The sequence below is a fragment of the Xenopus tropicalis genome, chromosome 3, assembly GCF_000004195.4.
Source record: "Xenopus tropicalis strain Nigerian chromosome 3, UCB_Xtro_10.0, whole genome shotgun sequence".
In the NCBI taxonomy this organism is placed as follows: domain Eukaryota; kingdom Metazoa; phylum Chordata; class Amphibia; order Anura; family Pipidae; genus Xenopus; species Xenopus tropicalis.
The window spans coordinates 152,101,941-152,236,214 of NC_030679.2; the positions used below are offsets into that span (position 1 = coordinate 152,101,941).

A 134,274-nucleotide genomic window follows, 5' to 3' on the forward strand; every position below is an offset into this window, starting at 1 on the left:
TCCCAGGGTCAGTGGTACCTCCCCTTTATACTATCATTTGCCTTGTTCCCATAGAGCCAGATACAATTCAATGAGAGGAACTTATCCCCTGATCCAATCCCAGATCTTCCCATAGAGCCAGATACAATTCAATGAGAGGAACTTATCCCCTGATCCAATCCCAGATCTTCCCATAGAGCCAGATACAATTCAATGAGAGGAACTTATCCCCTGATCCAATCCCAGATCTTCCCATAGAGCCAGATACAATTCAATGAGAGGAACTTATCCCTGATCCAATCCCAGATCTTCCATAGAGCCAGATACAATTCAATGAGAGGAACTTATCCCCTGATCCAATCCCAGATCTTCCCATAGAGCCAGATACAATTCAATGAGAGGAACTTATCCCTGATCCAATCCCAGATCTTCCCATAGAGCCAGATACAATTCAATGAGAGGAACTTATCCCCTGATCCAATCCCAGATCTTCCCATAGAGCCAGATACAATTCAATGAGAGGAACTTATCCCCTGATCCAATCCCAGATCTTCCCATAGAGCCAGATACAATTCAATGAGAGGAATTTATCCCTGATCCAATCCAGATCTTTCCCATAGAGCAGATACAATTCAATGAGAGGAACTTATCCCTGATCCAATCCCAAGATCTTCCCATAGAGCCAGATACAATTCAATGAAGGAACTTATCCCCTGATCCAATCCCAGATCTTCCCATAGAGCAGATACAATTCAATGAGAGGAATTATCCCTGATCCAATCCCAGATCTTCCCATAGAGCCAGATACAATTCAATGAGAGGAACTTATCCCCTGATCCAATCCCCAAGATCTCCATAGAGCCAGATACAATTCAATGAGAGGGAACTTATCCCTGATCCAATCCCAGATCTTCCCATAGAGCCAGATACAATTCAATGAGAGGAACTTATCCCCTGAATCCAATTCCAGATCTTCCCATAGAGCCAGATACAATTCAATGAGAGGAACTTATCCCTGATCCAATCCCAGATCTTCCCATAGAGCCAGATACAATTCAATGAGAGGAACTTATCCCCTGATCCAATCCCAGATCTTCCCATAGAGCCAGATACAATTCAATGAGAGGAACTTATCCCCTGATCCAATCCCAGATCTTCCATAGAGCCAGATACAATTCAATGAGAGGAACTTATCCCTGATCCAATCCCAGATCTTCCCATAGAGCCAGATACAATTCAATGAGAGGAACTTATCCCTGATCCAATCCCAGATCTTCCATAGAGCCAGATACAATTCAATGAGAGGAACTTATCCCTGATCCAATCCCAGATCTTCCCATAGAGCCAGATACAATTCAATGAGAAGAACTTATCCCTGATCCAATCCCAGATCTTCCCATAGAGCCAAATACAATTCAATGAGAGGAATTTATCCCTGATCCAATCCCAGATCTTCCCATAGAGCCAGATACAATTCAATGAGAGGAACTTATCCCTGATCCAATCCCAGATCTTCCCATAGAGCCAAATACAATTCAATGAGAGGAACTTTATCCCTGATCCAATCCCAGATCTTCCCATAGAGCCAAATACAATTCAATGAGAGGAACTTATCCCCTGATCCAATCCCAGATCTTCCCATAGAGCCAGATACAATTCAATGAGAGGAACTTATCCCCTGATCCAATCCCAGATCTTCCCATAGAGCCAGATACAATTCAATGAGAGGAACGTATCCCCTGATCCAATCCCAGATCTTCCATAGAGCCAAATACAATTCAATGAGAGGAACTTATCCCCTGATCCAATCCCAGATCTTCCCATAGAGCCAGATACAATTCAATGAGAGGAACTTATCCCCTGATCCAATCCCAGATCTTCCCATAGAGCCAGATACAATTCAATGAGAGGAACTTATCCCCTGATCCAATCCCAGATCTTCCCATAGAGCCAGATACAATTCAATGAGAGGAACTTATCCCCTGATCCAATCCCAGATCTTCCCATAGAGCCAGATACAATTCAATGAGAGGAACTTATCCCTGATCCAATCCCAGATCTTCCCATAGAGCCAGATACAATTCAATGAGAGGAACTTATCCCCTGATCCAATCCCAGATCTTCCCATAGAGCCAGATACAATTCAATGAGAGGAACTTATCCCTGATCCAATCCCAGATCTTCCCATAGAGCCAGATACAATTCAATGAGAGGAACTTATCCCCTGATCCAATCCCAGATCTTCCCATAGAGCCAGATACAATTCAATGAGAGGAATTTATCCCTGATCCAATCCCAGATCTTCCCATAGAGCCAGATACAATTCAATGAGAGGAACTTATCCCCTGATCCAATCCCAGATCTTCCCATAGAGCCAGATACAATTCAATGAGAGGAACTTATCCCTGATCCAATCCCAGATCTTCCCATAGAGCCAGATACAATTCAATGAGAGGAACTTATCCCCTGATCCAATCCAGATCTTCCCATAGAGCCAGATACAATTCAATGAGAGGAACTTATCCCTGATCCAATCCCAGATCTTCCCATAGAGCCAGATACAATTCAATGAGAGGAACTTATCCCCTGATCCAATCCCAGATCTTCCCATAGAGCCAGATACAATTCAATGAGAGGAACTTATCCCCTGATCCAATCCCAGATCTTCCCATAGAGCCAGATACAATTCAATGAGAGGAACTTATCCCTGATCCAATCCCAGATCTTCCCATAGAGCCAGATACAATTCAATGAGAGGAACTTATCCCTGATCCAATCCCAGATCTTCCCATAGAGCCAGATACAATTCAATGAGAGGAACTTATCCCTGATCCAATCCCAGATCTTCCCATAGAGCCAGATACAATTCAATGAGAAGAACTTATCCCTGATCCAATCCCAGATCTTCCCATAGAGCCAAATACAATTCAATGAGAGGAATTTATCCCTGATCCAATCCCAGATCTTCCCATAGAGCCAAATACAATTCAATGAGAGGAACTTATCCCTGATCCAATCCCAGATCTTCCCATAGAGCCAAATACAATTCAATGAGAGGAATTTATCCCTGATCCAATCCCAGATCTTCCCATAGAGCCAGATACAATTCAATGAGAGGAACTTATCCCTGATCCAATCCCAGATCTTCCCATAGAGCCAAATACAATTCAATGAGAGGAACTTATCCCTGATCCAATCCCAGATCTTCCCATAGAGCCAAATACAATTCAATGAGAGGAACTTATCCCCTGATCCAATCCCAGATCTTCCCATAGAGCCAGATACAATTCAATGAGAGGAACTTATCCCCTGATCCAATCCCAGATCTTCCCATAGAGCCAGATACAATTCAATGAGAGGAACTTATCCCTGATCCAATCCCAGATCTTCCCATAGAGCCAGATACAATTCAATGAGAGGAACTTATCCCCTGATCCAATCCCAGATCTTCCCATAGAGCCAGATACAATTCAATGAGAGGAACTTATCCCTGATCCAATCCCAGATCTTCCCATAGAGCCAAATACAATTCAATGAGAGGAATTTATCCCTGATCCAATCCCAGATCTTCCCATAGAGCCAAATACAATTCAATGAGAGGAACTTATCCCTGATCCAATCCCAGATCTTCCCATAGAGCCAAATACAATTCAATGAGAGGAATTTATCCCTGATCCAATCCCAGATCTTCCCATAGAGCCAGATACAATTCAATGAGAGGAACTTATCCCTGATCCAATCCCAGATCTTCCCATAGAGCCAAATACAATTCAATGAGAGGAACTTATCCCTGATCCAATCCCAGATCTTCCCATAGAGCCAAATACAATTCAATGAGAGGAACTTATCCCCTGATCCAATCCCAGATCTTCCCATAGAGCCAGATACAATTCAATGAGAGGAACTTATCCCCTGATCCAATCCCAGATCTTCCCATAGAGCCAGATACAATTCAATGAGAGGAACGTATCCCCTGATCCAATCCCAGATCTTCCCATAGAGCCAAATACAATTCAATGAGAGGAACTTATCCCCTGATCCAATCCCAGATCTTCCCATAGAGCCAGATACAATTCAATGAGAGGAACTTATCCCCTGATCCAATCCCAGATCTTCCCATAGAGCCAGATACAATTCAATGAGAGGAACTTATCCCCTGATCCAATCCCAGATCTTCCCATAGAGCCAGATACAATTCAATGAGAGGAACTTATCCCCTGATCCAATCCCAGATCTTCCCATAGAGCCAGATACAATTCAATGAGAGGAATTTATCCCCTGATCCAATCCCAGATCTTCCCATAGAGCCAGATACAATTCAATGAGAGGAACTTATCCCTGATCCAATCCCAGATCTTCCCATAGAGCCAGATACAATTCAATGAGAGGAACTTATCCCTGATCCAATCCCAGATCTTCCCATAGAGCCAGATACAATTCAATGAGAAGAACTTATCCCTGATCCAATCCCAGATCTTCCCATAGAGCCAGATACAATTCAATGAGAGGAATTTATCCCCTGATCCAATCCCAGATCTTCCCCAGAACTACCCCCAATACTTACAACCAATCAGATACTTGCTCTTATTAGACAGACCGTATTGATTGAGCCCAGTGTTCTATCTCTGTATATAACGCCCCATAAACCTGTATAACTGTAGTTCTGTGCTGCTCCGGGTGCAACTCTGATGGTTATACTGCCCCAGGGTGGGGCACTTTATATGATATTTAAGTGATTTAGTAGCAACTACTCACAGATAAATGACACACCGTGCATTTTATTGCCCTGTTTTGCTTGTCAGGCAGTTGGGCGGATGCCAGCCCGAGAGCTTACTCAGAAGCCAACCTGTTTATTTCTAATAATACTAATTATCGGGGGCATTTGGTACAACTCAATCAAACAACTTCAAATCTAATGCTGTGTGGGCATGGCTTGGGGGCAGAATATGGCAATACAGGCGCTCTAATCAGACTGCAGCCCTGGTATAGATGGCAATACAGGCGCTCTAATCAGACTGCAGCCCTGGTATAGATGGCAATACAGGCGCTCTAATCAGACTGCAGCCCTGGTATAGATGGCAATACAGGCGCTCTAATCAGACTGCAGCCCTGGTATAGATAACAATACAGGCGCTCTAATCAGACTGCTGCCCTGGTATAGATGGCAATACAGGCGCTCTAATCAGACTGCAGCCCTGGTATAGATGGCAATACAGGCGCTCTAATCAGACTGCAGCCCTGGTATAGATGGCAATACAGGCGCTCTAATCAGACTGCAGCCCTGGTATAGATGGCAATACAGGCGCTCTAATCAGACTGCAGCCCTGGTATAGATGGCAATACAGGCGCTCTAATCAGACTGCAGCCCTGGTATAGATAACAATACAGGCGCTCTAATCAGACTGCAGCCCTGGTATAGATGGCAATACAGGCGCTCTAATCAGACTGCAGCCCTGGTATAGATAACAATACAGGCGCTCTAATCAGACTGCAGCCCTGGTATAGATAACAATACAGGCGCTCTAATCAGACTGCAGCCCTAGTATAGATGGCAATACAGGCGCTCTAATCAGACTGCAGCCCTGGTATAGATGGCAATACAGGCGCTCTAATCAGACTGCAGCCCTGGTATAGATAACAATACAGGCGCTCTAATCAGACTGCTGCCCTGGTATAGATAACAATACAGGCGCTCTAATCAGACTGCTGCCCTGGTATAGATAACAATACAGGCGCTCTAATCAGACTGCTGCCCTGGTATAGATAACAATACAGGCGCTCTAATCAGACTGCAGCCCTGGTATAGATGGCAATACAGGCGCTCTAATCAGACTGCAGCCCTGGTATAGATAACAATACAGGCGCTCTAATCAGACTGCTGCCCTGGTATAGATAACAATACAGGGGCTCTAATCAGACTGCTGCCCTGGTATAGATAACAATACAGGCGCTCTAATCAGACTGCTGCCCTGGTATAGATAACAATACAGGCGCTCTAATCAGACTGCAGCCCTGGTATAGATAACAATACAGGCGCTCTAATCAGACTGCTGCCCTGGTATAGATAACAATACAGGCGCTCTAATCAGACTGCTGCCCTGGTATAGATAACAATACAGGCGCTCTAATCAGACTGCTGCCCTGGTATAGATAACAATACAGGCGCTCTAATCAGACTGCAGCCCTGGTATAGATAGATACCAAGCTCAGCTTGTCTATTGAGATCATGGCTGTAATTGCCCTCCATCACGTGTTGCCCCCAAACATGGAAGAAGGTGAAGCCTTTATTTTACACCGTATGTTTTTTGCCACCTAAACACTAACTGCCAGAATGTGGCAAACCAGTATCTCTCCCAGCATAACGCCGGTCCCTCAGGGAAGCCTAAACCGGACCCCAGCAGGACTAGTGGCAATAGCCTAGGGGGGAAAGGCCGACACACAGCACAGTGCCGAGAGATGTTGCCCCTACAGAAGAGTTAGTAGGGGCTCAGTATTACAAGGCCACAACGCTCCCCCCATTGCCCCCTTGTTCCTCTCAGTAACTTGCCCCTCCTCCCACCCTGCTCTGGAACCCAAACCCTGTATTGGGAATGTACTTACTGCAAACTTTGTTCTTGTTATTTCTCTCCTTCTTCCGATAAACCCAATAAAAAGATATTTCAGTTTAACGTGAGCTGCCAAACTGCTTCCTTTGCCAAATGGGAAATCACATGTGTAGGTTCCAGTGAATGTGCCCAGTGAGGGGGCAAAACAGCTGCACCCCTGTCCGGCACCAGTAGCCTAAAGGTGGCACTACATGGTAAGATCTGCTCATTGGGCGAGAGCAACGGGCAAATGGATCTTCTCCCAGGGGATCAGGGGATAAGTTCCTCTCATTGAATTGTATCTGGCTCTATGGGAAGATCTGGGATTGGATCAGGGGATAAGTTCCTCTCATTGAATTGTATCTGGCTCTATGGGAAGATCTGGGATTGGATCAGGGGATAAATTCCTCTCATTGAATTGTATCTGGCTCTATGGGAAGATCTGGGATTGGATCAGGGGATAAGTTCCTCTCATTGAATTGTATCTGGCTCTATGGGAAGATCTGGGATTGGATCAGGGATAAGTTCCTCTCATTGAATTGTATCTGGCTCTATGGGAAGATCTGGGATTGGATCAGGGATAAGTTCCTCTCATTGAATTGTATCTGGCTCTATGGGAAGATCTGGGATTGGATCAGGGATAAGTTCCTCTCATTGAATTGTATCTGGCTCTATGGGAAGATCTGGGATTGGATCAGGGGATAAATTCCTCTCATTGAATTGTATCTGGCTCTATGGGAAGATCTGGGATTGGATCAGGGGATAAGTTCCTCTCATTGAATTGTATCTGGCTCTATGGGAAGATCTGGGATTGGATCAGGGATAAGTTTCTCTCATTGAATTGTATCTGGCTCTATGGGAAGATCTGGGATTGGATCAGGGATAAGTTCCTCTCATTGAATTGTATCTGGCTCTATGGGAAGATCTGGGATTGGATCAGGGATACGTTTCTCTCATTGAATTGTATCTGGCTCTATGGGAAGATCTGGGATTGGATCAGGGATAAGTTCCTCTCATTGAATTGTATCTGGCTCTATGGGAAGATCTGGGATTGGATCAGGGATAAGTTCCTCTCATTGAATTGTATCTGGCTCTATGGGAAGATCTGGGATTGGATCAGGGGATAAGTTCCTCTCATTGAATTGTATCTGGCTCTATGGGAAGATCTGGGATTGGATCAGGGATAAGACTTTCTCATCAGAGTAAAGGTGGTCACACAGATGGCGATTTCCGATCTTTCGTGTGACCGTTGATCGTACAATCGTCCACTAACCGCTCAGGGCTCAAACGGCAGATAAGGAGGTAGAAACAATAGGATTTCTACCTCCTTCTGCCGATTCAGCCCTGAAGGCAGATTTCTTTTGACCTGGCCGATTGGCGAGTCGACCGATATCAGCAGCCTCGCCGACTTGCCATGCACGCACCGAATATTATATGAAACAGGGTTTCGTACAATATTATCGGTGCGTGTATGGCCAGCTTAAATCTGACCCCATGTATTGTGTGATGGGTGGGATCGCCTTATTGGATTGGAGCTGATAAATCCCGAGTGGTTTGGTTCTCCTGAGGAGACCCGTGCTGGCACAGAAGGGAGAGGAGTAGCAATAGGTTGCCCCTCTGTACCCTGCTGGGCTATTTATCAGCCCTTGAGCCAATCTGCTGGAATCCCTGAGGGCCACATTGTATTTAGGGGGCAGGGTGAAGCCACTGCCCATTGGCAGGATTGCTTGGCATTACACGGTGACTCCGGCCTCTATAAATGATGGGCCCATGAGTCCGGGCAGGACCTGGGAGCCACTCACAGGGCAGCACGCGGTGCAGTAAGAATGTTGTTGCTCCAGTGCTGGATTTGTGTATAATAAACAGATGCTGCATTCCTAGCTGGCCAGTTAGTTACCCCAGCCCGAGGCCTAGTGTGTGCAGCAAAGGGCAGGACCCAGGGACACAAGGTGGGCATGGTGCCAGGCAGTTGGTGGGGCTGCATTCCTAGCTGGCCAGTTAGTTACCCCAGCCCGAGGCCCAGTGTGTGCAGCAAAGGGCAGGACCCAGGGACACAAGGTGGGCATGGTGCCAGGCAGTTGGTGGGGCTGCATTCATAGCTGGCCAGTTAGTTACCCCAGCCCGAGGCCCAGTGTGTGCAGCAAAGGGCAGGACCCAGGGACACAAGCTGGGCATGGTGCCAGGCAGTTGGTGGGGCTGCATTCCTAGCTGGCCAGTTAGTTACCCCAGCCCGAGGCCCAGTGTGTGCAGCAAAGGGCAGGACCCAGGGACACAAGCTGGGCATGGTGCCAGGCAGTTGGTGGGGCTGCATTCCTAGCTGGCCAGTTAGTTACCCCAGCCCGAGGCCCAGTGTGTGCAGCAAAGGGCAGGACCCAGGGACACAAGCTGGGCATGGTGCCAGGCAGTTGGTGGGGCTGCATTCCTAGCTGGCCAGTTAGTTACCCCAGCCCGAGGCCCAGTGTGTGCAGCAAAGGGCAGGACCCAGGGACACAAGGTGGGCATGGTGCCAGGCAGTTGGTGGGGCTGCATTCCTAGCTGGCCAGTTAGTTACCCCAGCCCGAGGCCCAGTGTGTGCAGCAAAGGGCAGGACCCAGGGACACAAGCTGGGCATGGTGCCAGGCAGTTGGTCGGGCTGCATTCCTAGCTGGCCAGTTAGTTACCCCAGCCCGAGGCCCAGTGTGTGCAGCAAAGGGCAGGACCCAGGGACACAAGGTGGGCATGGTGCCAGGCAGTTGGTGGGGCTGCATTCCTAGCTGGCCAGTTAGTTACCCCAGCCCGAGGCCCAGTGTGTGCAGCAAAGGGCAGGACCCAGGGACACAAGCTGGGCATGGTGCCAGGCAGTTGGTCGGGCTGCATTCCTAGCTGGCCAGTTAGTTACCCCAGCCCGAGGCCCAGTGTGTGCAGCAAAGGGCAGGAGCCAGGGACACAAGCTGGGCATGGTGCCAGGCAGTTGGTGGGGCTGCATTCCTAGCTGGCCAGTTAGTTACCCCAGCCCGAGGCCCAGTGTGTGCAGCAAAGGGCAGGACCCAGTGAAACAAGCTGGGCATGGTGCCAGGCAGTTGGTGGGCAGGCATGAAGGCCCAAGGATTCAGGGATTGTACTGTATACAAAACAAGTGGCTAATTCTGTTAGTGGTCAAACGTAAGGTTACTGGCCCACTGTTACAGTGTGTGTCTCTTTGTACAGAACTGCTGTGTAACGGGCAGGGATAGTGGCACCGTGCCCTGTATTTACCCACCTGGGCAATAGAAACGGCTCACACTCACATATGGGCATTCTGCTCTCCCACCTCTTACCCACACATACCTGTCTGACTGTATCTGCTGCAACAGGCAGCACTACTGCCAATCCAACGCAGGTACCCACAGGCAGGCACTCACAGGCAGGTACTCACAGGTAGGTACCCACAGGCAGGCACTCACAGGTAGGCACCCACAGGCAGGTACTCACAGGTAGGTACCCACAGGCAGGTACTCACAGGTAGGCACCCACAGGCAGGCACTCACAGGTATGCACCCACAGGCAGGCACTCACAGGTAGGTACCCACAGGCAGGTACTCACAGGTAGGCACCCACAGGCAGGCACTCACAGGTAGGTACCCACAGGCAGGTACTCACAGGTAGGCCTGACTGTATCTGCTTCAACAGGCAGCACTACTGCCAATCCAACGCAGTTACCCACAGGCAGGTACTCACAGGTAGGTACCCACAGGCAGGCACTCACAGGTAGGTACCCACACATACCTGCCTAACTGTATCTGCTGCAACAGGCAGCACTACTGCCAATCCAACGCAGGTACCAACAGGTAGGTACCCACAGGCAGGTACACAAGGGGCCAATGGGGTGCCAGATACAGTGAGTTGGGCCCTAATGTTGCACAGTGCTCTGTACAGAGCAGGCTAGGTGTGTGTAATTAGCAGCAATTAGCCCCCAGTCTGTCTGCCATTGTCTCTGTCCCTCCCCACTCACCTGGAACAAACAAGCCCCGCGCCAGTGATCACAATGGGCACTTACCCTCCGACAGAAAGAGCCGGCCCTCTGCAAATACACTCAGCAAAGTGGGGGCTAATAAATGTCATGGAAGTGTGTCATTTCCCTTTCAGCTGAAACCCATCTCCCTCGGGGGTCTCTGGGCCATACATGGGCCAATCAAAACTTCCGACACACTGTGTGCTTGGGGCCCCCTGACTGATAATGCATATGTTATTGTCCTGTCACATTGGCTCATTATCCTTGTGTTCTACCCACAATGCAGAGCTCTTCCCCTTGCACCCCGATGCCATTGTGCCCAAGCGGCAGTGCCTAGGAGTTAGAATAATGGCGCGTGGCATTTATAATGGCAGTAATGTGGCCCTGGGTACCCCGCTGGCATTAATCCCAGGGCCCCTTGCCCCCACCGGGATATTGTATGCACTGTTCCTTTCAGTGGGCCAGTGGAACCCTATCAGTACCTGTCGGGCCCAGTGTGGCCCAAGCCCTGCCCCGTATGGCCGAACATGAGACTGATTGTTTTCAGCCCTTTATTTTGATGACAAAAGCCTTGGAAGTGTTAATGTCACACGCGTTCCCCCATTGTTGTGTAAACAGGGGCCCCCTGCTGCCATATACAGAGAATTCTCAGAATGCCCGGCCCAGTGCACACAGCAGATAAGGGCAGATAAGAGACTGCCCCCTCCCTGCTGTCTCTCATACGCACCTTTAGCTCCCCACTGGGGGGCGCATTGCCAACTTGGGGCGCAGTATCGAGGCAGCTCCATTCCATATAGCACTGCCAGGCCTCAGCTCCTTGTTGCTATGCTCTTATAGCAACCATAACGGTGTGTGCAGCTCACTGCTACTGGGAAAGAATTCCCTTAGTGGTTCTGCTTCCCCCCTGAGCCCAGTTACACTTTATATAGAGAGTGGGTCTCGGGGGGCACACACAGAGCCACGGGCCTCCGGTTGGCAAGAGAGTTTTGCAGCAGTGCACTACAGCGAGGCCTTGTTAGGAATCAGGCAAGATCTCCCAATCACACACGGTTCCATGTGTTTGACCCACAGACTGCGAGCTCTTCGGCCCATTCATGCACTGCTGGTTCCGACTGGACTATCCGAGCCTTTGTAGCAAAAATGTTGCACTGCCGCTTTCCTAACATTGTAGTATAAACAGTGCGCCGGTACCTGCCCCCGGGGCAAATCATCTTCCTGCTTGTTGGCCCACATCCCTACATACCCCCCAGCCCCCCATATTACCCAGACCCCTTACACATTGGGGGGGAGTGTAATCATCAATTTGTGTAATCATCAATTGCCCTCGTAACCCCTATATGTTCCTTCCAAAGTACATTACGTTTAAAGTGGGGCTTCTCTGTACCCTCACCTTTTCAAATGTATTTTCCAAGGGATACAGGGTCCGTATCGTGACCCCTTGAAACGTACATGAAGCAGTCAGTAGATTTGGGGGTGGCCGCTGCCTCCAGTATTTTTCCACTGTCTGCCCCAGCCATATAAAGACACAAATTCCGCTGTTTGTATGGTTTTTACTTGCCCTTGAATAGATGAGCTCTTTAGCCACTGGGCTGCTGTGGGAAGCTTGCTGTGCAGCAGCCCTACACCCCTAGTCATAATACAGGGAGCTTTATTTGGCAAGGGAATTATAGAGAGAAAGGGGCCGATTGGATCAGGCGCACAGGGGTACCATAGGGTCCCAGCCCAACTGGGATGTAGAAATAAGCCCAGAGCAGGCAAAACCCCTGAAGCAGTACTGCTGCAGAACGTCGCAGCCAGAGGGGGGGGGGGGGTAATTTCCCAGGGGGAGGAAACAGGGCAAAGCAATGTCTGTTTTGGGTTAAACATGAGTGTAGCAAGTACCAGTGAGACTGGGAATGTGTCCTGCCCCCCTGCCCTCACACTCACTCGCACACACATGGACCCAATGACCCACACCCCTAACTGAATCCACACCCTGCTGTTGTTCTGTGGGTCTGAGTGGTGCGGGGGGGCTCCGAGTGTGCGTGACAGTGGGCAGGGGGGTCAGTGCCTGTGGGTCTGAGTGGTGCGGGGGGGCTCCGAGTGTGTGTGACAGTGGGCAGGGGGGTCAGTGCCTGTGGGTCTGAGTGGTGTGGGGGGGCTCCGAGTGTGCGTGACAGTGGGCAGGGGGGTCAGTGCCTGTGGGTCTGAGTGGTGCGGGGGGGCTCCGAGTGTGCGTGACAGTGGGCAGGGGGGTCAGTGCCTGTGGGTCTGAGTGGTGTGGGGGGGCTCCGAGTGTGCGTGACAGTGGGCAGGGGGGTCAGTGCCTGTGGGTCTGAGTGGTGCGGGGGGGCTCCGAGTGTGCTTGACAGTGGGCAGGGGGGTCAGTGCCTGTGGGTCTGAGTGGTGCGGGGGGGCTCCGAGTGTGCGTGACAGTGGGCAGGGGGGTCAGTGCCTGTGGGTCTGAGTGGTGTGGGGGGGCTCCGAGTGTGCGTGACAGTGGGCAGGGGGGGTCAGTGCCTGTGGGTCTGAGTGGTGCGGGGGGGCTCCGAGTGTGCGTGACAGTGGGCAGGGGGGTCAGTGCCTGTGGGTCTGAGTGGTGTGGGGGGGCTCCGAGTGTGCGTGACAGTGGGCAGGGGGTCAGTGCCTGTGGGTCTGAGTGGTGCGGGGGGGCTCCGAGTGTGCGTGACAGTGGGCAGGGGGGTCAGTGCCTGTGGGTCTGAGTGGTGCGGGGGGGCTCCGAGTGTGCGTGACAGTGGGCAGGGGGGTCAGTGCCTGTGGGTCTGAGTGGTGCGGGGGGGCTCCGAGTGTGCGTGACAGTGGGCAGGGGGGTCAGTGCCTGTGGGTCTGAGTGGTGCGGGGGGGCTCCGAGTGTGCGTGACAGTGGGCAGGGGGGTCAGTGCCTGTGGGTCTGAGTGGTGCGGGGGGGCTCCGAGTGTGCGTGACAGTGGGCAGGGGGGTCAGTGCAGAGATTTTGGCTTTTCTGTATTTGAGTTCAAATCCCGTTCTGAGCTCCGTCGTCTGCTCTAGGACCCCCAGCACGTAACCAAATTGCAGAGTATTAAGGCCCCCATACACGGGCCGATTCTAGCTGCCGATATGGGTCCCTTAGGCAGATCCAGCAGCTAATCGGCCCGTGTATGGGCACTACCGACGGGCCTGCCCGACCAATATCTGGCCTAAAATCAGCCATATCTCGATCATGCAGGTTAGAAAATCTAGTCGGATCGGGGGGCGCATCAGCTCGTTGATGTGATCCCCGAACCGACTTTGCCTATACCCCTCATTATACTTATCCTGGATTCTCCCGTAGGTGGGGATATCGGGAGAAGATCCTCTCGCCAAACGAGCGGATCTTATGGTGTATGGGGACCGATATTATTGTAGGAAAACCTCGTTTCGTACGATAATCGGTGCGTGTATGGCATGTCGGCGAGTCGACCGATGTCGCAGGAAGCTGCTGATATCGGACGACTCGCCGATCGGACAAGTTTGAAAATTTTGATCGGGCGCCATAGAAGGCGCCTGACCAAAATTCTCCCTTCAGAGCTGAATCGGCAGAAGGAGGTAGAAATCCTATTGTTTCTCCTTACCTGCCGATTCAGCCCTGAATGGTGTGTGGCGGACCGATGGTTGTACGAAACATCGTCGGATCGCCACGTGTATGGCCACCTTTAATGTGTCTCTATACAGCCTGTGTGTGGGTAGATTGTACCAATATCTGTCCTGTGTGGAACTAATGTATCTCTATACAGCCTGTGTGTGGGCAGATTGTACCAATATCTGTCCTGTGTGGAACTAATGTATCTCTATACAGCCTGTGTGTGGGCAGATTGTACCAATATCTGTCCTGTGTGGAACTAATGTATCTCTATACAGCCTGTGTGTGGGCAGATTGTACCAATATCTGTCCTGTGTGGAACTAATGTATCTCTATACAGCCTGTGTGTGGGCAGATTGTACCAATATCTGTCCTGTGTGGAACTAATGTGTCTCTATACAGCCTGTGTGTGGGCAGATAGTACCAATATCTGTCTGTTCTGTGTGGAACTAATGTGTCTCTATACAGCCTGTGTGTGGGCAGATTGTACCAATATCTGTCTGTTCTGTGTGGAACTAATGTGTCTCTATACAGCCTGTGTGTGGGCAGATTGTACCAATATCTGTCTGTTCTGTGTGGAACTAATGTATCTCTATACAGCCTGTGTGTGGGCAGATTGTACCAATATCTGTTCTGTGTGGAACTAATGTGTCTCTATACAGCCTGTGTGTGGGCAGATTGTACCAATATCTGTCCTGTGTGGAACTAATGTGTCTCTATACAGCCTGTGTGTGGGCAGATTGTACCAATATCTGTCTGTTCTGTGTGGAACTAAAGGTGGCCATACACGAGGCGATTTCGCTCGTTGTGCGATGAACGATTATATCGACAAACGATCGTATGGCGATCAAGTTCCCATACGATATGCCATCCACGGGCAACGATAATTCGGGAAAGATTTTGTCGCATCATTATCGTAAAATACCTACGATCGTACATCTACGTACGATCGATGTCGTTGCTGGCAATCGTGACATGCGCAGAGAACAATCGTTGAAAGACAAATGTCTGACACTCACACCAACTGGCAGATTTTATCGTTAAACGACCAAAATTTTTAAACCTGGCCGATCGATTTTGGGGACGATAATGTCGGCTCGTTTAGTGGGCCGACGATCGTTCGTACACCACCAACTATACGATAACTTAACGATAGCATCGGATCGTTCGGGAATCGGTCGTTTGTAAGTAAAAAATCGGTCCGTGTATGGCCACCTTAATGTGTCTCTATACAGCCTGTGTGTGGGCAGATTGTACCAATATCTGTCCTGTGTGGAACTAATGTGTCTCTATACAGCCTGTGTGTGGGCAGATTGTACCAATATCTGTCCTGTGTGGAACTAATGTGTCTCTATACAGCCTGTGTGTGGGCAGATTGTACCAATATCTGTCCTGTGTGGAACTAATGTGTCTCTATACAGCCTGTGTGTGGGCAGATTGTACCAATATCTGTCCTGTGTGGAACTAATGTATCTCTATACAGCCTGTGTGTGGGCAGAGTTGCAGTTGTGCGGCGCTGACCCGTTGCTGGGGAATGCAGGCAGTTTATGGGCCGCGGTGCAGTTTAATCTGTAACAGAGGTGTTTGTTTGCCCATAATCATTGCTCAGTGTGTAATCCTCCTGGCACACGTTTATATGGCACAACCTCTTCATGGGGGGGCAGAATTGGTTCTGATTGTACCCCTGGAGCAAACCATGTCAGGGGGACCCCTACCCTGATTCTCCAGTGAGAGAATGGGGGGGAGCAGAGCTACAGACTGTGGCAGTGTATATAGCAGATTCCAACCTGACTGGAATCCAAAGTAGTCTCTTTGCTGGTCCAACAGGGGCTGAATTTCCCATAAAGCTTGGGGGGCAACTAAGAAGTGAGGGGGAATTTGGGTGACTGAGAGAAGAACAAACAGATCAGGTGAATTGTTCTCTCTGTGACCCTGACTCCTCCAGTCTGACCTTTTACTGCTGCAATAAACTCTTTTACTGCCCCCAAGGAGTCAATGTTTAACTGGGACCCCCCCCAACATATAGAACTGAACTGCCCCATCTCCAGCTCAATCCCAAACATCCCTGTTTCCTTACAGCCCTCATTACTCCCATTCTCACTTACTGGGAGACGTAGGGCGGGCAGTGGCACCCGTGGGAGGACTTGCCCCTTGTGCCACTGTATTAGCCACGCTGTCACCCACTGTCACTGCAGCCTGGGCAGATACAGTAACCCTTGGGGCAAAGGAGCCAGTATAACCCCGCATCTTTCCTACCTGAGGAAGGCTCCTACGACTGAAACATGGGGCACAAATAAGCACTCACCCCAAATCCCCCCCTAACTGGCCTTCAGGCTGGGCCCCCTTAGCCCATAACAAGGTTACAGATATATAGAAACATTGGGGTAACAGTCACCCCGCTATAGTTCCAGGGGTACCCAGGGCACAAATAAGCACTCACCCCAAATCCCCCCTAACTGGCCTTCAGGCTGGGCCCCCTTAGCCCATAACAAGGTTACAGATATATAGAAACATTGGGGTAACAGTCACCCTGCTATAGTTCCAGGGGTACCCAGGGCACAAATAAGCACTCACCCCAAATCCCCCCCTAACTGGCCTTCAGGCTGGGCCCCCTTAGCCCATAACAAGGTTACAGATATATAGAAACATTGGGGTAACAGTCACCCCGCTATAGTTCCAGGGGTACCCAGGGCACAAATAAGCACTCACCCCAAATCCCCCCTAACTGGCCTTCAGGCTGGGCCCCCTTAGCCCATAACAAGGTTACAGATATATAGAAACATTGGGGTAACAGTCACCCCGCTATAGTTCCAGGGGTACCCAGGGCACAAATAAGCACTCACCCCAAATCCCCCCCTAACTGGCCTTCAGGCTGGGCCCCTTAGCCCATAACAAGGTTACAGATATATAGAAACATTGGGGTAACAGTCACCCTGCTATAGTTCCAGGGGTACCCAGGGCACAAATAAGCACTCACCCCAAATCCCCCCCTAACTGGCCTTCAGGCTGGGCCCCCTTAGCCCATAACAAGGTTACAGATATATAGAAACATTGGGGTAACAGTCACCCCGCTATAGTTCCAGGGGTACCCAGGGCACAAATAAGCACTCACCCCAAATCCCCCCCTAACTGGCCTTCAGGCTGGGCCCCCTTAGCCCATAACAAGGTTACAGATATATAGAAACATTGGGGTAACAGTCACCCCGCTATAGTTCCAGGGGTACCCAGGGTACAAATAAGCACTCACCCCAAATCCCCCCCTAACTGGCCTTCAGGCTGGGCCCCCTTAGCCCATAACAAGGTTTCAGATATATAGAAACATTGGGGTAACAGTCACCCCGCTATAGTTCCAGGGGTACCCAGGGCACAAATAAGCACTCACCCCAAATCCCCCCTAACTGGCCTTCAGGCTGGGCCCCCTTAGCCCATAACAAGGTTACAGATATATAGAAACATTGGGGTAACAGTCACCCCGCTATAGTTCCAGGGGTACCCAGGGCACAAATAAGCACTCACCCCAAATCCCCCCCTAACTGGCCTTCAGGCTGGGCCCCCTTAGCCCATAACAAGGTTACAGATATATAGAAACATTGGGGTAACAGTCACCCCGCTATAGTTCCAGGGGTACCCAGGGCACAAATAAGCACTCACCCCAAATCCCCCCCTAACTGGCCTTCAGGCTGGGCCCCCTTAGCCCATAACAAGGTTACAGATATATAGAAACATTGGGGTAACAGTCACCCCGCTATAGTTCCAGGGGTACCCAGGGCACAAATAAGCACTCACCCCAAATCCCCCCCTAACTGGCCTTCAGGCTGGGCCCCCTTAGCCCATAACAAGGTTACAGATATATAGAAACATTGGGGTAACAGTCACCCCGCTATAGTTCCAGGGGTACCCAAGGCACAAATAAGCACTCACCCCAAATCCCCCCCTAACTGGCCTTCAGGCTGGGCCCCCTTAGCCCATAACAAGGTTACAGATATATAGAAACATTGGGGTTACAGGTAGTTACATAGTTACATAGGGTTGAAAAAAGACCAGTGTCCATCAAGTTCAACCCATCCGAGTAAACCCAGCACACAACCTATACTAACCAATCTATACACTCACATACATAAACTATAAATACACCCACTAGTACTAACTGTAGATATTAGTATCACAATAGCCTTGGATATTCTGATTGATCAAGAACTCATCCAGGCCCCTCTTATAGGCATTAACAGAATCTGCCATTACCCCATCTCTAGGGGCATTCCCCAACCCCCTCACTGCCCTCACCGTGAGGAACCCCCTACCCAACATCCCCCGGCAGGGCATTCCCCAACCCCCTCACTGCCCTCACCGTGAGGAACCCCCTACGCTGCTTCAAATGGAAGCTCCGTTCCTCTAATCTAAAGGGGGGGCCTCTGGTGCGTTGATTGTTTTTATGGGAAAAAAGAAACATTGGGGTTACAGGTATATAGAAACATTGGGGTTACAGATATATAGATACATTGGGGTTACAGGTATATAGATACATTGGGGTTACAGGTATATAGAAACATTGGGGTTACAGGTATATAGAAACATTGGGGTTACAGGTATATAGATACATTGGGGTTACAGGTATATAGAAACATTGGGGTTACAGGTATATAGATACATTGGGGTTACAGGTATATAGAAACATTGGGGTTACAGATATATAGATACATTGGGGTTACAGGTATATAGAAACATTGGGGTTACAGGTATATAGAAACATTGGGGTTACAGGTATATAGAAACATTGGGGTTACAGATATATAGAAACATTGGGGTTACAGGTATATAGAAACATTGGGGTTACAGGTATATAGAAACATTGGGGTTACAGGTATATAGAAACATTGGGGTTACAGGTATATAGAAACATTGGGGTTACAGGTATATAGAAACATTGGGGTTACAGGTATATAGAAACATTGGGGTTACAGATATATAGAAACATTGGGGTTACAGGTATATAGAAACATTGGGGTTACAGGTATATAGAAACATTGGGGTTACAGGTATATAGAAACATTGGGGTTACAGGTATATAGAAACATTGGGGTTACAGGTACAGTGGAGGAAATAATGATTTGACCCCTCACTGATTTTGTAAGTTTGTCCAATGACAAAGAAATGAAAAGTCTCAGAACAGTATCATTTCAATGGTAGGTGTAACAGTGGCAGATAGCACATCAAAAGGAAAATGGAAAAAAGAACTTGAAATAAAAGATAGCAACTGATTTGCATTTCATTGAGTGAAATAAGTTTTTGAACCCCTACCAACCATTAAGAGTTCTGGCTCCCACAGAGTGGTTAGACACTTCTACTCAATTAGTCAACCTCATTAAGGCACCTGTCTTAACTAGTCACCTGTATAAAAGACACCTGTCCACAGAATCAATCAAGCAGACTCCAAACTCTCCAACATGGGAAAGACCAAAGAGCTGCCCAAGGATGTCAGAGACAAAATTGTAGACCTGCACAAGGCTGGAATGGGCTACAAAACCATTAGCAAGAAGCTGGGAGAGAAGGTGACAACTGTTGGTGCGATTGTTGGAAAATGGAAGGAGCACAAAATGACCATCAATCGACCTCGCTCTGGGGCTCCACGCAAGATCTCACCTCGTGGGGTGTCAATGATTCTGAGAAAGGTGAAAAAGCATCCTAGAACTACACGGGAGGAGTTAGTTACTGACCTCAAATTAGCAGGGACCACAGTCACCAAGAAAACCATTGGAAACACATTACACCGCAATGGATTAAAATCCTGCAGGGCTCGCAAGGTCCCCCTGCTCAAGAAGGCACATGTGCAGGCCTGAAGTTTGCCAATGAACACCTGAATGATTCTGTGAGTGACTGGGAGAAGGTGCTGTGGTCTGATGAGACCAAAATAGAGCTCTTTGGCATTAACTCAACTCGCTGTGTTTGGAGGAAGAAAAATGCTGCCTATGACCCCCAAAACACCGTCCCCACCGTCAAGCATGGGGGTGGAAACATTTTGCTTTGGGGGTGTTTTTCTGCTAAGGGCACAGGACAACTTATTCGCATTAACGGGAAAATGGACGGAGCCATGTATGGTGAAATCCTGAACGACAACCTCCTTCCCTCTGCCAGGAAACTGAAAATGGGTGGTGGATGGGTGTTCCAGCACGACAATGACCCAAAACATACAGCAAAGGCAACAAAGGAGTGGCTCAAGAAGAAGCACATTAAGGTCATGGAGTGGCCTAGTCAGTCTCCGGACCTTAATCCAATAGAAAACCTATGGAGGGAGCTCAAGCTCAGAGTTGCACAGAGACAGAAACCTTAGGGATTTAGAGATGATCTGCAAAGAGGAGTGGGACCAACATTCCTCCTAAAATGGGCGCAAACTTGCTCATCAATTACAAGAAACGTTTGGCCTCTGTGCTTGCAAACAAGGGCTTTTCCACTAAGTATTAAGTCTTTTTTTGTTAGAGGGTTCAAAAACTTATTTCACTCAATGAAATGCAAATCAGTTGCTATCTTTTATTTCAAGTTATTTTTTCCATTTTCCTTTTGATGTGCTATCTGCCACTGTTAAACCTACCATTGAAATGATACTGTTCTGAGACTTTTCATTTCTTTGTCATTGGACAAACTTACAAAATCAGTGAGGGGTCAAATCATTATTTCCTCCACTGTATATAGAAACATTGGGGTTACAGGTATATAGATACATTGGGGTTACAGTTATATAGAAACATTGGGGTTACAGGTATATAGATACATTGGGGTTACAGGTATATAGAAACATTGGGGTTACAGGTATATAGAAACATTGGGGTTACAGGTATATAGAAACATTGGGGTTACAGGTATATAGAAACATTGGGGTTACAGTTATATAGAAACATTGGGGTTACAGGTATATAGAAACATTGGGGTTACAGGTATATAGATACATTGGGGTTACAGGTATATAGAAACATTGGGGTTACAGGTATATAGAAACATTGGGGTTACAGGTATATAGAAACATTGGGGTTACAGGTATATAGAAACATTGGGGTTACAGTTATATAGAAACATTGGGGTTACAGTTATATAGAAACATTGGGGTTACAGATATATAGAAACATTGGGGTTACGGGTATATAGAAACATTGGGGTTACGGGTATATAGAAACATTGGGGTTACAGGTATATAGAAACATTGGGGTTACGGGTATATAGAAACATTGGGGTTACAGGTATATAGAAACATTGGGGTAACAGGTATATAGAAACATTGGGGTTACAGATATATAGAAACATTGGGGTTACGGGTATATAGAAACATTGGGGTAACAGGTATAGAGCAAACACTTGGGCCCAGAGGTGCTGTTCCTGTGGGTCCCGGCCCAGTGGGTGCCAGTACCTGGCTGTCTCATTGCTCTATCTCTCTATCTCTCCAGCTATAAAGCCCTCTGTCCCTTTCTGTTTGTGTTTCTGCCAGTTCAGCTCTACACTCTCTGTTTGTCTTTCTGTCATCTGTCTGTCCCATAGAACCCCATTCTCTCTCGTTGCACATAGCTGTCCCCCCTACTCTCTGGGCTGTCTCTTCCCTTTTCTCCAGTTTTCTCTCTCTGCTTTATGTGTGTCTTTTACTGCCTAATGTGACAATCTATCTCCTTATCTCTCTCGCTGTCTCTCACTGTCTCTCTGTTCCCCCACCCCAAACACACACACACCTGAACACCAAACAATGCCTATTTGTGTGCACTCTGTGCATACACTGTGCCTTTAAGCGCCACATTGTGCTGGTCCGTACTGGGATGGGCCGGGGTGGCTGATACCTGCTGGGTATATAAGGGAAGGCTGTGAGGAGCAGGCACAGTGTCGGACATTGCCAGCGGGTGCCATGAGGGTGCCGGAGGGTGCAGAGGAGAAGTCGGTGACCCTGGATATAGTGGAGCGGAAAGAGAAGCGAGGGGACAGTAAGGCAGAGAGTGAAATGACAGAGAGTGAGGCTTATTCCTACGGCGCCGCCGACAAGGACCCGCAGGGTCGGCTACAGCGGGCACAGAATGGCATCGCCCGACTGCTGAGACGTGAGTGCCCTCCTTTCTGTTATTCACATCCAACTGTCACACACTCCTGTCTCTCACTGGCACACAACTGTCTCTCACTGGCACACAACTGTCTCTCACTGGCACACAACTGTCTCTCACTGGCACACAACTGTCTGTCACTGGCACACAACTGTCTGTCACTGGCACACTACTGTCTGTCACTGGCACACAACTGTCTGTCACTGGCACACAACTGTCTCTCACTGGCACACAACTGTCTGTCACTGGCACACAACTGTCTGTCACTGGCACACAACTGTCTGTCACTGGCACACAACTGTCTGTCACTGGCACACAACTGTCTGTCACTGGCACACAACTGTCTGTCACCCACTCCCATCTTCAGTAGCACCTAGCTATTACACACTCCTGTCTTTTAGTTGCCCCCAGCTGTACTGTCAGTTACTACTGTCTGTTAGAAATAGAACTGTCCCCTCAAAGTGTCCTACCCCCCCTTAACTGCCCCCCCCCCCCCCCCCCCCCCAGTGTAACCAATCCCAACTGGCCATGCCTTTCCCCATAACTGAGCCCATTCCCTTTATCAGCTTAGTCGCTCTTCCCTGTACTTTCTCTATTTCATTACTGCCCCGCCCTTATATATTTATATATAGTGACCCCCCTTAACTGCCCCCCCAGTGTAACCAATCCCAACTGGCCAGCCTTTCCCCATAACTGAGCCCATTCCCTTTATCAGCTTAGTCGCTCTTCCCTGTACTTTCTCTATTCATTACTGCCCCCCCCTTATATATTTATATATAGTGACCCCCTTAACTGCCCTTCCCCAGTGTAACCAATCCCAACTGGGCCAGCCTTTCCCCATAACTGAGCCCATTCCCTTTATCAGCTTAGTCGCTCTTCCCTGTACTTTCTCTATTTCATTACTGCCCCCCCCTTATATATTTATATATAGTGACCCCCCCTTAACTGCCCCTTCCCCAGTGTAACCAATCCCAACTGGGCCAGCCTTTCCCCATAACTGAGCCCATTCCCTTTATCAGCTTAGTCGCTCTTCCCTGTACTTTCTCTATTTCATTACTGCCCCCCCTTATATATTTATATATAGTGACCCCCCCTTAACTGCCCCTTCCCCAGTGTAACCAATCCCAACTGGGCCAGCCTTCCCGCCGTTAGAGCGGCGCTGTGAGTAGGAATGGGTTTGGGTACAAAGGGAATGGTGGGGCAGTCCCACATTTGCCGTTAGTGGTGCCGTGTGTGACCTTTTCCTATTGCCTTGTAGCCATTGGACTTGCGCTGCGCAGACTCCTCGTGCGGTTGGGAGAGGACTGGATCTTCCTGTTCTTGCTGGGGATAAGCATGGCGACCATCAGCTTCGGCCTGGACGTTACCATTGCAAAGTTACAGAGAGGTGGGTTGTTTCCCAGAGAAGTCCAGAACACCCTCCCCAAAACATTGCTGCTGTGCCTCCCCCAGTTTCCCTTTGGGTGGGAGTGAGATCTGTGGGCTCCAGAAGCCAAAGGTGCTGTGTGTAGTGACGTCTGTGCACTTTGGGCTGAGTTTGCAGGTCACTATATTCCCCTAGTGAGTAGCAAAGAAGGGCGCCCCAAAGCAAAACCTTTATGGTTGGATAAAAGTGTTAGAGACGAGGTTGGTCAGAAAAAAACTGCTTTTGGGGCAGCTGGGACTTCCATCAGGTACAAGGGGGGCAATAAAGCAGCACAAAAACAACCAGGCAGCTAAAATAGAGATGGAAGGGGTATTACAGCTAGGGGTAAAATAATATATGTCCACTGATCTATGGGTCACTCAGAACTCAAATGGTCCGGTCCAGATGGGATTCATCCCAGGGAACTAAACAGGCTCAGCTCTGCCAAACCTCTTCACTCCATTTCCCAGGATTTATTGAGGTCTCACACGGTGCAGAGAGACTGGTGAATTGCCATTATTCAAAAAGGGATCCTGTTCTCAGCCTGAAAACTATAGGCCTGTTAGTCTGACATCAGTAGTAGGAAAGCTTCTGGAAGGGGTAATAAGGGATAGGGTACTTGGATACATTGCAGCTCACAATACTATTAGTTTGTGCCAGCATGGTTTTATGGGTAACAGATCTCATTTAGTCGCCTTTTATGAGGAGGTGAGCAGGAACCTCGATGCTGGAATGGCAGTGGATGGGATCTACTTGGACTTTGCTAAAGCGTTTGATACAGTACCTCACAGAAGGTTAATGATCAAATTAAGGAATATTGGCCTAGAACATAATATTTGTAATTGGATAGAGAACTGGCTGAAGGATAGATTACACAGAGTGGGGGGAAATGGAACATTTTCTAATTGGGCCAGTGTGGTTAGTGGGTACCGCAGGGGTCAGTCCTTGGGCCTTTGCTTTTTAACTTGTTTATTAATGCCCTGGAGGGGGGCATAGAGAGTACTCTCTGTATTTTTGTTGATGGTACTAAATTGGGCAAAACTTTAGTTTTAGTCAAAACATTTTGAAAAATGGAAAATGGAGTTCAATGTTGAAAAGTGCAAAGTTGTGCCCTTTGGTAGAATTGAGGGCTGCACCTTTGCCAGGCTGTATACCCCTTATAGTGATACCAGAGACAGCAACTGCAGGGTTACATTGGCACGCAGCACAGAGCAGGGGTGGGTTGGTTTAGTTAGGGACCCCCTTATGCACAGCCCTACCAACTCCATATTCTGCCGTTACAGCCAACCTGTGGGTCTATGATGCTCTGGATCGGTACCGCTACTTGCAGTATTTCTCCTGGGTTCTCTACCACGTGCTGCTCATGATCACCTCCGCTGGCATGGCAAAGTACATATCTCCCCAGGCAGCAGGTAAGTGCCCACATAGGCCTTTATCCAATGAGCATTATGGGCTGCCAAACGGGCTGTCCCGCCCACAGGGGACACATGATGACCCCCCCATCCCTTACAGAGAGATGAATTGTGGTTTTTGCAGGTTCGGGGATCCCTGAAATAAAAGTGACCCTTCGGGGAGTTGTCCTGGCAGAGTTCTTTACCCTCCGCACTTTCATAGCTAAACTAATAGGAGTAACGTGCACCCTGGCTGCCGGCAGCACCATATTCCTGGGCAAAGTGGTAAGTGTTTATTCCATACACATACCTTATACTTATATACCTATACACATACCTTATACTTATATACCTAAATACATACCTTATACTTATATACCTAAATACATACCTTATACATATATACCTATACACATACCTTATACTTATATACCTATACACATACCTTATACTTATATACCTATACACATACCTTATACTTATATACCTATATACATACCTTATACTTATACCTATACACATACCTTATACTTATATACCTATATACATACCTTATACTTATACCTATACACATACCTTATACTTATATACCTATATACATACCTTATACTTATATACCTATACACATACCTTATACTTATATACCTATACACATACCTTATACTTATATACCTATACACATACCTTATACTTATATACCTATACACATACCTTATACTTATATACCTATACACATACCTTATACTTATATACCTATATACATACCTTATACTTATATACCTATACACATACCTTAAACTTATATACCTATACACATACCTTATACTTATATACCTATATACATACCTTTTATTTATCCTATACCTATATACATACTATATACTTATCATACATGTAACATATACTTATATACATACCATACACATACCGCTGGGAGGGGGGGGGGGTGGCTACAGGATACAATGATTACACACTTCCTTTTGTTCCCAGGGCCCATTTGTGCATATGGCTACCATACTCGCTACCCAGCTTGGCAGACTCATGGTCAAGCTTGTTGGAGCCAAGGAGGTAAGTGATGCCAAATGTTGGACTCAACATTGCTCCATGCAGCACTTCACCCAGTCCCCACTCTGAGTATATTATATAGGGACCTATAGGGACTTATAGGCACCCTGTGTGTGAGACGCCCCCTTATCCCATCAGAGGGAGGGGTCACTGACCCTATAACTTATAGGCACCCTGTGTGTGAGACTCACCCCCTTATCCCATCAGAGGGAGGGGTCACTGACCCTATAACTTATAGGCACCCTGTGTGTGAGACTCACCCCCTTATCCCATCAGAGGGAGGGGTCACTGACCCTATAACTTATAGGCACCCTGTGTGTGAGACTCACCCCTTATCCCATCAGAGGGAGGGGTCACTGACCCTATAACTTATAGGCACCCTGTGTGTGAGACTCACCCCCTTATCCCATCAGAGGGAGGGGTCACTGACCCTATAACTTATAGGCACCCTGTGTGTGAGACACCCCCTTATCCCATCAGAGGGAGGGGTCACTGACCCTATAACTTATAGGCACCCTGTGTGTGAGACTCACCCCCTTATCCCATCAGAGGGAGGGGTCACTGACCCTATAACTTATAGGCACCCTGTGTGTGAGACTCACCCCCTTATCCCATCAGAGGGAGGGGTCACTGACCCTATAACTTATAGGCACCCTGTGTGTGAGACTCACCCCCTTATCCCATCAGAGGGAGGGGTCACTGACCCTATAACTTATAGGTACCCTGTGTGTGAGACTCACCCCCTTATCCCATCAGAGGGAGGGGTCACTGACCCTATAACTTATAGGCACCCTGTGTGTGAGACTCACCCCCTTATCCCATCAGAGGGAGGGGTCACTGGCCCTATAACTTATAGGCACCCTGTGTGGTGAGACACACCCCCTTATCCCATCAGAGGGAGGGGTCACTGACCCTATAACTTATAGGCACCCTGTGTGTGAGACTCACCCCCTTATCCCATCAGAGGAGGGGTCACTGACCCTATAACTTATAGGCACCCTGTGTGCGAGATGCCCCCCTTATCCCATCAGAGGGAGGGGTCACTGACCCTATAACTTATAGGCACCCTGTGTGTGAGACACACCCCTTTATCCCATCAGAGGGAGGGGTCACTGACCCTATAACTTATAGGCACCCTGTGTGTGAGACTCACCCCCTTATCCCATCAGAGGGAGGGGTCACTGACCCTATAACTTATAGGCACCCTGTGTGTGAGACTCACCCCCTTATCCATCAGAGGGAGGGGTCACTGACCCTATAACTTATAGGCACCCTGTGTGTGAGACTCACCCCCTTATCCCATCAGAGGGAGGGGTCACTGACCCTATAACTTATAGGCACCCTGTGTGTGAGACTCCCCCCCCTTATCCCATCAGAGGGAGGGGTCACTGACCCTATAACTTATAGGCACCCTGTGTGTGAGACTCACCCCCTTATCCCATCAGAGGGAGGGGTCACTGACCCTATAACTTATAGGCACCCTGTGTGTGAGACTCACCCCCTTATCCCATCAGAGGGAGGGGTCACTGACCCTATAACTTATAGGCACCCTGTGTGTGTGAGACTCACCCCCTTATCCCATCAGAGGGAGGGGTCACTGACCCTATAACTTATAGGCACCCTGTGTGTGAGACTCACCCCCTTATCCCATCAGAGGGAGGGGTCACTGACCCTATAACTTATAGGCACCCTGTGTGTGAGACTCCCCCCCCTTATCCCATCAGAGGGAGGGGTCACTGACCCTATAACTTATAGGCACCCTGTGTGTGAGACTCACCCCCTTATCCCATCAGAGGGAGGGGTCACTGACCCTATAACTTATAGGCACCCTGTGTGTGAGACTCACCCCCTTATCCCATCAGAGGGAGGGTCACTGACCCGTTAACTTATAGGCACCCTGTGTGTGTGAGACTCACCCCCTTATCCCATCAGAGGGAGGGGTCACTGACCCTATAACTTATAGGCACCCTGTGTGTGAGACTCACCCCCTTATCCCATCAGAGGGAGGGGTCACTGACCCTATAACTTATAGGCACCCTGTGTGTGAGACTCCCCCCCCTTATCCCATCAGAGGGAGGGGTCACTGACCCTATAACTTATAGGCACCCTGTGTGTGAGACTCACCCCCTTATCCCATCAGAGGGAGGGGTCACTGACCCGTTAACTTATAGGCACCCTGTGTGATATATCAGTTATCCCACCTGAATCAGCATTTGTATTTCCAATCGCACAGAATCCAAGTCGGAAATATGAAATGTTAGTTGCTGGAGCGGCTGTGGGCGTGGCTTGCTGTTTTGTGGCCCCTGTGGGAGGTAGGATTTCATACTAATACTTTACCCCGTACCTTACTATATATATATATGTATGTATCATGTAATATAAGGAATGAATCTGTTGCGCAGGGGTGCTCTTTAGTGTGGAAGCCACTGCCACTCACTTTGCTGTGCGGAATTACTGGCGTGGGTTCTTTGCTGCGACGTGTGCAGCGCTTATGTTCCGCCTCCTGGCCGTCATTAACCGCGAGAAAGGTAAGTGCTTCCATTATAACCCTCACACTACCCAGCATTACCCCCTGAGTGTCACGCATTTGTTACCCTACCAACTGCCCTACAGAGCATCACTTCCTTATAAACCTGCCCTGGCTAACTCACCCCCTGCACCCCAGCGAAGCACTCACCCCCCTCCCACCAATCATCTGCTCCCTTCTGTTTCAGAGACAGTCGCTATTCTCTTCAGCACAAACTGGCGCGTAGAATTTCCCTTCGACCTCCCAGAGTACCTCTCCTATGCCATCCTGGGGTAAGTATGGGGGTATCCCTGGCATTCTGGGCACTTTATTATCCTCATACTGTTATCAATAAAACCAATGAAATAGAGAAAGTACAGGGAAGAGCGACTAAGCTGATAAAGGGAATGGGCTCAGTTATGGGGAAAGGCTGGCCCAGTTGGGATTGGTTACACTGGGGAAGGGGCAGTTAAGGGGGGGTCACTATATATAAATATATAAGGGGGGGCAGTAATGAAATAGAGAAAGTACAGGGAAGAGCGACTAAGCTGATAAAGGGAATGGGCTCAGTTATGGGGAAAGGCTGGCCCAGTTGGGATTGGTTACACTGGGGAAGGGGCAGTTAAGGGGGGGGTCACTATATATAAATATATAAGGGGGCAGTAATGAAATAGAGAAAGTACAGGGAAGAGCGACTAAGCTGATAAAGGGAATGGGCTCAGTTATGGGGAAAGGCTGGCCCAGTTGGATTGGTTACACTGGGGGGGGGGGCAGTTAAGGGGGGGTCACTATATATAAATATATAAGGGGGGGCAGTAATGAAATAGAGAAAGTACAGGGAAGAGCGACTAAGCTGATAAAGGGAATGGGCTCAGTTATGGGGAAGGCTGGCCCAGTTGGGATTGGTTACACTGGGGGGGGGGCAGTTAAGGGGGGGTCACTATATATAAATATATAAGGGGGGGGCAGTAATGAAATAGAGAAAGTACAGGGAAGAACGACTAAGCTGATAAAGGGAATGGGCTCAGTTATGGGGAAAGGCTGGCCCAGTTGGGATTGGTTACACTGGGGGGGGGGGGCAGTTAAGGGGGGGGGGTCACTATATATAAATATATAAGGGGGGGCAGTAATGAAATAGAGAAAGTACAGGGAAGAGCGACTAAGCTGATAAAGGGAATGGGCTCAGTTATGGGGAAAGGCTGGCCCAGTTGGGATTGGTTACACTGGGGGGGGGCAGTTAAGGGGGGGGTCACTATATATAAATATATAAGGGGGGGCAGTAATGAAATAGAGAAAGTACAGGGAAGAGCGACTAAGCTGATAAAGGGAATGGGCTCAGTTATGGGGAAAGGCTGGCCCAGTTGGGATTGGTTACACTGGGGAAGGGGCAGTTAAGCGGGGGTAGGATCACTATATATAAGGGGGGGTAGGCTCACTATATATAAGGGGGGGTAGGATCACTATATATAAGGGGGGTAGGCTCACTATATATAGGGGGGGGTAGGATCACTATATATAAGGGGAGGGGGGGATCACTATATATAAGGGGGGGGGTAGGATCACTATATATAAGGGGGGGTAGGGTCACTATATATAAGGGGGGTAGGGTCACTATATATAAGGGGGTAGGATCACTATATATAAGGGGGGGTAGGATCACTATATATAATGGGGGTAGGATCACTATATATAAGGGGGGGTAGGATCACTATATATAAGGGGGGTAGGATCACTATATATAAGGGGGGTAGGATCACTATATATAAGGGGGGGTAGGATCACTATATATAATGGGGGGTAGGATCACTATATATAAGGGGGGTAGGATCACTATATATAAGGGGGGTAGGGTCACTATATATAAGGGGGGGTAGGATCACTATATATAAGGGGGGTAGGATCCCTATATATTAGGGGGGGTAGGATCCCTATATATTAGGGGGGGTAGGGTCACTATATATAAGGGGGGTAGGATCACTATATATAAGGGGGATCACTATATATAAGGGGGGTAGGATCACTATATATAAGGGGGGGTAGGATCACTATATATAAGGGGGGGTAGGGTCACTATATATAAGGGGGGTAGGTTCACTATATATAAGGGGGGTAGGGTCACTATATATAAGGGGGGTAGGGTCACTATATATAAGGGGGGGTAGGATCACTATATATAAGGGGGGTAGGGTCACTATATATAAGGGGGGTAGGGTCACTATATATAAGGGGGGTAGGATCACTATATATAAGGGGGGTAGGGGTCACTATATATAAGGGGGGTAGGATCACTATATATAAGGGGGGTAGGGTCACTATATATAAGGGGGGTAGGATCACTATATATAAGGGGGTAGGATCACTATATATAAGGGGGGGTAGGATCACTATATATAAGGGGAGGGGGGGATCACTATATATAAGGGGGGTAGGATCACTATATATAAGAGGTTGGGGTGTGACTCAGTACAATGTGTTTCCCCAGAGTGGTATGTGGGTGCCTATGCTGCGTGTATCTGTTCCTACACCGTACGACGCTGCTCTTCCTGCAGAACCACCCGCGAATCAGCACGCTGCTCAGAAATAAGTAAGTCCCTTTGCTGAACAGGAGAGTTGGGGCTGTTTGTGGGTTTGGGTCGCCTTTGGTCTTATTATACACATAGTCCAAATCAATATACTGGACTGACACGTTCCCCAAAAATATATTTATAGACCCCCGTTGGATTGGATTGATGAGCCTAACACTAGAGGGAGCCCTTGTGGCTGCGTCTCACTGGGGTATTTGGGGGCAGTTCAGTTCATGAGTCAGTAGGCTAACACTAGAGGGAGCCCTTGTGGCTGCGTCTCACTGGGGTATTTGGGGGCAGTTCAGTTCATGAGTCAGTAGGCTAACACTAGAGGGAGCCCTTGTGGCTGCGTCTCACTGGGGTATTTGGGGGCAGTTCAGTTCATGAGTCAGGAGGCTAACACTAGAGGGAGCCCTTGTGGCTGCGTCTCACTGGGGTATTTGGGGGCAGTTCAGTTCATGAGTCAGGAGGCTAACACTAGAGGGAGCCCTTGTGGCTGCGTCTCACTGGGGTATTTGGGGGCAGTTCAGTTCCTGAGTCAGGAGGCTAACACTAGAGGGAGCCCTTGTGGCTGCGTCTCACTGGGGTATTTGGGGGCAGTTCAGTTCATGAGTCAGTAGGCTAACACTAGAGGGAGCCCTTGTGGCTGCGTCTCACTGGGGTATTTGGGGGCAGTTCAGTTCATGAGTCAGGAGGCTAACACTAGAGGGAGCCTTTGTGGCTGCGTCTCACTGGGGTATTTGGGGGCAGTTCAGTTCATGAGTCAGGAGGCTAACACTAGAGGGAGCCCTTGTGGCTGCGTCTCACTGGGGTATTTGGGGGCAGTTCAGTTCATGAGTCAGGAGGCTAACACTAGAGGGAGCCCTTGTGGCTGCGTCTCACTGGGGTATTTGGGGGCAGTTCAGTTCATGAGTCAGTAGGCTAACACTAGAGGGAGCCCTTGTGGCTGCGTCTCACTGGGGTATTTGGGGGCAGTTCAGTTCCTGAGTCAGGAGGCTAACACTAGAGGGAGCCTTGTGGCTGCGTCTCACTGGGGTATTTGGGGGCAGTTCAGTTCATGAGTCAGTAGGCTAACACTAGAGGGAGCCCTTGTGGCTGCGTCTCACTGGGGTATTTGGGGGCAGTTCAGTTCATGAGTCAGGAGGCTAACACTAGAGGGAGCCCTTGTGGCTGCGTCTCACTGGGGTATTTGGGGGCAGTTCAGTTCATGAGTCCAGGAGGCTAACACTAGAGGGAGCCCTTGTGGCTGCGTCTCACTGGGGTATTTGGGGGCAGTTCAGTTCATGAGTCAGGAGGCTAACACTAGAGGGAGCCCTTGTGGCTGCGTCTCACTGGGGTATTTGGGGGGCAGTTCAGTTCCTGAGTCAGGAGGCTAACACTAGAGGGAGCCCTTGTGGCTGCGTCTCACTGGGGTATTTGGGGGCAGTTCAGTTCCTGAGTCAGGAGGCTAACACTAGAGGGAGGACTTGTGGCTGCGTCTCACTGGGGTATTTGGGGGCAGTTCAGTTCATGAGTCAGTAGGCTAACACTAGAGGGAGCCCTTGTGGCTGCGTCTCACTGGGGTATTTGGGGGCAGTTCAGTTCATGAGTCAGTAGGCTAACACTAGAGGGAGCCCTTGTGGCTGCGTCTGACTGGGTATTTGGGGGCAGTTCAGTTCATGAGTCAGGAGGCTAACACTAGAGGGAGCCCTTGTGGCTGCGTCTCACTGGGGTATTTGGGGGCAGTTCAGTTCATGAGTCAGTAGGCTAACACTAGAGGGAGCCCTTGTGGCTGCGTCTCACTGGGGTATTTGGGGGCAGTTCAGTTCATGAGTCAGGAGGCTAACACTAGAGGGAGCCCTTGATGCTGCGTCTCACTGGGGTATTTGGGGGCAGTTCAGTTCATGAGTCAGTAGGCTAACACTAGAGGGAGCCCTTGTGGCTGCGTCTCACTGGGGTATTTGGGGGCAGTTCAGTTCATGAGTCAGTAGGCTAACACTAGAGGGGGCCCTTGTGGCTGCGTCTTACTGGGGTATTTGGGGGCAGTTCAGTTCATGAGTCAGTAGGCTAACACTAGAGGGAGCCCTTGTGGCTGCGTCTCACTGGGGTATTTGGGGGCAGTTCAGTTCATGAGTCAGTAGGCTAACACTAGAGGGAGCCCTTGTGGCTGCGTCTCACTGGGGTATTTGGGGCAGTTCAGTTCATGAGTCAGGAGGCTAACACTAGAGGGAGCCCTTGATGCTGCGTCTCACTGGGGTATTTGGGGGCAGTTCAGTTCATGAGTCAGTAGGCTAACACTAGAGGGAGCCCTTGTGGCTGCGTCTCACTGGGGTATTTGGGGGCAGTTCAGTTCATGAGTCAGTAGGCTAACACTAGAGGGAGCCCTTGTGGCTGCGTCTCACTGGGGTATTTGGGGGCAGTTCAGTTCATGAGTCAGGAGGCTAACACTAGAGGGAGCCCTTGTGGCTGCGTCTCACTGGGGTATTTGGGGGCAGTTCAGTTCATGAGTCAGTAGGCTAACACTAGAGGGAGCCCTTGTGGCTGCGTCTCACTGGGGTATTTGGGGGCAGTTCAGTTCATGAGTCAGTAGGCTAACACTAGAGGGAGCCCTTGTGGCTGCGTCTCACTGGGGTATTTGGGGGCAGTTCAGTTCCTGAGTCAGTAGGCTAACACTAGAGGGAGCCCTTGTGGCTGCGTCTCACTGGGGTATTTGGGGGCAGTTCAGTTCATGAGTCAGTAGGCTAACACTAGAGGGAGCCCTTGTGGCTGCGTCTCACTGGGGTATTTGGGGGCAGTTCAGTTCATGAGTCAGGAGGCTAACACTAGAGGGAGCCCTTGTGGCTGCGTCTCACTGGGGTATTTGGGGGCAGTGACATTGCTCATCACACAGTTCTTGGAAGAGTGCATACGGATACAGGTCCCGGGATTAGGGGAAAGACTGCGGCTTTCATGGAAAGGGCTCTATTGCAAGGCCTGGGGAGTTCCGGGGGATATCCGCCTTCCCATTCAGCAGCAGGCTGAGGGGCCTTCTATTCATTGGCTCTTACTGTCCCACAGGATATCCGCATTCCCACAGCCCAAACCTTCCCGCCATTCACTGAACTACAACAGGCAACAGGATACCATAAATCTCTGCCTATAGAGCCATCAGCAGGGCCCTCATAGTGCCCCCGCCAGCCACACTTGCCCCATGGTACCTCTGCCTATACTTCTTTCTTGCAGCCAAAAGCCTTTCTGCATGGTTGCTATGGAAGCATCAGGCACTAGGTGCCCCTGCATATTATGCACCCATTGTGGTTCCATGTAACCCCCCCCCCAAGCATGGCACTGTGTGGCCCCAAGCATTTCATGATATTCCCAGTGGCCGCCCCCAAGCCCAGTACAGCCATATATATATGTATGGGGCCCCTTGTCTCTAGGCTGCTGCAGTGCCCTTTATATTATGTGGGGAGGGACATCACTGTGACAAGCACCCCTAAGGGGGCAGTTAACGCTGTGGGACCTGGAGAGCGAGCTTTTTCATGAAAACATTTTATTTGTATGAAACTTGTGGGATGTTTTATCATTTTTTTTAATGTCCTGCAATGTTCAGGGGTATAGGGGCTTCATCTGCGGTGGGGGCAAGTAGTAATTTATGTGTTACAGACAATGGACAATATTACAGACAATAGACCCGGCCTAACCGGACCAATAGCTGCACAGAATTAACTCAGTGAATGCTGGAGCTGTAATGCCTCATACGGTCAGTAGGGAGGGGCTCATGTGTCCTACCTTCTTCTTGCAGTCGCATGGTCTATGCTGCCTTTGTGGCTTGGGTTCTGGCCAGTATCACTTTCCCACATGGATTTGGCCAATACTTAGGAGGCACACGGGTACGTTCATTTTCCTTTCCTGTCTCTTCATTTGCCTTCTCCGTCTATCTCTTCACTTTCCTGCCCTTGCCTTTTCCCTCTATCCTTTAAGGTGGCAATACACGGGGCTTCTATCCTCTCCCTACCCTACATCTACCCTCTATCCACTCCTCTCATCCCTTGCCTTCTCCTTCTATCCTCTCTCTACCCTACATCTGCCCTCTATCCACTCCTCTCATCCCTTGCCTTCTCCTTCTATCCTCTCTCTACCCTACATCTGCCCTCTATCCACTCCTCTCATCCCTTGCCTTCTCCTTCTATCCTCTCTCTACCCTACATCTGCCCTCTATCCACTCCTCTCATCCCTTGCCTTCTCCTTCTATCTTCTCTCTACCCTACATCTGCCCTCTATCCACTCCTCTCATCCCTTGCCTTCTCCTTCTATCCTCTCTCTACCCTACATCTGCCCTCTATCCACTCCTCTCATCCCTTGCCTTCTCCTTCTATCCTCTCTCTACCCTACATCTGCCCTCTATCCACTCCTCTCATCCCTTGCCTTCTCCTTCTATCCTCTCTCTACCCTACATCTGCCCTCTATCCACTCCTCTCATCCCTTGCCTTCTCCTTCTATCTTCTCTCTACCCTACATCTACCCTCTATCCACTCCTCTCATCCCTTGCCTTCTCCTTCTATCCTCTCTCTACCCTACATCTGCCCTCTATCCACTCCTCTCATCCCTTGCCTTCTCCTTCTATCTTCTCTCTACCCTACATCTACCCTCTATCCACTCCTCTCATCCCTTGCCTTCTCCTTCTATCCTCTCTCTACCCTACATCTGCCCTCTATCCACTCCTCTCATCCCTTGCCTTCTCCTTCTATCTTCTCTCTACCCTACATCTACCCTCTATCCACTCCTCTCATCCCTTGCCTTCTCCTTCTATCTTCTCTCTACCCTACATCTACCCTCTATCCACTCCTCTCATCCCTTGCCTTCTCCTTCTATCTTCTCTCTACCCTACATCTGCCCTCTATCCACTCCTCTCATCCCTTGCCTTCTCCTTCTATCTTCTCTCTACCCTACATCTACCCTCTATCCACTCCTCTCATCCCTTGCCTTCTCCTTCTATCCTCTCTCTACCCTACATCTGCCCTCTATCCACTCCTCTCATCCCTTGCCTTCTCCTTCTATCCTCTCTCTACCCTACATCTACCCTCTATCCACTCCTCTCATCCCTTGCCTTCTCCTTCTATCTTCTCTCTACCCTACATCTGCCCTCTATCCACTCCTCTCATCCCTTGCCTTCTCCTTCTATCTTCTCTCTACCCTACATCTGCCCTCTATCCACTCCTCTCATCCCTTGCCTTCTCCTTCTATCCTCTCTCTACCCTACATCTGCCCTCTATCCACTCCTCTCATCCCTTGCCTTCTCCTTCTATCTTCTCTCTACCCTACATCTGCCCTCTATCCACTCCTCTCATCCCTTGCCTTCTCCTTCTATCTTCTCTCTACCCTACATCTGCCCTCTATCCACTCCTCTCATCCCTTGCCTTCTCCTTCTATCCTCTCTCTACCCTACATCTGCCCTCTATCCACTCCTCTCATCCCTTGCCTTCTCCTTCTATCCTCTCTCTACCCTACATCTGCCCTCTATCCACTCCTCTCATCCCTTGCCTTCTCCTTCTATCTTCTCTCTCCCCTACATCTGCCCTCTATCCACTCCTCTCATCCCTTGCCTTCTCCTTCTATCCTCTCTCTACCCTACATCTGCCCTCTATCCACTCCTCTCATCCCTTGCCTTCTCCTTCTATCCTCTCTCTACCCTACATCTGCCCTCTATCCACTCCTCTCATCCCTTGCCTTCTCCTTCTATCCTCTCTCTACCCTACATCTGCCCTCTATCCACTCCTCTCATCCCTTGCCTTCTCCTTCTATCCTCTCTCTACCCTACATCTGGGGGTTCCAAACTAATTGGTACCCAAGTGATTTCAGGTTTCCATGTCCTGTAAGGCTTCTCACCTCCCCACCATGTTTGACCCTTCAGTCTTTACCTGCCTTGATTTCTTGCTTCTTTTCCCGCTATTTTCTCTTCTCTTATTGCCCTTTAAAATATATTTCCTTCTTTTTTTTGTTGGATATTCCTTTTTTATGGCCATCAGAAAAATAACCCTTTACTCCCTCATTAGCTGACAATGAAGGAACATCTAGAGACATTCTTCAACAACATAACCTGGGGCATCGAGGAACTCTCCCTGGGTGCAAACATCTCTGGCCAGCCCCCTAATCCCAGCTACAGTAACAACTTTCTGCAGTGGACTCACCCTAATATGTCAACTTTAGAGATACTGACCTGCTTTGTGGTACTGAAAGTAAGTTCCTGAAATTCATACATAAGCCTGGGCTTTAGCCTGAATGCCTGTTGGAAACCCACCGCCAACAGTTATGAATATTTTCATAAAATTTGCCACCCTCCATACTGAGTAAGCCTGTGTATTGGGTTCCTTACATCTTTGATTTTATTGGTCGCATGAAAGAGGCCATGTTGGTGCAGTACTGACATTCTATTGCAGCAACATGAGTATCTGAATTATAACTCCCTGAATTCCCGAAGCTCAGATATAGTCATTCAGTTAATAGTGTTGCCTTAGACCTTGCTGGCTGTGACTGCGTTGCTACTGGGCCTAACTGATGCTTGTCCCCAGGCTGGGCCAGGATTTCCACCAGTATAATCACTATCAGGCTGCTGCCCACTTGCATAGGGGCCCCTTTAGCCAAGCATTCTGCCTGTAGCTATCACTAGAATTGCCCCCGTCATCTGGACGGTTAGTAGAAAAGACCCCTCCATGGGTGAGAGCAACAATCTCAGAGATATCCAGTAACAACACAGGAGTGGGGGCAGCATAGCTAGTGCATTGAGCGATAATGGGCTCTCAATCAAACTTCTCTGCTGCTAATCTGTCCCAAACAGCTGTTAGTCCTGCAGCTCTCTAGGGGTCGTGTGAATATCCCAACCTTTAAATGTTTTCCTAGGTTACCTGACCTCCCTCTTGGTGCCGCCCCATTTGGCTGTACCTAACCTCCCTCTTGGTGCCGCCCCATTTGGCTGTACCTAACCTCCCTCTTGGTGCCCCCCATTTGGCTGTACCTAACCTCCCCTTGGTGCCCCCCATTTGGCTGTACCTAACCTCCCTCTTGGTGCCCCCCATTTGGCTGTACCTAACCTCCCTCTTGGTGCCCCCCATTTGGCTGTACCTAACCTCCCTCTTGGTGCCCCCCATTTGGATGTACCTAACCTCCCTCTTGGTGTCCCCCATTTGGATGTACCTAACCTCCCTCTTGGTGCCCCCCATTTGGCTGTACCTAACCTCCCTCTTGGTGCCCCCCATTTGGCTGTACCTAACATCCCTCTTGGTGCCCCCCATTTGGCTGTACCTAACCTCCCTCTTGGTGCCCCCCATTTGGATGTACCTAACATCCCTCTTGGTGCCCCCATTTGGCTGTACCTAACCTCCCTCTTGGTGCCCCCCATTTGGCTGTACCTAACCTCCCTCTTGGTGCCCCCCATTTGGCTGTACCTAACCTCCCTCTTGGTGCCCCCCATTTGGCTGTACCTAACCTCCCTCTTGGTGCCGCCCCATTTGGCTGTACCTAACCTCCCTCTTGGTGCCCCCCATTTGGCTGTACCTAACCTCCCTCTTGGTGCCCCCCATTTGGATGTACCTAACCTCCCTCTTGGTGCCGCCCCATTTGGCTGTACCTAACCTCCCTCTTGGTGCCGCCCCATTTGGATGTACCTAACCTCCCTCTTGGTGGCCCCCCATTTGGCTGTACCTAACCTATCTCTTGGTGCCCCCCATTTGGCTGTACCTAACCTACCTCTTGGTGCCGCCCCATTTGGCTGTACCTAACCTCCCTCTTGGTGCCCCCCATTTGGATGTACCTAACCTCCCCCTTGGTGCCGCCCCATTTGGATGTACCTAACCTCCCTCTTGTTGCCCCCCATTTGGCTGTACCTAACCTCCCTCTTGGTGCCGCCCTATTTGGCTGTACCTAACCTCCCTCTTGGTGCCCCCCATTTGGCTGTACCTAACCTCCCTCTTGGTGCCCCCCATTTGGCTGTACCTAACCTCCCTCTTGGTGCCGCCCCATTTGGCTGTACCTAACCTCCCTCTTGGTGCCCCCCATTTGGCTGTACATAACCTCCCTCTTGGTGCCGCCCCATTTGGCTGTACCTAACCTCCCTCTTGGTGCCCCCCATTTGGCTGTACCTAACATCCCTCTTGGTGCCGCCCCATTTGGCTGTACCTAACCTCCCTCTTGGTGCCGCCCCATTTGGCTGTACCTAACCTCCCTCTTGGTGCCGCCCCATTTGGCTGTACCTAACCTCCCTCTTGGTGCCGCCCCATTTGGATGTACCTAACATCCCTCTTGGTGCCCCCCATTTGGCTGTACCTAACCTCCCTCTTGGTGCCCCCCATTTGGCTGTACCTAACCTCCCTCTTGGTGCCCCCCATTTGGATGTACCTAACCTCCCTCTTGGTGCCCCCCATTTGGCTGTACCTAACCTCCCTCTTGGCGCCGCCCCATTTGGATGTACCTAACCTCCCTCTTGGTGCTGCCCCATTTGGATGTACCTAACCTCCCTCTTGGTGCCGCCCCATTTGGCTGTACCTAACCTCCCTCTTGGTGCCGCCCCATTTGGCTGTACCTAACCTCCCTCTTGGTGCCCCCCATTTGGCTGTACCTAACCTCCCTCTTGGTGCCCCCCATAACTTGTGGGCTCATCTCATGGCAGCAGTGCCCCTATTAAGGGCTAGTGATAAGCCCCTAAGGCTACTCACCCCCAGCTGGCCAGCCTGTAGCATTTGAGAGAATGGGCAGAGGCAGGGCTACTGGGACCCAGGGATGTTAAAATGGATCTCCTATTGTGGCACAGCTTTTATTCTTATGGATTTTCTCTTCTTCTCCAGTTCTTTATGCTCCTGTTTGCCAACACCATGATTATCCCGGCGGGTTACTTCCTTCCTGTCTTTGTCTATGGTAGGTAGCATCTATTAATATGGATGGTGGGGTGACTGGGGCAGGTTGATACCCCCTCACACACATATGTACTCCCTACTTTACACAAGTAACTGTTCCCCTCTCACAGGCGCTGGACTCGGAAGGCTTTATGGAGAGATCATGGCAAAAATCTTTCCCAATGGGATTGTCTCTGAGGGAATCCCCATCAAGATAACCCCCGCAGGATACGCACTGGCAGGTACAGACACAGAATGACTGACTCCCCATAATATATATATAATATCCCCCCCCACCCCATGACTCTCTCCCTTTCCCCAGGTGCTGCTGCGTATTCTGGTGCCGTTACACAAACCTTATCCACAGCCCTGCTGGTGTTTGAGCTCTCTGGACAGATGTCCCATATCCTGCCTGTCCTCATTGCTGTTCTTATTGCAAACGCCATTAGCCAGAACTACCAAAGTTCCTTCTTTGACCTCATTGTTATTATCAAGAAACTTCCGTACCTTCCGAAGCTTGCAATGGGGCAGAACAGGTCAGTGATGCACAACGTGTAGCAACTGGGTACAGCCTGAAGTCTATTCCAGGGCAGTTATAGGGTGTGTGTGTGTCAGTGTATAGGGCACAGTCCCCCCATATATCCCATTTATACTATAGGGCAGTTATAGGGTGTGTATGTGTCAGTGTATAGGGCACAGTCCCCCCATATATCCCATTTATACTATAGGGCAGTTATAGGGTGTGTGTGTCAGTGTATAGGGCACAGTCCCCCCATATATCCCATTTATACTATAGGGCAGTTATAGGGTGTGTGTGTGTGTCAGTGTATAGGGCACAGTCTCCCCATATATCCCATTTATACTATAGGGCAGTTATAGGGTGTGTGTGTCAGTGTATAGGGCACAGTCCCCCCATATATCCCATTTATACTATAGGGCAGTTATAGGGTGTGTGTGTGTCAGTGTATAGGGCACAGTCCCCCCATATATCCCATTTATACTATAGGGCAGTTATAGGGTGTGTGTGTCAGTGTATAGGGCACAGTCCCCCCATATATCCCATTTATACTATAGGGCAGTTATAGGGTGTGTGTGTGTCAGTGTATAGGGCACAGTCCCCCCATATATCCCATTTATACTATAGGGCAGTTATAGGGTGTGGGTGTGTCAGTGTATAGGGCACAGTCCCCCCCATATATCCCATTTATACTATAGGGCAGTTATAGGGTGTGTGTGTGTCAGTGTATAGGGCACAGTCCCCCCATATATCCCATTTATACTATAGGGCAGTTATAGGGTGTGTGTGTCAGTGTATAGGGCACAGCCCCCCCAAATATCCCATTTATACTATAGGGCAGTTATAGGGTGTGTGTGTGTCAGTGTATAGGGCACAGCCCCCCCAAATATCCCATTTATACTATAGGGCAGTTATAGCGTGTGTGTCAGTGTATAGGGCACAGTCCCCCCATATATCCCATTTATACTATAGGGCAGTTATAGCGTGTGTGTCAGTGTAATACTAGCAGTAAATATGATATGTAAGGAAGATGACTTTGTGCCCCCAGTGCCCATGATATCTGTGCTGAGGACTTTATGGTGACCGACTTGCAATATCTGGTGAAAGGATTTAGATACAGGGACATACGGAGTCTCCTCAAATCCTCTGAACTGAAGCAATTCCCCTTTGTGGATTCAGAAGGTTTGTAATCGTCAATGTTCCTCTGTTTCTTATGTAAAGTCCATGAACTAGTTGTTCCTCTGTCTCTGTCCTTCCTCGCGGCGCTTTAACCCATGTAGAACTCTGCTTATACCTTTCTCCCATCGGCAGAATCCAAGGTTCTCCTGGGCTGTTTCAGTCGGAAGAGCCTGGCCAAGCTACTGGCCGAGCAGCTGAGCACCGAGCGCAGGATCCAATTCATGCTGGACAAGACTGGGGGAAAATTCCCCATAACTGTGAGTGCTGGACAGAGCGGACTGGCTGGGATAGTGTGAGGGTGGGGTTGTTGTGAAGGTGGAGATTTATGAAGAAAGGTTGGGGATAATGAGAATAAATCATGTGAGGGGGGTGGCAGTGAGGTGTGAATAAGGTGGTTATGAGACATGCAGAGAAAACATGGCGGCCATGGGGAGCTGGGTGACAAGGAACCAACAAGTTGTCCTCTGTGGGCTCAATAGGATTAAAGGATTCCTGTGAGTGAGGGTACTGCCTGCTCCTGCTGCACTCATAGCACTCCTGCTGCACTCATAGCACTTCTGCTGCACTCATAGCACCCCTGCTGCACTCATAGCACCCCTGCTGCACTCATAGCACCCCTGCTGCACTCATAGCACCCCTGCTGCACTCATAGCACTCCTGCTGCACTCATAGCACCCCTGCTGCACTCATAGCACTCCTGCTGCACTCATAGCACTCCTGCTGCACTCATAGCACCCCTGCTGCACTCATAGCACTCCTGCTGCACTCATAGCACTCCTGCTGCACTCATAGCACCCCTGCTGCACTCATAGCACTCCTGCTGCACTCATAGCACCCCTGCTGCACTCATAGCACCCCTGCTGCACTCATAGCACTCCTGCTGCACTCATAGCACTCCTGCTGCACTCATAGCACTCCTGCTGCACTCATAGCACTCCTGCTGCACTCATAGCACCCCTGCTGCACTCATAGCACTCCTGCTGCACTCATAGCACTCCTGCTGCACTCATAGCACCCCTGCTGCACTCATAGCACTCCTGCTGCACTCACAGCACCCCTGCTGCACTCATAGCACTTCCTGCTGCACTCATAGCACTCCTGCTGCACTCATAGCACCCTGCTGCACCATGCACCTGCTGCACATAGCACCCCTGCTGCACTCATAGCAACTTCTGCTGCACTCATAGCATGCTCATAGCACTTCTGCTGCACTCATAGCACTCCTGCTGCACTCATAGCACTCCTGCTGCACTCATAGCACCCCTGCTGCACTCATAGCACTCCTGCTGCACTCATAGCACTCCTGCTGCACTCATAGCACCCCTGCTGCACTCATAGCACTCCTGCTGCACTCATAGCACTTCTGCTGCACTCATAGCACTCCTGCTGCACTCATAGCACTCCTGCTGCACTCATAGCACCCCTGCTGCACTCATAGCACCCCTGCTGCACTCATAGCACTCCTGCTGCACTCATAGCACCCCTGCTGCACTCATAGCACTCCTGCTGCACTCATAGCACTCCTGCTGCACTCATAGCACTCCTGCTGCACTCATAGCACCCCTGCTGCACTCATAGCACTTTGCTGCACTCATAGCACTCCTGCTGCACTCATAGCACCCCTGCTGCACTCATAGCACCCCTGCTGCACTCATAGCACTTTTGCTGCACTCATAGCACTTCTGCTGCACTCATAGCACCCCTGCTGCACTCATAGCACCCCTGCTGCACTCATAGCACCCCTGCTGCACTCATAGCATTTCTGCTGCACTCATAGCGCCCCTGCTGCACTCATAGCACCCCTGCTGCACTCATAGCACTCCTGCTGCACTCATAGCACCCCTGCTGCACTCATAGCACTCCTGCTGCACTCATAGCACCCCTGCTGCACTCATAGCACCCCTGCTGCACTCATAGCACCCCTGCTGCACTCATAGCACTTCTGCTGCACTCATAGCACCCCTGCTGCACTCATAGCACCCTGCTGCACTCATAGCACTCCTGCTGCACTCATAGCACTTCTGCTGCACTCATAGCGCCTCTGCTGCACTCATAGCACCCCTGCTGCACTCATAGCACCCCTGCTGCACTCATAGCATTTCTGCTGCACTCATAGCGCCCCTGCTGCACTCATAGCACCCCTGCTGCACTCATAGCACTCCTGCTGCACTCATATCACTCCTGCTGCACTCATAGCACCCCTGCTGCACTCATAGCAATCCTGCTGCACTCATAGCACCCCTGCTGCACCCATAGCACTCCTGCTGCACTCATAGCACTTCTGCTGCACTCATAGCACCCCTGCTGCACTCATAGCACTTTTGCTGCACTCATAGCACTTCTGCTGCACTCATAGTTACATAGTTACATAGGGTTGAAAAAAGACCATTGTCCATCAAGTTCAACCCATCCGAGTAAACCCAGCACCCACACCCTATACTAACCAATCTATACACTCACATACATAAACTATATATACACCCACTAGTACTAACTGTAGATATTAGTATCACAATAGCCTTGGATATTCTGCTTGTTCAAAAACTCATCCAGGCCCCTCTTAAAGGCATTAACAGAGTCTGCCATTACTCCATCACTAGGAAGGGCATTCCCCAACCCCCTCACTGCCCTCACCGTGAGGAACCCCCTACCCAACATCCCCCGGCAGGGCATTCCCCAACCCCCTCACTGCCCTCACCGTGAGGAACCCCCTACCCAACATCCCCCGGCAGGGCATTCCCCAACCCCCTCACTGCCCTCACCGTGAGGAACCCCCTACGCTGCTTCAAATGGAAGCTCCGTTCCTCTAATCTATAGGGGTGACCTCTGGTGCGCTGATTGTTTTTATGGGAAAAAAGAACATCCACCAACTGCCTATAATCCCCTCTAATGTACTTGTACAGAGTAATCATGTCCCCTCGCAAGCGCCTCTTTTCCAGAGAAAACAACCCCAACCCTGACAGTCTCACCTCATAGTTTAACCCTTCCATCCCCTTAACCAGTTTAGTTGCAGTCTCTGCACTCTCTCCAGCTCATTAATATCCTTCTTAAGGACTGGAGCCCAAAACTGCACTGCATACTCACTGTTACTGCCCCCCATACTCACTGTCACTGCCCCCCCATACTCACTGTCACTGCCCCCCATACTCAAGGTGAGGCCTTACCAGGGACCTATAAAGCGGCAAAAATATGTTCTCATCCCTTGAGTCAATGCCCTTTTTTATACAAGACAGCACTTTATTTGCTTTAGTAGCCACAGAATGACACTGCCTGGAATTAGACAACTTGTTATCAACAAAAACCCCCAGATCCTTCTCCATTAAGGATGCCCCCAACACACTCCCATTCAGTAGATAGTTTGCGTTTATATTATTCCTACCAAAATGCATAACTTTGCACTTATCAACATTGAACCTCATTTCCCAGTTTGCTGCCCAGTTTCCCAGTCAAATCGCTCTGCAAAGCGGCACATCCTGCATGGAACTTATAGTTTTGCACAATTTAGTGTCATCAGCAAAAATAGAAACAGTACTCTCTATGCCCCCCCCCAGGGCATTAATAAACAAGTTAAACAGCAAAGGCCCAAGGACTGACCCCTGCGGTACCCACTAACCAAACTGGTCCAATTAGAAAATGTTCCATTTCCCCCCACTCTTTGTACTCTATCCTTCAGCCAGTTCTCTATCCAATTACAAATATTATGTTCTAGGCCAATATTCCTCAATTTGATCATTAACCTTCTGTGAGGTACTGTATCAAACGCTTTAGCAAAATCTAAGTAGATGACATCAACTGCCATTCCAGCATCAAGGTTCCTGCTCACCTCCTCATAAAAGGCGACTAAATTAGTCTGGCAAGATCTGTTACCCATAAAACCATGCTGGCACAAACTAATAGTATTGTGAACTGCAATGTATTCAACTATCCTATCCCTTATTACCCCTTCCAGAAGCTTTCCTACTACTGATGTCAGACTAACAGGCCTATAGTTTCCAGGCTGAGAACGAGATCCCTTTTTAAATAACGGCACCACATTAGCAATCCGCCAGTCTCTCGGCACCATGCCAAACCTCAACGAATCCTGAAAAATTATGTGAAGAGGCTTGGCAATCACAGCGCTCAGCTCATTTAATACCCTGGGATGAATCCCATCCGGCCCTGGACCTTTGTTTACCTTTACATGTTCAAGTCTCTTTTGAATTTCCTCCTGAGTGACCCACGCGCCAGTAGCTAAATTACTAGCACTGGGCATATTAAAAGGGAAGCCTTCATTATCTGGCTCCTCAGATGTATAGACAGATGAAAAATAAGAGTTCAAAATTTCAGCTTTTTCCCCGTTCTCATCAACCAACGTACCTCCCCGTGATAATAAAGTTCCCACCCCTTCTTGCTTCATTTTTTTACTATTCACATAATTAAAAAATAATTTTGGATTCTTTTTACTCCTAGCTGCAATATCCCTTTGCAGCACCCCTGCTGCACTCATAGCACCCCTGCTGCACTCATAGCAATTCTGCTGTACTCATAGCACTTTTGCTGCATTCATAGCACTCCTGCTGCACTCATAGCACTTTTGCTGCATTCATAGCACTCCTGCTGCACTCATAGCACTTTTGCTGCACTCATAGCACTCCTGCTGCACTCATAGCACTTTTGCTGCATTCATAGCACTCCTGCTGCACTCATAGCACTTCTGCTGCACTCATAGCGCCTCTGCTGCACTCATAGCACCCCTGCTGCACTCATAGCACCCCTGATGCACTCATAGCATTTCTGCTGCACTCATAGCACCCCTGCTGCACTCATAGCACTCCTGCTGCACTCATAGCACTCCTGCTGCACTAGCACCCTGCTGCACTCATAGCACTCCTGCTGCACTCATAGCACCCTGCCTGCACTCATAGCCTCCTGCTGCACTCATAGCACTCCTGCTGCACTCAATAGCACTCCTGCTGCACTCATAGCACTCCTGCTGCACTCATAGCACTCCTGCTGCACTCATAGCACTCCTGCTGCCTCAAGCACCCTCTGCCATACACTCCTGCTGCACTCATAGCACTCCTGCTGCACTCATAGCACTCCTGCTGCACTCATAGCACCCCTGCTGCACTCATAGCACTCCTGCTGCACTCATAGCACTCCTGCTGCACTCATAGCACCCCTGCTGCACTCATAGCACCCTGCTGCACTCATAGCACTTCTGCTGCACTCATAGCACCCCTGCTGCACTCATAGCACCCCTGCTGCACTCATAGTGCTCCTGCTGCATTCATAGCACTTTTGCTGCACTCATAGCACTTCTGCTGCACTCATAGCACCCCTGCTGCACTCATAGCACCCCTGCTGCACTCATAGCAATTCTGCTGTACTCATAGCACTTTTGCTGCACTCATAGCACTCCTGCTGCACTCATAGCACTTTTGCTGCATTCATAGCACTCTGCTGCACTCATAGCACTTCTGCTGCACTCATAGCGCCTCTGCTGCACTCTAGCACCCTGCTGCACTCATAGCATTTCTGCTGCACTCATAGCCGCCCCTGCTGCACTCATAGCACCCCTGCTGCACTCATAGCACTCCTGCTGCACTCATAGCACTCCCTGCTGCACTCATGAGCACTCCTGCTGCACTCATAGCACCCCTGCTGCACTCATAGCACTTTTGCTGCACTCATAGCACTTCTGCTGCACTCATAGCACCCCTGCTGCACTCATAGCACCCCTGCTGCACTCATAGTGCTCCTGCTGCATTCATAGCACTCCTGCTGCATCCATAGCACTCTTGCTGCACCCATAGCATCCCTGCTACATTCATAGCACTCCTGCTGCACTCATAGCGCTCCTGCTACATTCATTGCACCCCTGCTGCACTCATAGCACTCCTGCTGCATCCATAGCACCCCTGCTGCATTCATAGCACTCCTGCTGCATTCATAGCACCCCTGCTGCATTCATAGCGCTCCTGCTGCATTCATAGCGCTCCTGCTGCACCATAGCGCCCCTGCTGCACTCATAGCGCCCCTGCTGCACTCATAGCACTCCTGCTGCACTCATGGCGCTCCTGCTGCACTCATAGCACCCCTGCTGCATTCATAGTGCTCCTACTGCATTCATAGCGCTCCTGCTGCATGCATAGCGCCCCTGCTGCACTCATAGCGCTCCTACTGCACTCATGGCGCTCCTGCTGCACCCATAGCACCCCTGCTGCACTCATAGCACCCCTGCTGCATTCATAGCGCCCCTGCTGCACTCATAACGCTCCTGCTGCACTCATAGCGCCCCTGCTGCACTCATAGCACTCCTGCTGCACTCATGGCGCTCCTGCTGCACCCATAGCGCCCCTGCTGCACTCATAGCACTCCTGCTGCACTCATAGCACTCCTGCTGCACTCATAGCGCCCCTGCTGCACTCATAGCACTCCTGCTGCACTCATGGCGCTCCGCTGCACTCATAGCGCCCCTGCTGCACTCATACGGCACTCATGGCGCTTCCTGCCTTGCACTCATGGCGCTCCTGCTGCACTCATAGCGCCCCTGCTGCACTCATAGCACTCCTGCTGCACTCATAGCACTCCTGCTGCACTCATAGCGCCCCTGCTGCACTCATAGCACTCCTGCTGCACTCATGGCGCTCCTGCTGCACCCATAGCGCCCCCTGCTGCACTCATAGCACCCCTGCTGCACTCATAGCACTCCTGCTGCACTCATAGCACTCCTGCCTGCACTCATAGCACTCCTGCTGCACTTCATAGCACTCCTGCTGCACTCATAGCACCCCTGCTGCACTCATAGCACTTTTGCTGCACTCATAGCCACTTCTGCTGCACTCATAGCACCCCTGCCTGCACTCATAGCACCCCTGCTGCACTCATAGTGCTCCTGCTGCATTCATAGCACTCCTGCTGCATCCATAGCACTCTTGGCTGCACCCATAGCATCCCTGTACTTCATAGCACTCCTGCTGCACTCATAGCGCTCCTGCTACATTCATTGCACCCCTGCTGCACTCATAGCACTCCTGCTGCATCCATAGCACCCCTGCTGCATTCATAGCACTCCTGCTGCATTCATAGCACCCCTGCTGCATTCATAGCGCTCCTGCTGCATTCATAGCGCTCCTGCTGCACCCATAGCGCCCCTGCTGCACTCATAGCGCCCCTGCTGCACTCATAGCACTCCTGCTGCACTCATGGCGCTCCTGCTGCACTCATAGCACCCCTGCTGCATTCATAGTGCTCCTATGCATTCATAGCGCTCCTGCTGCATGCATGCGCCCCTGCTGCCACTCATAGCGCTCCTACTGCACTCACTGGCGCTCCTGCTGCACCCATAGCACCCCTGCGTGCACTCATAGACCCCTGCTGCATTCATAGCGCCCCTTGCTGCATCATAACGCTCCTGCTGCACTCATAGCGCCCCCTGCTGCACTCATAGCACTCCTGCTGCACTCATGGCGCTCCTGCTGCACCCATAGCGCCCCTGCTGCACTCATAGCACTCCTGCTGCACTCATAGCACTCCTGCTGCACTCATAGCGCCCCTGCTGCACTCATAGCACTCCTGCTGCACTCATGGCGCTCCTGCTGCACTCATAGCGCCCCTGCTGCACTCATAGCACTCATGGCGCTCCTGCTGCACTCATGGCGCTCCTGCTGCACTCATAGCGCCCCTGCTGCACTCATAGCACTCCTGCTGCACTCATAGCACTCCTGCTGCACTCATAGCGCCCCTGCTGCACTCATAGCACTCCTGCTGCACTCATGGCGCTCCTGCTGCACCCATAGCGCCCCTGCTGCACTCATAGCACTCCTGCTGCACCCATAGCACTCCTGCTGCACTCATAGCACCCCTGCTGCACTCATAGCACTCCTGCTGCACTCATAGCGCCCCTGCTGCACTCATAGCACTCCTGCTCTGTTGTAGCATGGAGGATAGAGGGACGCCCAAGGAATAATCTAGATCAACAGCATTTTCCTTCGTTTCAGCCCTCGGGAGAGAATGGAACTGATGAAAAGACCGACCTGCATAAGATTGGTGAGTACCCAGTGCCATATGGGTCAGTCTCTCCGGCCTATGAACAGGCTAACGTTGGTGCCAAATGGCAGGTACCAATAGAAACCAATTACTGATTCATTTTGGTCAGTCTACTGTAAGGTAAAACATAAATGCATAGAGCTGATGCGTTGCTATGGGAAACTGCAGCAGTGTTATTGGCTTGGTGGCCCCATTATCCACCCCCATTCCATTTCTTTCATGTCTCCATGTAATGCTATGCATGTTTATTACCCCCTCCCCTAATAGGCTTCCATCAGAGTGTTCTAGCCCCACCCACTGCTTGAGTTACAGACTCCTTGTCCCTCCCTCCTATAAGCTGCCATCAGTGTTCTAGCCCCACCCACTGCTTGAGTTACAGACTCCTTGTCCCTACCTCCTATAAGCTGCCATCAGAGTTTTCTAGTCCCCCCCCTCCCCCTGTGAGATGCCATCAGAGGGATATACTACTGAGGGAACCAGGAGTGCAGTTTATGTGAGGCTGCTGATTGGCCCCTGTGCTTCTCCCTATTTGCAGAGGAGTGTGAGTACTCAGACACCACTTACAGCGCCCAGGAGACTGTCGTGTATGAGAGTGAGGAGGTAAGTGATGCTGCGCTCCCGGCACCCTGCAACCCAAATGGACTGAAACATTTAGGGAATGTTCTGCTGAGCTTGCAGTCATAGTGGCTGGAACAAGGAGCTTGCACTTCAGACAAAACCACTCAGATTGCCAAACATAACAACTGGGTCACTGAGCTTGCAATCCATAGAGACTGAGCCATTAAGCTTACAATCCATAGAGACTGAACCAGAGCTTGCAATCCATAGAGACTGAACCAGAGCTTGCAATCCATAGAGACTGAACCACTGAGCTTGCAATCCATAGAGACTGAACCACTGAGCTTGCAATCCATAGAGACTGAACCACTGAGCTTGCAATCCATAGACTGAACCCCTGAGCTTGCAATCCATAGACTGAACCAGTGAGCTTGCAATCCATAGAGACTGAACCACTGAGCTTGCAATCCATAGAGACTGAACCAGAGCTTGCAATCCATAGAGACACTTGGAACCACTGAGCTTGCAATCCATAGAGACTGAACCACTGAGCTTGCAATCCATAGGATCTGAACCAGAGCTTGCAATCCATAGAGACTGAACACTGAGCTTGCAATCCATAGAGACTGAACCACTGAGCTTGCAATCCATAGAGACTGAACCACTGAGCTTGCAATCCATAGACTGAAACCGACTGATACTTGCAATCCATAGAGACTGAACCACCTTTTTTGAGCTTGCAATCCATAGAGACTGAACCACTGAGCTTGCAATCCATAGAGACTGAACCACTGAGCTTGCAATCCATAGAGACTGAACCAGAGCTTGCAATCCATAGAGACTGAACCACTGAGCTTGCAATCCATAGAGACTGAACCACTGAGCTTGCAATCCATAGAGACTGAACCACTGAGCTTGCAATCCATAGAGACTGAACCACTGAACTTGCAATCCATAGAGACTGAACCACTGAGCTTGCAATCCATAGAGACTGAACCACTGAGCTTGCAATCCATAGAAGCTAGCACAGGCCAGACATGAGAGTGGATTTCTGTTCTTTTCCTTAGAAACAAAAAACGCGCACAGAATCACGGAGGAGACGCTCAGCGAAATTCAAAAGTCATTATCTAAAGATGGTGAGTAACTCCCAAAGGAACCGAGCATTCTGGGACACCTGAGTATGAGCAGAGCAGCCCCAGTAAGTGTGGGAGTGAGTGCAGGGGGCGGTGCCAGTGGCACAGGAACACTGTGTGTGGGAGTGAGTGCAGGGGGGCGGTGCCAGTGGCACAGGAACACTGTGTGTGGGAGTGAGTGCAGGGGGGCGGTCGCCAGTGGCACAGGAACACTGTGTGTGGGAATGAGTGCAGGGGGCCGGTGCCAGTGGCACAGGAACACTGTGTGTGGGAGTGAGTGCAGGGGGGCGGTGCCAGTGGCACAGGAACACTATGTGTTGGAGTGAGTGCAGGGGGCCGGTGCCAGTGGCCAGGAACACTATGTGTGGGAGTGAGTGCAGGGGGCGGGTGCCAGTGGCACAGGAACACTATGTGTGGGAGTGAGTGCAGGGGGGCGGTGCCAGTGGCACAGGAACACTATGTGTGGGAGTGAGTGCAGGGGGGCGGTGCCAGTGGCACAGGAACACTATGTGTGGGAGTGAGTGCAGGGGGGCGGTGCCAGTGGCACAGGAACACTATGTGTGGGGAGTGCTAGTGCAGGGGGGCGGTTGCCTAGTGGCACAGGAACACTATGTGTGGGAGTGAGTGCACCCGGGGGCGGGTGCCAAGTGGGCGACAGGATACACTATGTGTGCGGAGTGAGTGCAGGGGGGCCGGGTGCCAGTTGGCCCAGCAGGAAGCACTATTGTGTGTGAGTGAGGTGAGGGGGCGGTGCCAGTGGCACTAGGGAACACTATGGTGTGGGAGTGAGTGCAGGGGGGCGGTGCCAGTGGCACAGGAACACTGAGTGTGGGAGTGAGTGCAGGGGGGCGGTGCCAGTGGCACAGGAACACTCACTGAGTTTGCATTGCAGGTGGAGGAGTGGGAGTGCCGCCAGTTGAATGAAGAGGTCCCACTGGAACTTCTGACAATAGACCCGACTCCCTACAGACTGCTGGAGAAAGAGACGCTCTATCAGGTGAGAGACATGTGGGCAGGGCGTGTTCAGGTAGAGAAGATGAGCCTGAAGCAGAAGGGAGGATGGGGGGTAAGATGAGGGGGCAAGAAGGGGTCCTGGGGACAGGGTGGGGGGAGACTGGAAATGATATCCTAATGCCCCAATGATTCCTCCTCTCCTCAGTGCTACGACTTGTTCAACCTCCTCGGCCTGCGCACCGCCTACGTCACTCGGATAGGGCGCCTGGTGGGAGTGGTTTCACTCTCTGAGGTAACTGCACTTCTTACATCATCATGACATCACTCAGCAAGGAATTATGAGCTCATTATAGGTTAGGGCTGTGAGCACAATAGCTCACAGCCTGTGGGGCAGGAAGGGGAGGAGAGAGGGAGTGAAGCAGAAGGTAGGTAGGAATGGGGGGAACTCTGTGAGGCAGAAAGGGGAGGGGAGAGGGAGTGAAGCAGAAGGTAGGTAGGAATGGGGGAATTTCTGTGGGGCAGGAAGGGGAGGAGAGAGGGAGTGAAGCAGAAGGTAGGTAGGAATGGGGGGAACTCTGTGAGGCAGAAAGGGGAGGGGAGAGGGAGTGAAGCAGAAGGTAGGTAGGAATGGGGGGAACTCTGTGGGGCGGAACAGGGAGGAGAGAGGGAGTGAAGCAGAAGGTAGGTAGGAATGGGGGGAACTCTGTGGGGCAGAAAGGGGAGGGGAGAGGGAGTGAAGCAGAAGGTAGGTGGAATGGGGGGAACTCTGTGAGGCAGAAAGGGGAGGGAGAGGGAGTGAAGCAGAAGGTAGGTAGGAATGGGGGGAACTCTGTGAGGCAGAAAGGGGAGGGGAGAGGGAGTGAAGCAGAAGGTAGGTAGGAATGGGGGGAACTCTGTGGGGCAGGAAGGGGAGGAGAGAGGGAGTGAAGCAGAAGGTAGGTAGGAATGGGGGAACTCTGTGGGGCAGAAAGGGGAGGGGAAAGGGAGTGAAGCAGAAGGTAGGTAGGATGGGGGACATCTGTGGGGCAGGAAGGGGGAGGGAAAGGGAGTGAAGCAGAAGGTAGGTAGGAATGGGGGGAACTCTGTGGGCAGAGGGGAGGGGAAAGGGAGTGAAGCAGAAGGTAGGTAGGAATGGGGGGAACTCTGTGGGGCAGGAGAGGGGAGGAGAGAGGGAGTGAAGCAGAAGGTAGGTAGGAATGGGGGGAACTCTGTGGGGCAGAAAGGGGAGGGGAAAGGGAGTGAAGCAGAAGGTAGGTAGGAATGGGGGGAACTCTGTGGGGCAGAAGGGGATGGGGAAAGGGAGTGAAGCAGAAGGTAGGTAGGAATGGGGGGAACTCTGTGGGGCAGGAAGGGGCAGGAGAGAGGGAGTGAAGCAGAAGGTAGGTAGGAATGGGGGGAACTCTGTGGGGCAGAAAGGGGAGGGGAGAGGGAGTGAAGCAGAAGGTAGGTAGGAATGGGGGGAATCTGTGGGGCAGAAAGGGGAGGGAGGGGAGTGAAGCAGAAGGTAGGTAGGAATGGGGGGTAACTCTGTGGGGCAGAAAGGGGAGGGGAGAGGGAGTGAAGCAGAAGGTAGGTAGGAATGGGGGGAACTCTGTGGGGGCGAAAGGGGAGGGGAGAGGGAGTGGAGCAGAAGGTAGGTAGGAATGGGGGGAACTCTGTGGGGCAGGAAGGGGAGGAGAGAGGGAGTGAAGCAGAAGGTAGGTAGGAATGGGGGAACTCTGTGGGGCAGAAAGGGGAGGGGAAACGGGGAGTGAAGCAGAAGGTAGGTAGGAATGGGGGGAACTCTGTGGGGCAGAAGGGGAGGGGAAAGGGAGTGAAGCAGAAGGTAGGTAGGAATGGGGGGGAACTCTGTGGGGCAGGAAGGGGGGGAGAGAGGGAGTGAAGCAGAAGGTAGGTAGGAATGGGGGGGAACTCTGTGAGGCAGAAAGGGGAGGGGAGAGGGAGTGAAGCAGAAGGTAGGTAGGAATGGGGGAACTCTGTGGGGAGAAAGGGGAGGGGAGAGGGAGTGAAGCAGAAGGTAGGTAGGAATGGGGGTTGAACTCTGTGGGGCAGAAAGGGGAGGGAGAGAGGGAGTGAAGCAGAAGGTAGGTAGGAATGGGGGGAACTCTGTGGGGCAGAAAGGGAGGGGAGAGGGAGTGAAGCAGAAGGTAGGTAGGGAATGGGGGGAACTCTGTGGGCAGAAAGGTGGAGGGGAGAGGGAGTGAAGCAGAAGGTAGGTAGGAATGGGGGGAACTCTGTGGGGCAGAAAGGGGAGGGGAGAGGGAGTGAAGCAGAAGGTAGGTAGGAATGGGGGGAACTCTGTGAGGCAGAAAGGGGAGGGGAGAGGGAGTGAAGCAGAAGGTAGGTAGGAATGGGGGGAACTCTGTGGGGCAGAAAGGGGAGGGGAAGGGAGTGAAGCAGAAGTGAGTAGGAATGGGGGGGAACTCTGTGGGCCAGGAAGGGGAGGGGAAGGGAGTGAAGCAGAAGGTAGGTAGGAATGGGGGGAACTCTGTGGGGCAGGAAGGGGAGGAGAGAGGGAGTGAAGCAGAAGGTAGGTAGGAATGGGGGGAACTCTGTGGGGCAGAAAGGGGATGGGGAGAGGGAGTGAAGCAGAAGGTAGGTAGGAATGGGGGAACTCTGTGGGGGCAGAAAGGGGAGGGGAGAGGGGAGAGGGAGTGGAGCAGAAGGTAGGTAGGAATGGGGGAACTCTGTGAGGCAGAAAGGGGAGGGGAGAGGGAGTGGAGCAGAAGGTAGGTAGGAATGGGGGGAACTCTGTGAGGCAGAAAGGGGAGGGGAGAGGGAGTGAAGCAGAAGGTAGGTAGGAATGGGGGGAACTCTGTGGGGCAGAAAGGGGAGGGGAGAGGGAGTGAAGCAGAAGGTAGGTAGGAATGGGGGGAACTCTGTGAGGCAGAAAGGGGAGGGGAGAGGGGAGAGGGAGTGAAGCAGAAGGTAGGTGGAATGGGGGGAACTCTGTGAGGCAGAAAGGGGAGGGGAGAGGGAGAGGGAGTGAAGCAGAAGGTAGGTAGGAATGGGGGGAACTCTGTGGGGCAGAAAGGGGAGGGGAGAGGGGAGAGGGAGTGGAGGAGCAGAAGGTAGGTAGGAATGGGGGGAACTCTGTGAGGCAGAAAGGGGAGGGGAGAGGGAGTGAAGCAGAAGGTAAGTAGGAATACCCCCCCCCCCCAGGAGCCAGAGCTTTATATTCAAGCAGTCAGTAGCCAGTGAGCTCCCTGACAGGGCCAATGGTGTCATAGAGTCATGTGATGGTGTCATAGGATGATGTCATAGTCAGGTGATGATGTCACACGTGCCTAACAGTGGCTCTGCCCTTCGCACAGATAAAGGAAGCCGTGGATGGGACAGTGAAAGGGACGTTCACCCCGAGGGCCAGAGCCCAGGAGCAGTCAGAGGAGACCATTCGCCTGAATCCATTGGCCCCAGCGGCCCCGGGACCAAATGTCAGCTGACAGCGTGCACCAACAGCCACCAATGGGAAGCCTGGGGTACACAGGGCCCTCAGCTTAGGGGCCGCGGGATTGGCTCCTCTTACACTGCCTGGTTTGGCAGCTGTGTGTCACTTGTATGTACTGTTACCTTATTGCTCTTTGTAATAAAACCCACATATTTAATTGCCCCACTCTGTGCTTCTGTCGCACACTGGGCCCCATCTGCCCTGCAAGCCCCTCCCTCCCTGCTGTCAGGGGCCCGTTCCTGTGTAAGGGGGGGGAGAGAGCTGCAAGCAAAGACCCCTAACATTGCCATTGCTACACCAGGAGGGGCCTCTGGTTGCACTGTGACCCCTGTCAGCCACCGTAGCAACCAGGGCCTTTATCTCTCTGTCTGGCACAATCCCTCTCCTGGTGCCGGGGCTCCCCCTGCTGGGCTGTGACCCCTGTCAGCCACCGTAGCAACCCGGGCCTTTATCCCTCTGTTCTGCAACCAATCCCTCTCCTGGTGCCGAGGCTCCCCCTGCTGCACTGTGACCCCTGTCAGCCACCGTAGCAACCAGGGCCTTTATCCCTCTGTCTGGCACAATCCCTCTCCTGGTGCCGGGGCTCCCCCTGCTGCACTGTGACCCCTGTCAGCCACCGTAGCAACCAGGGCCTTTATCTCTCTGTCTGGCACAATCCCTCTCCTGGTGCCGGGGCTCCCCCTGCTGCACTGTGACCCCTGTCAGCCACCGTAGCAACCCGGGCCTTTATCCCTCTGTCTGGCACAATCTCTCTCCTGGTGCCGGGGCTCCCCCTGCTGGGCTGTGACTCCTGTCAGCCACCGTAGCAACCCGTCCCTTTTATCCTCTGTCTGGCACAATCCCTCTCCTGGTGTCGGGGCTCGCCTGCTGCACTGTGAACCCCTGTCAGCCACCCGTTAGCAACCAATCCCTTTATCCCTCTGTCTGGCACAATCCCTCTCCTGTGCCGGGGCTCCCCTGCTGGGCTGTGACCCCTGTCAGCCACCGTAGCAACCCGGGCCTTTATCCCTCTGTCTGGCACAATCCCTCCCCTTGTGCCGGGGCTCCCCCTGCTGCACCTGTGACCCCTGTCAGCCACCGTAGCAACCAGGGCCTTTATCTCTCTGTCTGGCACAATCCCTCTCCTGGTGCCGGGGGCTCCCCCTGCTGCACTGTGACACCTGTCAGCCACCGTAGCAACCCCATCCCTTTATCCCTCTGTCTGGCACAATCCCTCTCCTGGTGCCGGGGCTCCCCCTGCTGGGCTGTGACCCCTGTCAGCCACCGTAGCAACCAGGGCCTTTATCTCTCTGTCTGGCACAATCCCTCTCCTGGTGCCGGGGCTCCCCCTGCTGCACTGTGACCCCTGTCAGCCACCGTAGCAACCAGGGCCTTTATCCCTCTGTCTGGCACAATCCCTCTCCTGGTGTCGGGGCTCCCCCTGCTGGGCTGTGACCCCTGTCAGCCACCGTAGCAACCAGGGCCTTTATCTCTCTGTCTGGCACAATCCCTCTCCTGGTGTCGGGGCTCCCCCTGCTGCACTGTGACCCCTGTCAGCCACCGTAGCAACCCCATCCCTTTATCCCTCTGTCTGGCACAATCCCTCTCCTGGTGCCGGGGCTCCCCCTGCTGGGCTGTGACCCCTGTCACCCACCATAGCAACCAGGGCCTTTATCTCTCTGTCTGGCACAATCCCTCTCCTGGTGTCGGGGCTCCCCCTGCTGCACTGTGACCCCTGTCAGCCACCGTAGCAACCAGGGCCTTTATCTCTCTGTCTGGCACAATCCCTCTCCTGGTGCCGGGGCTCCCCCTGCTGCACTGTGACCCCTGTCAGCCACCGTAGCAACCAGGGCCTTTATCTCTCTGTCTGGCACAATCCCTCTCCTGGTGCCGGGGCTCCCCCTGCTGGGCTGTGACCCCTGTCAGCCACCGTAGCAACCCGGGCCTTTATCCCTCTGTCTGGCACAATCCTCTCCTGGGTGCCGGGTTCCGCCCTGCTGGGCTGTGGACTCCTGTCGCCACCGTAGCAACCCCATCCTTATTCTTCTGTCTGGCACAATCCCTCTCCTGGTGGTCGGGGCTTCCCCTGCTGCATTCTGTGACTCCTGTCCAAGCCACCGTAGGCACCAGGCCTTATCTCTCTGTCTGGCACAATCTCGCTCTCCTGGTGCCAGGGCTCCCTCTGCTGCACTGTGACCCCTGTCATCCACCGTATGCAACCCGGCTTTATCTCTCTGTCTGGCACATATCCTCTCCTGTGCCGGGGCTCCCTCTGCTGGCTGTGGGACTTCCCCCCCCCTCCCCTCTGTCAGCCATACCGTACAACCCCCATCCCTTTATCCCTCGTCTGCACAATCCCTTCCTGGTGCCTGGGCCCCCTCTGGGCTGTGACCCCTGTCAGCGCACCGTAGAACCGGGCCTTTATGCCTTCTGTCTGGCGCAATCCCTCCCCTGGTTGCTCGGCTCCCCTCTGGCTGTGAACCCTGTCAGCCACCGTAGCAACAGGGCCTTTATCCTGTGTCTGGCCAATCCCTCTCCTGGTGCGGGGCTCCCTCCTGCTGCACTGTGCCCCTGTTCAGCTCACCGTATGCAACCAGGGCCTTTATCTCTCTTGTCTGGCACAATCTCCCTGGTTGCCGGGGCTCCCCCTGCTGCACTGTGACCGCCTGTCAGCCGACCGTAGTCACCAGGGCTTTATCCCGTCTGTCTGGCAGCAATTACTTCTCCTGTGGCCAGGGGTCTCCCTGCCTGTGGCTGTGACCCCTGTCAGCCACGTAGCACCCAGGGCCTTTATCTCTCTGTCTGGCACAATCCTTACTCTCTGGTGCGCGGGGCTCCCCCTGCTGGGCTTGTGACCCCTGTCAGCCACCATATGCAACCAGCGGCCTTTATCTCCTGTCTTGGCACATCCCTCTCCTGGTGTCGGGCTCCCCCTGCTGCACTGTGACCCTGTCAGCCACCGTAGCAACCAGGGCCTTTATCCCTCTTCTGGCACATACTTTTCTCCTGGTGCCAGGGCTCCCCCTGCTGGGCTGTGACCCCTGTCGCCACCGTGCAACCAGGGCCTTTAATCTCTCTGTCTGGCACAATCCTCCCCTGGTCCGGGGCTCCCCTGCTGGGCTTGTGACCCTGTCAGCCACCATAGCAATCAGAGGCCTTTTCCTCTTCTGTCTGGCACAATCCCTCTCCCCTGGTGCCTGGGCTTCCCCTCTGGGCTGTTGACCTGTCAGCCACCCAAATAGCAACCAGGGCTTTATCTCTCTGTCTGGCACAATCCCTCTCCTGGTGTCGGGGTCCCCTGCTGGGGGCTGTGGACCCCTGCAGCCACCGTCGCCAACCAGGGCCTTTAATCCTCTGTCTGGCACAATACCCTCTCCTGGTGCCTGGGGCTCCCCCCTTTTGCTGGCTGTGACCCCTGTCAGCCACCATAGCACCAGGGCCTTTATCTCTCTGTCTGGCAACAATCCCTCTCTCCCTGGTGTCGGGGCTCCCCCTTGCTGGGCTGTGACCCCTGGCAGCCACCGTAGCAAACCCATCCTTTATCCTCTGTCTGCACATTCCTCTCCTGGTGTCGGGCTCGCCCTGCTGGGTCTGTGACCCTGGCAGCCACCGTGCAACCCACCCTTTTAATCCTCGTCTGGCCATCCCTCGCTGGTGCGGGCTCCTGCTGCACTGTGCCCCCTGTCAGCCACCGTAGCAACCAGGGCTCCTTTATCTCTCTGTCTGGCACAATCCCTCCCCTGGTGCCGGGGTCCCCTCTGCACTGTGACCCCCTGTCAGCCACCGTACAACCAGTGGCCTTTCTCCTTGTCTGGGCGACAAATACTTCTCCTGGTGGCCAGGCTCCCCCTGTGGCCGCTGTGACGCCTGTCACACCGGTAGCAACCAGGGCCTTATCCCTACTGTTCGGCACATACCTTCTCCTGGTGCCAGGCGCTCCTTGCGGGGCTGTGGACTCCTGTCAGCACCACGAGCAACCCCCATCCCTTTCTCCCTCTGTCTGGCACAGATCTCTTCCTGGTGCCGGGGTCCCCTGGCTGCCTGGACCCGCAGCACCCGGTACGCCAACCCAGGGCTTTATCTCTCCTGTCCTGCACAATCCCTCTCCTGTGCCCCAGGGGCTCCCCCTGCTGCACTGTGACCACCTGCACCTCACCGTAGCAACCCCCATCCCTTTATCTCTCTGTCTGCACAATCCTCTCTCTGGTGCCGGGGCTCGCCCTGCTGCACTGTGACCTCTGTCCAGCCACCCGTAGCAACAGGGCCTTACTCTCTGTACTCGGCACGACATGCCTCTCCTTGGTCCGGGGCTCCCCTGCCTGCACACTCGTCGCACGCTGTCAGCACGTACAACCCATTCTCTTAATTCTCTGTCTGGACAATCCCTCTCCTGGTGCCGGGGCTCCCCCCTGCTTGCACTGTTGACCCCTGTCACCAGCACCATAGGCAACCAGGGCCTTGTATCTCTCTGTCCTGGCAGCAATCCCTCTCCTGGTGCCGGGGTCACCCCTGCTGGGCTGTGACCGCCTGGTCATCCACCGTAGCAACTGCAGGGCCTTTTCTCTCTTTCTGGCACAACATCCCTCTCCTGGTGCCGGGGCTTCACCCCTGCTGGGTCTGTGACCCCTGTCAGCCGATCCGTAGCAACCAGGGCGTTTATCTCATCTGTCTGGCACAATCCCTCTCTCTGGTGCCGGGGCTGCCCCTGCTGGGCTGTGCCCTGTCAGCCACCGTAGCAACCCGGGCGCTTTATCCTTCTGTCTGGCACAGATCCCTTCTCCCTGGTGCCGGGGCTCCGCCCTGCTGGGCTGTGTGAACCCTGGGTCCAGCCGGAGCAACCAGGGCTGTATCTCTCTGTCTGGCACAATCCCTCTCCTGGTGCCCGGGGCTTCCCTCTGCTGCACTGTGACCCCTGTCAGCCACCGTAGCAACCCGACCTTTATCCCTTCTGTCTGCAGCAATCACTCTCCTGGTGCCGGGGTCCCCTGCTGGCTGTGACTCCTGTCAGCCCACCGTAGCACCAGGGCCTTATCTCTCTGTCTGGCACATCCTCTCTGGTGCCGGGGGCTCCCCCTGCTGCACTGTGACCGCCTGTTCAGCCACCGTACAACCAGGGCCTTTATCTCTGCTGTCTGGCAGCAATCTCCCTGGTGCCGGCTCCCTCTGCTGCACTGTGACCCCTGTCAGCCCGTAGCAGACGCAAGGGCCTTTGTCCCTCTGTTCTGGCACAATACTTCCTCCGTGCCAGGCTCCCCTGCTGGCTGTGCACTCCTGTCAGCCTACCGTAGCAACCCCACTCCCTTTATCCCTTCTGTTGGCCACAATCCCTCTCCTGGTGCCGGGGCTCCCCCTGCTGGCTGTGACCCCTGTACCCACGTAGCAACCAGGGCCCTTTAATCTCTCTGTCTGGCACAATCCCTCTCCTGGTGTCGGGGCCACCCTGCTGCACTGTGGACCGCCTGTCAGCCACCGTAGCAACCAGAGGCCCTTTATCTCTCTTGTCTGGCACAATTCCCTCTCCTGGTGCCGGGCTCCCCCTGGCTGCACTGTGACCTGTCAGCCACCGTAGCAACCACGGGCCTTTATCTCTCTGTCTGGCACAATCCCTCTCCTGGTGTCTGGGGTCCCCCCTGCTCACCTGTGACCCGTCAGCCAACCGTATGCAACGCAGGGCCTTTATCCCTCTGTCTGCACAATCCCCTCTGCCTGGTCCGGGTCCCCTGCTGCACTGTGAGCCCCTGTCAGCCACCGTAGCAACCGGGCCTTTATGTTCTGTCCAAAGTGCCCTCTCCTGTCCCGGGGCTTCCCTGCTTGCACTGTGAACCTGTCACCACCGTAGCAACCCCATCCTTATCTCTGCTGGCTACAAATCCTCTCGCTGGTGGCCGGGCCTCCCCTGCTGGGTCTGTGACCTCCTGGTCAGCCAACCGTAGCAACCAGGGCCTTTTGATCACCTCTGTCTGGGCACAATCCCTTCCTGGTGCCGGGGCTCCTGCTGGGCTGTGAACACCTGTCAGCCACCGTAGCAACCAGGGCCTTTATCTCTCTGGTCTGGGCAAACAATCCCTCTCCTGGTTGCCGGGCTCCCGCTGCTGGCAATGTGACCTGTCTAGCCACGGTAGCAACCCGGCCTTTAATCCCTCTGTCTGGCACGAATCATCTCCTGGTGCCCGGGGCTCCCCCTGCTGCGCTGTGGACGCCCTGTCCAGCCACCGTAGGCAACCCGGGCGCTTTTATCTTGCTCTGTCTGGCACAATCCTGCTCTCTGGTGCGGGGCTCCCCTGCTGGCTGTGACTCTGTCAGCCACCGTAGCAACGCAGGGCCTTTATCTCTCTGTCTGGCACAACATCCCTCTCCTGGTGCCGGGGCTCCCCTGCTGCACTGTGACCCTTCAGCACCGTAGCAACGCCGGCCTTTATCCTCTGTCTGGCACAATACTCTCTCTGGTGCCGGGGCTCCCTGCTGGGCTGTGACTGCCTGTCTGCCACCATAGACTCAGGGCCTCTTATCTCTCTGTCCTGGCACAATCCACTCTCCTGGTGCACGGGGCTTTCCCCTTGCCTGCACTGTGACCCTGTCCCAGCCAACCGTAAGCAACGAGCGGCCTTTATCCTTGTTGGCACAATCCCTCTCATGGTGTCGGGCTGCCCCGCTGCTGGCAACTGTGACCCCCGTGTCAGCCACCGTAGCAGACCAGGGCCTTTATCTCTCTGTCTGGCACAATCCGCTCTCCTTGCCGGGGCTCTCCCCTGGCTGCACTGGACGCTGTTCAGCCCACCCGTAGCAACCAGGGCCTTTATCTCTCTGTCGTGGCCAATCCCTCCCTGGTGCTCTGGGGCTCACCCTGATGCAGCTGTGACCCCTGTAGCCCGTAGTTCGAACCGGCCTTTATCCCTCTGTCTGGCACAATCCCTCTCCTGGTGCCGGGGCTCCCCCTGCTGGGCTGTGACCCCTGTCAGCCACCGTAGCAACCCGGGCCTTTATCCCTCTGTCTGGCACAATCCCTCTCCTGGTGCTGGGGCTCCAGGAACTCCTGGGAACTTTACAGAGCCCCATCTACAATATGCCGGGCAGTTTTGGTCTCCAGTGCTCAAACGGGGTATTATTGTATAAGGGGCAACTAAGCTGATAAAGGGAATGGGCTCAGTTATGGGGAAAGGCTGGCCCAGTTGGGATTGGTTACACTGGGGGGGGGGGGGGGCAGTTAAGGGGGGGTCACTATATATAAATATATAAGGGGGGCAGTAATGAAATAGAGAAAGTACAGGGAAGAGCGACTAAGCTGATAAAGGGAATGGGCTCAGTTATGGGGAAAGGCTGGCCCAGTTGGGATTGGTTACACTGGGGGGGGGGCAGTTAAGGGGGGGTCACTATATATAAATATATAAGGGGGGGCAGTAATGAAATAGAGAAAGTACAGGGAAGAGCGACTAAGCTGATAAAGGGAATGGGCTCAGTTATGGGGAAAGGCTGGCCCAGTTGGGATTGGTTACACTGGGGGGGGGGGGGTCACTATATATAAATATATAAGGGGGGGCAGTAATGAAATAGAGAAAGTACAGGGAAGAGCGACTAAGCTGATAAAGGGAATGGGCTCAGTTATGGGGAAAGGCTGGCCCAGTTGGGATTGGTTACACTGGGGGGGGGGGGCAGTTAAGGGGGGGTCACTATATATAAATATATAAGGGGGGGCAGTAATGAAATAGAGAAAGTACAGGGAAGAGTGACTAAGCTGATAAAGGGAATGGGCTCAGTTATGGGGAAAGGCTGGCCCAGTTGGGATTGGTTACACTGGGGGGGGGGGCAGTTAAGGGGGGGTCACTATATATAAATATATAAGGGGGGGCAGTAATGAAATAGAGAAAGTACAGGGAAGAGTGACTAAGCTGATAAAGGGAATGGGCTCAGTTATGGGGAAAGGCTGGCCCAGTTGGGATTGGTTACACTGGGGGGGGGGGGCAGTTAAGGGGGGGTCACTATATATAAATATATAAGGGGGGGCAGTAATGAAATAGAGAAAGTACAGGGAAGAGTGACTAAGCTGATAAAGGGAATGGGCTCAGTTATGGGGAAAGGCTGGCCCAGTTGGGATTGGTTACACTGGGGGGGGGGCAGTTAAGGGGGGGTCACTATATATAAATATAGAAGGGGGGTAGGATCACTATATATAAATATATGTAGGGACCCGTAGGGTTAAGCTCCCTATGGCTTTATCCCCTACCTCTTCGAACCTCTATTGTTATTGGGTAAGAGTCCCTGCAGTTGAGTTACAGTTCTAACACTATTCCCTATAGGTTAGTCAGGTTGACCCCTCCCCCTGCTGGCTGATATAGTGCCTAGCAGGAGGGTGTGGCTTCCTCTATGGCTGTGCCCCAAGCAGAGCTCCATGTGAGCCTGGGGGCAGCCTGTAGGCCCCAGAAGCCATTGTGCCCTAGGGCATACCTCCCAACCCTCTCGCTTTTAGCGGGACAGTCCCGATATTTGTGGCACTTCCCGCTGTCCCGGACTCGCTGTTAGATGTCCCGCTTTTCAGCTTTGCCATTTAATTGGTTGCTGTGCCTGCTCTGGGAATAAAGCCCCGCCCCCTTAACTCTTCAATCTCCCCTGCTACACTCAAGCTCACAGCCTTACCTTGATGTTTAATTTTCCTGGGAGGGGCATTTGTGAGAGGCAAGGGTTAACTATTGGCATTGGCGGCATCCCTCTCCTGCTCAGTGGGTCAGGGGCTGGGGGGGCTTTTATCAGGCAGAAGAGGCTGCTGGGCAGTTTCACCTTCCCACCCCTAACATATATCTCTCTGGGAATCTCTGGCACAGCATGCAGGGGAATAGGTATCGCTCATGCATAAAATCTAGCAGCCACATACCCCCCAACTGTCCCGCTTTTCATGGCGCATCCCGCTGTCCCGGATAGTTCCATGAATGCGCTGGCTGGGGCCGGACGTTCCGACTTCCCCGGCGGCTTTACTCGTTATGCGGCTCCTTATACAGCGCAACAGGACCGTTTATAAGGGTGCGCCTGTGGGTGGGACGTCATTACGCACGGGCGCAACCATATAAAGGGCCTGTCGCGCTGTATAAGGAGAGGAGCCGCAGACGAAGGAGGAGCTACTGTGGGGGGTAATGTGTATGGGGGGCTACTGTGTATAGGGGGCTACTGTGTATGGGGGCACCTGTGTATGGGGGTACTGTGTATGGGGGGGCTACTGTGTATGGGGGTACTGTGTATGAGGGTACTGTGTATGGGGGGGCTACTGTGGGGGGTACTGTGTATGGGGGGGCTACTGTGTATAGGGGGCTACTGTGTATGGGGGCACCTGTGTATGAGGGTACTGTGTATGGGGGGGCTACTGTGGGGGGTACTGTGTATGGGGGCTACTGTGTATAGGGGGCTACTGTGTATGGGGGCACCTGTGTATGGGGGTACTGTGTATGGGGGGGCTACTGTGTATGGGGGTACTGTGTATGGGGGCACCTGTGTATGAGGGTACTGTGTATGGGGGGGCTACTGTGTATGGGGGTACTGTGTATGGGGGTACTGTGTATGGGGGCTACTGTGTATGGGGGGCTACTGTGTATAGGGGGCTACTGTGTATGGGGGTACTGTGCATGGGGGGCTCCTGTCTATGGGGGTCACCTGTGTATGGGGGTACAGTGTATGGGGGTACTGTGTATGGGGGCTCCTGTGTATGGGGGGCACCTGTGTATGGGGGTACTGTGTATGGGGGGCATCTGTGTATGGGGGGCACCTGTGTATGGGGGGCACTTGTGTATGGGGGTACTGTGTATGGGGGCACCTGTGTATGGGGGTACTGTGTATGGGGGTCACCTGTGTATGGGGGTACAGTGTATGGGGGTACTGTGTATGAGGGCTCCTGTGTATGGGGGGCACCTGTGTATGGGGGGCACCTGTGTATGGGGGGCAAAACTGGTACATAGTTATAACTCACATATAACTGACTGCCTTCTCTCTATATTTGTATTTATATGTAGGAGTTGCTATATTGTTTCCCTTAGGCAGTACAGTATGAGGGTATAGCACATTTGCGTCTGATCCCGCCATTTCATCTATATAAAAGGAGTATTTTTTTTAAAAATGGGGTGTGGTAATTGGGGTGTGGCCACAAAAGTGGGTGTGGTCAAAAATTGCAGTGCTGCGCGCGCCAAAACTTTTTGTCCCTCTTTTCATTTTTCAAATGTTGGGAGGTATGGGCTAGGGGGCCATTGGCCCCAGTGAGGATAAGTAATGGCAGCAGGGTATATAATAGCGGCTGCCGCCCCACCATAGGGGAACGTAAGGGTTAGTACCCCAGGCATAGGATTAACCCCTGAGCCACCGCTGCCTGTAGGGATCTGTTCCAGTAAAGGGCATCCATCTTGGGACTCCCGGCCACTACCTATATATACAGGGACCATACAATAAACTCTGTAATGTGGAACCCACTGGGCTGGTACCGGGGCCTTCTCTCCTTGGGACACGGGGGCCTTCCCTAACCCCACTGGGTATATATATATATATGGGGGTATATAAGGGGCAGAAGGCACAACAGAAGCGCCGCCCCCATTTCATACTCAGGGCCCATTAGCAGGAAACCGGAAGTGAGAGGCCACAGCTTTCCGATATCTCCAGCAGCAAACATGGCGCCCGAGTGTCTCCGCACAGCTCTGCGCATGCGTGTGGGGAAGCGCCTCCCTCTGGCGCGCAGTTATTACTCGGTACTAAGGGGCCTCTCTTTATTGCGTCAGAAGCGGCTCTCCTTAAAAAAACATGTCCTAAGCGGCGATCCGTCTGTCATTGTGTAGGGAGAGCTGAAGTGAGGTATGATGGGTAACGGGTCTCTCCTTCCCTAGTGTGTCCGACTCCTCATCCCCTCCCCCGGGCCCCCCCCCCCCGGGCCCTCCCCCGGGCCCCCCCTACCCCTTACCCGGGCCCCCCCTACCCCTTACCCGGGCCCCCCCTCCCCTCCCCCGGCCCCCCTCCCCCTCCCACCGGGCCCCCTCCCCCCCCTGCCCCCCTGCCCTCCCCCCTGCCCTCCCCCCCCTACCCCCCTTACCCGGGCCCCCCCTACCCCTCCCCCAGGCCCCCTACCCCTCCCCCGGGCCCCCCTGCCCCTTACCCGGGCCCCCCTACCCCTCCCCCATGCCCCCCTACCCCTCCCCCCGGGCCCCCCTGCCCCTCACCCGGGCCCCCCTGCCCCTTACCCGGGCCCCCCCTGCCCCTTACCCCGGGCCCCCCTACCCCTCCCCCAGGCCCCCCTACCCCTCCCCCGGGCCCCCCTACCCCTCCCCCTCCCCCGGCCCCCCCTACCCCTCCCCCAGGCCCCCTACCCCTCCCCCCGGGGCCCCCCCTGCCCCTCCCCCGGGCCCCCCCTGCCCCTTACCCGGGCCCCCTACCCCTCCCCGGGGCCCCCCCTGCCCTCCCCGGGGCCCCCCCTGCCCCTTACCCGGCGCCCCCCTCCCCCGGGCCCCCCCTCCCCCTCCCCCCGGCCCCTCTACCCCTCCCCCGGGCCCCGCCCCTGCCCTCCCCCGGCCCCCCCTACCCCCCTGCCCCCTTAACCCGGGCCCCCCCTGCCCCTTACCCGGCCCCCCCTACCCGGGCCCTCCCCGGGCCCCCCCTTGCCCTCCCCCGGCCCCCCCTACCCCTTACCGGGCCCCCCTACCCCCTCCCCCGGGCCCCCCTACCCCTCCCCCGGGCCCCCCCTACCCCCTCCCCGGGCCCCCCCTACCCCTTACCGGGCCCCCTACCCTTACCGGGCCCCCCTACCCCTACCCCGGGCCCCCCTACCCCCTTACCCGGTTCTATTAGCGGGAAGGAGACTGTTGGGCCGGTTCTGTTAGCGGGAAGGAGACTGTTGGGCCGGTTCTGTTAGCGGGAAGGAGACTGTTGGGCCGGTTCTGTTAGCGGGAAGGAGACTGTTGGGCCGGTTCTGTTAGCGGGAAGGAGACTGTTGGGCCGCGTTCTGTTAGCGGGAAGGAGGACTGTTGGGCGGTTCTGTTAGCGGAAGGAGGACTGTTGGCCGGTTCTGTTAGCGGGAAGGAGACTGTTGGGCCGGTTCTGTTAGCGGGAAGGAGACTGTTGGGCCGGTTCTGTTTGGGAAGGAGACTGGTTTTCTGTTAGCGGGAAGGCAGACTGTTGGGCCGGTTTCTGTTAGCGGGAAGGAGACTGTTGGCCGTTCTGTTAGCGGGAAGGAGACTGTTGGGCCGGTTCTGTTAGCGGGAAGGAGACTGTTGGGCCGGTTCTGTTAGCGGGAAGGAGACTGTTGGGCCGGTTCTGTTAGCGGGAAGGAGACTGTTGGGCCGGTTCTGTTAGTGGGAAGGAGACTGTTGGGCCGCACAGCTGGTTCTGGATGGTAAATAACTGCTTATCTTCCCCTTTAGGAGATGGCGGAACAGAAATCACTTCCTGGGCGGGGCCTTCACACACGTCGCCCCGCCCCCCGGCCGCCTCGGAGCCCAAGTGACATTTATGTCAATACAAAGACTGATTTCCGGGCCCAGTTGGCTCGGTGCCGCCAGCTTCTCGGTGCCGGGGGCTTGAGGGAAGTTCGGGTGCACGGTTTGGGCCTGGCCATTGGGCGAGCCATTAACCTGGCGCTGCAGCTGCAGCTGTCCCACCCCGGCACCCTGCTCCTCTCCCCCAGCACCTCCACCGTGGAACTCACCGACGATCTAGAACCCGAGGGTGGGGAGGACATGGAACCCGGAGCCCGGAACCGGAATAACTCTGCCATTCATATCCGCGTATATCGGCCGCAGGGAGAGTGAGGGGCTGCCCGGGGCAATGGTACTTATGTTCCCTTGGTAACAGCCCTTATTGCCAATGGTGCCAGGGGCAGCGCTGATTGGCCGATCCCCCTGTGGCGCCACATTCTCTCCATGTTGGGACGTCCCTACTTACCATTCCAGCAACCGGACCTGCGCCCAAGCTTGTGGCTTCTGTACCAGCCAATCAGCTGCACCAACGCACACTGAGCATGTGCAGTGCCCCTGACACAGAGGGGGCGGGGGCTCACAGCCACTGCACATGCTCAGAGAGACGCTCAGTAATTCCTGCCTCTTGTGTCAGTCATCCATTAAATCATTCTGGTCATGTGATGTTTCTCTCTACATGGAATGTAAAGGGGGAGGGGCTGGAGTAAAGGGGGAGGGCCTGAGTAGGAATTACAGAGGGGGCTGAGGTGCAGTAAAGGAATGGGGTTGGGGGGGCTGGGTTGAGCTGGAATAAAAGGGGGGGGGGCTGAGGGGGAGTAAAGGAGTGGGGTGGGAGGGGCTGGGGTGGAGTAAAGGGGGAGGGGCTGAGGGAATGGATGGAAAATGGACCCCACACCTCTTCATAAGGACAACTGAGCCCCCTCGGCATTTGCACCATAGCAACCCATTCTGTTGCTAGGGGCCCATAGCGCATTCCAGCTTCTAATGGTGTGTAAAGGGTTAAATCTGCTGCCTGCCCCCCAACTGGGGAAAAGTGGGAGGTCCCAACTGCTCCGGGTTTCCCGTTATGTTTCTTTAGGCTCCGCCTCCACTTACTTAGGGAATAGGTGCGTCAGCCCGTACAGGCTCTATAAAGCACAAATGGTTACCGTGAACTGACCCCGGCAACCGCAGGAGAGATTATGTATCTAATACATAAAATGTAAGTGCAAGGGGTTGCTAGGAGCTTGCCCTGGCAACCACTGTAAATATGTAACAAGTGACTCAGTGAATATATGAAAAATAAACTGACATATCTGTAGCCAGAGTCATTACAGACACATCAGTGTAAGAAAGGGCTATTCAAGTGTAATTGGTTGCTAGGGAGCTACAGGCCCTAGCTCAACTAAAAGGTGACGAATCGATAGTTATTAAGAATGCAGACAAGGGAGGAATGATTGTGGTCATGGATGCCGCAGCCTATAGAACTGAAGCAATGCGGCAGTTAAGGGATATTACCACCTATCAAAAGCTACGTTCAAATCCCTCTATAATCTTTAAGAATGAACTTGAGACATTGGTCTCTAATGCACAGTCTAACGGAGTCATCAGTTTGAGGGTTAAAAACTATTTAATCCCTAGTGAAACAAAAACTCCCATTTTTTATCATCTGCCTAAGGTGCATAAAGTTGAGTGCCCACCGGTGGGGAGGCCCATAGTGTCAGGTATACAGTCTCTTAATGAGAGGTTATCGGAGTATATTGATATTCTATTACAACCTTTGGTTACACGTTTGGCATCTTATGTACAAGACACTAAGCACATTTTACAAATACTTAATGATTGTCAATGGCACTCTTCATATTCTTGGGGCACGGTGGATGTCACATCTCTTTATTCCTGTATCCCACATGATAGGGGTCTACGTGCAGTTTCTTATCATCTGGATAGGTACAGCACGTATGATAGCCTTTTGAAAGACTTTATTTTGGATGCCATTTCTCATTTGTTAACACATAATTTTTTTAAGTTTGATGGTAATTTCTACCTCCAAAGATGTGGGACGTCCATGGGTGCCAAATTTGCGCCATCTTATGCCAACCTCTACATGGGTTGGTGGGAGGAGTCCCACATCTTTGGAGGTGATTCACCTTTTTTGTCTCACGTTGTGGTGTATAAAAGATATGTGGACAATCTTATCTTTATTTGGAAGGACACTGAGAGCACATTCTCACAGTTTGTAGATCATTTGAACAATAATGAGTTGAATTTAAAGTTCACTAGCAATTTTAGCTCTACCAATATCACGTTTTTGGACCTCGAGTTAAGAGGGTTTGGTACACATATTGAGACTGACACATATAGGAAACCATGTTCAGGGAACTCACTTTTGAGGGCAGATTCATGTCACCCTAGTCACCTTTTTAAGGGCATCCCTTTAGGTCAATTTCTTAGATTGAGAAGAAATTGCAGTACGGATGAGGCCTTTGTAAAGCAAGCGTGCCTTTTAAGGGATCGCTTTTTGGAACGGGGCTATACCATGAATCTCCTCATTCCAGCATTTGCAAACTCCTTATGCAAGAGTCGTTTAGATTTACTAACGAGAAAATCAATGGATCGGTTAATAACACAAAAAAACAAGAGAATAACAAAAAAACAATCTGTAAGTAATTTTAATGTTCCTATTTTCATAACGACATACAGTAGACAGTTTTATGAAATAAAAAATGTTATACAGAAATTTCTACCGGTTTTATATAATGATTCTCAACTTGCTTCCGTTTTAAAAAATGGATGTAAGTTTGTTACACGCAGAGCTTCAACTTTGGGAAATGTTCTATCCCCGACAATTTAGAAATCAAAATCAGCTAAATCTACATGGCTCACGACTTGTGGAACATATCAATGTGGCGCACGGAGGTGCATCACTTGTACACATGTCAATTGCTCTGTAGAATTTGTGAGTTCGGTTACCCATAGAACTTTTAAAATGCGATTTTATGCTAATTGCAATACCCATCATGTAGTATATCTATTAACTTGTGCCCGTTGTTCTATTCAGTATGTGGGATGCACAATCCGTTCACTGAAGTGTAGAATGCGGGAGCACATTGGACACATAGTGGCAAAGAATGGAAACAGTCCAGTTTCAAGACATTTTATAAATTGTTGCAATGGGGATGATTCTTTGTTGCAAATCCAAGTAATAGATAGAATCCTTCCAGATGAGAGAGATAGTGATCTATGGACTAGACTTTTAAGAGCAGAAGTTAAATGGATTTTTCTTTTGGGCACTCGCCATCCACATGGTTTAAACTCTGCTTTTGACATTAACTGTTATGTACCTCCTAAATAAGTGGCTATGGTTAATTGCTTGTTTCGTTTGTAATCCCACCTTTTTTCGTTCCTCCTTGATTTCTATTGGTTTTAATTGTGTGATGTCACTAATGCATAGACTATTTAAATCTTTTTTCGTTTGTCCAATATATGCCTATGAATAAGTGCCTAGTGCACGAAACGCGTAAGGCCTCTATGTGTTTTTAAATGGAATGAATAAAGGTTTCTTTTAAATGCCATGGCTGTTCCGAGTGCTGACGAAGCCGTTTTTGCAGCTACCATAACAACCACTACAAGTGCATGGCTAGTTTAGTATTGACCTGATAAAGGTTTAAAAATAAAATCCACCTGAAAATATGCCCAAAACAGAAGCTATCCAATGTGTGATAGGATTGGTACCTGCAAAACATCATATTGTGCAGTTGGTTGCTAGGAACTTAACCTAGCAACCATTACAAACATGTTAAACTAAGTTTTATTTTAAAAAAAGATTTAAATAAATATCCCTGGCGCAGAAATGACCAATCCATGACCTTGTAGGTGAGTAACTGGCTGAGAATGGGGCAAATAGTGAATAAATACCCCCCCCCCCCCACATACCCCTCTGTGCAATCAATAGCATTCAGCTAAAAGCAGCGACATGCAACTCCCTATTGAGGCCACCAGGTGGCAGCACCCACACTGAGAAACCCACATTGACAGACTAATAGCTCCGCCCACACGGGGGGGAGGCCCTTACAATGATTGTTAGTCAATAGCACTTGCCCTAAATCCTCATGGGTGCCCCCCCCCCCCCCCATGTATCTGCCTATAAAGATATTAGATGGAGCCCCCCGGACTGTGTATGATTTTTGCCCTTCTACAGACATCAGGGGCAATTCCAACTCCGGCCTGCAGAGTGTGCAAGAGTTCCCGTAGTTACACCTTATACAATCTGCTAACGAATGGGATAGAGACTGGGGGCTCCCACTTATCCCTATTTACCCCCTGCCCCTTCAGTGGGACCTGGAAATCAAACTGTAAGTACCCCCTGCTCTCTGAGGAATCTGCCCCACTGCCTGCATGTGCCCCCAGCGCCAAACCTGTACCCTATTACCCCTAGGTAACAGGGCGGCTGCTAGTGCAGGTCTATTTGCCCTTTACAGCCCCCCAGGAGAGTGACTGCCATGTAAGTACAGGGGCCCAGAGGGGAAGGGCAAACAGAAATTGCACCACTGCATTTATTGATGGCCACCCCTATGCTCAGGGGCAAATCCCTAACTGGCATTGACCAGCGGCACCAACATGGTGGATATAAACCTGTCCCTTTCCCTTCCCTGCACTGCTGGTTCTGACTCCTGATACAACTCCCCAATATCCATTCATTCCTCATTCTCACTGGGTTTATAGTTATGTGTAACTGTCACTGTGTCTGTCCCTTCCCCTTCCCTGCACTGCTGGTTCTGACTCCTGATACAACTCCCCAATATCCATTCATTCCTCATTCTCACTGGGTTTATAGTTATGTGTAACTGTCACTGTGTCTGTCCCTTTCCCTTCCCTGCACTGCTGGTTCTGACTCCTGATACAACTCCCCAATATCCATTCATCCCTCATTCTCACTGGGTTTATAGTTATGTGTAACTGTCACTGTGTCTGTCCCTTTCCCTTCCCTGCACTGCTGGTTCTGACTCCTGATACAACTCCCCAATACCCATTCATCCCTCATTCTCACTGGGTTTATAGTTATGTGTAACTGTCACTGTGTCTGTCCCTTTCCCTTCCCTGCACTGCTGGTTCTGACTCCTGATACAACTCCCCAATACCCATTCATTCCTCATTCTCACTGGGTTTATAGTTATGTGTAACTGTCACTGTGTCTGTCCCTTTCCCTTCCCTGCACTGCTGGTTCTGACTCCTGATACAACTCCCCAATACCCATTCATTCCTCATTCTCACTGGGTTTATAGTTATGTGTAACTGTCACTGTGTCTGTCCCTTTCCCTTCCCTGCACTGCTGGTTCTGACTCCTGATACAACTCCCCAATACCCATTCATTCCTCATTCTCACTGGGTTTATAGTTATGTGTAACTGTCACTGTGTCTGTCCCTTTCCCTTCCCTGCACTGCTGGTTCTGACTCCTGATACAACTCCCAATACCCATTCATTCCTCATTCTCACTGGGTTTATAGTTATGTGTAACTGTCACTGTGTCTGTCCCTTTCCCTTCCCTGCACTGCTGGTTCTGACTCCTGATACAACTCCCCAATATCCATTCATTCCTCATTCTCACTGGGTTTTAGTTATGTGTAACTGTCACTGTGTCTGTCCCTTTCCCTTCCCTGCACTGCTGGTTCTGACTCCTGATACAACTCCCCAATACCCATTCATCCCTCATTCTCACTGGGTTTATAGTTATGTGTAACTGTCACTGTGTCTGTCCCTTTCCCTTCCCTGCACTGCTGGTTCTGACTCCTGATACAACTCCCCAATACCCATTCATCCTCATTCTCACTGGGTTTATAGTTATGTGTAACTGTCACTGTGTCTGTCCCTTTCCCTTCCCTGCACTGCTGGTTCTGACTCCTGATACAACTCCCCAATACCATTCATTCCTCATTCTCACTGGGTTTATAGTTATGTGTAACTGTCACTGTGTCTGTCCCTTTCCCTTCCCTGCACTGCTGGTTCTGACTCCTGATACAACTCCCCAATATCCATTCATTCCTCATTCTCACTGGGTTTATAGTTATGTGTAACTGTCACTGTGTCTGTCCCTTTCCCTTCCCTGCACTGCTGGTTCTGACTCCTGATACAACTCCCCAATATCCATTTCATTCCTCATCTCTCACTGGGTTTTATAGTTGATGTGTAACCTAGTCACTAACTGGTCTGGTCCCTTTCCCTTCTGCTGCAACTGCTAGGTTCTGACTCCTTGATACAACTCCCCAATACCCATTCATTCCTCGATTACTCACTGGGTTTATTAGTTATGTGTAAACTCGTACACTGTGTCTCTCCCGTTCCATTACCCTGCACATGCTGGTTCTGACTCCTGACTACAACTCCCTATAATCCATTGCATTTCCTCATATCTCACTGATGGCTTATATTAGTTATGTGTAACTTCACGTGTGTCTGCACCTTTCCCTTCCCATGCGACTGCTGGTTCTGACTTCCTGAACAACTCTCCCATACTACTCCATATCATCCCTCATTCTCCAACTGGTTTTATAATGTTTAGTGTAACTGTCACTGTCCCTTTCCCAATCTCCCCATGCGACTAGCTGGTTTCTGAACTCCTGATAACAACTCCCCTAAAATCCTTACCATCCCTTCATACCCTGTGTACCTGCTCCCTTCCCTTCCCTGCACTGCTGGTTCTGACTCCCGATACAACTCCAACCAATAGAAACGAGTTTGTACGAAGTCATAAAGTTTCCGGAGTCTTGAAGTACAAAAAAAAAGCCGAAACTCCCCGCTTGGCCCCGCCCTTCCCTTTCCCCGCCCCCGTTGTTTTCATGCGGTCACGTGGTGGGAGCCAGGCCGACCCCGCCCCCCAGGACAGGACAGACCACGTGACCCCGCGGCCCGGCCGCCATCTTGTTCTGGGTTCCCCGCACACTGAGGAGGTGGCGGAGGCAGCGTGACGTGTCGTGACGTAACGAGAAGTATCGCGACCCGGGCGACAGCTGCAGAGAGACGCACGGAGGGTGGGCGCCGGAGAGGGGCCCCTGTGGCAGCGCGGAGACCGCCGGAAGCGCTGGGGCCTCGGCAGCGACAGAGACGCCTCGGACGGACGCGCAGGGCCTCACGGAGCCGCACAGGCCTCGTACTGAGAGTCGCACCGACCCGCACCGGCCCCGCACCCACACGCACCCACACAGCGCTACTTACCCACACGCCTCAGCCACCCGTACGGGCCGCCCACACGGACTCCCGCAGCGGCCAATGAGAGGCCGAGCTTTCCCCTTGCGCTGATAGGCCTGAGGCGGCCACACACCCTTCTGCCTCTGGGGCCCCCACACACCTACCTGCCTCCTACCCAGGGGCCCCCACACACCTACCTGCCTCCTACCCAGGGGCCCCCACACCCCTATCTGCCTCCTACCCAGGGGCCCCACACCCCTATCTGCCTCCTACCCAGGGGCCCCACACATACAACTCCCTACCCAGGGGCCCCACACATACAACTCCCTACCCAGGGGCCCCACACATACAACTCCCTACCCAGGGGCCCCACAGATACAACTCCCTACCCAGGGGCCCCACACATACAACTCCCTACCCAGGGGCCCCACACATACAACTCCCTACCCAGGGGCCCCACACATACAACTCCCTACCCAGGGGCCCCACACATAAAACTCCCTACCCAGGGGCCCCACACATACAACTCCCTACCCAGGGGCCCCTCAGAAACCCATAACTCCCTGTGTCCTTACCCAGCAGCCCCTCAGAAACCCATAACTCCCTGTATGGTTACCCAGGGGCCTTACATAAAGATCTGACTCCCTGTACCCTTACCCAGTGGCCCCTTAGGAACCTATAACTCCTTGTAGCCATCCCCAGGGGCCCCATATACAGATATCTGCCAGTATCCATAGTTGGGGGCCCATATAGGGGCAATATCCCTAGAGACCCCCCAGCCTTACAGAGGGGACACAAGGCCTTACAGAGGGGCAGTGCTGGTAATTACTGCCCCGCCGGGTGTATACAGGGGCAGATACTGGCACATTAGAATGGCAGGCCAGTGAGCGGGGCACATATATGTAGTATACATGTTTGCACACAGGCTTGACAGGCCACTGTATATCCAAGAGAGATTGTGGGGCAGCTATTGGCCACCCTCTGAGGGCCCCGTATATGGAACCCGGGGAGCGGCGCATTAAGTAGGGAAACCACAGAGGCCTGACCCCCCCCCCCCCATATATATATATATAAGGTATATAGAGAGGGCTATAGTCGCGCCAGGCTGGTACCCAGGGGCATCTGCTGAGAAACACGCACATGTTTACAGGACTGGTACTGTCAGTATATGCACATACGGACCGGGCTGATACACACTGGGACACGCATGGCACCCAGGAGATTGCAGGGTTAATTACATGTAGTATGAGGTGTGAGTAGCAAGCAACAGGAGGGCCGCGTGTAACCCCCCCCCCCAGACTAGCGGCCGGCACGGGGCCCAGCTTGTTCCTCTGAAGCCAAGGGATATTGTGTGAAACTTGCACAGAACTTACTGGGATTGGACCCCCAGGGGCAATAAGATCCTTGTACTGAAGGGCCAACGGCGGCCCCCCTGCAGCTCCTCCCAACCTGCTCATCGCTGCTAGACCGGACAACATTGAGCTCTTAAAGTGACGGCAAGGGACGTTGCGCCAGCGGCACTATAGAAAGGTACGTTGGCTAAAGCACCCACATGTGTGGCAGGGACATGGTATCCATGGGGGGCACCCTATTAACCCACTAGCCCCCCAGCATCACTGACTGGCTGCCCCAGGTTGGGTTAGTAGCGCTATAGGCACATCAGGGTGAGTAAGCGCCCCCTCACTTGCCCTTGCACCCACACACTGGGGCGGATTCTCTGTCCCTTCAACTCACGTGTTAGTAGTGGGGTGCAGGTGTGAGCTAGGGGGGCTCCCCTGCCAGGGATAGGTTGGGCACAGGGTTGGCATATGGCAGTGGGGCCACAGGAAATACCTATAGATGCCTGGTGTAGTGGGTACATGCCATAACCAATCACCCCTCCAGGACCCCTGACCCTCAGATTGGTAACCCCACAAGCTGCACCCAAGCATTCATGACCCCCAGGCCCCTGACCCATAGATATGTGACCCCAACTCCTGCACCCTAGGGTTAGTGACCCCCAGGCCCCTGACCCATAGATATGTGACCCCAACTCCTGCACCCTAGGGTTAGTGACCCCTGACCCATAGATATGTGAGCCCCACAACCTGCACCCTAGGGTTAGTGACCCCCAGGCCCCTGACCCATAGATATGTGACCCCAACTCCTGCACCCTAGGGTTAGTGACCCCCAGGCCCCTGACCCATAGATATGTGACCCCAACTCCTGCACCCTAGGGTTAGTGACCCCTGACCCATAGATATGTGAGCCCCACAACCTGCACCCTAGGGTTAGTGACAGCAGCTTATTTCTGCGGCTGTCAGTCTGTATTGCCATCAGGTTTGTGCCAGCTTGTTAGTGCCAATGTGCCAGCTTGTTAGTGCCAATGTGCCAGCTTGTTAGTGCCAATGTGCCAAGCAAAGGTGCCAATGAGAGAGCAGCACACAAGGTTCGGTTAGATGCCAGTGAGGGGCAGGGCAGTTATGCCTTTCCTACTCCCACCCAGCAGCCCCTCCAGTGGGCAGAAAGACTATAGGAACATTGCTGCTGTGATGATGGGCCAGTCTGCAGGTGCCTGGGGGGCAGGATATAGGGGCCACAGTGCAAGAAGCCCCCCCCCCTGCTGTACCCACTGACCCTCTTTCTCTTTCAGGTACCTGAAGACTGAATCATTATGGCTGCAGAAACCCTAAACTTTGGGCCTGAATGGTGAGTAACATACCCTGCAGCGGGGTTTATATGGGGCCACGGGGGGGGGTATCAGTACAACTGCACCTTTACTGGTGCCTCTTACTGACCCACATACCCACAGCTTTGTGCCCGTATGCCCGTTTCTTGCCTGGCCCTGGGATGTGGGATACAGGGAGATGGTTATGTGACCCCCCCTATACATCCTGTCCTGCTGGGGGGGTCCCATGAAGGTGCCCAGGGAGTGCTTGGTGTGACAGTCCCCTCAGCAGGGCTGGCACCTTATTCCATTGTCAGAGCAGGCACGGGGAGAGAGGCTCGCCCCACTAGCATGTTACCCCCTAAATCTGTGTGTGAATGGGGAACCTACGGGCAGCTGCACCTTTGGGGGGGGCACATGTTTAGCACCTTCAGGACCCAATTGGCACCTTTCCTTTGCTATTATGGGTGGTGGCTGATTTGCTGGCTGCGCTGCCCCCCCCCCATAGAGCAGCGTTTGATTGGGGCAATTTCTCTTGCAGGCTCAGAGCACTATCCAGTGGGGGCTCCGTGGCCTCCCCACCTCCCTCCCCCGCTATGCCAAAGTATAAACTCGCTGAATATCGCTACGGACGAGAGGAGATGTTAGCACTTTATATCAAGGAGAATAAGGTGAGTGCCAACAGGGGGGCGGGTCAAACACCCATATAGTCACTCCCACTTACCCACAATCCCACTTTGCTTGCCCTCACCCCCATCTGCCCTGTGTCGTTAGGTTCCAGAGGAAATGCAGGACAAGGAATTTGCTGTGATTCTCAATGAGGAGCCCCTGCAGCCTCTGGCTCTCCTTCCACTCACCGAGGAGGAGCAGGTAATCACTGGCGCAGCCTGGCGGGGGCACCCATGGGTGGGGGTAATTGGGCAGACTGGGGGTTTGTACTCATTCTCACTCCTCTCTTTGCAGAGAAACTTCTCCTTGTCAGTGAACAGTGTTCCAGTACTTAGATTAATGGGCAAAGGGGCAGCGCCGCCAACCAGTGGGGCAGCAAGAGGCAGGGGCACTGCCCGCGGAAGAGGTAATGGCGAGTTGGGTGCAGGGGGGACGCAGGGGCTCAGCGGCTGGAAGGCTGCACTACAGGCTCACTTACCTGCTTTTTGTGCTTTGCAGGGCGAGGCCGCGGGGATTCCGCTCTGTACCCACGAACGCTCGACGACCAGGACCCCGGATTTAGCCGGGGCGGCCGAGAGATTCACCGGAGCCAAAGTTGGGACGACAGGTGAAAGGGATTTGTTAACTTTTTGACATTCACTAACAGTGTAAATGTGCCGGGGGCATTGATTGGCTCCTACTGCGCCCCCCTCTGTGTGAGCCGATACTGGGCAGAGCGACATTCACTGGCAGGGGAAATGTGCCGGGGGCATTGATTGGCTCCCACTGCGCCCCCCTCTGTGTGAGCCGATACTGGGCAGAGCGACATTCACTGGCAGGGGAAATGTGCCGGGGGCATTGATTGGCTCCCACTGCGCCCCCCTCTGTGTGAGCCGATACTGGGCAGAGCGACATTCACTGGCAGGGGAAATGTGCCGGGGGCATTGATTGGCTCCCACTGCGCCCCCTCTGTGTGAGCCGATACTGAGCGACGTTCGCTGGCAGGGGAAATGTGCCGGGGGCATTGATTGGCTCCCACTGCGCCCCCCTCTGTGTGAGCCGTTACTGAGCGACGTTCGCTGGCAGGGGAAATGTGCCGGGGGCATTGATTGGCTCCCACTGCGCCCCCTCTGTGTGAGCCGATACTGAGCGACGTTCGCTGGCAGGGGAAATGTGCCGGGGGCATTGATTGGCTCCCACTGCGCCCCCCTCTGTGTGAGCCGATACTGAGCGACGTTCGCTGGCAGGGGAAATGTGCCGGGGGCATTGATTGGCTCCCACTGCGCCCCCTCTGTGTGAGCTGATACTGGGCAGAGCAACTGGCAGGGGAAATGTGCCGGGGGCATTGATTGGCTCCCACTGCGCCCCCTCTGTGTGAGCTGATACTGGGCAGAGCAACTGGCAGGGGAAATGTGCCGGGGGCATTGATTGGCAGAGTTGGATGTTGGAATATGGTTTTGCTCACCAACTTTTCTCATTGCAGGGGGGAGCGGAGGTTTGAGAAGCCAATTCGGCGAGAGGCTGGTAAGTAATTTCCTGTGCCTGAGCTCTGAGAGCGAGTCCCCTCTGGGCCACCGTAGCCCGATTTCCCTCCTCAGCCAGACGCAGCCCCCCCCCCCCCCCATCCCATGGAACGTAGAGACATAAGCTCAGCACTAAGAGCGAGTACTCTCTGGGCCACCGTAGCCCTTGTAACTAATCACTTCAGCCCTTGGGCCCCACTCTCGCCCATATCCAGAGACTTCCCTCCTCAGCCAGTCCCAACCCCCCCCCCATCCCATGGAATGTAGAGGTGCCCCTGCGTCCCATTGCTGCCCCTCGCTGCTGCCCCTGCTTCCCATTGCTGCCCCTGCTTCCCATTGCTGCCCCTGCGTCCCATTGCTGCCCCTGCGTCCCATTGCTGCCCCTGCGTCCCATTGCTGCCCCTGCGTCCCATTGCTGCCCCTGCGTCTCATTGCTGCCCCTGCGTCTCATTGCTGCCCCTGCGTCCCATTGCTGCCCCTGCGTCCCATTGCTGCCCCTGCGTCTCATTGCTGCCCCTGCGTCTCATTGCTGCCCCTGCGTCTCATTGCTGCCCCTGCGTCCCATTGCTGCCCCTGCGTCCCATTGCTGCCCCTGCGTCCATTGCTGCCCCTGCGTCCCATTGCATTGCTGCCCCTGCGTCCCATTGCTGCCCCTGCGTCCCATTGCTGCCCCTGCGTCCCATTGCTGCCCCTGCGTCCCATTGCTGCCCCTGCTTCCCATTGCTGCCCCTGCTTCCCATTGCTGCCCCTGCTTCCCATTGCTGCCCCTCGCTGCTGCCCCTGCGTCCCATTGCTGCCCCTGCGTCCCATTGCTGCCCCTGCGTCCCATTGCTGCCCCTGCGTCCCATTGCTGCCCCTGCGTCCCATTGCTGCCCCTGCGTCTCATTGCTGCCCTGCTTCCCATTGCTGCCCCTGCGTCTCATTGCTGCCCCTGCGTCCCATTGCTGCCCCTGCTTCCCATTGCTGCCCCTGCGTCTCATTGCTGCCCCTGCTTCCCATTGCTGCCCCTGCGTCCCATTGCTGCCCCTGCGTCCCATTGCTGCCCCTGCGTCCCATTGCTGCCCCTGCTTCCCATTGCTGCCCCTGCGTCTCATTGCTGCCCCTGCTTCCCATTGCTGCCCCTCTCTGCATGAATGCACTCAGCTTTCCTTTCTGTATTTTGTTCAGTCCGCGTTGGGTTCGAAGAGCCCGCGGCCCCCTCTCGGAAGGAGTTTGCCCGGTCAGACAGTGACAACTGGCGCACTCTGAGAGAAGGGCAAGAGGAAGACGAGGATGGCAACTGGAGGCTGGCCGTGACCAGGAGGGACGAGAGGTGGAGATCGACCAGTCCCGGTGCCAACAGCGGAGGTGGGTGTTTGGCCCCGCCCTTTCCCTACCCTCTGTGCCCGTTGGTCGTGCTGCTAATCCCCTGCCCTCATTGCTCCCAGAGAGTCCGCGCTCTGCCGGTTGGAGGGATCACGGGGAACGGCGACGAAAGTTCGATTTCGAAATGGTGCGCGAGGAAAGTGGCTCTGCACCCCGTTCCGGTGGGCGCTCAGGGGACGGGCATGATGACGAGAGGGACGGCCTCCCCGAGTGGTGCATGGAAGACGAAGACGACGAGATGGGAACTTTTGATTCCTCTGGGGCTTTCTTGTCCTTTAAGGTTGGTAACTGGGGGGAATTACTGGGGCCTGGGGGGTGAGGGCCAATGGGAACATGGCTTGTGGCACTCACTCTGGGATTGGACATGGAGGAAGTTGCTCGTGTGTGTGGGTGGAGCCTCGGCTGCTGAGCTCACACATTACCTACTTTTCCTACAGAAGAGCCCTAAAGAGACCATCTTAGAGGAGCAAGAGTTGGAGTTCCAGGGAGTGGAGGAAGAAGAGAGTAAGGAGGAGGGAGCTGAAAGGCTTGAAGGTACATCTCTCTCATTTCTGGGGGGTTACAAGGCTACTGACCCCCTGTACCTATCCCTGCTGATGGTACAGCCCTCACTTAGGGGGCCACAGGGTTAGCAGTGCTACTGACCCCCTGTACCTATCCCTGCTGATGGTACAGCCCTCACTTAGGGGGCCACAGGGTTAGCAGTGCTACTGACCCCCTATACCTATCCCTGCAAGATGGTACAGCCCTCACTTAGGGGGCCACAGGGTTAGCAGTGCTACTGACCCCCCTATATCTATCCCTGCATATGGCACATCCCTAAGTTTTGGGGGTCACAGGGTTAGCAGGGCTACTGACCCCCTATATCTATCCCTGCAAGATGGTATGTCCCTCAGTTCTGGGGTCACAGGGTTAGCAGTGCTACTGACCCCCCTATATCTATCCCTGCAAGATGGTACAGCCCTCACTTAGGGGGCCACAGGGTTAGCAGTGCTACTGACCCCCTATACCTATCCCTGCAAGATGGTACAGCCCTCACTTAGGGGGCCACAGGGTTAGCAGTGCTACTGACCCCCTATATCTATCCCTGCAAGATGGTATGTCCCTCAGTTCTGGGATCACAGGGTTATCAACGCTACTGACCCCCCTATATCTATCCCTGCAAGATGGTATGTCCCTCAGTTCTGGGGTCACAGGGTTAGCATGGCTACTGACCCCCCTATATCTTTCCCTGCAAGATGGTATGTCCCTCAGTTCTGGGGTCACAGGGTTAGCAACGCTACTGACCCCCCTATATCTATTCCTGCAAGATGGTATGTCCCTCAGTTCTGGGGTCACAGGGTTAGCATCGCTACTGACCCCCTATATCTATTCCTGCAAGATGGTATGTCCCTCAGTTCTGGGGTCACAGGGTTAGCATCGCTACTGACCCCCTATATCTATCCCTGCAAGATGGTATGTCCCTCAGTTCTGGGGTCACAGGGTTAGCAGGGCTACTGACCCCCCTATATCTATCCCTGCAAGATGGTATGTCCCTCAGTTCTGGGGTCACAGGGTTATCAACGCTACTGACCCCCCTATATCTATCCCTGCAAGATGGTATGTCCCTCAGTTCTGGGGTCACAGGGTTAGCAACGCTACTGACCCCCCTATATCTATCCCTGCAAGATGGTATGTCCCTCAGTTCTGGGGTTTCAGGGTTAGCAACGCTACTGACCCCCCTATATCTATTCCTGCAAGATGGTATGTCCCTCAGTTCTGGGGTCACAGGGTTAGCAGGGCTACTGACCCCCCTATATCTATTCCTGCAAGATGGTATGTCCCTCAGTTCTGGGGTCACAGGGTTAGCAGGGCTACTGACCCCCTATATCTATCCCTGCAAGATGGTATGTCCCTCAGTTCTGGGGTCACAGGGTTAGCAACGCTACTGACCCCCCTATATCTATCCCTGCAAGATGGTATGTCCCTCAGTTCTGGGGTCACAGGGTTAGCAGGGCTACTGACCCCCCTATATCTATCCCTGCAAGATGGTATGTCCCTCAGTTCTGGGGTCACAGGGTTAGCATCGCTACTGACCCCCTGTATCTATTCCTGCAAGATGGTATGTCCCTCAGTTCTGGGGTCACAGGGTTAGCAACGCTACTGACCCCCCTATATCTGTCCCTGCAAGATGGTATGTCCCTCAGTTCTGGGGTCACAGGGTTAGCAACGCTACTGACCCCCCTATATCTGTCCCTGCAAGATGGTATGTCCCTCAGTTCTGGGGTCACAGGGTTAGCAACGCTACTGACCCCCCTATATCTGTCCCTGCAAGATGGTATGTCCCTCAGTTCTGGGGTCACAGGGTTAGCATCGCTACTGACCCCCTGTATCTATTCCTGCAAGATGGTATGTCCCTCAGTTCTGGGGTCACAGGGTTAGCAACGCTACTGACCCCCCTATATCTGTCCCTGCAAGATGGTATGTCCCTCAGTTCTGGGGTCACAGGGTTAGCAACGCTACTGACCCCCCTATATCTGTCCCTGCAAGATGGTATGTCCCTCAGTTCTGGGGTCACAGGGTTAGCAACGCTACTGACCCCCCTATATCTGTCCCTGCAAGATGGTATGTCCCTCAGTTCTGGGGTCACAGGGTTAGCAACGCTACTGACCCCCCTATATCTATCCCTGCAGATGAAGATTCCTCTGTTCCCCATGAAGATGCAGTCCCGGACGTTGTTCCCACCCCTTCTGAGCCCCCCAATCTAATATGGGGCGGGGCTCTGTATGCCGATGAGGAAGGAGATAGATGCCCTGAAGTGCCCCCTGCTGATGGAGAAGAGGCGGTGCAGGGAGAGAAGCAGCAGGGACCAGGAGAGGAAGGTGTGTAACGCTGAGTGGGTGCTTGGTACCCCAATATCACTGTAGCACCACTAATTGTGCCCTCCTTCCCTCTCAGGTGACCCTGGAACCTTCATACCCCCGTCCCTGTCCCCTCTCGCCACCCTCCCTCCTCCCTCCTCGTCCCCCCCAGTTGCTGCTACTGAATTCTCTGTGGGGGATCCAGAGGAGGATGAAGGAATGAAGCATCTCCAGCAGGTAATGGCAGGTTCCCCAATATCCCTACGGGGTCTGTCGCCTTTCCTGCCCCCCTATAGTGTAACTCACTGTCTCCCTCTGCTGGCAGGAGGCGGAGAAACTGGTGGCTTCCCTACAAGACTCCTCCCTAGAGGAAGATGGCTTCTCCTCGGCTCGCTCTCACAGTGCTGCTGCCCTCCCGCTGTCCCACGAAGCTGCAATGAAATGGTTCTACAAGGATCCCCAGGGGGAGATACAGGGTAAGTGCCTTCCTGCCCCTTTCCCAGAATGCATACAGGGCTGCGCTGTGTGCCCCCCCCCCCATTGGCTGTACAGCGGGTATTGGGCTCACTTGCCCCCTTTCTCCCTAGGTCCATTCACCACGCAGGAGATGGCAGAGTGGTGCCAGGCTGGTTACTTCACCATGTCCCTGTTGGTGAAACGAGGCTGTGATGAGGGGTTTCAGCCCCTCGGGGAAGTCATCAAGATGTGGGGGCGCGTTCCCTTCGCACCGGGACCCTCCCCTCCGCCCCTGCTGGTAAGGACTAGTCCATATGTATGTAAGGATTGTGGCTTATGGTAGGCTACAGGCTGTGCCACTCTGCACACCCATGCACTTAGTCCTCTTTAGATACAGGTACTGTTTTATTATTACTGAGAAAAGGGAATCATTTAACCATGAAATAAACCCAATAGGGCTGTTCTGCCCCCAATAAGGGGTAATTATATCTTAGTTGGGATCAAGTACAGGTACTGTTTTATTATTACAGAGAAAAGGGAATCATTTAACCATTAAATAAACCCAATAGGGCTGTTCTGCCCCAATAAGGGGTAATTATATCTTAGTTGGGATCAATTACAGGTACTGTTTTATTATTACAGAGAAAAGGGAATCATTTAACCATGAAATAAACCCAATAGGGCTGTTCTGCCCCAATAAGGGGTAATTATATCTTAGTTGGGATCAAGTACAGGTACTGTTTTATTATTACAGAGAAAAGGGAATCATTTAACCATTAAATAAACCCAATAGGGCTGTTCTGCCCCAATAAGGGGTAATTATATCTTGGTTGGGATCAAGTACAGGTACTGTTTTATTATTACAGAGAAAAGGGAATCATTTAACCATTAAATAAACCCAATAGGGCTGTTCTGCCCCCAATAAGGGGTAATTATATCTTAGTTGGGATCAAGTACAGGTACTGTTTTATTATTACAGAGAAAAGGGAATCATTTAACCATTAAATAAACCCAATAGGGCTGTTCTGCCCCAATAAGGGGTAATTATATCTTAGTTGGGATCAAGTACAGGTACTGTTTTATTATTACAGAGAAAAGGGAATCATTTAACCATGGGGGGGGGGGTTACTTGCCCCCACTGTCCCTGTTAGGACTGAGTATGTGCCAGGCTGTACTGAGAGGGGCTTGCACACAGTAAGGGGGGCACTTACCTACGCGTACTGTTATTTATTGCGCAGAGTAATATCGATCAGCAGTGTTTGAAGAAGCAGCAGGAATTAGCTCTGTACCAGCAGCTGCAGCACCAGTACCTGCTCCAACTCATTAACAGGTAATAGTAACAATAACCTGTGTCTCACTGCCGGTCTGTAGCGCCCCCACACCCACCCGCTGGGGGGGGCCCACAGTAGGGCTTAGGTTTGTATATGGGAACTGGGTATTTTGGGGGGGGTTTCCATTGATGTTTGTAACTCTTTGTGCTCCTCGCAGGCAGCAGTACCCCCAAAAGTCTGGAGATCTGACTCCTCAGCAGCAGCAGCAATTGGCGCTTTTCCTGCAGCAGCTGAACCCCTCAAAATCCAGGTAGGACCCGTGCCAGGGTACAGTTAGCCCAGGGGACTACTGCCCAGTCTGTGGCCAGTACTGCCCCACCCCCAGGCATTAAAGCGTCACACCTTCCTCTCTTTCTATGTCTAGAACATCCGAGGCTGCTCTCCTCCCCTCTATGAATAGATCTCTCTCTGTGCCAGACACTGGATCCCTGTGGGATCTCCATACCTCAGCTACGCAGACTTCAGGTGAGCTGCTGCCTCTCCACTTGGCTACTGATCAGCTACGGGCCAGTAACTCACTCACTTGACTTTCTTCTCATTATATAGGTGGGGACCCTGCACTGTGGGACCTCCCTGCTACAGCTGCATCTCAGGGGCCAACATTGGAACAGCAGCTGCAACTGCATCAGAAGGTAGGCTTGGGTCAGGCATACAGAGGGTCAGTCAGTAGAGATAGTGACCCCCCCCCACACCCCATAAAGAGACCCCTTACAGTAGCAAAAGTCAGCAGCTGGAGGCTAGCGGGGGCTGTGGGCGGGGGCTTTTAATGCAGCTACAGTGTTATATACAGGGCTATACCATGAGGGGCTATGGGGGGGGGGTTGCGATATTCAGGGCTATATCATTATACCCTGATTGCTATGCTTGTGACTGCTCTAGGCTACGGGGGCAATTATAGGGGGCATTGTGGCTACTCTAGGCTACGGGGGCAATTATAGGGGGCCTTGTGACTGCTCTAGGCTACAGGGGCAATTATAGGGGGCCTTGTGACTGCTCTAGGCTGTGTGGGCAATCATAGGGGGCCTTGTGACTGCTCTAGGCTATGGGGGCAATTATAGGGGGCCTTGTGGCTACTGTAGGCTGTGTGGGCAATCATAGGGGGCCTTGTGACTGCTCTAGGCTATGGGGGCAATTATAGGGGGCCTTGTGGCTACTGTAGGCTGTGGGGGCAATCATAGGGGGCCTTGTGACTGCTCTAGGCTATGGGGGCAATTATAGGGGGCCTTGTGGCTACTGTAGGCTGTGGGGGCAATCATAGGGGGCCTTGTGACTGCTCTAGGCTACGGGGGGCTACTGACCGTCTCTTCGGTGCTGCTTTTAGCTGCAGGAGCGCCGAGATGCAGAACTCAGGGCCAAGAGGGAGGAGGAGGAGAGAAAGAGGAGAGAGGAGAAGAGGCGACAGGAAGAGCAGAAGCGGCGGGAGGAAGAGGAAATCTACAGGCGGAAGCAGCAGGTATCAGTCTGGGCTCCGCTGCCTTAGTGCCGCCAATTCCTTGCCTCTCAGGAGACGCGGCCAATAACCGCAGCCTTCAGTTAGGCGTGACTTACCCTTTATTCCGCTGTCTCCCTTTCCTGTAGTGCCGCCAATTCCTTGCCTCTCAGGAGACGCGGCCAATAACCGCAGCCTTCAGTTGGGCGTGACTTACCCTTTATTCCGCTGTCTCCCTTTCCTGTAGTGCCGCCAATTCCTTGCCTCTCAGGAGACGCGGCCAATAACCGCAGCCTTCAGTTGGGCGTGACTTACCCTTTATTCCGCTGTCTCCCTTTCCTGTAGTGCCGCCAGTTCCTTGCCTCTCAGGGAACGCGGCCAATAACCGCAGCCTTCAGTTGGGCGTGACTTACCCTTTATTCCACTGTCTCCCTTTCCTGTAGTGCCGCCAGTTCCTTGCCTCTCAGGAGACGCGGCCAATAACCGCAGCCTTCAGTTGGGCGTGACTTACCCTTTATTCCGCTGTCTCCCTTTCCTGTAGTGCCGCCAGCAGCAAGAACTGCTCCTGAAACTTCTCCAGCAGAGCGGCCAACCCTCACCCCCGGCTGTATGGGGGTCCCACGGGAAGGGGCTCTCTCTCAAAGCCATGCTGGAGATGCAAGAGAGGGAGGGGCAGCTTCTCAAGCAGAGAGGGCAGCCGTCAAGGCAAGGGGTAAGTGTAAGGCACTTGGGGGGGCAGAAAATCCCCAAAGAGCCAATAGGGGGGTCCCTAAGTTATCATTCTCCATGTTTTTTCTTCTTCCTTCCTCCTTTTTAGCATGGGGGTCTGGGATTGACTAATGCTTCTGTCCTGCCCTCCCAGTGGGGGGCCGACTCCGGCTCACTTTGGGGTGGGCCCGACAAGAGCCTTTGGGACGATGGTGTCAAATCTGGAGCTGGTTCCAGGGGGCTACGCAACAGCAGGAGCAGCCCGTCCCTCACGTAAGTTAATGTCTGCCCTCTTGCCCCAGCACATGTGACCTGTGGCCCCTTATAGTGAATAAAGTGCTACCTATTGTAACATATAGGGATATTATAAGCCCCCGAGGGGTCCCTTATAATATATAGTGAATAAAGTGCCCCCTATTGTAACATATAGGGATATTATAAGCCCCCGAGGAGTTCCTTATAATATATAGTGAATAAAGTGCCCCCTATTGTAACATATAGGGATATTATAAGCCCCCGAGGGGTCCCTTATAATTAGTGAATAAAGTGCCCCCTATTGTAACATATAGGGATATTATAAGCCCCCGAGGAGTTCCTTATAATATATAGTGAATAAAGTGCCCCCTATTGTAACATATAGGGATATTATAAGCCCCCGAGGGGTTCCTTATAATATATAGTGAATAAAGTGCCCCCTATTGTAACATATAGGGATATTATAGGTCCCCGAGGGGTTCCTTATAATATATAGTGAATAAAGTGCCCCCTATTGTAACATATAGGGATATTATAAGCCCCCGAGGGGTTCCTTATAATATATAGTGAATAAAGTACCCCCTATTGTAACATATAGGGATATTATAGGTCCCCGAGGGGTTCCTTATAATATATAGTGAATAAAGTGCCCCCTATTGTAACATATAGGGATATTATAAGTCCCCGAGGGGTTCCTTATAATATATAGTGAATAAAGTGCCCCCTATTGTAACATATAGGGATATTATAAGCTCCCGAAGAGTTCCTTATAATATATAGTGAATAAAGTACCCCCTATTGTAACATATAGGGATATTATAAGCTCCCGAGGAGTTCCTTATAATATATAGTGAATAAAGTGCCCCCTATTGTAACATATAGGGATATTATAAGCCCCCGAGGGGTTCCTTATAATATATAGTGAATAAAGTGCCCTCTATTGCAACATATAGGGATATTATAAGCCCCCGAGGAGTTCCTTATAATATATAGTGAATAAAGTGCCCCCTATTGTAACATATAGGGATATTATAAGCCCCCGAGGAGTTCCTTATAATATATAGTGAATAAAGTGCCCCCTATTGTAACATAGAGGGATATTATAAGCCCCCGAGGGGTTCCTTATAATATATAGTGAATAAAGTGCCCCCTATTGTAACATAGAGGGATATTATAAGTCACAGAGGGGTTCCTTGACCACACAATTGGACGATGCCGAAGGCCATGGAACTCTGAGGTGACTTCTATTATAAGTTTTAGTGAGTCATGTGACATCAGAAATGACATCACTAAGATCTAATTATAACTGACGACATCACAAAGTACCGTTTATAAGGATATCGGTTACATAGGGAAATGACTAAACCGTACATGATATAAATATATATGCGCCAGCGTTGTTACCCCTGTTATTACCCCCCAGGGATACGTACGCCGCCTCCGCTCGCCGTAAGAAAACAGAAGAGGAAGAGAAGCTCCTGAAACTCCTGCAGGGATTCAAACCGTCTGATGGTTTCACTCAGTGGTGTGAGCAGATGTTGCACATCCTCAACACATCCAACAACCTGGACGGTGAGTTTATATTGGCCCCGGGGCCCTGCATGACTCCCTAATGCAACTGCCTCCTCCTCGCCCCCCCATGGGCAGATCTGTGTGCTTATTGCCCCCCTGTGTCTCCCCCATGCAGTCCCTACGTTGGTGGCCATTCTGAAGGAGCTGGAGTCGCCCTACGATGTTCACGATTATATTCGATCCTGTCTGGGAGAGACTCTCGAAGCCAAAGAATTCGCTAAACAATTCCTCGAACGGAGAGCAAAGTACAAAGCCAGCCAGAGGCAACAGGTGAGCCCCTCGTTCTTATCAGCCCCCCCCCCACTCGGTACCAGATCCAGTCTGGCCCAGTGTTTATATTGCCATGGAGTTTGTATACGGCCTTATCATATACAGGGAGCAAAGTTCCCTCCATTCCTCCGCCGCTCCCATCTGGCTCATTCAGCCCGGGGAGCGACACAGGGAGCCATGATAGCACCTCCCTTCCCCTTGTACGGTGGCCTACAGGTCCCAATTGCATCCAGCTACCAGCAGTGGGGCTGTAATAACAGCTTCATTTCTTGTATATACAGTCCTGTGCTGTTCATTGGTTGCTCAGCTGGGCGTGGCTTAGTGTGGGGGATGTATAACAATATGCTGGGCAGTTGGGTTGGTTCCGGTACTTAGTTCTGTTCTGGGTTCTGTATATACACAGCTCAGTCTGGCCCAGTGTTTATATTGCCAAGGAGTTTGTATACGGCCTTATCATATACAGGGAGCAAAGTTCCCTCCATTCCTCCGCCGCTCCCCTCTGGCTCATTCAGCCCGGGAAGGGACACGGGGAGCCATGATAGCACCTCCCTTCCTCTTGTACGGTGGCCTACAGGTCCCAGTTGCATCCGGCTACCAGCAGTGGGGCTGTAATAACTGCTTCATTTCCTGCTACAGTCCTGCGATGTTCATTGGTTGCTCAGCTGGGCGTGGCTTAGTGTGGGGGATGTATAACAATATGCTGGGCAGTTGGGTTGGTCCTGTATTGCAGCCTATAAACTCTCTGTGTCCTTCCAGGTTCAGGAATCTGCCTGGCTGACCCCCTCCATGTTCCCGTCGTCCCAGAATTCCAAGCCAAGCGCGTACGATACACAAAGCAACAAAATGAAGCGGAGGATCCATATGTTACACTCAGACCCCAGCATTTTGGGTACGTTTGCTGCCATTGGCCCAGCCTGTGCCCCCAAGTGTTTATCCTCTTGGCATTGGCCAGTTTGCCTACTGAGGGGTGACTGCACTGCTGCCCATTGTTTGTCACTTATGGCTCAGCATGTAGCGCACTCAGAGCTCTATGGCGCCCTCTGTTGCCATGAATGGGAAATGCAGAACTGCCACAGGCAGCAGGGGGCGACCTTGGGTGCGTTCTCGTTTACCACTAAAGCACTGCCTCTCTCTTTGCAGGTTACTCCCTCCATGGCTCCCCCAATGAAATGGAAGCCATCGATGACTACTGAGGAGACGTCGATTTCCCTGACGCCATTTTTAATTTCAATTGCCGCCCACCAGCGGCGCTTAATGCACTGCAACTCTTCCCCTCCCTCTGCAAGAGGCGTAGGGGCTGATAGACTGGGAGAGAAAAGGGGGTACTCGGTATCTCAGCCAGAGCCAGGGAGGAGGGGGGCGGAGCTACAAACAAGGGGAAACCCCCCCCAGTCTCCTCCCCCCGCTCCCCAAAACACGATGCACTCATTTTAAAGCACCTTAAGAAAATGCACTTTACAGAAACTGATCAAAAATTTTGAACTTATTCCTTTTTCCTTTTTTGGGTTTTTTTTTTCGTTGATATTTTTGTTCAGTTTTTTTTGTTGTTTTTTTTATAGAAAACTTTTGAAAACCATCCGAAAAAGGAGGGAAAAACTGGATCTCGCGACTTTTCGACTGTTTATTAATCGTTTGACGTTATCGTTGCATTTTTTTTTATTTTATGACTTTTTTTAACTTTTGACAGTTTCTGACTTTGTTTTTGTTTTTTTTGTATCCAAAAGTGAAGTTTTTCGGGCAAAAAAAAAAAACTATTAAAAGAAAATTATTTTGAAAAAAGAAAAATGCAGCCAAAAAACACTTATTTTTTTGTTAAGTCTTTTTTCCTCGAAATCTATTTTTGTTTAGAAAAAAGAAGAAAAAAAAAAAAAAAAGAAATGGAAAAAATCCTAAAAAGAAAAAAAAAAAAAACCAGCTTCGATTTTTTTGCGCTTTTTGTTTTTTTAGCAAAGTGGAAGAATTCTGCTTGGAGAACAAGCGGTTAATCCATCAAAACTTGAAAGAATGCACTTATTTAGCTATCGGGGGGGGAATATCTGCATTTTAATGGTTCATTTTTGCACAGAGAAAAAAACATTTGTTTTTGGTAAAAAAAAGAAAAACTGCTAAAAAAAAAAACTGTCTCCCCGCCCCCCCAGCTTGGGAACCGCCCCTCTGAAGGACTGTTTCTTTCCGAGGCCCCTCCCCCTGATCCTGTGAAGGAAGTGAAACCACAGCGGGAGCGACTACCCCGACAGCCTATAGAGCGCCTCCTGCGCCCGGAGGGGGCGTGGCTACAATTCTCCGGGGGGGAAAAAGGACTGAATATCGCTTTTTTTTTTTTAAAGGGACTGATTGGTCGGTGCGGTACCTGCTCACTTTGCCCCGCCCCCGACTGTTGTTTTTTTTTTTGTTTGTGTTTTAATCCTGCTTTTGTTTACAAATGTCCCGAAGAGTGGACGCCATTGCTAACAATGGAACAGTGGGCGGGTCCTCCGCCCGAAGCTACAGACAGAACTTGCCCCCCAGAGGGCGGGGCATCTGGAGAAAGCATTTTTTATTGGGCGTCCGGTGCAATTTGCCTTAATTTCGACGTGGAAACTCGACGCCGCCCGAAGCGCAAAGATCCCCTTTACGGACATATTGGGAGCGGCCCACGCGGACGTGTCTGCCCCTCGTTAGCGACACTCGTCTGTCCCACCGGGAGCCGTGGGGCTCAGACCAACGTGAAAATGTGACTGGCGACTCCCAGAGACCTCGCAGAACTGGAGTCCCAACCCGAGCAGTGTTTCTGGCCCAATCGGCCACTGACTTGTTGCTATTGCGAGACTCGCCCACCGGCGCTGGCCCCTCCCCCGAGGATCCTGGCGGCCGCGTGTTGTGTAAATAGGACTTGCAGCAAAGGAAACGCTAATTTGCCGAAATCCGGCAGTTTTATGCCTAAAAACGATGCTCATTTCTTTGTTTTTTTTTGTTGTTGCCGTGGGTTTCATGTGTATCTTTGCCACACGAATGTATTAGGGCAGGAGCTGGCATCCAGCAACGTTACTGCCACTGTTGCCCCGCGGGTGGGCGAGGTGTTGCCCTGTAGGGGGAAATGTACATAGTTGGGGGGCCCCCGGGTATTGGGGCGCCCCTGCAATCGCAGAGTGTATAGAAATGAGGGGAATTTTCCTTTGTGTTCTGTGCTGAATGTAACACGTTTGTACATAGCCACACCCCCTCACTGTCCTGTGCGGGGCTGGGAATAGCCACACCCCCTTGTAAATAGCCACTCCCCCCCAAGCCACCTCCTATTCCAGCCCTGTGTCCCAGTGTGGGTTTATACCCCTAAATAGCGCCCTGGGGCCGCCTGTGTGTGTATAGGGCGGCCATATTGTGCTGTATGGGGGGTATGAAGTCACACGTGTGGGCGTGTCTGTGTGATGTAAATAAACCTGTTCATGTGTTTGCACCCCTTTATCTGCATTCAATTGTGGGGGTTCAGCAGCCCCTTTATCATTTTATGTGACCCCCCAACAATCTTAAAGTCTGAACCAATCAGAATTAGGTGAAGTGGAAATAGTCACAGTCGACCAATCAGATCAGCTTACTGATTGGTCTCTAGGCCCGGAGCCCCGCCCCCGAGTAACTCGATTTAGATTTCAGGGAGGGGTCGGTCCGACTGTTTAGTTCTGGTTTCAATTGATACAAAATGTTGTGAATCCCGGCCGTGTGCGTATGGGGGGGGGTTGGTGTATATGGGGGTACACTCCCCCTCCCCCCCCTGTACGTACCGGCCCGTTCCATTCTCTCTCATGATATTTTGCCTTATTTTTCAGTATTAAAGGTTTGAAGTGAACTGAGCTGCACCGTGTGTTTGGCGCAAGCCCGGCCCCGCCCCCGACACGCCCAGCAGAGGCGGGCACTAGTGCAGCGCGGGGGCGGTCCCTTTTTGTTTCAATGCTGCGGATTTGGGGGGAGCTTTGCGTCTCACCTTTTGTTCCATTTTGTTGTCGTTGTGTTTCCCATAATGATAAATACCTGTATGCAAAGCAACCGCCTCGCTGGTGTTTCACTAAAGGGATTGTGGGAAATTCTGGGGAGGCGGCGAGTGTAGCGGAGGCTGTTGTGCCCCGTTTATTGGCTGAGTGGGGTTCCTTCTCCAGGGCCGGGGGGGGGGCATCTGCGTGAGTGTTAGTGCACTTACCCTTTGCCCAGTGTAAGTATAGGAGCAGCAGCGGGACATATCTGTGTGTATAAACATGGCTGCCCGGGGGGGGTGCCATCACACCATGGGTATGGGAGGGGCAATTGGTGGCAAATTCCAGAAACAGCAGCCACTTTGGCTTAGCCCCGCCCCTCAGGTGTTTTGTGGAGTCTGTTCCTCTTAATTGGCTGCTGCCGCCCGTATGTACCCTTATTGCCCTGTCATGCCCGTATGTACCCTTATTGCCCTGTCATGCCCGTATGTACCCTTATTGCCCTGTCATGCCCGTATGTACCCTTATTGCCCTGTCATGCCCGTATGTACCCTTATTGCCCTGTTGTTATGCCCGTATGTACCCTTATTGCCCTGTCATGCCCGTATGTACCCTTATTGCCCTGTCATGCCCGTATGTACCCTTATTGCCCTGTCATGCCCGTATGTACCCTTATTGCCCTGTCATGCCCGTATGTACCCTTATTGCCCTGTTGTTATGCCCGTATGTACCCTTATTGCCCTGTCGTGCCTGTATGTACCCTTATTGCCCTGTCGTGCCCGTATGTATCCTTATTGCCCTGTCCTTGTGCCTGTATGTACCCTTATTGCCCTGTCCTTGTGCCCGTATGTACCCTTATTGCCCTGTTGTTATGCCCGTATGTACCCTTATTGCCCTGTCGTGCCCGTATGTACCCTTATTGCCCTGTCTCTCCCATACGTACCCTTATTGCCCTGTCTCTCCCATACGTACCCTTATTGCCCTGTCGTGCCCGTGCGTACCCTTATTGCCCTGTCTCTCCCGTACGTACCCTTATTGCCCTGTCGTGCCCGTACGTACCCTTATTGCCCTGTCGTGCCCGTACGTACCCTTATTGCCCTGTCTCTCCCGTACGTACCCTTATTGCCCTGTCTTTCCCATACGTACCCTTATTGCCCTGTCGTCGTGCCCGTATTTACCCTTATTGCCCTGTCTCTCCCATACGTACCCTTATTGCCCTGTCGTGCCCGTACGTACCCTTATTGCCCTGTCTCTCCCGTGCGTACCCTTATTGCCCTGTCTCTCCCGTACGTACCCTTATTGCCCTGTCGTGCCTGTATGTATCCTTATTGCCCTGTCCTTGTGCCTGTATGTACCCTTATTGCCCTGTCCTTGTGCCCGTATGTACCCTTATTGCCCTGTTGTTATGCCCGTATGTACCCTTATTGCCCTGTCGTGCCCGTATGTACCCTTATTGCCCTGTCTCTCCCATACGTACCCTTATTGCCCTGTCTCTCCCATACGTACCCTTATTGCCCTGTCGTGCCCGTGCGTACCCTTATTGCCCTGTCTCTCCCATACGTACCCTTATTGCCCTGTCGTGCCCGTACGTACCCTTATTGCCCTGTCGTGCCCGTACGTACCCTTATTGCCCTGTCTCTCCCATACGTACCCTTATTGCCCTGTCTCTCCCATACGTACCCTTATTGCCCTGTCGTCGTGCCCGTATTTACCCTTATTGCCCTGTCTCTCCCATACGTACCCTTATTGCCCTGTCGTGCCCGTACGTACCCTTATTGCCCTGTCTCTCCCGTGCGTACCCTTATTGCCCTGTCTCTCCCGTACGTACCCTTATTGCCCTGTCGTGCCCGTACGTACCCTTATTGCCCTGTCTCTCCCATACGTACCCTTATTGCCCTGTCGTGCCCGTACGTACCCTTATTACCCTGTCTCCCATACGTACCCTTATTGCCCTGTCATGCCCGTACGTACCCTTATTGCCCTGTCTCTCCCGTACGTACCCTTATTGCCCTGTCTCTCCCGTACGTACCCTTATTGCCCTGTCATGCCCGTATGTACCCTTATTGCCCTGTCATGCCCGTATGTACCCTTATTGCCCTGTCTCTCCCATACGTACCCTTATTGCCCTGTCGTCGTGCCCGTATTTACCCTTATTGCCCTGTCGTCGTGCCCATATTTACCCTTATTGCCCTGTCGTCGTGCCCATATTTACCCTTATTGCCCTGTCGTCGTGCCCATCTCACCATCTTGCAATTTGCTCCCCCAGTGCAGGTCCCTGTAGTCTCCCAGTTGGGCATTTCCAGTTTGTGGGGAACGTGTAGGGCACAATGCCACTCTGGGTCTGTGGGCGTCGGTGCCATGTGACTGACTGGGGGGCAATTACTGGGAGATGAACTCGGGGCAAGAGGGGCCTGGGCTTGGTGCCCACAGAGGAGGAGAAGAAGGAAGATCTTCCCCAAAATGGAATGGGGGGGGCACTGAGGGGAGGAGTCTGTGACCAGTGGAACCTGCACGTGAGATGCCCCCGAGTTTCCCCTTTGCCCCTGTACATCTGCCCCAAGAGCCTCAGACCCCTGGCATATGCACCTCCTATTGGCCCATCAGGTGAGTGGGTTACAGTTCCACATCCAACAGGGGCTCATGTAGCACCGATGTTGGTGCCCATACTCCCCACAGTTACACTATTGCCCCATATTCATAGGAAAGATCGTTCTTTCACCCCGCCAACATTAAGAGCTGAATGGTCAGATACGCCTTCTTCCCCCTCTCTGGCCAATCAGCATTAACCTTCAATGGCGCCCAATCAGCATTGTCGGTCCTGCCCAATCAACGAGGCGACCGCTGCCCAAGGCTGTTACCAATACTGATGTCTCCCACCATACTATAATATCAGTGGGAATATGACCCCCTCTAGGGAAAGCGGGGTGTTTCTGCCCCTCAGTGTGTCGGGGTGGGAGGGGAGGTATTAGGAGGAGCCCAAACTAGGAAGTGGGACGGTAACAGAATGGGGTGAAAGGAAGTTGTAAAACAATAGAGTTGGGCGAGGAGAGTCCCAAGGAAGCCGTAGGCTGATAGTGATGGGTCAAATGGAAGGGGCAGGCAGAGGGTATAATAGTCCAATAGTCTTTATAGACAGTTTGGGGCAGTATCGCACCTTGGGGTTTGGGGCAGTTTCGCACCTTGGGGTTTGGGGGCTCTGGTCCACAGCCCTAGGGGAGAGTTGGTGGCATCTGGTTCTCCTTGACAATGAAGAAACCCCCGGCGGAACCCAAGGGAAAGCGACTCTCTCTGTCCGAGAGGTGAAGGAGGATCTCAAGCCCCTTGGCCCTTTGTGCCGTTCAGCCAGGGGGTCAGACATAATGGGGCCCCCCAGCCTAAAGGCTCGAAGACTTATGGTTATTGTACTACGAGAGTTTCAAGCCTTTTCTTTTCTCTGCCTTTTCTGCCCCTACTGAGGTAATGGTGCCCCGGCCAAGTCCAGAGGGGCCTGAAGATCACTCGTGGTGGAACCGCCCACATTGGGTTTGAGGGTTCCAGGCAGAGAACCTTTGCACAACTTGCTGAAGGTTGGGGGGGGTCGTAGTTTCACAACAGTGGGATGCAGTAGACCCATTACAGTTCTTCAGATTGGGGGAGGGTGTATGGGGGATCAGGCCACAGCCAATGGGGGAGGCCTCTGCTAAACCCAGGGGAAAGGGGACCCTATCCTATCATGTATTACCTTTGGGTTAGGATGTTACATTTCCCACAGCATCTCGGGGGGGTTGGGAAAGGTTTCTCTGAGTAGAACATGTGGTTTGGGCTTTTCTCCTACAACAGTTTGTCCTCTCCCCATGTCAACCTGAAGGATTACAAAGAGATTTCCCCCAACAACTTTTATTGTTAAAAGCCCCTCTGGGGCAGTTAGTTACCCCCAATAGCAAGTAACTGAACCACTCTGTGAGCCCTTAGCCTAGCGAAACCCACAGGAGAAAGATGGTACCTATTAAAAGATGGTTCATTCTACTCCCATTATTACATATGGCGACATTAATATCGTTTAGAAATAATACGAACAAATGTTATTGGCTGCAATAGAAACCAGTAAAGGATAATGATATGTTCAAATTTTTATTAAGGAATAATGGGAAATGTGTTTACAGCCAATGTTAGCTCACAGAATAAGGTCATTTGCATATATTCAAATGCAAACGGTTACAAGTTGCGCCTAAAGCTTTCATTTTTAAGTAACAAATACAATACGAGATTTTATAGATATTGTAAAATGAACCAATAATGGGTTGTTGGGCAGATGGGAGGGGCTAGAGGCAAAAGTCCCTTCCCGATCATTACTCGCCCTGAGCAAGAACATGGAGCCGGAACCCTAACTAATGATTCTTACCCAGGAACTATCACCCCAGCCAAATATATTAATTGCAGCATGAAGGGGCTCAGTGAAGGAGGCGGCGAAGGTGTGTAAGTGCCTGATTGGCTCGCTCAGCTCATAGAAGGACAGGCGTCCGGCCTCGTAGTCCAATGAGATCCTGAGTCTCCGACACAGAGTCGCGATAGGTAACTTGGTTTCTATACTATCGTGTCTCTGCGCACAGTTATATCCCCATCGGCACAAACTCCAGGACTTCTTGTTACCCCCAATGCCGGACTCTCTCCCGCCCCTCTCTATACTGGGATAGGCCACGCCCACCTGCCAGTCCCCACACTCACTGCCCTCCACCTCCCAGTAATGTCGCCCCGAGGAGAAACTCTTTGTGCTTAAAACCTGAGCACAGTCCTGAAATCTCTCTGGTGAGTGAGGGTGACATTGCTCAGTGCGTGAGTAGGAGGCAGTTTTCCCATTGGCCGATACAAGTATGTTATTCCCGGCCGTGTTTGTATCCAGGAACAGGTCTGTGACCTTCTCTCCATAGATCCTCCCCTTTACCCAAGTTGGAAACCCAGCTAAGCCTGTGAGTAATGTCTCTGAGATCCCACCCAGATCCAGATCCACTACATCCGGGACCCTTATATAGGTTCCATGGGATTCCCATTGTGCCTGTAGGACAGTGAGTGGATCCACCATGTTGCACAGCTCCTCAATGTGATGGACCTTCCTGGACAGCTCGTCCTTCTTTATCTCCAGCTGTTGGATCAGGTCATGGAGTTGGTGGGAAACCTTCTCTTGTTCCCTGGAGATGTCACTCAGGAGTCGCTTCTCTAGGGCTTCCAGCCATTCCTTGATGTCTCTAAACAGGGCAGTGGCTCTCTCTGTCTCACCGGCTGCCACTTCTGCCACTTCTTTCCTGCGCTCCTGCAGCCACTGGATTTGCCCCTCAGTCTCCTCTCTCTCTGGGCTCAGGTTCTCCAGAACTTTCCTCAGTTTTTCTTTCTTCTTCTCAGAGGCCTCACTCAGCAGCTCCACCCTGTGGCCCCGGTGCTCCCCGGCCAGGCAGCAGGACACACAGATACAGGCAGAGTCCTCACAGCAGTAATACTCCAGAACCTTGTGATGTACGGAACATTTCACGTTCTCCAGGGAGGTGGGTTCCGTCAGTACATGTTCTACAGACTTGCTATGGACCCTCACGTGGGCATCACACAGAGAAGCCTCACAATGCAGACAGGCTTTAGCAGCAGGTACCGGAGAGTTAATACAGTAAGTGCAGTAGATCCCCGTCCCATCATGCTCTGGGTGAGTAGAAAGGAATCGTTCCGCGATATTCCCCAGAGTTCTGTTCCTGCTCAGGGTGGGACGTTCCTGATACTCAGCTCTGCATTCAGGGCAGGAATAACCCCCAGACTCCTCCTGGGTATCGAGCACCTTCTCAATGCAGCCCCGGCAGTAGTTGTGGCCACAGGGCATGGTGACGGGATCTGTATAAACGCTCAGGCAGATGGAGCAGCTCAGCTCGTCTCTCAGATCAGCAGCCGCCATCGCTGGGAGCAGAAACACAAATTGTAAGTTCTCTCTCTAAGACACCCCCCCCCCCCCACACACACACACACAGTAGAATTTCTGCATTTTCTTTCATCTGCTTCTTAATAACATTTATCCCCATGTTTTTCATGGAACCAAACTCTCAACCGGCGTCTTTTTCCTACTGATTCACTTGAACCATTTGGGGATTAGTTTTTGCCTATAAAGCAATCAGTTCCTTATTTTTTATATTCACTTTCTCGATTGCCGTTTCCCAGCCGCTGTAATATGTATAAACCATAAGGAAGTCTCATTACCTCTTCTTCCCTATTAACTTCCTTACGTCTGAGTTACCCCACATAAGGGGGTTCTTAGAGCCCCCACATTTTCTTCTTAATGCAATAGAGCAGTGGTTCTCAACCTTCCTAATGCCGTGACCCTTTTCATGTTGTGGTGACCCCCAACCATAAAATTATTCCTAAGGCCATTGGAAATATGTGTTTTCTGATGGTCTTTGGTGACCCCTGGGAAAAGGCTGTTCGACCCCCAAAGGGGTCCCGAACCCACAGGTTGAGAACTGCTGCAATAGATAAACTTACAAAAAGTTGAACCTACCATGGACTCTAGATGGCTTGAAGACTAGAAAGTTTTTTAGACTTCCAAAAACTCTCCAGCCTTCCCTGTCCACTCTAGGGATAGGGAAAATCCATAGAAAGCACCTTGTATGATACTATAGAGGACTGCAGCCTGGGAAGTGGGGTATAACCAGAGCTAGAACTTATGGAACCCCATGAACAGAACGTAAGGAGAGTCTTGAGAAGATCCCAGGAGCTCTGTAACATTTTTGGATGAAGGAGTTCAGTGCAGATATTAACACCCAGAGAGGAGCTTGAGGAATGTCTCACTAAGATCAACATGGTAGCAGATGTTCTGTGTGATGCCTCAAGAGAGAGCCAGAAGAGCTTTATGGCTTAGAGCTCAGTTGCTGATGGACATTTATGGAACAGCCTCTGTGCTGTGGCTTTTGGGCCTTGTCATCTCATGAAACCAACCCAAGGGATGAATGTACCTCAGCTCAGATAGAAAAAGCAAATTCTTTCTTCCATTAAGATTACTGCCCAAGTAAAATCTGAATTCTCAGAGAGACAGTGGACATCCCACAAGAGCCCAGCAGTTGCCCCAGCAGAAACCCTCCTTGTGGTGCCAGAAGGTACCTTCCTGTGTGAGGGAGACGCCAAGGAACCATCAGAGACAGCTCATTGCTCCACATCATTGCAGAAGAACTTCATCTCTTCCTCCACAGAAATTCATTCTCACTCTACTTTCCTGGGCCAAAATGGTCCATCACCCACGTTCTCTCCACCAAAGAACTCAACCCAGAACCTCAACTCTAAATCCAATAGGTCCTGCGTTCTCTCCACCAAAGAACTCAACCCAGTACCTCAACTCTAAATCCAATAGGTCCCGTGTTCTCTCCACCAAAGAACTCAACCCAGTACCTCAACTCTAAATCCAATAGGTCCCACGTTCTCTCCACCAAAGAACTCAACCCAGTACCTCAACTCTAAATCCAATAGGTCCCACGTTCTCTCCACCAAAGAACTCAACCCAGAACCTCAACTCTAAATCCAATAGGTCCCACGTTCTCTCCACCAAAGAACTCAACCCAGTACCTCAACTCTAAATCCAATAGGTCCCGTGTTCTCTCCACCAAAGAACTCAACCCAGTACCTCAACTCTAAATCCAATAGGTCCCGTGTTCTCTCCACCAAAGAACTCAACCCAGTACCTCAACTCTAAATCCAATAGGTCCCACGTTCTCTCCACCAAAGAACTCAACCCAGTACCTCAACTCTAAATCCAATAGGTCCCACGTTCTCTCCACCAAAGAACTCAACCCAGAACCTCAACTCTAAATCCAATAGGTCCCACGTTCTCTCCACCAAAGAACTCAACCCAGAACCTCAACTCTAAATCCAATAGGTCCTGCGTTCTCTCCACCAAAGAACTCAACCCAGTACCTCAACTCTAAATCCAATAGGTCCCACGTTCTCTCCACCAAAGAACTCAACCCAGAACCTCAACTCTAAATCCAATAGGTCCTGCGTTCTCTCCACCAAAGAACTCAACCCAGTACCTCAACTCTAAATCCAATAGGTCCCGTGTTCTCTCCACCAAAGAACTCAACCCAGTACCTCAACTCTAAATCCAATAGATCCCGCGTTCTCTCCACCAAAGAACTCAACCCAGTACCTCAACTCTAAATCCAATAGGTCCCGCGTTCTCTCCACCAAAGAACTCAACCCAGTACCTCAACTCTAAATCCAATAGGTCCCACGTTCTCTCCACCAAAGAACTCAACCCAGTACCTCAACTCTAAATCCAATAGGTCCCACATTCTCTCCACCAAATAACTCAACCCAGTACCTCAACTCTAAATCCAATAGGTCCCACGTTCTCTCCACCAAAGAACTCAACCCAGTACCTCAACTCTAAATCCAATAGGTCCCACGTTCTCTCCACCAAAGAACTCAACCCAGTACCTCAACTCTAAATCCAAAACGTCTCACGTTCTCTCCACCATAGAACTGGCTCAGAAGGGGAGCTTCACACTGGAGCTAAGATTCTCCAAGCTGTTCAGTTGCACGAAAACTTTTTTTGTGGCTCATTAATGAGAGTCATGATGGAGAAGATGGAGGAGATGGAGAAGATGGAGGAGATGGAGAAGATGGAGATGACTTTTCTTGACCTCACTGGTGGATATAGTCACGTGCCACTTTGTATCATGGCCGTAGCTGTGTGACTAACTCTCTGTTAATATCAGTGATTGGCCTTCCTTCTAGAGACCCACCCACCAGAACCAATCACTTGGGGATAGATTTGAAATTGGGTGAAATCTGACCCAGACCCATGCGGATTGCCCAATGTCTCCCGTCAGCGCTGCGTTATGTAAATCAGCCTTGGGAAACGGGATTCCTGGTCGTGGAATTGGTTTGTTTTGTGATTCAGATGGAACTGGAACCCCAGGAACCCAAGGAACCTGCCACTTCCTGGTCACAGTTCCACGCGGCACCACGACAGCTGGACAATGTGACTGAGATGTGACACAGAAATGTCCTCCCCACACACTCAAACCCATGCTAACTCACTCACTCACACACTTATACTCACTCACTGATACACACACACTCATACTCACTCACTGATACACACTTACACTGATACACACACACACTCACACACTCATACTCACTCACTGATACACACTCACACTGATACACACTCACACTCACTCACACACTTATACTCACTCACTGATACACACTCACACTGATACACACACACACTCACACACTCACTCACTCACTCACACACTTATACTCACTCACTGATACACACTCACACTGATACACACCCACGCTCACTCACTCACACACTCATACTCACTCACTGATACACACACACACTGATACACACCCACGCTCACTCACTCACTGATACACACTCACACTGATACACACCCACGCTCACTCACTCACACACTCATACTCACTCACTGATACACACTTACACTGATACACACACACACTCACACACTCATACTCACTCACTGATACACACTCACACTGATACACACTCACACTCACTCACACACTTATACTCACTCACTGATACACACTCACACTGATACACACACACACTCACACACTCACTCACTCACTCACACACTTATACTCACTCACTGATACACACTCACACTGATACACACCCACGCTCACTCACTCACTGATACACACTCACACTGATACACACCCACGCTCACTCACTCACACACTCACACACACAGAGTTTCAGTGCAGTCGGTACAACACATACCCCCCCAATCTATCCACAGCCCCCGGGGAACTGCTTCCAGTTGTTTTACCTTCACTCTCTGTATCTCTCTCTGCTCCGTGTCCCTATGGGCGTGTCTCCCACAGGAAGTGCCCAGTCACAGCCATTGTCCCGCCCCCTCTCTCTGTTTCCTGCCTATAGAACTGTCTCTCACTAGGATCACTATATATAAATATATAAGGGGGGGCAGTAATGAAATAGAGAAAGTACAGGGAAGAGCGACTAAGCTGATAAAGGGAATGGGCTCAGTTATGGGGAAAGGCTGGCCCAGTTGGGATTGGTTACACTGGGGAAGGGGCAGTTAAGGGGGGGGTCACTATATATAAATATATAAGGGGGGGCAGTAATGAAATAGAGAAAGTACAGGGAAGAGCGACTAAGCTGATAAAGGGAATGGGCTCAGTTATGGGGAAAGGCTGGCCCAGTTGGGATTGGTTACACTGGGGGGGGGGGGCAGTTAAGGGGGGGTCACTATATATAAATATATAAGGGGGGGCAGTAATGAAATAGAGAAAGTACAGGGAAGAGCGACTAAGCTGATAAAGGGAATGGGCTCAGTTATGGGGAAAGGCTGGCCCAGTTGGGATTGGTTACACTGGGGAAGGGGCAGTTAAGGGGGGGGTCACTATATATAAATATATAAGGGGGGGCAGTAATGAAATAGAGAAAGTACAGGGAAGAGCGACTAAGCTGATAAAGGGAATGGGCTCAGTTATGGGGAAAGGCTGGCCCAGTTGGGATTGGTTACACTGGGGGGGGGGGGCAGTTAAGGGGGGGGTCACTATATATAAATATATAAGGGGGGGGCAGTAATGAAATAGAGAAAGTACAGGGAAGAGCGACTAAGCTGATAAAGGGAATGGGCTCAGTTATGGGGAAAGGCTGGCCCAGTTGGGATTGGTTACACTGGGGGGGGGGGCAGTTAAGGGGGGGGTCACTATATATAAATATATAAGGGGGGGCAGTAATGAAATAGAGAAAGTACAGAGAAGAGCGACTAAGCTGATAAAGGGAATGGGCTCAGTTATGGGGAAAGGCTGGCCCAGTTGGGATTGGTTACACTGGGGGGGGGGCAGTTAAGGGGGGGGGGCACTATATATAAATATATAAGGGGGGGCAGTAATGAAATAGAGAAAGTACAGGGAAGAGCGACTAAGCTGATAAAGGGAATGGGCTCAGTTATGGGGAAAGGCTGGCCCAGTTGGGATTGGTTACACTGGGGGGGGGGGTCACTATATATAAATATATAAGGGGGGGCAGTAATGAAATAGAGAAAGTACAGGGAAGAGCGACTAAGCTGATAAAGGGAATGGGCTCAGTTATGGGGAAAGGCTGGCCCAGTTGGGATTGGTTACACTGGGGGGGGGGGGGGCAGTTAAGGGGGGGTCACTATATATAAATATATAAGGGGGGGCAGTAATGAAATAGAGAAAGTACAGGGAAGAGCGACTAAGCTGATAAAGGGAATGGGCTCAGTTATGGGGAAAGGCTGGCCCAGTTGGGATTGGTTACACTGGGGGGGGGGGGTCACTATATATAAATATATAAGGGGGGGCAGTAATGAAATAGAGAAAGTACAGGGAAGAGCGACTAAGCTGATAAAGGGAATGGGCTCAGTTATGGGGAAAGGCTGGCCCAGTTGGGATTGGTTACACTGGGGGGGGGGGGGGCAGTTAAGGGGGGGGTCACTATATATAAATATATAAGGGGGGGGCAGTAATGAAATAGAGAAAGTACAGGGAAGAGCGACTAAGCTGATAAAGGGAATGGGCTCAGTTATGGGGAAAGGCTGGCCCAGTTGGGATTGGTTACACTGGGGGGGGGGGCAGTTAAGGGGGGGGCACTATATATAAATATATAAGGGGGGGCAGTAATGAAATAGAGAAAGTACAGGGAAGAGCGACTAAGCTGATAAAGGGAATGGGCTCAGTTATGGGGAAAGGCTGGCCCAGTTGGGATTGGTTACACTGGGGGGGGGGGAAGGGGCAGTTAAGGGGGGGGTATATATAAATATATAAGGGGGGGCAGTAATGAAATAGAGAAAGTACAGGGAAGAGCGACTAAGCTGATAAAGGGAATGGGCTCAGTTATGGGGAAAGGCTGGCTCAGTTGGGATTGGTTACACTGGGGGGGGGGCAGTTAAGGGGGGGGTCACTATATATAAATATATAAGGGGGGGCAGTAATGAAATAGAGAAAGTACAGGGAAGAGCGACTAAGCTGATAAAGGGAATGGGCTCAGTTATGGGGAAAGGCTGGCCCAGTTGGGATTGGTTACACTGGGGGGGGGGGGGCAGTTAAGGGGGGGTCACTATATATAAATATATAAGGGGGGGCAGTAATGAAATAGAGAAAGTACAGGGAAGAGCGACTAAGCTGATAAAGGGAATGGGCTCAGTTATGGGGAAAGGCTGGCCCAGTTGGGATTGGTTACACTGGGGAAGGGGCAGTTAAGGGGGGGTCACTATATATAAATATATAAGGGGGGGCAGTAATGAAATAGAGAAAGTACAGGGAAGAGCGACTAAGCTGATAAAGGGAATGGGCTCAGTTATGGGGAAAGGCTGGCTCAGTTGGGATTGGTTACACTGGGGGGGGGGGCAGTTAAGGGGGGGGTCACTATATATAAATATATAAGGGGGGGGCAGTAATGAAATAGAGAAAGTACAGGGAAGAGCGACTAAGCTGATAAAGGGAATGGGCTCAGTTATGGGGAAAGGCTGGCCCAGTTGGGATTGGTTACACTGGGGGGGGGGCAGTTAAGGGGGGGTCACTATATATAAATATATAAGGGGGGGCAGTAATGAAATAGAGAAAGTACAGGGAAGAGCGACTAAGCTGATAAAGGGAATGGGCTCAGTTATGGGGAAAGGCTGGCCCAGTTGGGATTGGTTACACTGGGGGGGGGCAGTTAAGGGGGGTCACTATATATAAATATATAAGGGGGGGCAGTAATGAAATAGAGAAAGTACAGGGAAGAGCGACTAAGCTGATAAAGGGAATGGGCTCAGTTATGGGGAAAGGCTGGCCCAGTTGGGATTGGTTACACTGGGGGGGGGGGGGCAGTTAAGGGGGGGTCACTATATATAAATATATAAGGGGGGGCAGTAATGAAATAGAGAAAGTACAGGGAAGAGCGACTAAGCTGATAAAGGGAATGGGCTCAGTTATGGGGAAAGGCTGGCCCAGTTGGGATTGGTTACACTGGGGGGGGGGGGCAGTTAAGTGGGGGGGTCACTATATATAAATATATAAGGGGGGGCAGTAATGAAATAGAGAAAGTACAGGGAAGAGCGACTAAGCTGATAAAGGGAATGGGCTCAGTTATGGGGAAAGGCTGGCCCAGTTGGGATTGGTTACACTGGGGAAGGGGCAGTTAAGGGGGGGCACTATATATAAATATATAAGGGGGGGGCAGTAATGAAATAGAGAAAGTACAGGGAAGAGCGACTAAGCTGATAAAGGGAATGGGCTCAGTTATGGGGAAAGGCTGGCCCAGTTGGGATTGGTTACACTGGGGGGGGGGCAGTTAAGGGGGGGGTCACTATATATAAATATATAAGGGGGGGCAGTAATGAAATAGAGAAAGTACAGGGAAGAGCGACTAAGCTGATAAAGGGAATGGGCTCAGTTATGGGGAAAGGCTGGCCCAGTTGGGATTGGTTACACTGGGGGGGGGGGCAGTTAAGGGGGGGTCACTATATATAAATATATAAGGGGGGGGCAGTAATGAAATAGAGAAAGTACAGGGAAGAGCGACTAAGCTGATAAAGGGAATGGGCTCAGTTATGGGGAAAGGCTGGCCCAGTTGGGATTGGTTACACTGGGGGGGGGCAGTTAAGGGGGGGGGTCACTATATATAAATATATAAGGGGGGGCAGTAATGAAATAGAGAAAGTACAGGGAAGAGCGACTAAGCTGATAAAGGGAATGGGCTCAGTTATGGGGAAAGGCTGGCCCAGTTGGGATTGGTTACACTGGGGAAGGGCAGTTAAGGGGGGTCACTATATATAAATATATAAGGGGGGGCAGTAATGAAATAGAGAAAGTACAGGGAAGAGCGACTAAGCTGATAAAGGGAATGGGCTCAGTTATGGGGAAAGGCTGGCCCAGTTGGGATTGGTTACACTGGGGAAGGGGCAGTTAAGGGGGGGTCACTATATATAAATATATAAGGGGGGGGCAGTAATGAAATAGAGAAAGTACAGGGAAGAGCGACTAAGCTGATAAAGGGAATGGGCTCAGTTATGGGGAAAGGCTGGCCCAGTTGGGATTGGTTACACTGGGGGGGGGGGGGCAGTTAAGGGGGGGTCACTATATATAAATATATAAGGGGGGGCAGTAATGAAATAGAGAAAGTACAGGGAAGAGCGACTAAGCTGATAAAGGGAATGGGCTCAGTTATGGGGAAAGGCTGGCCCAGTTGGGATTGGTTACACTGGGGGGGGGGGGGCAGTTAAGGGGGGGTCACTATATATAAATATATAAGGGGGGGCAGTAATGAAATAGAGAAAGTACAGGGAAGAGCGACTAAGCTGATAAAGGGAATGGGCTCAGTTATGGGGAAAGGCTGGCCCAGTTGGGATTGGTTACACTGGGGGGGGGGGGCAGTTAAGGGGGGGGTCACTATATATAAATATATAAGGGGGGGCAGTAATGAAATAGAGAAAGTACAGGGAAGAGCGACTAAGCTGATAAAGGGAATGGGCTCAGTTATGGGGAAAGGCTGGCCCAGTTGGGATTGGTTACACTGGGGGGGGGGGGGGCAGTTAAGGGGGGGGTCACTATATATAAATATATAAGGGGGGGCAGTAATGAAATAGAGAAAGTACAGGGAAGAGCGACTAAGCTGATAAAGGGAATGGGCTCAGTTATGGGGAAAGGCTGGCTCAGTTGGGATTGGTTACACTGGGGGGGGGGGGCAGTTAAGGGGGGGGTCACTATATATAAATATATAAGGGGGGGCAGTAATGAAATAGAGAAAGTACAGGGAAGAGCGACTAAGCTGATAAAGGGAATGGGCTCAGTTATGGGGAAAGGCTGGCCCAGTTGGGATTGGTTACACTGGGGAAGGGGCAGTTAAGGGGGGGTCACTATATATAAATATATAAGGGGGGGCAGTAATGAAATAGAGAAAGTACAGGGAAGAGCGACTAAGCTGATAAAGGGAATGGGCTCAGTTATGGGGAAAGGCTGGCCCAGTTGGGATTGGTTACACTGGGGGGGGGGCAGTTAAGGGGGGGTCACTATATATAAATATATAAGGGGGGGCAGTAATGAAATAGAGAAAGTACAGGGAAGAGCGACTAAGCTGATAAAGGGAATGGGCTCAGTTATGGGGAAAGGCTGGCCCAGTTGGGATTGGTTACACTGGGGAAGGGGCAGTTAAGGGGGGGTCACTATATATAAATATATAAGGGGGGGGCAGTAATGAAATAGAGAAAGTACAGGGAAGAGCGACTAAGCTGATAAAGGGAATGGGCTCAGTTATGGGGAAAGGCTGGCTCAGTTGGGATTGGTTACACTGGGGGGGGGGGCAGTTAAGGGGGGGTCACTATATATAAATATATAAGGGGGGCAGTAATGAAATAGAGAAAGTACAGGGAAGAGCGACTAAGCTGATAAAGGGAATGGGCTCAGTTATGGGGAAAGGCTGGCCCAGTTGGGATTGGTTACACTGGGGAAGGGGCAGTTAAGGGGGGGTCACTATATATAAATATATAAGGGGGGCAGTAATGAAATAGAGAAAGTACAGGGAAGAGCGACTAAGCTGATAAAGGGAATGGGCTCAGTTATGGGGAAAGGCTGGCCCAGTTGGGATTGGTTACACTGGGGGGGGGGGGCAGTTAAGGGGGGGTCACTATATATAAATATATAAGGGGGGCAGTAATGAAATAGAGAAAGTACAGGGAAGAGCGACTAAGCTGATAAAGGGAATGGGCTCAGTTATGGGGAAAGGCTGGCCCAGTTGGGATTGGTTACACTGGGGGGGGGGGGGCAGTTAAGGGGGGGTCACTATATATAAATATATAAGGGGGGGCAGTAATGAAATAGAGAAAGTACAGGGAAGAGCGACTAAGCTGATAAAGGGAATGGGCTCAGTTATGGGGAAAGGCTGGCCCAGTTGGGATTGGTTACACTGGGGGGGGGGGCAGTTAAGGGGGGGGTCACTATATATAAATATATAAGGGGGGGCAGTAATAAAATAGAGAAAGTACAGGGAAGAGCGACTAAGCTGATAAAGGGAATGGGCTCAGTTATGGGGAAAGGCTGGCCCAGTTGGGATTGGTTACACTGGGGGGGGGGCAGTTAAGGGGGGGTCACTATATATAAATATATAAGGGGGGGGCAGTAATGAAATAGAGAAAGTACAGGGAAGAGCGACTAAGCTGATAAAGGGAATGGGCTCAGTTATGGGGAAAGGCTGGCCCAGTTGGGATTGGTTACACTGGGGAAGGGGCAGTTAAGGGGGGGTCACTATATATAAATATATAAGGGGGGGCAGTAATGAAATAGAGAAAGTACAGGGAAGAGCGACTAAGCTGATAAAGGGAATGGGCTCAGTTATGGGGAAAGGCTGGCCCAGTTGGGATTGGTTACACTGGGGAAGGGGCAGTTAAGGGGGGGTCACTATATATAAATATATAAGGGGGGGGCAGTAATGAAATAGAGAAAGTACAGGGAAGAGCGACTAAGCTGATAAAGGGAATGGGCTCAGTTATGGGGAAAGGCTGGCTCAGTTGGGATTGGTTACACTGGGGGGGGGGGGCAGTTAAGGGGGGGGTCACTATATATAAATATATAAGGGGGGGCAGTAATGAAATAGAGAAAGTACAGGGAAGAGCGACTAAGCTGATAAAGGGAATGGGCTCAGTTATGGGGAAAGGCTGGCTCAGTTGGGATTGGTTACACTGGGGGGGGGGGCAGTTAAGGGGGGGTCACTATATATAAATATATAAGGGGGGGGCAGTAATGAAATAGAGAAAGTACAGGGAAGAGCGACTAAGCTGATAAAGGGAATGGGCTCAGTTATGGGGAAAGGCTGGCTCAGTTGGGATTGGTTACACTGGGGGGGGGGGCAGTTAAGGGGGGGGTCACTATATATAAATATATAAGGGGGGGGCAGTAATGAAATAGAGAAAGTACAGGGAAGAGCGACTAAGCTGATAAAGGGAATGGGCTCAGTTATGGGGAAAGGCTGGCTCAGTTGGGATTGGTTACACTGGGGAAGGGGCAGTTAAGGGGGGGGGCACTATATATAAATATATAAGGGGGGCAGTAATGAAATAGAGAAAGTACAGGGAAGAGCGACTAAGCTGATAAAGGGAATGGGCTCAGTTATGGGGAAAGGCTGGCCCAGTTGGGATTGGTTACACTGGGGGGGGGGGGGCAGTTAAGGGGGGGTCACTATATATAAATATATAAGGGGGGCAGTAATGAAATAGAGAAAGTACAGGGAAGAGCGACTAAGCTGATAAAGGGAATGGGCTCAGTTATGGGGAAAGGCTGGCCCAGTTGGGATTGGTTACACTGGGGGGGGGGGGGCAGTTAAGGGGGGGGTCACTATATATAAATATATAAGGGGGGGGGCAGTAATGAAATAGAGAAAGTACAGGGAAGAGCGACTAAGCTGATAAAGGGAATGGGCTCAGTTATGGGGAAAGGCTGGCCCAGTTGGGATTGGTTACACTGGGGGGGGGGGCAGTTAAGGGGGGGTCACTATATATAAATATATAAGGGGGGGCAGTAATAAAATAGAGAAAGTACAGGGAAGAGCGACTAAGCTGATAAAGGGAATGGGCTCAGTTATGGGGAAAGGCTGGCCCAGTTGGGATTGGTTACACTGGGGGGGGGGCAGTTAAGGGGGGGTCACTATATATAAATATATAAGGGGGGGCAGTAATGAAATAGAGAAAGTACAGGGAAGAGCGACTAAGCTGATAAAGGGAATGGGCTCAGTTATGGGGAAAGGCTGGCCCAGTTGGGATTGGTTACACTGGGGGGGGGGCAGTTAAGGGGGGGTCACTATATATAAATATATAAGGGGGGCAGTAATGAAATAGAGAAAGTACAGGGAAGAGCGACTAAGCTGATAAAGGGAATGGGCTCAGTTATGGGGAAAGGCTGGCCCAGTTGGGATTGGTTACACTGGGGGGGGGGGGGGCAGTTAAGGGGGGGTCACTATATATAAATATATAAGGGGGGCAGTAATGAAATAGAGAAAGTACAGGGAAGAGCGACTAAGCTGATAAAGGGAATGGGCTCAGTTATGGGGAAAGGCTGGCCCAGTTGGGATTGGTTACACTGGGGGGGGGGGCAGTTAAGTGGGGGGGTCACTATATATAAATATATAAGGGGGGGCAGTAATGAAATAGAGAAAGTACAGGGAAGAGCGACTAAGCTGATAAAGGGAATGGGCTCAGTTATGGGGAAAGGCTGGCCCAGTTGGGATTGGTTACACTGGGGGAAGGGGCAGTTAAGGGGGGGGCACTATATATAAATATATAAGGGGGGGGCAGTAATGAAATAGAGAAAGTACAGGGAAGAGCGACTAAGCTGATAAAGGGAATGGGCTCAGTTATGGGGAAAGGCTGGCCCAGTTGGGATTGGTTACACTGGGGGGGGGGCAGTTAAGGGGGGGTCACTATATATAAATATATAAGGGGGGGCAGTAATGAAATAGAGAAAGTACAGGGAAGAGCGACTAAGCTGATAAAGGGAATGGGCTCAGTTATGGGGAAAGGCTGGCCCAGTTGGGATTGGTTACACTGGGGGGGGGGGCAGTTAAGGGGGGGTCACTATATATAAATATATAAGGGGGGGGCAGTAATGAAATAGAGAAAGTACAGGGAAGAGCGACTAAGCTGATAAAGGGAATGGGCTCAGTTATGGGGAAAGGCTGGCCCAGTTGGGATTGGTTACACTGGGGGGGGGCAGTTAAGGGGGGGGTCACTATATATAAATATATAAGGGGGGGCAGTAATGAAATAGAGAAAGTACAGGGAAGAGCGACTAAGCTGATAAAGGGAATGGGCTCAGTTATGGGGAAAGGCTGGCCCAGTTGGGATTGGTTACACTGGGGAAGGGGGCAGTTAAGGGGGGGTCACTATATATAAATATATAAGGGGGGGCAGTAATGAAATAGAGAAAGTACAGGGAAGAGCGACTAAGCTGATAAAGGGAATGGGCTCAGTTATGGGGAAAGGCTGGCCCAGTTGGGATTGGTTACACTGGGGAAGGGGCAGTTAAGGGGGGGTCACTATATATAAATATATAAGGGGGGGCAGTAATGAAATAGAGAAAGTACAGGGAAGAGCGACTAAGCTGATAAAGGGAATGGGCTCAGTTATGGGGAAAGGCTGGCCCAGTTGGGATTGGTTACACTGGGGGGGGGGGGGCAGTTAAGGGGGGTCACTATATATAAATATATAAGGGGGGGCAGTAATGAAATAGAGAAAGTACAGGGAAGAGCGACTAAGCTGATAAAGGGAATGGGCTCAGTTATGGGGAAAGGCTGGCCCAGTTGGGATTGGTTACACTGGGGGGGGGGGCAGTTAAGGGGGGGGTCACTATATATAAATATATAAGGGGGGGGCAGTAATGAAATAGAGAAAGTACAGGGAAGAGCGACTAAGCTGATAAAGGGAATGGGCTCAGTTATGGGGAAAGGCTGGCCCAGTTGGGATTGGTTACACTGGGGGGGGGGGGGCAGTTAAGGGGGGGGTCACTATATATAAATATATAAGGGGGGGCAGTAATGAAATAGAGAAAGTACAGGGAAGAGCGACTAAGCTGATAAAGGGAATGGGCTCAGTTATGGGGAAAGGCTGGCCCAGTTGGGATTGGTTACACTGGGGGGGGGGGGGCAGTTAAGGGGGGGGTCACTATATATAAATATATAAGGGGGGGCAGTAATGAAATAGAGAAAGTACAGGGAAGAGCGACTAAGCTGATAAAGGGAATGGGCTCAGTTATGGGGAAAGGCTGGCTCAGTTGGGATTGGTTACACTGGGGGGGGGGGGCAGTTAAGGGGGGGGTCACTATATATAAATATATAAGGGGGGGCAGTAATGAAATAGAGAAAGTACAGGGAAGAGCGACTAAGCTGATAAAGGGAATGGGCTCAGTTATGGGGAAAGGCTGGCCCAGTTGGGATTGGTTACACTGGGGGAAGGGGCAGTTAAGGGGGGGTCACTATATATAAATATATAAGGGGGGGGCAGTAATGAAATAGAGAAAGTACAGGGAAGAGCGACTAAGCTGATAAAGGGAATGGGCTCAGTTATGGGGAAAGGCTGGCTCAGTTGGGATTGGTTACACTGGGGGGGGGGGCAGTTAAGGGGGGGGTCACTATATATAAATATATAAGGGGGGGGCAGTAATGAAATAGAGAAAGTACAGGGAAGAGCGACTAAGCTGATAAAGGGAATGGGCTCAGTTATGGGGAAAGGCTGGCCCAGTTGGGATTGGTTACACTGGGGAAGGGGCAGTTAAGGGGGGGTCACTATATATAAATATATAAGGGGGGCAGTAATGAAATAGAGAAAGTACAGGGAAGAGCGACTAAGCTGATAAAGGGAATGGGCTCAGTTATGGGGAAAGGCTGGCCCAGTTGGGATTGGTTACACTGGGGGGGGGGGGGCAGTTAAGGGGGGGTCACTATATATAAATATATAAGGGGGGGCAGTAATGAAATAGAGAAAGTACAGGGAAGAGCGACTAAGCTGATAAAGGGAATGGGCTCAGTTATGGGGAAAGGCTGGCCCAGTTGGGATTGGTTACACTGGGGGGGGGGGCAGTTAAGGGGGGGGTCACTATATATAAATATATAAGGGGGGGCAGTAATGAAATAGAGAAAGTACAGGGAAGAGCGACTAAGCTGATAAAGGGAATGGGCTCAGTTATGGGGAAAGGCTGGCCCAGTTGGGATTGGTTACACTGGGGGGGGGGCAGTTAAGGGGGGGTCACTATATATAAATATATAAGGGGGGGGCAGTAATGAAATAGAGAAAGTACAGGGAAGAGCGACTAAGCTGATAAAGGGAATGGGCTCAGTTATGGGGAAAGGCTGGCCCAGTTGGGATTGGTTACACTGGGGGGGGGGGCAGTTAAGGGGGGGGTCACTATATATAAATATATAAGGGGGGGCAGTAATAAATAGAGAAAGTACAGGGAAGAGCGACTAAGCTGATAAAGGGAATGGGCTCAGTTATGGGGAAAGGCTGGCCCAGTTGGGATTGGTTACACTGGGGGGGGGGCAGTTAAGGGGGGGTCACTATATATAAATATATAAGGGGGGGCAGTAATGAAATAGAGAAAGTACAGGGAAGAGCGACTAAGCTGATAAAGGGAATGGGCTCAGTTATGGGGAAAGGCTGGCCCAGTTGGGATTGGTTACACTGGGGAAGGGGCAGTTAAGGGGGGGTCACTATATATAAATATATAAGGGGGGCAGTAATGAAATAGAGAAAGTACAGGGAAGAGCGACTAAGCTGATAAAGGGAATGGGCTCAGTTATGGGGAAAGGCTGGCCCAGTTGGGATTGGTTACACTGGGGAAGGGGCAGTTAAGGGGGGGTCACTATATATAAATATATAAGGGGGGGGCAGTAATGAAATAGAGAAAGTACAGGGAAGAGCGACTAAGCTGATAAAGGGAATGGGCTCAGTTATGGGGAAAGGCTGGCCTCAGTTGGGATTGGTTACACTGGGGGGGGGGGGCAGTTAAGGGGGGGTCACTATATATAAATATATAAGGGGGGGCAGTAATGAAATAGAGAAAGTACAGGGAAGAGCGACTAAGCTGATAAAGGGAATGGGCTCAGTTATGGGGAAAGGCTGGCTCAGTTGGGATTGGTTACACTGGGGGGGGGGGGCAGTTAAGGGGGGGTCACTATATATAAATATATAAGGGGGGGCAGTAATGAAATAGAGAAAGTACAGGGAAGAGCGACTAAGCTGATAAAGGGAATGGGCTCAGTTATGGGGAAAGGCTGGCTCAGTTGGGATTGGTTACACTGGGGGGGGGGGCAGTTAAGGGGGGGGTCACTATATATAAATATATAAGGGGGGGCAGTAATGAAATAGAGAAAGTACAGGGAAGAGCGACTAAGCTGATAAAGGGAATGGGCTCAGTTATGGGGAAAGGCTGGCTCAGTTGGGATTGGTTACACTGGGGAAGGGGCAGTTAAGGGGGGGGCACTATATATAAATATATAAGGGGGGCAGTAATGAAATAGAGAAAGTACAGGGAAGAGCGACTAAGCTGATAAAGGGAATGGGCTCAGTTATGGGGAAAGGCTGGCCCAGTTGGGATTGGTTACACTGGGGGGGGGGGGGCAGTTAAGGGGGGGTCACTATATATAAATATATAAGGGGGGCAGTAATGAAATAGAGAAAGTACAGGGAAGAGCGACTAAGCTGATAAAGGGAATGGGCTCAGTTATGGGGAAAGGCTGGCCCAGTTGGGATTGGTTACACTGGGGGGGGGGGGCAGTTAAGGGGGGGTCACTATATATAAATATATAAGGGGGGGCAGTAATGAAATAGAGAAAGTACAGGGAAGAGCGACTAAGCTGATAAAGGGAATGGGCTCAGTTATGGGGAAAGGCTGGCCCAGTTGGGATTGGTTACACTGGGGGGGGGGCAGTTAAGGGGGGGTCACTATATATAAATATATAAGGGGGGGGGCAGTAATGAAATAGAGAAAGTACAGGGAAGAGCGACTAAGCTGATAAAGGGAATGGGCTCAGTTATGGGGAAAGGCTGGCCCAGTTGGGATTGGTTACACTGGGGGGATCTAGCCAAGATGGCGGCAGCCCATTGTTCTGTTTTCCCGCCGAAAGGGTTTTAAACAAAGAAGCTCCCAGAAGTCCCCTCCAGAGGAGCTGGGCAAGTCCCTCCTAGGTTAAACCCCTCCCCTAATGATGCTGCAGGGGACCCTGCCAATTGGAGCTGCTAGGGTTGGGTTAAGCAGAAGCAGGGTCAGCCTCCTAACCAATCAATCCGAGGGGGTGTGGAAAAGAGGGGAGGTACCAGCAGCAGGGTAGAAAACCCAGAGGTTGTGGGTGGAGAAGGAGCTTTTGTTGATCTGGGTGTAACCTCGCTACGGCAGGACACCCTCCCCTGCGGTTCCTTGGGATCCACCCTGTGATAGGACACCCTCCCCTGCGGTTCCTTGGGATCCACCCTAGCTGTAACAGGACACCCCCCCTGCGGTTCCTTGGGATCCACCCTAGCTGTAACAGGACACCCCCCCTGCGGTTCCTTGGGATCCACCCTAGCTGTAACAGGACACCCCCCCTGCGGTTCCTTGGGAACCATCCTAGCTCTGGCAGGACACCCTCCCCTGCGGTTCCTTGGGATCCACCCTAGCTGTGACAGGACACCCTCCCCTGAGGTTCCTTGGGATCCACCCTAGCTGTGACAGGACACCCTCCCCTGCGGTTCCTTGGGATCCACCCTAGCTGTGACAGGACACCCTCCCCTGCGGTTCCTTGGGATCCACCCTAGCTGTGACAGGACACCCTCCCCTGCGGTTCCTTGGGATCCACCCTAGCTCAGGCAGGAAGATTCCCTCCAACTGGATTACCCTAACCCCTGTGGAAGGACTGTTTGCCCCTGGAACCAAGGTAGTGTGTTTCTGTGGAACTACCCAAAAAGGAACTTTGTTTATTCCCATTGGAACTGCCTGGGGAGGCTACCCAGGTAATTGTGACTGTCTGGGTGGGACACCTTTGTGTATTGGGGGTTGGGCTGGGAGACTCGGCCTTTGTTCCCTGGAGGACTGTGCAGAGGGGGTTTGCCCTGAAGACTCCCTGTAGGAGGATTGATGTGATTGGGACTTGTGGACCTTCCATGCGTATTGCCCTTTCCCTGTTTATCTACGTTTGGTTGTAATAAACCCCTGTGAAACAACCCCTGTGGCACGTGTGGTATTTCCCTGATTGTGCTAGCGGCTCATACGTCATACGTTGTGTGACATTTCTGGTGGCAGTGGTGCGGATATGGATGCTAGCACATCAGGGAACTACTTGGACCTTACAGCTCATGAGCTCTCTGAGCTCCGGCTACCCACGCTGCAACGGCTCTGCCACCGGTGGGGTATTGACCCAGAGGGGAAGCGGAGACACGAGCTGATGGAGCTACTCACTCCCCATGCTCAGCCTACCCAAGAAGGCGACACCCAGGGGGACCCGGAGACTCCTGAGGGGGGAGAAGAGATGTGTAACTTGCATCAAGATGCAGCGGAGGGAGGTGAGGACAGCACTCTCACTATGTTCCATAAACACTTAGCTGCTATTGGCCCAGGCCTGTCCCCAGCAGAACGGCTAGAGGTATGGCGCCTAACTTTGCAGGCCAATCAGCCTGGGCCCTTGAGCTCTGGGCCTGCTGTGGGGTCACCCAATGCTCAGCGGCGAGTGGTGAAATTGACTCATGCTGCTTTCCCCACATTTGATGAATGTAAGCAGAGCATAGACGGTTTCCTTCGCTCCTTTGAAGGTTTGTGTGAGGACCACCGAGTCCCTCAGGAGGAGTGGGTGCTTATACTGGCGGGTAAGCTCACAGGCAAAGCTAATGAAGTTTATCAGGAAATCCCATATCCTCAGAGGGCGAATCATGGGGAAGTACGGCGGATACTTTTAGCCAGCTATTCCATTACGCCGGATTCCTACCGGAGAACATTCCGTAGCCTGGTTAAAATCCCTCAAGATACCTACCAGAACTTTGGTGGGAAACTACAAAGGGCATTTCGCCACTGGATACGTGGCAACAAGACCCACACTCTGGAAGGACTTATGCCAGCTTATCCTTAAGGAACAATTCCTTGAACGATGCCCCACTGAGGTACGGGAGTGGGTAAGTGACCGCAAGCCAGGCACCCTAGATGAGGCCACCCAGCTAGCGGATGAGTATATTGAGAACCGCTCCCAGGCCCGCCCCCTTACCCTTGCTTCAGGTACTATGGTCAACACCCGTGGTCTGGACCGCCCCCAGCCTCCGCGGTTAAACCATTTACCTAATCGCACCCTCTCAGCACCTACTCGCGCAGCCACACCCCGGACCTGTTTCCGTTGTGGATCTCTGGCCCATTTATCTCCAGCCTGCCCTTTAAATCTACGTCCTGCCCCGCCAGGGCCCACAGGGAGGCTCTCTGCACCTCGGCAGGTCGCTGCTGTCTCTTCACCAGGACCCAATATTCGTCAGCAGGTTATCCAGACAGTACGGCAGCTTACCACAGACCCAGCGGGTTGCCCCTCCCAGGCCAAGAGAGGATGTAATAGAGGAATATGTTGTCTTGGGGATGGGCTGGGACAACAGTGGACAGCCCAGAAAACATGTACTTCCTGTCAGGATCAATGGGTAGGCAGGTGGAGGGGTTCTTAGACTCAGGATCATTTATTACCCTAGTGGAGCCCCATATTGTCTCTGCAGATGCAGTGATTCCTGGCAAAACTGCCCGTATTGTTCTGGCTGGGGGGCACAAACAAGATATTCCCATAGCCCAGGTCACCTTGGATCTAGGACACGGACCGTTTACTCATCGAGTTGGCATACTGCGACAACTGCCTGCTGAGATCCTCCTGGGCAATGATGTGGGCCATATTGAATGCAGCCTCTCCCGAAATACTAATGAAGTCAACGCTGTCTCCATGGATGCGCCACAAGGGGTAAGAGAACCTGCAGCTGACTGTGACAGTCCCCCTACCCCTGACTTGCTCCACCCCACTACCTTTAGGGAAGCTCAGCACACTGACCCTACCTTAGAATGTATACGAATTAAGGCAGGGAAACCCCCAAATGAGCGAGGGGAACAGATTGTTTGGGAGCGGGGGCTACTCTATAGGATTGTGAAGGGGAACCCCAACCAGCCATGGAAGTGTTCCCGACAACTTATAGTACCCCTGAGTTACCGGGCTCAGCTTCTTCACATGGCCCATGAGATCCCTTTAGCTGGACACCAGGGGGTTACCCGTACTCGACACCGATTGACCCAAAGTTTTTACTGGCCTGGCATCTCACAGGAGGTGACGCGGTACTGCCGCACATGTGACAGCTGTCAGAGGACTGGCAGGGCCAATGATAAGCCCAAGTTTCCCCTCTGCCCCTTGCCCATCATCAGTGAGCCCTTCCAACGGGTGGAAGTTGATCTTATTGGGCCCCTTAGCCGGCCAAGCCGTTCTGGAAAACAGTATATCCTCACTGTGGTTTATATCACATGTAATTTACGGTAATGCCCTTTGGTATGAGAAATGCGCCCGCAACTTTCCAACGCCTGGTGAACAGGCTGCTGGAGGGAATGCAGGACTTTGCTCAGGCCTATCTGGATGACATAGCTGTCTTTAGCCAGACTTGGGAGGAGCATCTCCAGCACCTCCAGCGAGTGTTTGCTCAAATTCAGGATGCTGGGCTTACCCTTAAGCCAGAAAAGTGCCACTTAGCCATGGCCGAGGTACAATACTTGGGACATAGAGTTGGGGGTGGGCAGCTTCGCCCTGATCCTGCTAAAGTTGAGGCAATTTGTCAGTGGCCTATACCCAAAACTCAGAAACAGGTATTAGCCTTCTTAGGAACTTCAGGTTATTATCGGAAATTTATCCCTAACTATAGTACTGTTGCCAAACCCTTGACAGATCTGACAAGTCGCCAACGTTCTCGAACCATTGTGTGGACCCCAGAATGTGAGTCAGCCATGAACGCTCTAAAGCAAGCTCTGGCTAGTTCCCCTGTGCTGGCGGCCCCAGATTTCTCCCGGCGCTTCATTTTGCAGACTGATGCTTCCAATTTTGGCCTTGGAGCAGTACTTTCCCAAGTTAATACCTATGGTGAGGAGCACCCCGTTGCCTACCTGAGCAGAAAACTGTTACCCCGAGAGGCTGCCTATGCCACCATTGAAAAGGAGTGCCTGGCAATTGTATGGGCTTTACAAAAACTGCAGCCCTATCTGTATGGCAGAGAATTCACTGTTGTGACAGATCACAACCCCCTCAGTTGGTTACAGAGGGTCTCAGGAGACAATGGGAAACTTCTAAGATGGAGCCTCCTGCTTCAACAGTATAACTTCACCATTCAACACCGAAAGGGAAAAGAGCATCACAATGCAGATGGACTCTCACGCCAGGAGGACTAACCGACCAGCGGTGGTTCCTGAGGCCCTCCCTAATAAAGGGGAGCCCCAGGGAAACCACCTGCGCCAGGGGGGAGAAGTGTGACCAAAAAACCCTTATACTGGCCCCATGTTTAGCCAGTGCATGATCTAGCCAAGATGGTGGCAGCCCATTGTTCTGTTTTCCCGCCGGAGTGTAGCATGTGTGAGTGTGAGTGTAGCATGTGTGAGTGTAGCATGTGTGAGTGTGAGTGTAGCATGTGTCAGTGTAGCATGTGTGAGTGTACATGTGTGAGTGTAGCATGTGTGAGTGTAGCATGTGTGAGTGTGAGTGTAGCATGTGTGAGTGTACATGTGTGAGTGTAGCATGTGTGAGTGTGAGTGTAGCATGTGTGAGTGTACATGTGTGAGTGTACATGTGTGAGTGTAGCATGTGTGAGTGTAGCATGTGTGAGTGTGAGTGTAGCATGTGTGAGTGTAGCATGTGTGAGTGTAGCATGTGGGAGTGTGAGTGTAGCATGTGTGAGTGTACATGTGTGAGTGTACATGTGTGAGTGTAGCATGTGTGAGTGTGAGTGTAGCATGTGTGAGTGTGAGTGTAGCATATGTGAGTGTAGCATGTGTGAGTGTAGCATGTGTGAGTGTAGCATGTGTGAGTGTGAGTGTAGCATGTGTGAATGTGAGTGTAGCATGTGTGAGTGTAGCATGTGTGAGTGTAGCATGTGTGAGTGTACATGTGTGAGTGTACATGTGTGAGTGTACATGTGTGAGTGTACATGTGTGAGTGTACATGTGTGAGTGTACATGTGTGAGTGTACATTGTGTGAGTGTACATGTGTGAGTGTACATGTGTGAGTGTACATGTGTGAGTGTACATGTGTGAGTGTGAGAGGCATCCGACCCATACGGCACCGATCTCCCAGGCAGGAATGTTCTGTATCAGTCATTAAAGCAACTTATCTGCTGGGCCTCACCGACCCGTCGGGCTCTGTCACCTAACGATGGGGGGGGGGGGGGGGGTCTCGTTAGGCAAGAACTAAATGGGAGCCCAGAACTGAAGGCAGAGCCAGGCCCTGGGGATCCAAACACAATCAGAACAAATCAGAACAAACCAGCAGTTCATTGGGCTCAGAGAAACAGCCCCCCCCCAAAGTATTGTGTTTGCATTGATTGTATGAAGTGTGAGTGTGAGTGTAGCATGTGTGAGTGTAGCATGTGTGAGTGTAGCATGTGTGAGTGTAGCATGTGTGAGTGTAGCATGTGTGAGTGTAGCATGTGTGAGTGTAGCATGTGTGAGTGTAGCATGTGTGAGTGTAGCATGTGTGAGTGTGAGTGTAGCATGTGTGAGTGTAGCATGTGTGAGTGTAGGCATGTGTGAGTGTAGCATGTGTGAGTGTAGCATGTGTGAGTGTGAGTGTAGCATGTGTGAGTGTGAGTGTAGCATGTGTGAGTGTAGCATGTGTGAGTGTAGCATGTGTGGAGTGTGAGTGTAGCATGTGTGAGTGTAGCATGTGTGAGTGTAGCATGTGTGAGTGTAGCATGTGTGAGTGTGAGTGTAGCATGTGTGAGTGTGAGTGTAGCATGTGTGAGTGTAGCATGTCCCATAGAATCTAAAAGTTGGGTGGAACCAATGAGCTCTCGGCCCAGGATGTGTGGGAGGAGTCTGATTGGCTGGGGTGGCGCCGGTACCACCTCCCTGCCTCTATACTGGGCTCACATTGAAGTCGGAATAAAAGAAGAAAAGTCGAGAGTTTCATTGAGCCCCATGGGGGCCCCGGGGGGGTTGGCTATTTACCATATAGGAGGGGGGGGTCACAGATAACTGTTAGTAGGTTACAGAATGGCCTATTCCTAGCAACTTTGCAGTTGGTCTTCATTATTTTTGTATTTTGGATAAAGGGGGATTTTCACCGTTTTGCAATAAACTCCAACAAGCGTCGGGGGGGGGGGGTATTTGTGCCCCTCCGTAGGGTTCCGGCCCAGATCCGCTTGTACCTGTGGGTCACGTTCCGTGCAGGTTCCAGATCTGAGCAGGAACAGAACTACAATAACATTCATTTAATCAGATCAGTGAGGATTTTATTCTGACTTTGAACATAAATTCACTCAATTTGCCCCAATATTTACCCATCAATTGCCCCCAAATTATCAGCTCCTGAACATACATGGGATCCATTCCCACACTCTCTCAGTCGGCTTGGGGGCATTTGTACAAGGGAACCCCCAGCCGGGCCCTATTTCCTGCCCCTCCCAGGGCAGCGTAAAGGAGAGGGTTAATTCCCCGCTGACCCATTCCTTAAAGCTGCCCTGGGGGGGGGGGGGGGGCGTGAAAATACACAAGCGCCATGAATATCCTGTAAATTAGATTCTTATAATTGGTACTTAGTGATGTCATCAGTTATAATCAGTACTTAGTGATGTCATCAGTTATAATCAGTAGTGATGTCATAAGTTATAATCAGGCTTATTGATGTCATCAGTTATAATCACTACTTAGTGATGTCATCAGTTATATTCTTTGCTTAGTGATAGCATCAGTTATAATCAGTACTTAGTGATGTCATAAGTTATAATCAGGCTTAGTGATGTCATCAGTTATAATCGGTACTTAGTGATGTCATCAGTTATAATCAGGCTTAGTGATGTCATAAGTTATAATCAGTACTTAGTGATGTCATAAGTTATAATTGGTACTTAGTGATGTCATCAGTTATAATCATACTTAGTGATGTCATAAGTTATAATCAGGCTTAGTGATGTCATCAGTTATAATTGGTACTTAGTGATGTCATAAGTTATAATTGGTACTTAGTGATGTCATAAGTTATAATCGGTACTTAGTGATGTCATCAGTTATAATCTGTACTTACTGATGTCATAAATTATAATCGGTACTTAGTGATGTCATAAGTTATAATCGGTACTTAGTGATGTCATCAGTTATAATCTGTACTTAGTGATGTCATAAGTTATAATCGGTACTTAGTGATGTCATAAGTTATAATCAGGCTTAGTGATGTCATCAGTTATAATCGGTACTTAGTGATGTCATCAGTTATAATCATACTTAGTGATGTCATAAGTTATAATCAGGCTTAGTGATGTCATCAGTTATAATTGGTACTTAGTGATGTCATAAGTTATAATTGGTACTTAGTGATGTCATAAGTTATAATCGGTACTTAGTGATGTCATCAGTTATAATCTGTACTTACTGATGTCATAAATTATAATTGGTACTTAGTGATGTCATAAGTTATAATCGGTACTTAGTGATGTCATCAGTTATAATCTGTACTTAGTGATGTCATAAGTTATAATCAGGCTTAGTGATGTCATAAGTTATAATAATTACTTAGTGATGTCATCAGTTATAATCGGTACTTAGTGATGTCATCAGTTATAATCTGTACTTAGTGATGTCATAAGTTATAACTGGTACTTAGTGATGTCATAAGTTATAATTGGTACTTAGTGATGTCATAAGTTATAATCAGGCTTAGTGATGTCATAAGTTATAAATCCGGTACTTAGTGATGTCATCAGTTATAATCGGTACTTAGTGTTGTCATAAATTATAATCTGTACTTAGTGATGTCATAAGTTATAATCGGTACTTAGTGATGTCATCAGTTATAATTGGTACTTAGTGATGCCATCAGTTATAATCAGGCTTAGTGATGTCATCAGTTATAATCAGTACTTGGAACATTTATACCCGTTGGATCCGGTGAGACCTCCAGACCTGTACCAATCGCCTCTCGTAGGCACAGTGTTTCCATAGTAACTCCCTGTATCCCCCCCCAGGGAGGGAGCACTTGGTTGGATCCAGCGCAGGGAGTTCCAGACAAATTCACAAGACGTTTCTTCTCAGTTGAACAAAATTCTTCAAAACCAAAACTGCAAAAGTAGCCGCCCCCTGCCCCTCCCATCATTCACTGATTGGCTGCTTCCTGGCAAAGTTCTGTATCTGTGGGGGCAGATTCATAAAGGTTGGAGAACCGAGGGCAATGGGTTTTCTGCAACTAACGGGATGGGGGGCATAATATGTGGATTTGCCCTCTCAAACTGTGGGGAGGGGGGAGTCTTTCACTCATTGGCTGAGAGGGAACGGTGGGATTTATAGATAAATTGTAAGGAGGGCAATGAGGCAAATGGTGAGGGGGGTACTTCTTTTCACTTAAGGAAGGGCTTGAACCCTAAAATGTTTCCTAATAAACATGGCTCTACGCTTTGCCCCTTCCCTTTGTATTGCCCCAAGCTCCTTTGTATCTCCAGAGATATGTGTAGGGCAAACGCAGTCACTGGGGGCAGCAGTGAGAAGCCCACGGGGGGGAGGTACCTTATAGGGTGTATTGTCCTCTCCTCTTGTTCCTCTTCAGTATTGCCCCGGCGCTCCCTTCCTTCCCTGGCATCCCGGGGCCAAGGGCAGCTCTGGGGATGGGAGACCCCAGCGGGGAGTCAGTTGTACCGTAACTAAGGATCCTCACCCAGGCGTCCAGTACCAAGAAAGCGGCATGAAGGGGCTCAGTGAAGGTGGCGGTGAAGGTGTGTAGGTGTCTCATTGGCTCACTCAGCTCATAGAAGGACACATGTCCGGCCTCGTAGTCCAATGAGATCCTGATTCTCCTGCAGGAAGGGACTTGGGGTAACTTGGTTTCATTCCTATCATGTATCACTAAATAGCTGCTTCCCCATTGGTACAAACACCAGGACTTTGTATTATTCCCAATCCAGGACTGACCCCCGCCCCTCTCTAGGTTGGGATAGGCCACGCCCACCCTCCAGTACCCTAATTCACTGACCTCCACCTCCCAGTAATGTTGCCCCGAGGGGAAGCTCCTGGTGCTCAAAGCCTGAGGGACCTGAAATCTCTCTGGGGTTTGGGGGCGACGCTGGTCTGTACGTGAGTAGGAGGCAGATTTCCCATCCCCCGATATAGATACGTGATTCCCGGCCATGTTTATGTCCAATAACAGGTCTGTAGCCTCCTTCCCATAGATCCTCCCCTTTACCCCAGTCACAATCCCAGCTAAGCCTGTGAGTAATGTCTCTGAGATCAGATCCACATCCAGATCCCCTACAGCCGGGACTTTTATACCCTCCCTCCCTCTGCCCTCAGTATCTGCCCCCTCAGCCCCACAATAGGCAAATACTCTATCTGATTCCTCTTCCAGTAGGACAGTGAGTGGATCCACCATGGTGCACAGCCCCTCAATGTGATGGACCTTCCTGGACAGCTCGTCCTTCCTTATCTCCAGCTGTTGGATCAGGTCATGGAGTTGGTGGGAAACCTCCTTTTTTTGCATGGAGATGTCACTCAGGAGTCGCATCTCTAGGGTTTCCAGCTCTTCCCTGATGCCACTAAACAGGGCAGTGACTCTCTCTGTCTCACCGGCTGCCACTTCTTCCACTTTTCTCAATCGCTCCTGCAGCCTCTGGGCTCCTCTCTCAGTATCCTCTCCCACTGGGCTCAGGTTCTCCAGAACTTTCCTCAGTGTTTCTTTCTTCTTCTCAGAGGCCTCACTCAGCAGCTCCACCCTGTGGCCCCGGTGCTCCCCGGCCAGGCAGCAGGATACACAGATAGGGGCCCCATCCTCACAGCAGTGATACTCCAGAACCTTGTGGTGAGCAGAACATTTTCTCTTTATGAAGGAAGCGGTGGGTTCCGTCAGTACATGTTCTGCAGACTTGCTATGGACCCTCACGTGGGCATCACACAGAGAAGCCTCACACAGGAGACAGGATTTAGCAGAAGGTACCGGAGAGTTAATACAGTAAGTGCAGTAGATCCCCGTCCCATCATGCTCTGGGTGAGTAGAAAGGAATTGCTCCACTATGTTCCCCAGAGTTCTGTTCCTGCTCAGGGTGGGACGTTCCGGATACTCGGCTCTGCATTCAGGGCAGGAATAACCCGCAGACCCCTCACTGGTGCCCAGCAGCCTCCCAATGCAGCCCCGGCAGTAGTTGTGGCCACAGGGCAGGGTGACGGGATCTGTATAAACGCTCAGGCAGATGGAGCAGTTCAGCTCGGCTCTCAGATCAGCAGCCGCCATCGCCGGGAGCAGAAATGGAAACAAATCTCCAAGTTCTCCGAGTTTTATCCTCTCCTGATACACAGGGTGCGGCAGCTTTGGCTCTTGGACTTTCTGTCCAAGCACCGAGTTTTTATCTTTAATGCCGTACATCCTAGCAGCACAAACCCTTATTCCTTATATCTCCTGTACGTGGAATATAAGGATCATGTGGGGTCCTCACAACTTCAGCCAAAAACAGATTTGTACTTGTGGTTTCCATAGAAACTCTGATCCAGCTGTGAGGGGGCTACAACCAACGATTAAGGGCACGTAAAGTCCATTGATAAAGGGTCACTCACCATGGAAAGATGGTGGTTCAGTTGCTCCAGCCCCAGAGCCTCAGCATAGGGTTCCTAAAGCAAAGAGAACATCTTGGGCCCATGATTAAATGCCCCCAGGGAGCAAAACATGTAGGGTTTATGGAGATGTCTTATATTTTACTGTAGCTTTGAATAAACTCTTTTTAACTTTTTCATTTTGCGACCCCTGTGGAGATCCATGAGTGCCTACATGCCCATACAGATGTTCTCTAGAACCAATAAACCCAATATTTAAAGTGGAAGAGAGATTGAAAGACAAAAATTGGTGGAGCGTTTGGAGAGGTTTGTAACGGCTTCCAAAGGAAGTCTATGGGAACTCAATGAAACCAAAAATACGCCCCTCTCGCTTGTTGTCCTGTTTGGGTTAAAGAACATCACATGGGAAGGGATTGGAACTCATTCTGTGGGTTTGGCAAGGGGGGAAACAACATTTCTAAACCCCCTTATCAAGGAAGATAGAAATGAAATTGTTGGATAGAGAAATCTCTTCTATAGCAATGGGTTTAGGCAAGAGAGTCTTTAGGACTAATGGGGGGCCCCAAGGGGGGGATCATTAAGTTGATCAGTTCAATCCATTTTTCAGAAGGGTCCAAGAAATTTTTTCCGTGCTCTTTACACATTAATTATGAAAAATATTCCACATCCGATGAGTTTTGGAAAGATGTTTTCCCGTAAGCAAGTAATGCACCAAACACTTTATCTGAAAGCCCTGCGCCCATCGTTTCGCCCATCAATTTGCCCATCGTTTTGGCCATCGTTTAGCCCATCATTTTGCCCATCGTTTTGGCCATCATTTTGCCCATCATTTTGCCCATCGTTTTGCCCATCATTTTGCCCATTGTTTTGTCCATCGTTTTGTCCATCATTTTGCTCATCGTTTTGTCCATCATTTTGCCCATCGTTTTGCCAATTTTTTGTCCATCGTTTTGCCCATCATTTTGCCCATTGTTTTGTCCATCATTTTGCCCATCGTTTTGGCCATCATTTTGCCCATTGTTTTGTCCATCATTTTGCCCATCATTTTGTCCATCATTTTGCTCATCGTTTTGTCCATCATTTTGTCCATCATTTTGCTCATCATTTTGGCCATTGTTTTGCCCATTGTTTTGTCCATCATTTTGTCCATCATTTTGCTCATCATTTTGCCCATTGTTTTGCCCATTGTTTTGTCCATTGTTTTGCCCATCATTTTGTCCATCATTTTGCTCATCATTTTGGCCATTGTTTTGCCCATTGTTTTGTCCATCGTTTTGCCCATCATTTTGCTCATCATTTTGGCCATTGTTTTGCCCATTGTTTTGTCCATCATTTTGTCCATCATTTTGCTCATCATTTTGGCCATTGTTTTGCCCATTGTTTTGTCCATCGTTTTGCCCATCATTTTGCTCATCATTTTGGCCATTGTTTTGCCCATAATTTTGCCCATTGTTTTGTCCATCGTTTTGCCCATCATTTTGGCCATAGTTTTGGCCATCATTTTGCCCATTGTTTTGTCCATCGTTTTGCCCATCATTTTGCTCATCGTTTTGTCCATCGTTTTGCTCATCATTTTGTCCATAATTTTGCTCATCGTTTTGTCCATCATTTTGCTCATCATCTTGGCCATTGTTTTGTCCATCGTTTTGCCCATCATTTTGTCCATCATTTTGCCCATCGATTTGCCCATCATTTTGTCCATAATTTTGCCCATCGTTTTGCCCATAATTTTGCCCATTGTTTTGTCCATCGTTTTGCCCATCATTTTGGCCATAGTTTTGGCCATCATTTTGCCCATTGTTTTGTCCATCGTTTTGCCCATCGTTTTGCCCATCATTTTGTCCATCATTTTGCTCATCGTTTTGTCCATCGTTTTGCCCATAATTTTGTCCATCATTTTGCTCATCGTTTTGTCCATCGTTTTGCCCATCGTTTTGCCCATCATTTTGTCCATCATTTTGCTCATCGTTTTGTCCATCGTTTTGCCCATAATTTTGTCCATCATTTTGCTCATCGTTTTGTCCATCGTTTTGTCCATTGTTTTGTCCATCGTTTTGTCCATCGTTTTGCCCATCATTTTGTCCATCATATTTTGCTTATCGTTTTGCCCATTGTTTTGTCCATCGTTTTGCCCATCGTTTTGCCCATCGTTTTGCCCATCGTTTTGCCCATCATTTTGCCCATCATTTTGCCCATCGTTTTGCCCATCGTTTTGCCCATCGTTTTGTCCATCATTTTGCCCATCATTTTGCCCATCATTTTGCTCATCATTTTGCCCATTGTTTTGTCCATTGTTTTGCCCATCAATTTGCCCATCATTTTGCCCATCATTTTGCCCATCGTTTTGTCCATGGTTTTGCCCATCATTTGCCCCATCATTTTGCCCATCAATTTGCCCATCATTTTGCCCATCATTTTGTCCATCATTTGCCCATCGATTTTCCCATCGTTTTGCCCATTGTTTTGCCCATCATTTTGTCCATCATTTTGCCCATCGATTTGCCCATCGTTTGCTCATCATTTTGCCCATTGTTTTGTCCATTGTTTTTGCCCATCAATTTGCCCATCGTGATTTGCCTTTTGATCTCCATGCCTGGTGAGAAGATTGGAAGGGGGAAAGTTTGAAAGGTTGATCTATTCCCATCAGCCATAACTGGGTCTCCTTGGCAACCCGCTCACATCATTTACACCCACCGTGTCCTATTAGTTATTTGAGCATTTTTGTTATAATTCTGGGAATTGGAGAAAACAAAATGGCAGGAGAAAATCCCATTTCCTCAAAAAAGGTCCAGAAACAGGGTTTTCTTCTGTGGGTAAAAGGAGATGTCTCCACTAATTTTGATTGATTAACCAATCACAATCCCAGCATGCATTATTATCGATTTGCCCATCATTTTGCCCATCTATTTGCCCAGGGGAGCCGTTCCATTGGTTCCATTCCTTACTGACTGGGAAACCAACGCTCCCTGCTGGTCATGCAATGTCTCCCCACCATGGTTTACCATGGGGACTCGCTGGGAGGCGGGGCCAACAGGGGCAATTGTGGCCCAGCAATGATGGACTTTACTGCTGTGTATGTGAGGGGTATTATCTATACACGTGGCAGGTATCAGCTGTGTATGTGAGGGGTATTATCTATACACGTGGCAGGGTATCAGCTGTGTATGTGAGGGGTATTATCTATACACGTGGCAGGGTATCGGCCGTGTATGTGAGGGGTATTATCTATACACGTGGCAGGGTATCAGCTGTGTATGTGAGGGGTATTATCTATACACGTGGCAGGGTATCAGCTGTGTAGTGAGGGGTATTATCTATACACGTGGCAGGGTATGGCCGTGTATGTGACAGTATTATCTATACACGTGGCAGGGTATCAGCTGTGTATGTGAGGGGTATTATCTATACACGTGGCAGGGTATCAGCTGTGTATGTGAGGGGTATTATCTATACACGTGGCAGGTATCAGCTGTGTATGTGAGGGTATTATCTATACACGTGGCAGGGTATCGGCCGTGTATGTGAGGGGTATTATCTATACACGTGCAGCGGGTATCAGCTGTGTATGTGAGGGGTATTATCTATACACGTGGCAGGGTATCGGCTGTGTATGTGAGGGGTATTATCTATACACGTGGCAGGGTATCGGCTGTGTATGTGAAGGGTATTATCTATACACGTGGAAGGGTATCGGGCGTGTATGTGAGGGGTATTATCTATACACGTGGCAGGGTATCGGCTGTGTATGTGAGGGGATTATCTATACACGTGGCAGGGTATCGGCCGTGTATGTGAGGGTATTATCTATACACGTGCAGGGTATCGGCTGTGTATGTGAGGGGTATTATCTATACACGTGGCAGGGTATCGGCTGTGTATGTGAAGGGTATTATCTATACACGTGGCAGGATATCGGCCGTGTATGTGAGGGGTATTATCTATACACGTGGCAGGGTATCAGCTGTGTATGTGAGGGGTATTATCTATACACGTGGCAGGTATCAGCTGTGTATGTGAGGGGTATTATCTATACACGTGCGGGTATCGCTGTGTATGTGAGGGTATTATCTATACACGTGGCAGGGTATCGGCTGTGTATGTGAAGGGTTTATCTATACACGTGGCAGGGTATCGGCTTGTGGTGAGGTATACACTGTGTATCGGTATATCATGTGAGGGGTATTATCTATACACGTGGAAGGTATCGGGCGTGTATGTGAGGGGTATTATCTATACACGTGGCAGGGTATCGGCCGTGTATGTGAGGGGTATTATCTATACACGTGGCAGGTATCGGCCGTGTATGTGAGGGGTATTATCTATACACGTGGCAGGGGCCCCTCCTGTTATGCTTTGTGTTTATTTACTGTATAACAAAGAGCGGCCGGCCTGCGCTGCATGGGAGTCACACAAGGGGTTAAGCCCAGTTCTGACTGTCGGTATCAGTAGAATCAATAGAATTGGATCGATTCTGTAGTATCTGCGCCCAATCACGTTCCTACCTGCACTCGCTCTTTGGCCACAGTTGGGCGGCGTATGGATTTCTGTGGGACTTTGTGCCTTTCTGTCGCCCATAGAAGGACTCACGTATCCGTGTAGGCAAATCTATAGCAACCGGACTTGCTGAGTAGTAACTATCGGCCCCCGTACGGCCCCCTGGGGCCACAAAGGGTCATTTATGATGAGTTGGTGTCTGATCATTCAGGATGCAGGGGGGGGGGGTGAGATTCCCTACACAGGGGGGTCTCTAGGGGCTGGAATGGGGAGACACTGGCAAGCTCCAGAGACAGCAGAAGCCCAAGAGAGCAGTCTCGCAGTCAGGAATGGGATGGAGTGATGGGGTAGGGCAGAGGGCAGGTTGGGTGAGGGAGAGGGTAGTTGGAGGTATAGGGAGGGGCTTCAGGGTTAAGGGCCTGAATGTGGGTGTTAGTAATGATGGGGGCCCTGAGATGGGAGCAGCGTTTGGGCGCCTGTTGGGAGAAAGTTACAGTAGTCAAGGTGGGAAATAAAGAGACTGAGCTACGGGGCAGATTCCAACAATTCTGCACAGATGGTTTATAGGCGCGCGCCTTGGTGCTGAACCGTAACGTTATTGGCTGTGGGACCCCGGGGGCCTGAGGGGGGGGAAATGTAATGAATTCTTATGGGAGATTCAGTTTCAGGTGGAACCGTGACACCCAGGGAGAGACAGCAGGAAGGCAGTCTGTAACTTGGGGCAGTCGGAGAGAGGCCAGGGGTAGCTGGGGGGAGTTGGGTGGAGTTGGGAGTAGCTGGGGGAGTTGGGAGGAGTTGGGGGAGTGGAGGAGGAGTTGGGGGGAGTTGGGAGTAGCTGGGGGGAGTTGGGAGGAGTTGGGGGGGGGGGAGGAGTTGGGAGGAGTTTGGGGGGAGTTGGAGGAGTTGGGAGGAGTTGGGAGTAGCTGGGGGAGTTGGGAGGAGTTGGGGGGAGTTGGGAGGAGTTGGGGGAGTTGGAGGAGTTGGGAAGGAGTTGGGAGGAGTTGGGAGGAGTTGGGAGTAGTTGGGGGGAGTTGGAGGAGTTGGGAGAGTTGGGTGGAGTTGGGAGTAGCTGGGGGGAGTGGAGGAGTTGGGAGGAGTTGGGTTGGAGTTGGGAGTAGTTGGGGGGGAGTTGGAGGAGTTGGGAGGAGTTGGGGGTAGCTGGGGGGAGTTGGGAGGAGTTGGGTGGAGTTGGGAGTAGCTGGGGGGAGTTGGAGGAGTTGGGGGAGTTGGAGTAGCTTGGGGAGTTGGGAGGAGTGGGGGAGTTGAGGAGTTGGGTGGCGTTGGGAGTAGCTGGGGGAGTTGGGAGGAGTTGGGAGTAGCTGGGAGTAGCTGGGGAAGATCTGGCTCTAATGGGAAGATCTGGGATTGATCGGGAGTAAGTCCTCTCAAATTGAATTGGTATCTGGCTCTATGGGAAGATTGGGATGGATCAGGGGAATAGTCCTCTCATTGAATTGTATCTGGCTCTAATGGGAAGATCTGGGATTGGGATCAGGGATAAGTTCCTCTCATTGAATTGTATCTGGCTGCTATGGGAAAGATCTGGGATTGGATCAGGGGATACAGTTCCTGCTCATTGAATTGTATCTGCTCTATGGGAAGGTTGGGGGGTGTATCCGGATCCGGGGTGGGACCTGGGCCCTACAGAGTATGTGCCCATGAAGTTGCCAATAAACACTACCTGCCCCCCATTCCCATCCTGTTGGGTCCTCAGGCCCCTGCTCGTTCTCTCCTATCTCTATACAAGGGACCAACTCCACCCATCCCCCAGATACTCCCAACATCCTCCCAACTCCCCCCAACTCCCCCAACTCCACCAACTCACCCAACTCCCCCAACTCCACCCAACTCCCCCCAGCTACTCCAGCTACTCCCACTCCTCCAAACTCCCCAGCTACCCCAGCTACTCCCACTCCCCCCCCAAGCTCCCCTCCAACTCCCCAACTCACCCAACTCCCCCAACTCCTCCAACTCCTCCCAGCTACTCCAAATCTCCAACTCCCCCAACTCCCCCCAACCTCCCACACTCCACCCAACTCCCCCCCAATCCTCAACAGCCTACTCCAACTCCCCCGACTCCCCCAACTCCCCAACTCCACCAAACTCCCCCAGCTACTCTTCAGCTACTCCAACTGCCCCCCAACTCCTCCCGCTAACTCCCAACTCCTCCCAACTC

General features: G+C 51.3%; 4 protein-coding genes across 7 annotated transcripts; 3 read left to right on the forward strand and 1 right to left on the reverse strand.

The window, feature by feature from the left end:
• The first annotated feature begins 21,843 nt into the window (after window positions 1–21,843).
• clcnkb (chloride channel, voltage-sensitive Kb) lies at window positions 21,844–55,941 on the forward strand. Of its 2 annotated transcripts, XM_031899625.1 has the most exons (22): window positions 21,846–22,182; window positions 23,441–23,569; window positions 24,871–24,999; window positions 25,124–25,263; window positions 25,969–26,046; window positions 28,277–28,355; window positions 28,446–28,571; window positions 28,758–28,842; window positions 31,032–31,133; window positions 34,877–34,964; window positions 37,128–37,310; window positions 39,912–39,981; window positions 40,091–40,201; window positions 40,282–40,495; window positions 41,525–41,658; window positions 41,788–41,912; window positions 49,638–49,686; window positions 50,222–50,286; window positions 51,312–51,380; window positions 52,270–52,374; window positions 52,537–52,623; window positions 55,646–55,941. In XM_031899625.1, the coding sequence occupies exons 1-22, from the start codon at window positions 21,993–21,995 to the stop codon at window positions 55,772–55,774; spliced, it is 2,487 nt and encodes an 828-aa protein (XP_031755485.1). In that variant the 5' UTR covers window positions 21,846–21,992; the 3' UTR covers window positions 55,775–55,941. The 2 variants fall into 2 exon arrangements, with proteins under 2 accessions (XP_031755486.1, XP_031755485.1); XM_031899626.1 differs by lacking the exon at window positions 31,032–31,133 and having other exon boundaries at window positions 21,844–22,182.
• Window positions 55,942–66,559: 10,618 nt separating this feature from the next.
• Window positions 66,560–68,847, forward strand: pop7 (POP7 homolog, ribonuclease P/MRP subunit). Its single transcript, NM_001097308.1, is given in 2 exon segments — window positions 66,560–66,576; window positions 68,136–68,847. A coding segment is annotated over 1 exon segment (384 nt). The 5' UTR covers window positions 66,560–66,576; window positions 68,136–68,138; the 3' UTR covers window positions 68,523–68,847.
• Window positions 68,848–75,062: 6,215 nt separating this feature from the next.
• gigyf1 (GRB10 interacting GYF protein 1) lies at window positions 75,063–94,415 on the forward strand. Of its 3 annotated transcripts, none has more exons than XM_031898073.1 (25): window positions 75,063–76,884; window positions 77,987–78,042; window positions 78,543–78,672; window positions 78,776–78,871; window positions 78,965–79,076; window positions 79,169–79,277; window positions 80,133–80,173; window positions 81,340–81,519; window positions 81,600–81,817; window positions 81,978–82,071; window positions 84,210–84,398; window positions 84,475–84,614; window positions 84,703–84,853; window positions 84,965–85,131; window positions 86,072–86,163; window positions 86,322–86,414; window positions 86,529–86,629; window positions 86,711–86,796; window positions 87,486–87,617; window positions 88,135–88,305; window positions 88,411–88,574; window positions 89,980–90,128; window positions 90,244–90,398; window positions 91,155–91,287; window positions 91,539–94,415. In XM_031898073.1, the coding sequence occupies exons 2-25, from the start codon at window positions 78,008–78,010 to the stop codon at window positions 91,589–91,591; spliced, it is 2,991 nt and encodes a 996-aa protein (XP_031753933.1). In that variant the 5' UTR covers window positions 75,063–76,884; window positions 77,987–78,007; the 3' UTR covers window positions 91,592–94,415.
• A 4,013-nt stretch (window positions 94,416–98,428) lies between these two features.
• On the reverse strand, window positions 98,429–127,474 carry LOC105945814. Its single transcript, XM_031898391.1, has 2 exons — window positions 125,586–127,474; window positions 98,429–100,252 (listed from the first exon to the last, which is right to left on the reverse strand). Exons 1-2 carry the CDS (start codon window positions 127,417–127,419, stop codon window positions 98,703–98,705), a joined length of 3,384 nt encoding a protein of 1,127 aa, XP_031754251.1. The 5' UTR covers window positions 127,420–127,474; the 3' UTR covers window positions 98,429–98,702.
• Window positions 127,475–134,274: the final 6,800 nt, after the last annotated feature.

Bases quoted from the DNA above. Each gene is read 5' to 3' on its own strand.
- clcnkb (XM_031899625.1), top strand. From the start codon at position 21,993: ATGAGGGTGCCGGAGGGTGCAGAGGAGAAGTCGGTGACCCTGGATATA. The intron at 25,000-25,123 runs GTAAGTGCCCAC...TGGTTTTTGCAG, and splicing joins CATATCTCCCCAGGCAGCAG to GTTCGGGGATCCCTGAAATA. The intron at 51,381-52,269 runs GTGAGTAACTCC...TTTGCATTGCAG, and splicing joins AAAGTCATTATCTAAAGATG to GTGGAGGAGTGGGAGTGCCG.
- LOC105945814 (XM_031898391.1), bottom strand. From the start codon at position 127,419: ATGTACGGCATTAAAGATAAAAACTCGGTGCTTGGACAGAAAGTCCAA. The intron at 100,253-125,585 runs ACACCCTATAAG...TTCTGCTCCCAG, and splicing joins GAACAAGAGGAGAGGACAAT to CGATGGCGGCTGCTGATCTG.
- gigyf1 (XM_031898072.1), top strand. From the start codon at position 78,008: ATGGCTGCAGAAACCCTAAACTTTGGGCCTGAATG. The intron at 79,278-80,132 runs GTGAAAGGGATT...TTCTCATTGCAG, and splicing joins AGCCAAAGTTGGGACGACAG to GGGGGAGCGGAGGTTTGAGA. The intron at 84,854-84,964 runs GTAAGTGCCTTC...CTTTCTCCCTAG, and splicing joins TCCCCAGGGGGAGATACAGG to GTCCATTCACCACGCAGGAG.